Raw genomic sequence first — 144179 nt, 5'->3', positions numbered from 1 at the left:
CTTGTCAGGTTGCTGCATGTCAGGGAATGGGGGAGAGTGCCCGGCACTGAACGATATCGTTAATGATATCATTCAGCGGCTGTGCTCAATGTCATGAACGACATTGAGCACAGCCTGCCGGGGACAACACTACACGATATCGCTCAGGGAGCATATCGTGTAGTGTGTACGCACCTTTAGGCTGACCTGACATTGGACAGATAAGAGCTAGGAAGCGGGACCATTAGCAGCATGCGTCCCAACACTGGAAGCACATTTCTGTTATGAGAGGAGGCAAAAGTATCCATGAAAGGCTCAGCCATAAGTATGTGTTGTGATTACAAGTCTGTTTTACTTATGAATCAATAATATGTAAATCTGGCAGTCTGTATAAGCCAAATGGTATTTAACAGTCATGACTAATGTTTGTACGAATGGAGTGGATTTTAGTGTACATTTACATATAGATAACATAAGATTCATTATCATGTTTACTTATCAGTTCCCTTTGCCTGTGTCTGTATATCAATAACTTACCTGTAGACTGCGATATTGGTTCTTAATGGCAGCATTTTCCTGTTACATCAATAAAAGTATATGTTAGTTATGGAAAATAACAGGCAAAATAATCTGACAAATTCATCTGAGATACTCAATTCAAGAGTTCACCAGTTACAAAATTGAAAATTGTATTGTTGGGATAGTTGCTCAAATACTTTCCTCCTCTGCAGCAGGATAGCATTTTTCATGCTAATTTGCCCATTGATGACTAATTCTGTATCAGAAAACCAAGAGATTTGAAAGTTGTCAATCATATTTGTGAATAAAGTTATGTATTTTCCAAACCTACATTCCGGGTTTTGATAATCAACAACTTAAAAATTGACGCTTGATAAATCAAGCTCTACAGCATGTCTAATCTGGAAAGCTATTGCAATGAAAATGGGCTTCAACAGGACATCCTTATATGACAGAGAAGAAGACATGGGTCGGAGGGCAGAGAGGGCCTTTCTATTGAGACTTTACAATTTAGAGGTAAATATATATATATATATATATATATATATATATGTATTTTATATAGATTCTTTATTGAAATTTTTACATATCAAATCAACTGGAACGTTTCCAGCAAAAATATTGTGGCCACAGTCATACAGAAACCAAGACAATAACATATTACTCGCTAAAAAGAAACAAATGTTACTACAATACCTACATTCAGAATAAGTAATAGAGCATCTTGCATTATAAACATATGTGAACCTTCAATTTCTTAAATGTATGTGACATCATAGTGAAAACACATAATAGAAAGAGGATGGAACAAAGGGAAAAAAGGGGGGACAGAGAGGTAAAAAAGGGGGATGCATGCTGAATAATATGGTTACAGACAGGGCGCCGAGTACTTACAAAATTAACGAAGTATCATGGCATAAATAATTAGATCACAAGTAGAGACACTACAGGAGGACATACAGCCTAGGTCTCATGGAATCAAATATTTATACAAGGGGGTGAGTTTAAAATCTAGCCAGCAAAACCACTGTGCAGTGAAATCAGGCTGTTTCCCTGGGGCCAAGTGAAATATGTCAGCCATGTACATGTAAAAATCTAACTTACGACACCAGCCCCAGACAGTGTGAGACTTTTTATATCTAGATAGAGGGAGGGTTGTATGAGATAGTAACCAAAAATCTGGGCTTTCAGGGGCAGGGAAACCAAAAATCTCTGATGCCAAGGCTATAGCCCCGGTCCAAAATGGTGTAATCAACGGGCAATCCCACCAAATTTGGAACATTGTACCTCTATCTTTCCTACATCTCCAGCAAAGAGGCGACACCCCTGGAGAATACTTCTGAATAGTAACTGTGCAGCGGGTACCACCTTGTTAGAACTTTGTATTGTGTTCTCTGGGCCCAAGTGAAATAGGTCATCCATGTACATATAAAGTCTAACCTACGGCACCAGTCCCAGACAGTAGGTGGTTGGGGGGATCTCCAATAAAGTGGAACTACTGCTCTGGCTGCATTGTTCATGAGTTTTAGAAGAGACTTTTTAGATCGAGATAGAGGGATGGTTGCATGAGATAATAACCAAAAATCTGGGCTTTCAGGGGCAGGGAAACCAAAAATCTCTGATGCCAAGGCTATAGCCCCGGTCCAAAATGGTGTAATCAACGGGCAATCCCACCAAATTTGGAACATTGTACCTCTATCTTTCCTACATCTCCAGCAAAGAGGCGACACCCCTGGAGAATACTTCTGAATAGTAACTGTGCAGCGGGTACCACCTTGTTAGAACTTTGTATTGTGTTCTCTGGGCCCAAGTGAAATAGGTCATCCATGTACATATAAAGTCTAACATACGGCACCAGTCCCAGACAGTAGGTGGTTGGGGGGATCTCCAATAAAGTGGAACTACTGCTCTGGCTGCATTGTTCATGAGTTTTAGAAGAGACTTTTTAGATCGAGATAGAGGGATGGTTGCATGAGATAATAACCAAAAATCAGGGCTTGCAGGGGCCAGGAAACCAAGAATCTCTGATGCCAAGGCTATAACCCCGGTCCAAAATGGTGTAATCAACGGGCAATCCCACCAAATATGGAACATTGTACCTCTATCTATCCTACATTTACAGCAAAGAGGCGACACCCCAGGAGAGTACTTCAGCGGTACCAGCTCGTTAGAACTTTGTATTGTGTTTCTATTTTTTTTTTTTTTACTTATTACCTGTGGGAGGTCACGGATGTCTGTTCCATACTCATCAATTTCTCTCTGCAAAATATTGTGTTCTGCAATCTGACGTTCCACATCTGCCAGACTAGGTCCATAATGAGCCACATCTATTTGTTTCTGCAAACAGCACAATACAGAGTAATACAATATGGCTATGCATGCTGTACACACTGCTGAGAAGTTGCTCTATAATTTACTGTCAATAATTCAAGTGTATACTGACAGTCTACACAAATTCCCACCCAGCATATACTGGATACTATTGTAAAAGTTCAAAATGTACCTTCTTGGTGTCTAGAATCTGCGGCCAATTGACTTTTGGTTCAGGGGGCACTATATTAAACTTCTCATAGACCTCTCTGTATTCTGCACATTCAGCACTTAAACGCTCATGCAGGTGGCGGATGCTGGGGACAAAAGGTAAAAAAGAGAAGACTCTGATATTTGCAGACAGCATGGGACCCACATAAATAATTGCTTTATACATGAGAGGCATTTCCCAGCCAGTGTCTCTTATCTCCCATTTGATTTTCTACAACCTTCTCCGTATTTATCAGTATTCTCTTTACCTGCATCACAACAGGTACATTTCTCTGTAGATGTTACTCTATAACAAATGTCTCACTCACTCCTTGTCTATCTCCACAGCCTGAGGGTGTCCATGTTTCTTTGCTTTGTCCACATCTAGGAAAAGGTCTTTTAGCAGAAGCTCAGATTCTTTCAGGCTCTTCGCGTTCTCCTGTTGATGCTCAAAAGTTTTCTTCAAAGTGTAGTTACCAGAATCCTACAAACAAAGAAGGGATAAAATATTGGGACTGGGATAGTAACTATGCTCAGAATTGTAGGGTGAGGGAGCTCACCAACATAACTCAATAAAGCCTCCAAGCCCCCTGGAACAGCTCATATATAAAGAATGACACAGGCAGTATTTTGCAATCCCATTAGGTTGACTGTGATTGGAGAGTTTAGGTAATTATGTGCCCACCTGCTTCAGTTTCTGGTGAGTCTCCAAGATATTCCTTTCCACCTGGTCAGCATTCTTCTGCATGCGGGAGATTAACAAAGCCAGTTCATTGGCAGACGCCCTGCAGGGGAAAGAGAGGTTGCAGTTAATATTAAACATATACAGAGCTGTGTATTAAATTGGCTCTATGTCTATCTAACATTGATCTTAATAGAAAAATATTTAGAACATATTCATTTTTTTATTTTGCATTATGGATTGCATAAATGAAAAGTTCCTACTGAGCAATCAGGTATGGTAGCTTTGGAAAACATTTCCATGTGTCTATGCCGGTGACGTGCGGTGAGGTAAATGGCTGGGGTGGCACTGCCTAGTATCAGAGCCAGATTTACACATACATATACAGTATGAACCAGAATCAGTATAATCCCGACAGCGGCAGCCCGGCAGAGGTGGAAATCCCGATCGTCTGAAGGTAAGTATAAACTAACCTAATTCTACCCCCTAACCCTCCTTTAGGGGTGCCTAACTCTAACCTCTCCCCCCAAATTCCTAACCCTACTCCCCCCTCTAAGTGCGTAAACCTAACCCCCCCCCTTCCCCGCCACCTAAACCTAAGTCCCCAGGGGGGTGCCTAACCCTAACCCCCCCTTCCCCTAGCCTAAACCTAACCTCCCGGGGGGGTGCCTAACCCTAAGTCCCCCCCGGGAGCCCCTAACCTAACTCTCCCGTACGCGCCCGGCTTACCTTCGATCGGTAAACCGTGTGTCGGGCTCCCGGCGTAGGTCTAATGACATGTGTCGGGATTTCGACGCCTGTCATCAGACACTTGCCGGGATTAGACAGTCCGTCGGCTTCCCGACTGCTTACCATATGAACCTGAGGGTTCATGTGGGCATTATACAAAGGTGCAGCACTATAGAATAATAAAAAGAAGATATTTATAATATTTTCTTCAAAGTTTTGACTATAAAAATGATTAGAAAAATATAGAGTATAGAGTATGGCCGGAAAGGCTCTACACATCACTGATCTATCTATGACAACCAACCATCTACATCTGACATCAGAATATCACTGTAGCACAGTTCCATTGCACACCAGTGGAATGGTTACAGGATTATGCGATTATCACAAAACTTGTGTCTCCAATTCACCTTGTTTGTACACAGCTACTTTGAAAATGCAAAATGTATTTGCAAGAACTTGATAGTCTCGTGTTATTTCTAACCTTATTAGCTATGCATCCTGCAATACACCTGCCTGGGTATAAAGAGTCAGTAGATGTTGTTATTCTTTGATCACAACATCACAGAGACAAATACACCTGAGTTTATATCAGAAAAAAAAAAACCTCAATATCCAATGCTGCAAGTTCTTAAACTTTTCAACGTCTAATTTTCAGATAACTCCAGCGTACCTCTGAATATAGTTGGAATATGAAGAGACTAAGGAGTCGGACCCCTAATTATCATACACAAAACAGCTGAGGCTTAGAACAAACCCCTTTTTGTTGGCATATTCCAGCTAAAGCGCACACGATTGCAGAGCAAGACGCCGGTGTTTATGGAGGCGCAAGAATTACAGTAAGAGGGATTGGGCAGAGTAAGGGCGTTCCTGGCAGTAGGATTAACAGTGTGTCTGGGCCTGTGGAGCAGGGCCTAATACAAATGTCATTTTGCAGATTATTAAAATGAGACATAGGGTTAGGTGCATTTCCAAGGCATTCCTTACAGTGCACAGCTATCTACACTTTATTTTCACACCAGCTCTCAGCTGATGGAGATCATGTTTTGTCTTATACTTTTAATGAGCACATTTTGTGCCTTCCTGTTAACACAGAGTAACACATTTCTAGACACACTGTGCACATTGTATAACAAAGCTTTAAACGCACAAAAATACTACAAGTATCCAAACCAGATCTGATGTCCCCTTATTTTGATTACTAACTAAGGCCATAAATGAGGCAAAATCTAGCAATATTATGTGAGAAAAACTGAAAAGTTTATTTAAAGAATGGGGTGATTCTAAGCAACAGGAAAATGGATAGCTGATGTGACATTTACAAAGTGTGCCTCAGATATTTTCTCTATGGTGCTGAATGTATCGTCTAAGTGCTGCAGTGCAAAACCATTATGCACATTTAGGATCTCATTTACCGTTAGTTCCAAATTTTGCCTGCAAACGATGGGCCTGATTGAGACCTGTACGCTATTAGCACAGCAGCTGCGTCCATGCTAAAATATGCTAATGCCACAAAAGGCAAATTGTGTAAATAAACGCCTCCTGTTGGCTTCTCTGATCTGTTACCATCGGTCATCTGAGTAAGATTGAGGTTGCTCAGGATGGCCGATGTTTTCACGCAGCTGAAACCAGTGAAGCTGTGTACAAGGATACAGACACTGGTTTTAACATGCCCAGAAAATGGGGCAGACACACCCGTTTTCTGGAATACTGCCTGACCCGCCCCTGATTAACATGCAGCAAGCCACAGACCGTGATTGGCACATGCACAGTACAGATCCTGCACATGTGCCGATTGGCCACAATCAGGTTTGTGTACAACTCTGAATCAGGCCTTATGTTGCATTGCAAATGATATTTACGGCCCACTGGAAACACAAGCCGTTTGCTCCATATTTACACTGCATTTTAGAGCTGAGAACCCAGCGCCTTCTCACAATTCAGTTTGTGCAATTTATATCTCACCCCTTTATGTTTTTCTACATGCAGATTTTGCACCCAGTAGCTGGATTTAAGCCCCTCCGTCGCACCGTGATTCAAGAAAGTTTGGGAACCACCGGCCTAGTCAGAATGAGCCACATCTATAGGGGCTGTGTCACTCTTAAGGATAAATCACTTCCTCAACCTTAATCTGCCTTTACAGAGGTAGGGGCCACAAGAGCATCTTATGCTGTATCCACAATATCATGTTATTTTCCAGCTGGGCTGTCATCATGGGAGTACAGGGGATAGGTACTAGGGGACCGCCAATGAACCTGGGCCTTGCAGTGGGGATCAGCCACACCCCTGAAGTTTGTAAAGGTAGACTCCATGTTTTCAACTGGTGTGACCCCACGCCCCCCAGTACCAGGCCCTGACAGAGGTCGTAGCGGCTCTATTTTCCACCACATGCGCAGTAAGGCAATACAGATCATTATCCCTGAGCGTTAGACTTACTTCCAACTCTAAATCAGGAACAAAGTTTAAGGTGAAGGACATGACTAGTGTATCTTAAATAGTTGATCTATCAATACCAGTGGTGACCATTATAAAAGAGATAAGAGGTCATTGAGCAGACAGATCTCACCTATACCAAAAGAGAAGAGTTTTCTGAGCACCTTCAAAATTTTAAGATTTGAGCAATGTCTATTTCAGAATTTCCAAGCAAATGAAGGTAGACACTATTGATAATCCTACTTAAGAAGTACTTAAGGTCTCTTAATGTGTTTGAAGATAGAACGAGTTCAACACAAACACGTACCTACCCTTGAATGAATCTATTGGCTTAAATATGTGACTGCTGTAGCACTGCATCTATACTACAGTTATGGATAGTATCAGGACTGCCACCATAAATAATGGGGCCCGGTACTAATAAAATAGGCAGGGCCCCCCTGGGAGGCAGCATAGGGTAATGAAGGCTGAACCTTATTGGGGGGGACAAGGCAGGGCAGGCTGGAGTAGGGGGGAGGCACAGGGGAGGGAAGGTTGTTAGGAGTAGGCGAGAGGCACAGGGCAGGGAAGGCTGTCTGGACTTAGGGGGGTGGGTGCGCAGTGAAAGGATAGCTTCATTAGGAGGATCTATGTACTTACTAGACTTCAGCTGGTTCGGAGAGGGCCCAGGTGGCTGCGCCACAGCAGTGCAGTTATGCACCAGTAGCCAGCTAGAAAGCGCCAGTGGCACATAAAATATGGCACTGGCTGTCAGCCAATCACAGCTCGCAGACTGGCAGCCAATCAGGAGCTGTGATGCGCTCGCGGCCAGTGCCATATTTGAAGTGCTGCACTTGCCCCAGCGGCGCTGTGTTTCCCTGGTTGCCGGTGCATATCTGGCTCTGCACCATTGCCACCTGGACAGGCCCCTGCTCTCTCTGGGCCCAGCAATCCCCCTTTGATGGCGGCCCAGGATAGTATATATCACTATTGCAGGTTTTTTTTTTCTTTTGATTTATTTGTACATGTTTGTAATCAGATTAATTTACGGAAACTGTGAAATTCCAGTTCTGGAAGTTACTTCTTATTTTCACCAACAAAGTACTTGTGTGTTATGCTAAATATTAGGACAGAAAGGATAAAGAACAATTTTTGTCAAATTTGGCCCCATACTGACATCCGACATGTTAGGACATCCCCAATCAGCCAGGTGTTCTAGCTGTGCATGTGGGCTAGAGATTCTATAAATATCCTTCCATAACTGTTTTATTAAACTCTAAAAGCATATGCTAGATGTTAACAAAAACAAAATGGAAATAACACAGATTCCTTTTAAGCATGACATCGTTAGCTATAGATGTTACCTACATATTGCTGTGCCACAAACAGCTGATGCATTGCTTCAGGCGGTAGAAAAGTACCTTACGCACCAGCACTCAGTGTAAAAAGGACTAAAACCTGCCGCTTAAGAAGATTTATAGCAGCTCACCAGATTCTTCAGAAGTTAAAGTCTGCTGAGCTGCCATATAAAGCTTCTGGCAGAGCTCCTTAGTATTTTCTCATAGCATTTCTGACAACATAGCGACTAATATGTGGCAGAGTAATTTTTTATATCTATTGGATGGTGATCTGTTTTTTATTTTAATGCATCTGCTGCTTTTTGTCCCTGACACCTTTAATCAAGAACCTCTTAGAGACCTTTTTGGGAAATTCAATTTAAAATAATTGTTTTTCAAATAATTTCTTTATATTTTTACACCTACTTCTAAAACTTGTAAACACTCGACAATGAAAGTACTTAAAATGCTAACACACAGCAGAAACATTAAACCAGCACACATGGCATAAACCAAGCGATATTGACTGTGATGTCAGTTCAGCAATACAGAGGTAAAGTCAAAATAAGGAGGGATTATTGGAATTATAAATTTCTATAGGGGATGGAATATATAAAAGGGAGGGGCCATAACAGCCATTTCATTTATAAATCAAATCAAACCACTGGCTGTAATTATTCCGCAGAGCATATATATATATTTATTAAGTTTAATGTTAAATCAGAAAAACTAACATGTCTGTATTTCAAAAAAAAAAAAAAAGTCCGGCCCCCCATCTGGAGTCATTATTTCTATTATAATTAAAATTTATAATGAGTCGTGCCATTCTAAATTTCCCACTTTAGATCAACGCTTACTGTAGTCTATTGTCAAGTGCAAATCAGAGCCACACTCCCTGGAACAAAGACTAAACCCAGAGGAATTTGAATTTTTTTTCTGGTTGCTAAAAAATAAGAAGCTGTAGTTGACATTTTTGTTAAATAAATAGTTACTACTTGCAAAGAGGCTTGAAGGGCCTATTGTGACTCGTGAGCCGTGACATCCCGCTAGGGGCGGTGTGGTCAGTGCCTTCCTCCAACCACCTCCCTCCTGCCTTCTCTTATATTATACTTGCTTATTCTCTTAATTTGTCTGGGAGACCATCACACTTCAGGAAGTTCCCCTGGACTCAAAGTCCCATGTAGAACAGGGCATCCAGGGCCGTAACTAGGGTAGTGTGACCTGTGCCATGGCACAGGGCACAGCAGGGCAGGGGGCGCTCTTTGGGCTTGTCAGTTTTCCTGTTTATTATCATTCTCACTTGTAGCTTCCTCTTCTTTTACCCCAGCATCTCCTGGCCTCCCCTATCTCTTCCCTGGCCCTTCCCCATGAGGCCATGGCCCTTTTTCAGGGGCAAAATCTTCTGTCCCTATTTAAAAATTGTGTGTGTGTGTGTGGGGGGGGGGGGGTTGCACCCAATGCTCTCTCTGGCACAGATCACCAAAAAGTCTAGTTACGGCTCTGAGAGCACCTTCCTAGATCCTTTACTAGTGAAGAGAGTGGAATAGGGGCTAGTTGACACGAGTCACAGAGAACCTGTTGTGTAATGCTGAGCATTGCACAGTGGGCAATGGGAGGCCATTATGTTGCAGATCATGTCACCAAGCCCCCTGTATTTCTGGGTTCTCCCAGAGGGGGAGGTCCTACAGTAGGCAAGTAGACCTTATATGGAGAACACACCACTAACAGATTCACATAGCATGTAAGGAAAGAGGACAGAGGGAAATAACATTCCAACTATTTTAATGACGTTGTTTTACTTTTTACATATTTACTCTATCAGGTCACTAAACAAGGATTTTAAATATGTTGATTTACATCCTTTGTATCTGTACTACATTATGTTATTTTAATACAAAATTCATTGACAAACAAGTGGCACTGTGGCTGCTGGAGTTGAGTTTGATCTATACAATATCTTGTTTGTGAGCGAGTGATTAGTAGCGGTGCACTAACTAAACAGCCTTTGTGATTCTCCTTCTTCACCCTCTTACTAGCGTTAGCAATCGACCATCGTTTGATGATGATGTTGGATATATTTTACCATCGCTGAGGGACCACCAAATGTGCACAACTATGGTAGAGGACCAATTGTGGATGCACAGCCACGGTCTTCTCATCAATGGTTTCTCAGCAATTGTCAGAAACCATAGATGGCAGAACAGTTGATGAACAACCCTACGTCATACATACAGTGAGTGTGCGGGAGCAAGAAGGTCTGTAATATCACCGTCACATTTATCATGAAGGGAGGAGATGCAGTATAACCAGAGTGAGCAGGCCCTCACCCGCCGAGGCTGGTCATGCACTGTAAATGTGAAACCTGCATACACAGTGCACCACGCCATCATAATTTATGACTCTTAACTCTCGCCCAATAGAGGCTCTCCCGATCCTGGTCAGGATGACTCATCTACGCAAGACTGTGTTATGAAAAAAAAAAAGGCACTGGTCTTAATAGACTCATTTGTGTGGGGTGGCTTGACATTGTAGCAGTGGGGATTACATGATTCACTGCAAATCATGTCCCCGGACCGTCCACTTCCCCAGTGTTCTGGAATCTGGAAAATTGATTCACTCTCCCATGACTATGAGAGAATTCCCCAAAGTTTCTGAGTCTCCCTACATTCAGGGAGAGTAGGCATGTATGAGCTGCTATTGGCAGGTGGCGAATCAGCCAAGTGCAGCTCTCCTCATCAGCAGTAAAGTGGAATGGGGACAGTGCAATTCTACGTCTTTGTCAAAATGAAACACACACATTATTGCTAGAATTTAAAATGTAGTTGAGGTTAGCTATTCAGCATATGTGTACTTGATGTGTGAGATGCACACCATGCAGACTTCAAGGGGTAGATTTACTAAGTGGTGGCTTTTGTAAGCCACCAATTCTCTGCAGCTTTGATCCAGAAATCTAAAACGCAACAATATTAATGCAAAGCTACACATTTTTTGCATTTAATATTGTTGTCATTTTAAATTTACGGATAAAAATTGCTGTGAATCAATGGCTTGCAAAAATCTCTGCTAAGTAAATTTCGCCCTAAATTACAATTCCAGAACTTGATGATTTCACAGGATCATACTAGAATTAAATGACATTCTCTAACACACACTACACCTAGCCAACATGACACAGCCACTGGACATGAGGCTAATGGAGCTAATACATTAGCAATTGATTGTGGCAATACCCTGTTTTGCAGATGATTGTGTAAACAAATCGGCAATGTCTGGGGTTCACCGAACTATAGATTCCATCCAAAAAGTGATCAGAATCGGTAAATCAGGTTGTACAACATGTTGGATTTCACCGACCAATCGGGGCTATAGATTGCTAGTGTATCGTAACAATCAGCAGATTTGCCGACCGTTACTAGTAAAATGATGAGCCTTTCGATGAGCCTTTCATGATTGACAGATCTGTTATTTGCTGAAAATGATCTGCAAATCACTGAAAAATAACTGTAATGTATGACCGAAGATTGGTGGATTGGAGAATTGTGAAATCAGGGGAAAGAAATGCAGAATTGTTGAATCGCATTTCTTTCTGATTGCTGAAATACTGTACAGGTATGTGCCCCATAATACAATTATATTCCCCTTTGTACAGACATAGAACACTACACCTTCCCAACATAAAACAACCACTGGGCATTATCATAATACAATTATATGACACAATACTAAATTATAGGATACTACCAATCCAATAGATCTTGCAATACATTAAAGGTCAATGTAGGTATAGACTTTTTGGTGCCCTGTGCAGGAGAGAGCGCGTTGGCGCCCCCCCCCCCCCCACATTTTTTGAAATAGGGACATAAGATAGTGCACCTGAAAAGAGCCATGGCCTCATGTGGAAGGGCCAGGGAAGAGATAGGGGAGGCCAGGAGATGCTGGAGTTCAAAGAAGAGGAAGCTACAAGTGAGAATGATAATAAACAGGTAAATTGACAGGCCCAAACAGCGCCCCCTGCCCTGCCCTAGTTACTGCCCTGACATTGTGTACACAGTATACAGCAATACAGGTTGGTAGTATTCAGAGAAACATAGACTTCAGAAAAGTGCATGGCCCTAGTGTATATATAGATAGAGGAACTGTGGAGGGTTATTAGCACTGGGAGAGAAACAAAAGGCTGCAACAGGTATATTATAGTTAATGAAAAAGGGTGTGATCATAGGCTGGGCGAGTGACTGTCACATTGGATGACACATATTTAGTAAGTATTGGGACAAACCTTTAAAGATCAAGTCACACCCAGCCTTGTCTTGCATGGCAGTGGTGTGGTGCGGATCTCAAATCAAAATCACTTCATTCAGAAGGTACATATAAGAATAAGACCCAGAATCCTTTGCTCTTATCAGACAAATAATTGAATTGAATTGAGAGTTAAATTATTGGGTTGTGAATATGACAACAACTGCTAATTATTAAACTTGTGAATCTGTCTAATGAAATATTGTTCCTATCCATGTTGGTGCTAAAAGGGTGCTTATGCAAAGTACAAAAAAAAATCACAAGCAATGTACTGGATAAAGCCTGGATTAGATGAGTGTAACAAAAAAATGACAAAAAAAAATCTACATTATCAATAAAAGAATAAGTTCAAGGAATACGTCAAACAAAAATTGTCAATTAGGCTAGTGCTCATAATTTACTAATAAAGTAAAAAAAATGGCAAATGTGCAGTATTCTATAGATTGTAATCTTGCGAGCAGGGCCCTCTTACTTCATCTGCTTGTTATTGCCCAGTCTTATTTAATTAGCATTTTTTTCACAATTGTACAGCGCAATGACATATGCTGGCGCTATATAAATAAATGTTAATAAACATCCCAATCAGCAACCAGCTTTGATTGATCTAGGACTACAAATCAGTTGTCTGGTTACTGGGTTACTGCACAAATGAAATCAGTTAGTAAATAATCCTCAGGGTGTGCTGACCAGTATGTGCTTTTGCTGAAATGAACTGTAATTTAGAGCTTTCAGGTTTCTTGCAGCACAGGCCTCATTCATGTCATGAATACGTGTCCAGGGGCTGGGTTTCCCTGAAAAATTCAATACCATAAGATCACACACTATGGACAGCAAGTCTAATGAAAAGCTCAGTGCTGTTTCCTTAAAGGAAATGCAGAGAAAACAATGTGGAAGCTGCTTGGCTTGATCATTGTAGACTCAATTAGTACTTTTTTGTAGGTGGAAAATAAAGTACAGAATCTCATTTATACAGTAATTTAACATTATAATGACAATAAAGAACTGAAGTAGGATTGATTGATACCCTTAACTCAGTCCAACAAGTAAATACCCGTTATAGTTTAGTAAGGATCACGGGGGGGATTCATCCAGCACTACAAATATGTCACTGAACCAGTATTGCATTTTGTCCAGCAGCTAAACTGTATGAAATAGTCTAAATTCCTTGCTACTTTCTAGTAGAACTGAAGAACCACTTGCTCAAGACAAAAATAAAAAAAACACTGCAAAGCAAATTGTATGCATATTTTTGTAAACTATCAAGGAATGCAAAAACAATCTAATATTAGTGCCTGTGGCATATTCTGCATTCGCCAGGCACATAGCATGTTGGGGGATTCACTATGCATGCATCAATATCAGCACATGCGTAGAAGAGCAGGGCTAGACAGGTGTAGCAGATGGAAAAGCGTCATCTACCAACGCCAGACAACATAGCTGTTACTCCCTCTCTCTACAGTGACTGTGGGCCTGATTCAGTGATAGACGGAATGCCAATGTTTTCTCAAATGACCAATGTGTTTTCAAATGCACGTGTCAGCGTCACACTGCGTATGTGTCCCATGGTCCGGCGAAAGCAGTTGCAGTGAGGATTGATTTACAAAGTAGTTGACAGGCGAGGACCATTTGGGGGAGGTAACGAGGGCGTGGCGACTGAAACGTAGGCGTGTTGCGTCTGTTTCAGGGGCGTGTCACAGCCCGTGAGTGTGATTCCGTACGCAGTTGTTAAGGCTCCGGCATCTTACTTCCATCTGTCATTCTGCGCAACCATAGGGTTACTCAGAAGTTTGATGATCGACCTGTATGTGACCGATGGTTGCGTCTTTGTACGCAAGTGGTGGATCTGCGAAGCCGACAGACGTCTCAATACAAATCACGATGGCTGCAACATTTTCATATATTTGCATTGCTGCTGCGTACATAGACGCAGTCGCGATGGCATTTCTCCATCTCTGAATCAGGCCCTTTAGCACTGCCACTGATTGGTGTGACTTCTGCAGCACTGATCCAAATCTACTGTGAATTAAAAATGTTAATGAGAATAACCACTTATGTATATTGCACAGAACCAACCCAACTGAGGAATCTGTGCTCACCTAACACACCCTCAAAAAAAACATTTTTAATAGGAGAAAGAACTCAGCATTAGCAATTTTATCAGCATATAAAGTTCAGAAAGAATAGTATTTACTAGCTTTCCTTTATATGACCACCCAAATAATTCTGGATGTCAGAGGTAGGCAAAAAGCAGCTCCCCAGTTGTTGTAGAACCACAAATATCAGCTTGACCTGGCAGTGGAACTTCTAGTCACAGCAGCTGGGAAGCCAAAAGTTAGGCTGTTGCCTGAACTATGAACTTTGCTGGGTAGTGTAGTCATAATACAAAAAAATCTAACGTTATGTAATCTTTAAGTGTTTTATGTTCAAAGCATTATTCACAATATATATAGAAAGCTCACACTACAAAACAAAGAAGAATACCAAAGGAAAATCATGTAAAATGCAAACATTCAGTCACTTAACAAGAAATGGCACTATCCTGAGGAGCTTGCAATCAACAATACAATTTCAGTTAATGCCATTAATTTAATTTGAAAACCTCCTTCATTAATATGGTTTTAGCCACAAATTGTAGCAATTTTACATATTCATCTTGTGTTATAGATAAAAAGCAATACAAGGTGACATTGAAATTAGAGGAGTAAGTGGTATTTGGTAAATGTTTTGGAAAACAGAGAGAGGGGCAAAAGACAGTGAATTCAGAGAATGACAGTCCATCAGCAGACATGGTGGGATCAATTTAAGATGAATGAGGTAACATCACTCAGTGAGTCCTCGATACAATAAAATAAGGGTCCGAGCTTCTGTAACCGGCTGAAAAGGGCATATTGGGCGTGTGTTGCTGACTTTGATTCATTGTCTACCTGTTAATCAGGTTCTCTGTGGCATACTGTCACACACCTTAAATCAGTGTCACTTTTTAGCCCCATATAGGCAACACCCCAATACTGCCCTGAATCACAGTATGAATTACCACTTTGTGTCCAAATTACAATAGAAAAGATACAAGAGCCTACAGACTATGGATACAGTAAATGATTATAGTAAGAACCTTTGTGCACTATCTTTATATCTAGTGCAGTGAAACACTATGTCTATTTAGCTAAATAATATCTATATTTCATTTAGATATGTTTAAATATCTTCCTCTGGGGGGAAAAAAAACATTATGCCCATTTCAATAAAACATAATAGCTATCTGAGTTAATATTAGAATGAAGGGAAAACGGAATTACAATGAATATCAGATTCCAGGTAGACAACAATATTATAAATTCTCATTCACTACAAATAAACAGTATTAAACACTGTAAACAAATATTAATTGACCTAATTACTAATGTAAGCATTAATATGCAGACACTTTGCTTTTTACACTAGTATTGGCTGATACAAGCTACAACACTGTTACAACACTGTCCCCCCCTCTAGCTATCACAGTATATTAACACTGGATTTCCACCCTCTTCTCTCCCAAACTCACTTGCTGTATTTTGAAGGAGACTTGGTAGGTGACTTGCTCTGTCCCTTGAACATGGTGCCGTTTCACCCCCTCGCTGCCCCTCTCTGTGGTTCCTGAGCCTTTGTCCTAGTGTACGTTGCACCTGAAAATTTGACAGTGACAAGCTGGAGAAGAAGAGGAATGTAAGACAGGACAGTGCAGGAGGCTGACTCCTCCCAAAAGTTCTAGCCTGGGCGATGGGACCTGAGAATAAAAAAGAGAGGTGTACATAACCTGTTAAACCAGTTGTGTAGGACTGAGAGGAGATACACTGAGTGTATGTCCCCACCCAGGAAGAGTGTCCCATTTGTAAAGCATATTTGTCAGTAGTCTTGCATGTTACTTAGAAGGGGAGGACGATGATTGTGTTTTCTCTGGAAATTAAAAACTTAGAGAATTTATGAATTTATAATGCAGGGAAACATAGAAGAGGCAATATACTAACCACCAAATGTGGGTGTATATCGTGCATTTTATTTTCTGCAAGAGCACCAGTATACCCGCCTTGTGCACACATATGTACATGTACACGTTCTGCACACAGGCAGTAACTCTTACTCGCACACAGCTCCAATTGCGGCCACATTCTGAATGCAAATGGATTGCAAGCAGAATGCTAATGTGGCTTTATGCACATCCTAATGCATACCCATCACACAACCACACTTTCTACATGAGTGAGAGCAGCCATCATCATTATCAGCAGCCCTTACACCCACCCCATGCTAGGTGCTAAAGCAGAGCTGTAACTAGACTTTTTGGTGCCCTGTGCCGGAAAGAGCATTGGCGCCTACCTCATTTTTCAAAGTGACATAATGTACCCAAAAAAGGGCCATGGCCTCATGGGGAAGAGCCAGGGAAGAGATAGAGGATTCCAGGAGATGCTGGGGATGAAATAAGAGGAAGCTACAAGTGAGAATGATAATAAACAGAAATTTGAAAGGTCCAAACAGCGCCCCCTGACCTGCGGTGCCCTGTGCGTTGGCACCGGCCGCACTACCCTAGCTATGGCCCTGTGCTAAAGATACAACTGCTATAAGCATGACTCAATATATGATGTATCTCTGGCTACAGGCCGTAGATACGCTCACAAGATGGTTCTGTTACATTCGTACTCGCAGCTGCCGCCTAGTTGATGGCCAGTAAAGTACTTTTCATGTTTTTAGAGAAACGGCCGTGATGAGTTGGAGTTACAGAAAGATGCTTATGTTTGCTGCTGGCATTCGCCACATGTGGTCCACAGTTCCGAACAGAGGGCAAACAATACAACAGTACATGATAATACAGTATACACTTAACAAATAACACTTTTTTTATAGGCACTAAAAGAGGTGCTAAGCACAGACAAATGGGTGGTGAAGCCACAGGCAAACAGCCCAAGGAGGAGGTGGCGAGAGTAGCAGATGAGCAAGAGTAGTGGATGATGAGATAGGAGAGAATGGGGGTAGTTAGGCAAACACAGGCCTATCTGACAGTTTAAATGCCATTTCCTGGACGTGTATAAATTAGCCATTGCGATTGCTTTCACAGCATTAGAGCTCTCTGCGTGTCAGGTGTGCGTCATTTTTTGCAGCTGGTCAGACTTGACTTACATGCTGCGTGACTGCCCGACATGTGTCAATGTTACCAATGTTTACATGGGAGTCAGACATTGGACAGAAGGCAGCAGTGGGCATCCCTATGCTCGGGTAAGCTTTGGAAGCATTATCATATTTTTGCAGCTGTGATTGCATTATCGTCCATCTCTGAATCAGGCCCAATAACTACTAAGAGGGCATATTGTTTGAAAGAGTAGACTCCCCTCTTTCAAACCAGAGTTCTCCTATGTATGTGCGAGCCAGTGTGGGGAGATAGGCCACAATGTGCCTTCCCCCATCTATGAAAAATCTTTGCCTTACGCTGTGTTATATTGTCTGGTGATCACAGGTGATCACAAGACAATAGCTACTAGAGGGGTACATAATTTGAAAGAGGGGACCACCCACTTTTAAATAAGGGTGCCCCTTAATTATGGGAATCCATGTTGGGGAATATTCATAATGATCACCAGGCAATAACTTCTATGTGGGCACACAATTTCAAAGAGTGGGTGTTCCCTTTTCAAACCAGATTAACCCCACCTTTCAAGGTCCTGTGGTTGGAGATAGAGAGACTTACAATTCCTACCCCCATATTTTTAATTCAAGCGTCAACACTTCTGTCACGACCAGAGTTTCTCGGCATGGTGGTCGACGGGTATTACCTGTGAGGTCACTATGGCAGGGGGCGTCTGGCGGTGGTGCTGGTGCTTGGCGAGGGGCGTTGGCTGTGCGTGGTTCTGTGCAGGCATATTGTCCCTTTGGGCTGGTGAGGCCTGGTGGTGCTTCCGTTCCGCTCCGGCATGGGTGGCGCCATCTTGCCTCCGGTCACGTGACCTAATCGCCCAATCCTGGTTTGTCATATGCTCTCTCTGGCCAGTCACGGCACAGCACTTGGTATTTAGGGAGGTTCAGAGCCTCACTTCATTGCCAGTGCAACGTGTTTCTCAGCATAGCTGATAGAGAGTTCCCTGTGCTCCCCACCTGTTTCCTGTGATACGCTACCTGCCTGCCAGCTTGTCTGCTCCAACCCCGCTGGACTACCCTGCATCCTCCATTACCTTCCCCTTGCCTGAGTACCTGAGTCTGCTGTTTACCCTGCACCTTGCCTCCACTGACACTCTGCTGGATAATCCTTCCTCAGCCTGCATTCTTCATTTCAGCCACTACACTGGATTTCTCCAGCCTGTCATCAACTGGACGTTTCCCTATTAACCAGTAACTACCTGGACAATTCCCATTGTCTGCCACTACCTGAACATTCTCTATTAACCAGTCACTTCCAGCACATTGTTCATTGCCTGTCACTAACTGGACTTTTTCCCATTACTTCACCACAGCTCCCAAGTGCACTTAGTGCTATATCTGGACTTTAGCTTTTGTCATATTCATGTCTATCAAACCACAAAGTTCCACCTTTTCATTTAAACCTGCTTCAGTGTCTGCTCCTATCACCACCCCGGGCCCACAACAAAACCAGAACCTCACAGTTTGCACTGGCCCCATGGACCCGGCCACGGAACAGGAGTCTGGAGTAGATTTATTTTGGTGCATTGCTGGCCGTTTGGAAAACCTGGAAACCATGCAGCATCAAATGGCTCAGTTTTTACAGGAAATGTCTAAAAGACAGGATAATCTGCAAACCTCCTTATCCTCCCCTGGGGTAACAGTCCCTACACTCTCTCCTGTATCTGGAAATACTGGTAACAGGACATCTCCTCGCTTACACCTTCCTATACCCAGCAAATTTGACGGCAACCCTAAGCTCTGCCACTGCAAAAACTAAAGTGGCTTACATAGTGTCTCTGTTGTCCGGCTCAGCCTTGGATTGGGCTTCCCCACTCTGGGAGCGTTCAGATTCTCTACTGGACAACTATACAGCCTTTGTGTCATCATTCAGGAGGATCTTTGATGAGCCCGGACGTACTGTATCAGCTTCATCTGGTATTATGACTCTGAGACAAGGAATCCGTTCTGTCAGCCAGTATGCCATACAATTTCAGATTTTAGCATCAGAGCTCAAGTGGAATGAGGAAGCACTCACCTCAGCCTTTTGGCATTGACTCTCGGACCGACTAAAAGATGATCTGGTCACCGTGAGCTTCCCACCAATCTAAACGACATGATTTTGCTGTGTAATAAATTGACCTACGCTTCAGAGAACGTCAGGCTGAAAAGCACAGGTCTGACAAGCAAAGGTCCTCTACCCTTCCCTTACCTACTCCTATGGATGAAGAGCCTATGCAGGTGAACCATACCCATCTCTCCAAAGAGGAAAGTCAGAGAAGGATGTTAAAAACCCTCTGTCTATACTGTGGAGATTCAGGACACCTAGTGGCCTCCTGTCCCTGCAAATCGGAAAATGCTCGTTCCTAACTGACACTGGGGACATCAAGTTAGGAGTAATGAGTCCGTCCTCAAAAAATAAAGATTTCGTAATAACCTTAGCTATAGATCTAAAGCCTAAACCTGCCTTTGTTTCTGCTCTATTAGATTCTGGAGCAGATGGAAATTTCATTACCTCCAACTTAGTTGACAAACTACAAATTTCTTGTTCATCCCTCACTCATGCAATTTCCTTGACTGCCATGGATGGTCGGCCTCTGGCTAATGGAGTTGTCACCAAGGAAACTCTACCAGTGCTAGTCCATATTGGAGCACTCCATTCTGAGTCTTTGAAGTTTTAGTGATACCTGAGGCGTCCCAAGACATTATTTTAGGACTACCCTGGCTACGCCTGCACAATCCTAGGATAGACTGGTGTTCTATGCAAATTCTTTCATGGTGGACACACTGTCAGAAATCCTGTCTTCCCAAGATACGACCTGTAAGGAAAACAGCTTCATTAATATCTCCAGCAATTCCTAAGGAGTATCAAATGTTCACTGATGTCTTCTCCGAACAACAAGCGAATGTCTTACCTCCTCACAGAGAATGGGATTGTCCTATTGACCTGCTGCCTGATAAGATGCCACCTCGTGGTCGCACCTATCCTCTATCCTTACCAGAGACCAAAGCAATGTCTGAGTACATCCAGGATAATTTGGAAAAAGGATTTATTCGCCCCTCCACCTCTCCTGCCGGAGCTGGGTTCTTTTTCGTTGCCAAAAAGGACGGCGGCCTAAGACCTTGTATAGACTACTGAGGCCTGAACGATATAACGGTCAAAAATCGATATCCACTTCCACTAATCACAGAGTTATTTGACAGGGTCAAGGGGTCCATCATATTCTCCAAGTTAGATCTGAGAGGGGCCTACAATCTCATTCGTATTCGCTCAGGTGACGAGTGGAAGACTGCTTTTTATACTAGGGATGGAAATTTTGAATACCTTGTAGTGCCTTTCGGCTTGTGCAATGCCCCAGCTGTCTTTCAGGGCTTCGTTAACAAAATTTTTCAGGATCTATTATATGTGTCAGTCGTTGTCTATCTGGACAACATCTTGATTCTCTCGTCTTCTTTAGAGGAACATCATCACCATGTGAAGGAAGTGCTGTCTCGTCTGAGGAAGAACTACCTCTACTGTAAACTGGAAGTGTGTGTCTTTAGTGTACCCAGTGTGCCATTTCTTGGTTACATCATCTCTGGCTCCAGCCTAGAAATGGATCCCAAAAAAGTGCAGGCAATCCTGGATTGGTCCCGTCCTCAAACCTTGAAAGCCATCCAGAGATTACTCTGATTCGCCAACTATTATAGACGCTTTATCAAGGGATTTTTGTCACTGATGGCTCCCATTACGGCCCTGACCCATAAAGGCACTAATCCTGCCCTATGGACACCCGAGGCAGAGACAGCCTTCCAGCTTTTGAAACAAGCCTTTATCTCAGCTCCAGTCTTAAGACAACCAGACCTGAGTAGACCTTACTTGTTAGAGGTAGATGCCTCATCAGAAGCAGTAGGAGCGGTCCTATCCCAGCGATATGAAGACAACTGAGTTCATCCCTTTTTATCCAAGAAGTTCTCTCCTGCTGAAAGGAACTATGCTATAGGTGAACAAGAACTCTTGGCAGTGAAGTTGGCACTGAAGGAGTGGAGATACCTACTGGAAGGGGCTAAATTTCCTTCACTGTCTTCACTGACCATTGGAACCTCCTCTTCCTCAAAAAACATCCAGTGTGTGAGCCCTTGTCTGGCTAGATGGGCAATTTTCTTTGCTAGCTTTCGGTTCACCCTGACCTTCCGATCTGGAGCTCTTAATCAGAAAGCAGATGCTCTGTCTAGATCTCTCTTCTGTAACGACAATTTGGAGACCCTGCGTAGTGCCCCTGTGTTAGAGTCAAGAGTGTTTACCACCATACAGATACAGCTCCCTACTGGGAAAACATTTGTGGCCCTGGAGTTAAGGAAGCAGCTCCTCACCTGGGCTCACTCCTCTCGTTTTGCAGGTCACTCAGGTACTCGAAAGTCTCTGGAACTTTAAAGAGAAGTTATTGGTGGCCATCCATGAAAACTGATGTATTGGAGTTTATTTCCTCTTGTGCCTCATGTACTCAGCATAAGTCTTTGCGTCAAGCCCCAGCTGGTGAATTGTTACCCCTGCCTATTCCATCACGTCCATGGACACATCTCTCTATGGACATCATAACAGATTTACCTATCTCTCAGGGTTACACCACCATCTGGGTTGTGGTAGACTGATTTTCGAAGATGGTTCATTATATACCTCTAAAGAAACTGCCTACTGCTCCTGACTTGGCTCATCTGTTTGTCCAGCACATATTTCGCCTCCATGGACTTCCTACCGAAATAGTTTCTGATCATGGCACTCAAGTTGTGGCAAAGTTCTGGAGAGCCTTATGTTCTGCTCTACAAGTAAAGTTAAACTTCTCCACTGCCTATCACCCTCAGAGCAATGGATCCACAGAGTGGGTCAATCAAGATCTTGAGACCTTCCTAAGGATCTTCATGACGTCATCCCAAGACAATTGGTCTGAATTGCTACCATGGGCAGAATTTGCACATAATGCCTCGTATCATTCCTCGACAAATCAAACCCCATTTCAAATAGTCTTCACCCTCGTATTCCTGAGTTTCGAAGCCTGTCTGCCTTTGATGTGCCAGCCGTGGAGGATACTGTACAGAGATTTGCATCTAATTGAGCTCAGGAACGTTCTGATTTGGAGAAGGCATCCTCCCATTACAAACTTCAGGCAGATAGGAGACGTAGGAAGGTACCTTGCATGCAAGTTGGAGACCGTCTGGTTGTACACCCGGAACATCCGTCTCAGAGTACCTTCTATGAAGTTTGCTCCCCGGTTCATCGGACCCTTTTCCATCACAGAAATAATCAACCCTGTGGCTTATCGCCTTCAGCTGCCTTGTTATCTAAAAATTCCAAACTCATTCCATATCTCCCTCCTAAAACCCCTAATATTGAACAAATTCCGCAAGGTCCTTCCTGTTCCCCCTTGCATCCAGACCGAAAGAGGCGTGGAGTTCGAGGTCTCTCAGGTCCTGGATTCTCGCATCCGCAGAGGACAATTGCAGTATCTCCAGGATTGGAGGGGTTATGGTCCTCCGGAGTGCTGTTGGACCGATGCTCGAGATATCCATGCTCCCACCCTGGTCAGGAGATTCCATACTGCTCATCCAGAAAAGCCTGGTGAGGGTCCTGAGGCCACCCATAAGGGGGGGGGTACTGTCACGACCAGAGTTTCTCGGCATGGTGGTTGACGGGTATTACCTGTGAGGTCACTATGGTGGGGGGCGTCTGGCAGAGGTGTTTGGCGAGGGGCATTGGCTGTGCGTGGTTCTGTGTGGGCATGTTGTCACTTTGAGCTGGTGAGGCCTGATGGTGCTTCCGTTCTGCTCCGGCATGGGTGCTGCCATTTTGTCTCCGGTCACGTGACCTAATCGCCCAATCCTGGTTTGTCACATGCTCTCTCTGGCCAGTCACGCCACAGCACTTGGTATTTAGGGAGGTTCAGAGCCTCACTTCATTGCAAGTGCAACATGTTCCTCAGCATAGCCGAGAGTTCCCTGTGCTCACCACCTGTTTCCTGTGATACGCTACCTGCCTGCTTGTCTGCTCCAACCCCGCTGGACTACCCTGCATCCTCCATTACCTTCCCCTTGCCTGAGTACCTGAGTCTGCTGCTCACCCTGCACCTTGCCTCCACTGACACTCTGCTGGATAATCCTTCCTCAGCCTGCATTCTTCATTTCAGCCACAACACCGGATTTCTCCAGCCTGTCATCAACTGGACATTTCCCTATTAACCAGTCACTACCTGGACAGTTCCCATTGTCTGCCACTACCTGAACATTCTCTATTAACCAGTCACTTCCTGGACATTGTGTCACGGCCAGGGTATTTCAGCATGGCGCTAGGCGAGTGTTACCTGTGAGGTCATTGTGGCGCGGGCTGTCTGGTGGCGGAGCTGGTGTCTGGCGGGGGGCTTTGGCTGCGCGCGTTGTTGTGTGGGCCTGTTGTCACTCTGCGCTGGTAAGGCCTGGCGGCTTCTCCGTTCCATTTGGCATGGGCGCCGCCATCTTGCCTTCTGGCCATGTGATGCGGCTGGCTAATCCTGGTGAGTCACATGTTCCCTCCGGCCAGTAACAGCACGGCATGGGGTATGTAGGAAGGGTCAGTGCCTTCCTTCTTTGCCAGTGCAACGTGTATCTCAGCCTAGCTGAGAGGGAGTTCTCTGTGCTTTCCTGTTCCTGTGAATTCGCTGTCTGCCAGTCTGCCTGTCAGCTCCTAGCTCCCACTGGACTACCCCGCTTCCTCCATCACCCTTGCCCATACCTGAGTGCCTGAGCCTGCTGACATCCTGCGCTTCAGTTCACTACCTGCAAACCTGGCTTGTTTATTTTCAGTTCACTATCTGCAAACCTGGCTTGATTATTTTCAGTTTCACTACCTGCACACCTGGACAGCTCTAATTGTTTCTACTTGGACATTAACCCTTTTGCTCCCACCACAGAACTCTTGTGCACATTTATATATTCCTTGACTTTTATTTACTGCCACATTATATGTCTACTCAAGCACTTATTAAAGATCCTAGTTTTATTTTCAAATCTGCTTCTGTGATCGCTCCTGCTACCACCCCGGGTCCACAAACAACCCAGAACATAACAGTTTGCACTGGCCCCATGGAGCCGGCCACGGATCAGGAGTCAGGAGTGGATTTGTTCAGGTGCATTTCTGGTCGTTTAGAAAATCTGGAAAACATGCAGCATCAGATGGCTAAATTTCTGCAAGAGATGTCCAAGCGACAGGATAGTTTGCAAACTTCCTTTTCTACCCCTGAAGTACCAGCATCTACATCCGCATCAGCGTCTGGGAATACAGGAGGCAGATCATCTCCCCGCTTACATCTTCCTTTACCAAGTAAATTTGACGGCAATCCTAAACTCTGCCGAGGATTCCTAAATCAGTGTGACATACATTTTACCCTGCAGCCTGACAACTTTCTAACTGCAAGAACTAAAGTGGCTTATATAGTCTCTCTGTTATCCGGCCAGGCCTTGGAATGGGCTTCCCCACTCTGGGAGCGCTCAGATCCGCTGCTGGATAATTACGCAGGCTTTGTGTCATCCTTCAGGAGGATTTTCGATGAACCTGGGCGTACTGTATCAGCATCATCAAACATCATGACACTGAGACAAGGGGTCCGTCCTGTCAGTCAATATGCCGTGCAATTTCAAATTTTAGCATCAGAGCTCAAATGGAATGAGGAAGCCCTCACCTCGGCCTTCTGGCATGGGTTGTCAGACCGACTAAAGGATGATCTAGTCACTCGAGAGCTTCCTACTAATCTGAACGACATGATTTCGTTGTGTATCAAAGTTGACCTACGCTTCAGGGATCGTCAGGCTGAAAAAAACAGAACTGACCGGCAAAGGTCATTAACCCCCTCCATTTCTACCTGACCCATTCCTTCTCCTACTGAAGAGGAGCCTATGCAGGTGAATCATACACACCTCTCCAAAGAAGAACGTCAGAGAAGAATGCAAAAGAACCTCTGTCTGTACTGCGGAGAGTCCGGTCACCTGCTGATCTCCTGCCCCCGTAAACCGGGAAATGCCAAATCCTAACTGACCCTGGAGACATCAAGTTAGGAGTTATGAACCCGTCTCCAAAAATTAAAGATTTCACGATTACCCTAGCCTTTGATCTTAAACCCAAACCTGTCTTTGCTACTGCTCTACTTGACTCGGGAGCAGCCGGAAATTTCATAACGTCTAGTTTCATAGATAAATTTCAGATTCCTTGTTTGTCTCTCAACCATGCCATCTCTCTGACTTCTATAGACGGACGTCCTCTAACTAACGGGATAGTCACCAAAGAGACTCAACCAGTATTGGTCCGAATTGGAGCACTTCATTCTGAGTCCTTAAAATTCCTGGTGATATCAGAGGCCTCTCAAGAAGTGGTTCTTGGTCTACCCTGGTTACGTCAACATAATCCCAGGATTGATTGGAGTTCTATGCAGATTCTGTCATGGGGTATGGACTGTCAGAAATCCTGTCTTCCAAAAAATCGACCTGTGAGAAAGACAGTTCCATTAGTTTCTTCTGCCATTCCCAAGGAATATCAGATGTTCGCCGATGTGTTCTCTGAGCAACAAGCAAATATCTTACCCCCTCATAGGGAATGGGACTGTCCAATTGAATTGATACCTGATAAGATACCACCTCGTGGTCGTACCTATCCGCTGTCCTTGCCTGAGACTCTAGCCATGACCGAGTACATCCGGGACAACCTGGCAAAGGGGTTCATGCCCCTCTACTTCACCTGCCGGAGCTGGGTTTTTCTTCGTTGGCAAGAAGGACGGTGGTCTAAGACCATGTATCGATTATCGAGGCCTTAATGACATTACTGTAAAGAATCGATACCCTCTTCCCCTGATTACTGAGTTGTTTGATAGGGTCAAGGGCTCTGTCATTTTTTCTAAATTAGATCTGAGAGGGGCTTACAACCTCATTCGTATCCGAGCTGGCGATGAATGGAAGACCGCTTTTAATACCAGAGATGGACATTTCGAGTATTTAGTAATGCCTTTTGGATTGTGTAACGCCCCTGCTGTCTTTCAAAGTTTCGTTAATGAGATTTTCCGGGATCTGTTATATGTTTCGGTTGTTGTCTATCTGGATGACATACTGATTTTTTCACCCTCTGTGGCTAAACATCAAGAACATGTTAAAGAAGTTCTGACCTGTTTGAGAGAAAACCACCTTTACTGCAAACTGGAGAAGTGCGTCTTTGGAGTGCCCAGTGTACCTTTTCTTGGCTATGTAATATCTGGCTCCAGTTTAGAAATGGACCCCAAGAAGGTACAAGCAATTCTGGATTGGACCCGACCTCAGACACTGAAGGCCATCCAGAGATTGTTGGGCTTCGCCAATTATTATAGACGCTTCATTAAGGGATTTTCTACACTGCTGGCTCCCATTACAGCCTTGACCCGCAAAGGTGCTAATCCTGCCCAATGGTCACCTGAGGCAGAGTCTGCCTTTCATCTTCCAAAACAGGCCTTTATCTCAGCACCAGTTCTTCGACAACCAGATCTGGACAGGCCTTTTTTGTTGGAAGTGGACGCATCATCTGAAGCTGTGGGAGCAGTCTTGTCTCAACGTTATGAGGACAACCGAGTCCATCCGTGTGGGTTCTTTTCTAAAAAATTCTCACCTGCCGAAAGGAACTACGCCATAGGTGAGCAAGAACTACTAGCTGTAAAGTTGGCGTTGAAGGAATGGAGATATTTGCTAGAAGGCGCCAAGTTTCCATTTACTGTATTTACGGACCATAGAAATCTCTTATTTCTCAAAAACCTCCAATGTGTGAGTCCTCGTTTGGCCCGCTGTGCAATATTCTTTGCCAGATTTCAGTTCACCCTGACCTTCCGGTCTGGAGCACTTAATCAGAAGGCTGATGCCCTATCGAGATCTCTCCTCTGTGATGATCAATCTGAAAATCAAAGCAATACCCCTGTCTTGGAATCAAGAGTTTTTGCCTCATTACAAGTTCAGCCTCCTACGGGAAAATCATTTGTGGCCCCGGAATTAAGGAAGCAGCTTCTCACTTGGGCACATTCCTCTTGCTTCGCAGGGCACTCAGGCACTCGGAAGACCTTGGAGTTCCTGAAAAGACACTATTGGTGGCTTTCTATGAAGGCAGATATAATGGAGTTCATCTCTTCCTGCTCCTCCTGTGCCCAGCATAAATCATCACGACAAGCTCCAGCTGGGGAATTGCTTCCATTACCTACTCCATCACGTCCATGGACGCATCTCTCCATGGATTTCGTCACAGACCTGCCAGTCTCTCAAGGTTTCAACACTATCTGGGTTGTAATAGACCGATTTTCTAAGATGGTCCACTATATACCGTTGAAGAAGTTACCTTCTGCCCCTGACCTGGCACAGTTGTTTGTCCAACACATATTTCGTCTACATGGCCTTCCTGCTGAAATTGTCTCTGACCGTGGTGTGCAGTTTACTGCAAAATTCTGGAGGGCTTTGTGTTCTGTTCTTCAAGTGAAGTTAAACTTTTCCATGGCCTACCATCCGCAAAGCAACGGCTCCACCGATAGAGTTAATCAAGATCTAGAGACTTTTTTAACAATTTTTATGTCATCTTCCCAGGACAATTGGGCTGCCTTGCTGCCGTGGGCTGAGTTTGCACATAATGCTTCCTACCACTCGTCAACTAACCAAACGCCATTTCAGGTTGTATATGGCCTTCATCCTCGTGTTCCCGAATTTCGAAGCCTGCCTGTTTTCGATGTTCCGGCCGTGGAGGACACGGTGCGGAATTTTTCTGCCATCTGGACTCAAGTACGGTCTGGTTTGTTGAAGGCATCCTCTCGCTATAAGACCCAGGCCGATAAGAAGCGTAGAATAGTTCCACGCATGCAAGTTGGAAGCCAGGTCTGGTTATCCACCCGGAATCTTCGTCTGAGGGTTCCTTCTATGAAATTTGCACCACGCTTCATCGGTCCCTTCTCCATAACAGAAGTCATTAATCCAGTGGCCTATTGTCTACAGTTACCCCCATACCTAAAAATCCCTAATTCCTTCCATATTTCCTTATTGAAGCCCCTGGTCCTGAATAAATTCCATAGTGCTCTACCTGCTTCTCCTCGAGTCCAGACGGAGAGAGGAGTTGAGTTTGAGGTCGCCCAGATCTTGGACTCTCGTCTACGCAGAGGTCATCTACAGTATTTGCTGGACTGGAAAGGTTACGGTCCAGAGGAACGTTGCTGGACCGATGCTCGTGATGTCCACGCTCCCACGCTCATCAGGAGATTCCATTCTGCCCATCCGGAGAAGCCTGGTGAGTGTCCTGAAGCCACCCCAAAAGGGGGGGGGGTACTGTCATGGCCAGGGTATTTCAGCATGGCGCTAGGCGAGTGTTACCTGTGAGGTCATTGTGGCGCGGGCTGTCTGGTGGCGGAGCTGGTGTCTGGCGGGGGGCTTTGGCTGCGCGCGTTGTTGTGCGGGCCTGTTGTCACTCTGCGCTGGTAAGGCCTGGCGGCGTCTCCGTTCCATTTGGCATGGGCGCCGCCATCTTGCCTTCTGGCCATGTGATGCGGCTGGCCAATCCTGGTGAGTCACATGTTCCCTCCGGCCAGTAACAGCACGGCATGGGGTATTTAGGAAGGGTCAGTGCCTTCCTTCTTTGCCAGTGCAACGTGTATCTCAGCCTAGCTGAGAGGGAGTTCTCTGTGCTTTCCTGTTCCTGTGAATTCGCTGTCTGCCAGTCTGCCTGTCAGCTCCTAGCTCCCACTGGACTACCCCGCTTCCTCCATCACCCTTGCCCATACCTGAGTGCCTGAGCCTGCTGACATCCTGCGCTTCAGTTCACTACCTGCAAACCTGGCTTGTTTATTTTCAGTTCACTATCTGCAAACCTGGCTTGATTATTTTCAGTTTCACTACCTGCACACCTGGACAGCTCTAATTGTTTCTACTTGGACATTAACCCTTTTGCTCCCACCACAGAACTCTTGTGCACATTTATATATTCCTGGACTTTTCTTTACTGCCACATTATATGTCTACTCAAGCACTTATTAAAGATCCTAGTTTTATTTTCAAATCTGCTTCTGTGATCGCTCCTGCTACCACCCCGGGTCCACAAACAACCCAGAACATAACACATTGTTCATTGCCTTTCACTAACTGGACTTTTTCCCATTACTTCACCACAGCTCCCAAGTGCACTTAGTGCTATATCTGGACTTTAGCTTTTGTCATATTCATGTCTATCAAACCACTCATTAAAAGTTCCACATTTTCATTTAAACCTGCTTCAGTGTCTGCTCCTATCACCACCCCGGGCCCACAACAAAAACAGAACCTCACAACTTTCCGACAGAGCTGGCCCTAGGCAAAGGCAAACTAGACAAATGCCTAGGGCATCCCAAGCCTAGGGCTGGCAGCGTTGTTTGGGGCACTTGGCGGATGGCGGCGCGGCTCTGGCTGCCTCGATCGGAGCTCAGCATGCAGTGGGTTTGCCGCTGACAGCAGAGAGCAGCTCCTCCTCTCATGGGCCTTTGCAGAGTCTAGGACCAGCAGGCTGCACTGACGGACAGCTGCTGGAATGGACTGTGGACACAGCTGCATTCTCATCTTCAGCCTGACAAAGTGAGTTTTGTAAAAATATAGTTTTGATTAAGTCATTGCAGCATGTATGTGTGAGGGGTGCTATGTGTGCTGGCCGGGTGAGGGGTGCTGGCTCAGCTGCTGCTGTGATCTGTGCTGCTGGGTGCTGACATACTGTGCTGGGAGAGGAGTGCTGGGAGAGGAGTGCCTCATATCCACCTATGCAGTTTGCACATTTTGTTTATCACATGCTAAACAAATAAAACTTGATAGAATAAAGTAACTGAATGATGGCAATAAGAATCAGTGTCACTTCTCATTGTTGTTTACAGTTGGCAAATGAAACTCATGCATTGTACATGCATATAAGTAACTTCATTTGTTTCAATGCATTAGCGGAAATATCAAAAATCAAAGGTGGGTATATACATTTTAAATCATATTTTTAAACAACAGATCTGTTTGATAAGGATTTCAGTGATTGTGTTTATGACTAAAGGTTATGCTGTATTCTAGACAAAAATAAAATCAGTAGATTATTCACTTTTTGTTTTTACCACCACCTGCTCTTACCTCTGGTGAGCAGAAATATCGTACTCTCCAAGTCCCTGTTGGCACTGATGAACCTGGATTAATCTATTTTTATGTGTTTATTTTTATTTATTTATTTAACAAAATGATGGGAACAAGGGAGCACAAATCATTATATTACCTAGGGTTACATGGACTCTTAATCAGGCTCTGTGTTCACCATTCAGAGCCATAACTAGGAGGTGGGTGAGCGGTGATGTTACCCAGGGAACATTGACTAGGGGGCAGCACTGTTGCTACTGAGTGGCACCATCATTTGGCTGACAGGGTGCCCGGAATGGCACCTTGCAGCCTAGGGAGCCACCGCCGAGTATGACATCACAGGGTTCAGGGTACAGGGGTGGTAAAGGGCGGAATTTCGCACTGCTATGGCCCCGTCACCATTTCTTGTTGCAACACCTGACTGAGTGGATACCATGGTCCTTACTTGCTAACACTCTCTATTAGTCATGAAGACTCCCTGAAATAGTAGCAATCTCCCTGAAGAGTCTAGCAATCTCCCTGATTGCACCTTACACCCCCCAAAAAAAGAAATCAAAGATACAGGTCAGTATATACATTAAAATGGAATCACCAGTGACATTTCTCCGCATTGGTTAATAGGCACAATGATACCTATGGCTACTGTGCAAACATTTTGAAATAAGGATTCTAGTAGATACTTCTATGGAACCACTTGCTTGTAGAACACAATAAATGAACGAGCCCAGGGTGCTATTTAGATCCAGATTTCTCTTACTTCAATCTAGAGGTTTGGTGACACCTGGTGAGGCACCCACTTGGCCTTAGGCGCGTACTCTCTAAAGAGGGCGTGGTCTCATGCCTGCGATGCCATGTCCCCTCGTGCCTTTTTTGGGGCATAATCGCGTGTTTATCAATTTACACTAGTAGTGAATTTGTGCTATACGAGACACTAGGCCACTTCAGATATAGGGGTCTATTTACTAAGCCTTGAATGGAGATAAAGTGGACGGAGAAAAAGTACCAGCCAACCAGCTCCTGTCATTTTTCAAATACTGCCTCTCAAATGGCAATTAGGAGCTGATTGGCTGGTACTTTATCTCAGTTCACTTCAAACTCCATCCAAGATTTAGTAAATAGACCCCGTCATTACTTATTAAACACAATTTTAATATTTTTTTAAGTATTTTTGTAAACTTGTGCTGGGTGGTCAACACAACATTCCCTCTATCACCCTGTTTACATTTATTCTTACAGGTGTAAAATTAACAAGTGCTCTCAGTTTAACAAGAATACACATTTACTCCAGTACATGTAGGAACTGCAGTGTCTTTAGGGGGACAGCTATTCTTTCACTCTCATATACCTGATCCTGGATGTGGGGCAAAGTTACTGCCCTGCACGCTTCCTTCTCCTCCCTCTCCTCCTTCTTCTTCCAGGCCCAGAAAATAAAACAAGCAGGTAGGACAGAATTGAGAAAGAATGATTGGTATTCCTCCAGCACACAGAGAATGGGAGTGGTAAGGACTAGGGTGCGGTGTCTCAGGTGAGAGAGAAGTTCAGAACAGAAGAAGGCAGGCTAAATATAGGTGACAGTAAGAAAGTAGCACTGTGACTCTGGATATTAGCAGAGAGGAAGTGCTACTGTTCCAAGTGGGAATAACTCCAGAACTCTTTCAGCTTCACAGTGACATCAGTATTTATAGTATATTAAAGGTATAAGGTAGAAGTTACCTGATCATCTTGGGATTTGCCTATAATGTGGCACATGTTAGGCAATATGTGCAAGGGGCATACAGTATTAGGTACCACACCTTTAGAGTAAAACAATATGGGGCTCAAACATTCTAATTGAACTCTGCCTTGGTGAGAATGTCCCATCACTCAGTTCCGCATCTTCAGCCATAAGTGTATACGTGTTATAAATCCATATCACTGCATTCCACATACTTACTTACGCCATACTTGTCAACCCTCCCGCTTCTTGCAGGAGGCTCCCGTTTTCTTAACAAGCCTCCCGCTCCCCGCAACACTTATAAAATCCCCCGCATTCACCACAGCCTCGTTTGAAATCGGACTGTGCGTGCGCAAGTCCACATGTGACAAAGGCCGGGTTACAATCCGACATCAGTATGTCAAATAGACTGGCCGCGCACCGCAGGGTTGTGGATTGCGTCGGCCGCCTCACCCAAGAAGGAAGCAGAAGCCAGCAGAGCCTGAGTTGTCAGTGTGCAGGCAGAGATGAGATGTGTTCTCTTCTGCTTCAGCGGCGGCTTCTTCTCTCCCCCCTGCCTAAGTAAGTTATTAATACTGTAGGTAGGAGTGTTTAGTGCTCGGGGTGGGGGGAAGGGGGTTTCCTATGATGGGAGCTGCGCTGTGGGCAAAGATAACCGGGAGGAGCAGAGATGGGGAGGAGACAGGAGACCAGTAGAGTAGTGTAGTAATAACAGGTGTCCAGATCAGGATTAAGGGGAGTGGAGGCGAGCACAGGGGGTTGGTGCCCCGAGCCCCCCTCTATCGGAGCCCCTTGCCTCTGATTTTACAGTTGTGTAGTGCAAAAGTGCACTGTGTGCTGTAGGAACTAAACAGTGAAGGGAAGAGGAAGGGAGAAGTCCGTGGGGCTACATGGACCCATGTACAGCAGGATGCAATCAGCATGAGAGAGGAGAACTGCAGAGGTAGTAACAAGAAGGGGGGACACTGTGTATAATTATCACTATATCTATGTATGTGACAGTACAGTACATATGTATGTGTATTTGTGTGTGACCGTATGTGTGTGTATGTGTTATGTATGTGTGTGACTGTATAAGTGTAATTTATGTGCATATGTGTATGACTGTATATATTTATGTGTATAATTGTGTGACTGTATGTGTGTGACATTGTATATGTGTACTATTGTATGTTTATACATATGACTGTGGTTGTCGGTCTGTATGTATGTGTATATGTGTGGACTGTATGTATGTATATGACTGTGCATGTGTATACATGTGGGACTGTATGTATGTGTGGGACTACATGTATGTGTATATGTGTGGACTGTATATGTGTGACTGCACCCCCCATTCCCCCTTCCCACCAAGCATTATCCTGCCTCTCCATACCCCTCTACCCTGCCTGTGCTGCTATGTAGTACTACAGTTTTCACCTGTCACTGCAGGATACACCCTTGAGTGAAAAGATATGCCCATAGGTGGAGCTAGATACTCCTTTTTGGTGGAGCATGACACGCCCCCTCAATGGCGCAGCACATTCTACTATCGAATATAATCTCCCTGAAACTAGTTTTCAAAAGTTGGCAAGTATGGCTTACGCTCAATTCGCACTGTGTCCTGGTATGCGTCGCAGGTGGATGTGTTCAACTCTGCATCAGCATACCTTACAAATAGTTTAGTATTAATAACAGTAACTTTATAATTCAGTGTGCAGCTCACTAATCAGACAGACAGATGATACAGATCTGTGGGCCTGATTCAGAGTTGGGAATAGAGTAATATCCCTTTTCCACTGCTGCAATGACCCGGCTTATTGCTGGGTCTACCCGGGTCGCCGCTCAGTGTAAAAGGATCCCTGAAAAGTAACCCGGGAATCCAACCCAGGTAGCTACCAGAATCGGACTCAGGATGGACCCGAGTAATGGTGCAGCGTAAACGGCGCGACCTGGGTTATCCAACCTGGGTCATGCCTAAAATGAGCTGATTGGTGGTTGTGAAGCATCACCTCCCACATTCTATGACCCCAAGTTTAGCATGGCAGACCCTGGTTCAGTGCGAACAGGGCTGACCTTGGGAATAACTCAGATCGAAGGTGCAGTTTAAATAGGGTCTGACCTGGGTTGGAACCATATCCAAAAACCCAGGTCAGATCTGGGTTTTTTTGGTGGAAAATGGTGTCGAAGCTGAATAATTGAGTAAGACAAGTTCAGTTTAAAATTCAATCACAGCGACGCCATCTTGCGACTGGCCGCAAGACTCTATTTTAGAAATGCGATTGCAAGACGCCATTTTGCGAATGGCCGCCTAAGCGCCATTTTAGATAAACTCACATTTTAGTACATGTGGTGATAATATCATTAGCATCATGCGAAGGCATCTGTGACCATTATCATATGAAGCAAGTGGCCAGGTGACAACTGGCTTGCGTAGACAAGTTTCCTGCATAGTGTTTGTTCGCTACGGGTGGTCTGGCTAAAATAAATAAGCAAGCTTCCTGCAATGACACAGGAAAGGTGGGAGGGCCTGCTGACAGGAGATGTAGAACTATCTGGCCCAGCATGCTAAAATGTTAGAGACAAGGCACTTATCCTCACACACACATTAAATATGTCTTTATATCAAACCCCGAATACTCACACATTTCATATTCACACATAAGGTTCCATAAGCAACAAAATGTATGATTCAAGTTGGTTAAGTTAGTTTAAATGCTAAGAAATAAAGGTTTTTGATAACTAAGGTATTATACATGATAAGCAAGGTGTGTTTGGTCTCGTTCTGATGCATACGCTTTTTACAGCATCCCGGTGTTATCGGTGGAGAGATCGCATCATGCAAACTCAAGTTACGGATCGCAGAACTTACAAGCACCAAAATGTTTAACAGCTGATGAAATGTTACAGGAGGCGTTACCAGAAAGACTCCGGCTGTTAGAGGCAGGGAAAGTCTATTTGAAACAACCTGTTAAATGTGCCGTAACATATGCTTCTCCTCTGGGAACCAATGATATCAGCAGGAAATTTCCCTTTGTCCTGCTTTAGTCTGGGGGGGAATAAATACATGTGCCCATATACTGGTTTAGGAGTCCATGCTGAAGGTTGTATGAACTGAGGGTCTCTAGTCTGAGGTCTATCTCTGGGTCCAGAGGCGCAGCGTATGTATACTGTTACTTGGGGTCTGTATAATTTCCTTTTGCGCCTAAAGTGTGTCTCTCTCTTTGTCTCTCTCTCTCTGTCTCTCTCATTGTATTTGTGCTTATTGTAAACAGATCATAGCGTGTAACTGACTGTACTTTTACCTGAATAATACTTGTGCCTTGGAACCACAGATTCCACTCCTGTCTTTATTTGCGGTCATACTGCGTACGCAATTAGCGTTGTGTTTAGAGGTTTATAGGAAGGTTTTCAGAAGGTATAGGCAGGGGTATATAGAGGTTCATTTCTAATATTGTTAATGGGTATATGAAAGAGCAAGAAACTGTGCATCTTGGTGAAACCGTGCTGCACTGCAGGTGGGACAGATGTAAAATGTGCAGAGGGATTTAGATTTGGGAGGAATGTGTCCAAACTGAAATCTAAATTGCAGTGTAAAATAAAACTGTCCAGCATTTGTGGGATGTACAGTATGCAAAAGCAGCCAGTATTTACCCCACATGCAAAATAATGTATGTAGTTGCACCCCTTGCCATCCTTACCTACTTTTTTTTTTCTCCTCCCGGGGAAGAGAAGCAAGTGGGCGCCAATGGGGGTGGCCTGAAGTGTTGCGCCATTAAGCTCCGTCTTCGCGCAGTCAGTTGCCATGATTTGCACATATTTAAATAGGGGGTGAGACCAAATGACGCAATTCTTGTGTAATTGTGTAATTAAGCCCCGCCCTCTACCCGAAGACTCCCGATCGATGTGGAAGTTCTCCTGATGCTGCCAACTTCACTAGGAAGTGGGCAGGAATGCAGGAGAAGTGCCTACTCTACTGGGGGGTGCGAGGGAGTTACCCGAAAAATCGTGAGCCTTACGCGTCTTCTGGGAGAGTAGGCATGTATGCCCCTTGCCAGAGCCGTAACTAGACTTTTTGGTGCCCTGTGCTAGAAAGAGCATTGGCGCCCCCCTCATTTTTCAAAGGGACATAATGCACCCAAATAAGGGGAATGGCCTGATGGGGAAGGACCAGGGAAGAGATAGGGGAGGCCAGGAGATGCTGGGGATGAAATAAGAGGAAGCTGCAAGTGAGAATGATAATAAACAGAAATTTGACAGGCACAAACAGCGCCCCCTGACTTGTGGTGCCCTGTGCGATGGCACCGGCCGCACTACCCTAGCTACGGCCCTGCCCCTTGCATTGCAACATGTTTTGTCCAGGAACACAGTTACTTGCTCTATCTTACTCTATTCCCAAATCTGAATCAGGCCCTGTGTGCTGTGAGGTTGCGGTCATGGAAATATACTTATATGTATAGACAGTAGGGTCAGCACTCACAGGACAAAACAAATATGGCATAAATTGTATTCTCCTTCTACCTTTTCATAACTGGTTTTGTCAAGATCATGGAGGAGGGCAGGGAAAACGGCAAGGCAGCACTGGACAGCAGATATTACTTTTACTTTAAGAAACATAGGAGGGGATTCAATTTGGAGTGAAGGTCTGGACTTTTCGCTCCACATCGGAGGTTTGGCTGGGGATAAAGTATCGGGCGCGTGCAACTTATCCCCATATTCAATTCCAGAAGCTGCAGAATCGTGACCCGGCGGAAAGGTAAGCCAGGGACACTGCAGGCACCTGTGAGTCAGGGACACTGCAGGCACCTGTGAGCCAGGGACACTGCAGGCACCTGTGAGCCAGGGACACTGCAGGCACCTGTGAGCCAGGGACACTGCAGGCACCTGTGAGTCAGGTCCTTAATGATAGTACTGTAGAAAGAATGAAAGGAATGAAGTCAGGAATGAAACTTTGAGGCTCTGATATATTGAATGACTGTAGCATTTGTTCTGATTATAGCGGGAAGTGCTGGGCTAAATGTGACCCCAGAAGTGTTACTGAGACTTATTTTGTCTATAATAAGTGTTTTCTCTATGGTCACAGAGTGCACCCACATATTGGGCCTGATTCAGAGGTGGACACTGCTGCGTCCACTCTTGTGTCCGTTGCCGAAGCTGTGACTGCGATAATATGCAAATGCTAGTTTTAGCCTTCCTCTGGTGTAGATGCCTGCGACTGAATGAGCAAGCACTGACAAGCCCACTTTCAGTGTCTCTGCACGCTGTAACACCACTGGTAATTAGGGACATGCCACCATCGGTGTACCACCAACACTTGCACCAGCCCTATGGCAGGTGCAGTGTCTCTGTCTGAACATGGCCTCTGTGACAGACGCTGTGTGTCTGGGAATGCAGCCAATTTCACTGGCACACCCGCAACACTCCTTTAACATGCCCATTCACTTCTGGCCACCTCCCAGTCACCACCCAGGAACGGCCATCACTTGAGAGTACACTGTGGGGGTGATTCAGAGGTGGACGCAGTTGCAGTAGCGGCTCCACCACCATGCAATTTCGATCTGCATTTCTTGATGGTACACACCGGGATGCATGTGCAGTGCATCTCGGGCAGATAGAAATAAAACTGCTTAACCTGCGACCACCTCTGAATCACCCCGTTTCAGGCATGCGTCGTAGGGGTGTACAGGACATTTAGCGCATGCGCAGTTGCAAGCACTTGCTGAACTACCTGAACATCGGCATTGCACACACCTCAGAATCAGGCTCTATGTACACTATCAGACAAGGCATAAACATACAAATGTGCTAGTACAGCATGATGACTCTGAGCTATAGTATAGAGGAAGTAACACAGTTTCTGCAAAATATTTCTTTACTATGAAACATTCAACTGCTATGCAGCCTCAAGAATGTGCCTTATACCCCCACCCCATATACACATGCTACATCCTGTGTTACCTTATCTGATAATTCTAGGGGGTAAATTTACTAAAGTGAGAGTTTTAGAAGTGATGTTGCCCATAGCAACCAATCAGATTCTACTTAACATTTAACTAGCACCTCTTAGAAGATAATAGCTTGAATCTGATTAATTTGTATGGGCAACATCACTTCTAAAAACTCTCACTTTAGTAAATTTACCCCTAGGTCTGTGTATTAGCTTGTCATAGGTATGGCCATCAACCATCAATGTTAGATGGTTGTGCTATTGATGGTGGAGATCCAATGGTTCTCAGCCATCGATATAATGTTTATATTTCAATTATTCACGGTGCAGGAAGTATGAAATTTAGCACTGTCCCGTGACATGTCCCACCCTTCCCTGATTGGACAGCCACCCGGTGAGTCCCACCTCCCACACTGTTAGAACAGATGCCCAATAGCTTTCGAATGGTGTAAACTACAATAGTTACCTGCCATCGATGTAAACAACTGATGGCACCATCAATGGTGATCTGTCAATGGCCACCCATACCTTGTTCAATAAGGCTCCAACTAGCTCACAGTTGATGCCAGTTGGGTAGAGTTTAGTGATGACGAAATGTCACAGCCTGTATATGACAGTTAGTATATGATTGGTTGATACTTTGGAAGAGATGTATCAAGCCTTTGCTAAGCCCCCCCGCGATCACTGACCCCCCCCTCCCTTAATTACACTTACCTGCAGTGATCGGTGCTCCGGTGATGTCCTCTGTGGCTCAGTTGACGACCGGGCCCCAGTGCCTGCTGGGAGACATCACTGGAGCTCCGATGACCGCTCCCTGGACTCAGGTAAGTTTTTTTTTTTACAGTGTATCAGCATGTGGTCTGTTTAGACCACACAGCTGATCACTGGGGCTGGCTCCAGGCTCTGCTCTGTCCGTTAGAGCCGGGGAAGACCCCGGTAACCGGGGAAGACCCTGGATAACGCCACATCCAGGTGGCGTTATTATCACAGGGCTTCCCCCCCCAATTTATTTTTGTAACTTTGGCCAGATCACATTTCCCATTACAATTATGGGAAATGTGATCTGATTACTAAAAATAAGTGATAATTAGGGCTTGGAGTAGAATTTTACGAATTCTACTCCAATTGCCCTTTAGATACTTTAGGTGATACTAAAATAATGTGAAAAGGGTGTGAAAACACCCTTTTTCACTTTATTTTAGTAAAAATAATGTTAATAAATAGAGCCCTCAGGCTTAGTATGCAGACCCCTTTATCTCTCTCCAAGATTTGATAAATCTCTTCCTTATGCAGGCCATACCTCTACGGCCCATTTCCCCATTCAGCTATCGCTGATCTGATCTGCAGACGTCACTCCATCGGCGGATCTGGGAAATTTTAAACAAATCCCCAACTTGCTGATTCCAACTATTGCCGAGTTGGGATTGGGGAATCGAGATTGTTCAACGTGTTGAATTTCCCCTATTCCCCAACCTCTGCAGAATCGGAATTGGGGCAATCAATCTCAGATGTATGGGCCCCATATGAGATAACTAATATGGATTGTTAATTTTCGCAGGGACATTGCAAATATTTCTAAATAGACGCAATAGTGTATCCTGTGTATTACATTGATAAATTTGAATACATGCACAATGTATATACCTTCCTAAAGGAAGCTAAGGGCCTGATTCACAGAGCCGGACGCTCTGACAAGAGCGCTCGCTCTTAATCAGGGTCATCCTACCTAAAATTGGAGCGGCCTCCTGGCCGTTCGCATAGCTGTGGGTGACCACCCACAGCTTATGTGAGCGGCCAAAAAGATGGTCGCGATGGTCAAGACCATCGCGACCATCGGGCTTGCGACGAGACCCTGCGGTAGGGTCTCGCTGCCGCAAGCCCAGGAGTGCTTTTGGCTCTATCAGAGCTAAAAGCACTCCCACTGACATCACTAGTGATGTCAGTGGGGCCGGCCCCAGACGGTAGGCATTCCCATGGAAACGTCTCCGTCTTGGCAGCAACGCCCCCGGCACGCCCACCAAAGGGGGAGTGCTGTCACTCACCATCGACAGCACGCCCCCTTTGGTGCGAGATCCATAGTGACGGCTTGGCTGTTGATAAGCGGGTCTCGCGCATGCGCACGACGGAGCTCCCTCCGTCGTGCACATGTGCACTAGGGCACCATCGACTCGCTTGCGAGCGGGTCTGAATCAGGCCCTAAGTTCCAAAGTTGGACCACTGGGCTTCATTCAGAGCCGCTCGTAAGCGGCCGTTCGCTCGTTCCGAGCGATGTTCGCAGATCTGCGCATGCGTACGGTTTGTAATACGCATGCGCGAACCAGTCAGTGCAGACGAAAATCGTTTGTTCGCTATATAGCGAATGCCTGCTATTTTGAGTGACAGGAGGAGGCGTATGTAGGTGGTAACAGGGGAAGGTGCTTGAAAACAGGGAGTGGAATTCAGAACGCAGCTTAAAGGTCAAAACGGGCGTTTTATGGGTGTGCATAATTAATACAGCAGCGTCATTGACCACGTCACTTGGTTGTTTTAAAGTCAGAACTGCTCGCAATATAGCGGTAGGAAAAACCAGCCACAAGAATAGCGAGCAGTTCATACGCTGTTCGATGTACTCGATTAATCTATTAAATAGCGGACATGACGTATGATGCGAGCGGCCAGGGGGTGTATTCTTCGAAAAAACGACCACGTTTTGTTTGCTCGTTCAGACATAGAGGCGGCAACAGACCGCAAAGAGCGAACGGTTCATTTGAATAGCCACCCCCTTTTTCTGAACGAGCGAGCGCTAATAGCGTCCGGCTCTGAATCAGACCCATTGTTCGGGAGATGTAAAACTCCAGACGATTCCAGATTAACACAGGGTTACAGGACTGCAATAAGTGGTCTAGTCACAATACCTGTTAGGCAAGTTCTTCTATTCACAGAAAGGAATGATAACTTGTATATAGTGTACAAGTTAAGTGACAAACAGCTAAGGAATCTGTTTGACTCACAACGTGTGTTTCACCGATTCACACCTGGAATGTGTGTTCAAACGTCAAAATTCCTATTGGAAGGGTGTATACTACATACCACTCCCTTCGTTAGTTACAGCTCCTAGATCTCAATACTAAATAGCTGTAAAATATCTTTCTGGACATCACAGACCATAGCCAGGTATTGCGAGGCAACTTAGGGCCTGATTCACAGATGAACACAATGGCGATTACATACGCAGATCGAGCAATTGTTTCCCATTGTGCATAAGCCGCACTGCACGTGTGCATCGATAGCACTGCGATTACAGACGCACATAATACATTGCAAAGTGAGTGACAGGTGGACTGCATTTGAGGGTGGTGACGGGGTGTGGTCAGATGAGTCTACATTAGAACGCCGTTTTATGGGGGTGCATACATTAGCCAATGCGATTGCATAGGCAGCATGAAAGCTCTCCTCGTGCGAGGAGAGCTGCCGAGTCTGCCACAAGGGCAAGATGACCTCTGGATGTTACCAATATTTGCGCAGGTATTCGTTGTCTCACACAGGTGAGAAGGCAGCAGTGGGCGTCTTTGTGCTCAGGTGATCTTTGAACACATTGGCATATTTTCACAGCTGTGTTGTATACGAAAACGCATCAGCGTCCCTCTTTTAATCAAGCCCTTACTTTGCATACAGTATCTCATGTCTGAGCTCTGCAATGGCTGATGGGACTGTATAAGACTATCAGGTGTAGATTTATCTAAGCTTGGAGAGAGATAAAGTGGAGAGAGTTAAAATACCAACCAATCAGGTTCTAACTGTCATGTTACAGGCTGTGGGCCTGATTCATAGCCGCTCATAAGCGGCTGCTCGCTCGCTCCGAGCGATGTTCGCACATCTGCTCATGCGTATGGGCCGTAATGCGCATGCGCCAACCAGCCATTGCAGTCGGAAATCGTGCGCTCGCAAAACAGCGAGGGCCTGCTAATTTGAGTGACAGAATGAGGCGTTTGCGGGTGGTAACAGGGGAAGGTGCTTGAAAACAGGGAGTGGAGATCCGAACGCAGGCGTGCCAAACGGTCAAAACGGGCATTTAATGGGTGTGCATAATTAACAAAGCAGCATCATCGACCACGTCACTTGGTTGTCTTTTAGCCTGAACTTCTCGCAGTGATTGCGGGAAGTAAAACCTACCACAAGCACTGCGAGCAGTTCAGACGCCTTTTGATGTACTCGATTAATCTAATAAATAACGGAGATGACGTATGATGCAAACGGCCAGGGGGCGTCTTTACAAAATAGCGAGCGCATGTTTCGTTCGCTCGCTCAGACATAGAGGCGTCAACAGTACGCAAAGAGCGAGCGCTCAATTTAAATAGCCGGCCCCTTTTTCTGACCGACCGTTCGCAAATAGCGTCCGGCTCTGAATCAGGCCCTGTGTTTGAAAATGAGTTAGAAGCTGATTGGTTGGTATTTTAACTCTCTCCACTTTATCTCTCTCCAAGCTTAGATAGATCTCCCCCTTAATGACTTAATGGCACTAATCAAAATGTGCAGAACTGTATGCAGTGCACAGGGACTTCCAAAACATTCTACAGAAATAAATAGCTGCAACAGTGGGTGACCAAGCGTATGCTATAGCAACCCTCTAGTATTAAGTGCCAGAGTGGGAGGCATGGCAAACACAGGGCAAGTTGAAAACAAAAAAAACAAGAGCAGGTGTAAGTATGCACTGTGGCATGAGGGACCCACTGGGGGATTGGAATGGTCAAGACCCACAAAACAGTCTTTGTGCCATACAACTGTAGGGTGTGGCTAGCACAAATAGATCATAGAAATACGCAGGGAGAGCAGCATTCATTCAACTACTGTCCATGGCTATCAAATTTTACATGGAAGCAAGTCAACCGCACTGGCCAAAGTGCATAAGTAAGTTAAGGTGACTAGTGTAAGATGTGGCTGGCTGTATCCCAGTTGTAACCTATGAGTCACTAATCAAGCTGGGATTATATGGATGTTGGTTGTACTTGTAGGATTTGCCTAAACCCAGAGCAGAGGCGCGGAGTCTAACGTATTGGTGGTTTTTACCAAGCTGGTGTCAGAGTTCAGCCGGGGATCGGCCATCCCTTACCGTCCCGCCGGCTTCCTCTGACTTCCCGGGCAGTCGGGCGGCTAGTGCGGTGACGTGGGAGGAGCTGAGCATTCACCCTGTAGCTGTGGTGTCAGGCGACCCGGTGAGCGGGGATCGCAGTTTCCATCATGGGCGCCGCCATGACACTTTCCCTATGTCAGTACTTCCTTCCCTGAGTGGCTGACGCTGTGGGCCTATCAGCAGGCTTCCAGGGGTATATATCCGGCTCCTGTGCTCCAGGTACAGTCAGGTGCATAAATATTGGGACATTGACAGAATTTTCATATTTTGGCCTCTATTCACAACCACAAAGGCTTTGAAATGAAACAAACAAGATGTGCTTTAACTGCAGACTTTCAGATTTAATTTGAGGGTAATTACATCCAAATCAGGTGAACGGTGTAGGAATTACAACAGTTTCTATATGTGCCTCCCACTTTTTACGGGCCAAAAGTAATGGGACAAACTAAACAATCCTAAATCTAACTTTCACTTTTTAATACTTTGTTGCAAATCCTTTGCAGGCAATTACAGCCTGAAGTCTGGAACGCATAGACATCACCAGACGCTGGGTTTCATCCCTGGTGATGCTCTGCCAGACCTCTACTGCAAATGTCTTCAGTTCCTGCTTGTTCTTGGGGCATTTTCCCTTCAGTTTTGTCTTCATCAAGTGAAATGCATGCTCAATCGGATTCAGGTCAGGGGATTGACTTGGCCATTGCAGAACATTCCACTTTTTAGCCTTAAAAAACTCTTTGGTTGCTTTTGCAGTATGCTTCGGGTCATTGTCCATTTGCACTGTGAAGCGCCGTCCAATGAGTTCTGAAGCATTTGACTGAATGTAAGCATATAATATTGCCCGAAACACTTCAGAATTCATTCTGCTGCTTTTGTCAGCAGTCACATCATCAATAAATACAAGGGAACCAGTTCCATTGGCAGCCATACATGCCCACGCCATGACACTACCACCACCATGCTTCACTGATGAGGTGGTATGTTTTGGATCATGAGCAGTTCCTTTCCTTCTCCATACTCTTCTCTTCCCATCACTCTGGTACAAGTTGATCTTTGTCTCATCTGTCCATAGGATGTTGTTCCAGAGCTGTAATGGCTTTTTTAGATGTTGTCTGGCAAACTCTAATCTGGTCTTCCTGTTTTTGTGGCTCACCAATGTTTTACATCTTGTGGTGAACCCTCTATAGTCACTCTTGTGAAGTCTTCTCTTGATTGTTGACTTTGACACATATACACCTACCTCCTGGAGAGTGTTCTTGATTTGGCCAACTGTTGTGAAGGGGTTTTTCTTCACCAGGGAAATAATTCTTCTGTCATCCACCACAGTTGTTTTCCATGGTCTTCCGGGTCTTTTGGTGTTGCTGAGCTCTCCGGTGCGTTCTTTCTTTTTAAGAATGTTCCAAACAGTTGATTTGGCCACACCTAATGTTTTTGCTATCTCTCTGATGGGTTTGTTATGATTTTTCAGCCTAATGATGGCTTGCTTCACTGATAGTGACAGCTCTTTGGATCTCATATTGAGAGTCGACAGCAACTGATTCCAAATGCAAATGTCACACCTAGAATCAACTCCAGACCTTTTACCTGCTTAATTGATAATGAAATAACGAGGGAATAGCCCACACCTGTCCATGAAATAGCTTTTGAGTTGATAGTCCCATTACTTTTGGCCCCTTAAAAAGTGGGAGGTACATATAGAAACCGTTGTAATTCCTACACCGTTCACCTGATTTGGATGTAATTACCCTCAAATTAAATCTGAAAGTCTGCAGGTAAAGCACATCTTGTTTGTTTCATTTCAAAGCCATTGTGGTGGTGAATAGAGGCCAAAATATGAAAATTCTGTCACTGTCCCAATATTTATGCACCTGACTGTAGTTGTCTGAACAATCATTGTCGCCGCTAGTGTAACTAGAGTCTCGTTCCAGGTTCTCGTGCTTCCAGTGTGTTTCTTCCAGAGCTTCTGAGCTATCTCACCACAGTGCCTTTACTATCAACAGCCTGTGTGAAAGCTAACCTCCATCTCTCCACAGTGCCTTTACTAATCAACAGCCTGTGTGCAAGTTTAACCTCCATCTCACCACAGTGCCTTTACTAATCAACAGCCTGTGTGCAAGTTAACCCTCCATCTCACCACAGTGCTTTTACCATTACAGCCTGTGTGCAAGTTAACCCTTCATCTCATCGCAGTGCTTTTACCATCACAGCCTGTGTGCAAGTTAACCCTTCATCTCATCGCAGAGCTTTTACCATCACAGCCTGTTTGCAAGTTAACCCTTCATCTCATCGCAGTGCTTTCACCATCACAGCCTGTGTGCAGGTTAGCCCTTCATCTCATCGCAGAGCTTTTACCATCACAGCCTGTTTGCAAGTTAACCCTTCATCTCATCGCAGTGCTTTCACCATCACAGCCTGTGTGCAGGTTAACCCTTCGTCTCATTGCACCCTAGTGCATGATCTCCGGCCGGTAATCCGGTATATACTTCATGGGATATCCAGCTGTTACCTCAGCCTACCAATAAATCTCAGCGAGACTTTGGCGCCATGGCCAGAAGTGATCTGATAGGAGGGATGACCGGCGGAACCGGTATACACACACTGGGGGATGGGGGTAAGTTTTGATACACTCTATCAGATTCTCAAACTTGGTCCTCAGGACCCCAAACAGTTTTGCAGGTCTCCTCACATAATTACTTGTGAAAGAGTTAGCTGCACCTGTGGATCTTTTAAAACGGGTCAGTGTGTAATGAATACACCTGTGCACCTGCTGGGTGACCTGGAAAAAGTGAACTGTTTGGGGTCCTGATGACAGAGTTTAAGAACCACTGCACTATATAGTTGTCACTTTGGTTTAGTGTGTTTGGTCCTGAGGAAGGGGATATGTTCCCCCGAAACGTAGACTTTCATTAAAAAGCACCCTGTGTGGGGGGCCGTGACCTAGCGTGCGAACAAGGAAGACGTGGGTGAGCTGAGCTCCCGACTGGCGCATGACATAACCCCACCTTACCACTAACTGTGTGCAGTCCGTGCCTCCTGCAGATCTCAGCCCTCCTGCCAACACCCAGGGCTACTGGGGGAGTTGATCCGCGGAGCTGGAGGTCACATTGTCACCCTGCAGATTGCAGCCTTCTTGTTCCTCTGGAGCGGCAGGCTCAATTTTAGTTGCGAGGCGGCGGCTTGCTCTGCTCCGCTCGCCACTCACGACCGAGACTTTACCTCAGCAGGAGCCCATTGCTTTGGTGCGACGCTGGTTGTGGACCAGATCTCCCGCGCCCTGTTCCCCGCTATTTGAGGTGCCGCAACTGCTGCGGTGGTTCCCGGTCCTCTCGCTACTTGGCCTGCCTCTTCAGGGACATCTCACCCCAGCAGACTCCTGGATGCTGCGACTGCAGGCGGGTCCACACAAGGTGTCTTCAGTAGAGCTGCTGCCAGCCTCTGCCAACATCACATAAGACCTTGTCCTGCTGCTTCCAGTCTCCTTGTGGTGTCTATCAGGATAGTGAGTGGCCCTGCATCGGCTGTCCCTGGGGCTACCCAATCTCTCCCACACTGACACGAAGTATCCCCTCCCCACTCTCCTCCTTCGGACTCTCGCCTTCCATCCTGGTGGACTGATTTCTCATCCGTGATTTCTCCTTCGAGAGCAAGCCCTTCGTCCCCTGGGTGCTCAATTCCCACCCCCTTTTACTGTTATCTATAACATATTACATTTGGGTATAGCCCTCCTCCGTGGCACTTGTTCTGGCCTCCATGCAGAAGTCTGCTGCCAAACCTCCTAAACAAGGAAGGGGTGATATCTCCCAGCACTTCACCAGAGGTGCTGGGTCCTCCCTCCCCTCCTGGGGTCATCATGGACAAGGATGGACCTTCATCCCCCACCCCTTACACCAAGGAGGACATCTTGGCTCTCTTATTACGGAGTTTAAGGATTCTCTTGAAACCAAGCTTGACAAAGCAGTTGCCTCCATTAAATCTGACGTTTCAACTCTAGCCACAAGAACCTCCAAATTAGAATCTCGTCAGGACAGTTTTCAGAAAGCTCCTAACGACATTGGCAGGGACCTGGATCACATTATCACTGAACTCTCACACCTTCGCACTAAGGGCCATATTCAATTTGAGGCAAAAAGTCCATTATCGGGGATAATTTATCGCCGATGACGTCATTTTCGCCTGTTTCAATTATTCCCATATTCAATTTCAAAGACTATTCACCGGTGTGAAAAGACTTTGTTAAACAGTGGGGATAAGTTTTCATCATGTTATACATGGCAAAAAAAATTAATTGGGGTTTAGGGGTGCAGAATAAAAACAAAAATAGCCTGCAGCCTTTTTAATGTCCCCTAAAAGTAATCTGTGTAAAAAATTTTTTTTTTTTTAAAAATCAGGACACCCCAAAAAAATGTACTTTAATTTTGGGGGGCGAAAAAATAATAATAGGGAAACAAAGTTTTAAACTAGCAAAATTGATTCAGGGGGGGTTTCCATGTATGCGGCAGGTGTTTTCTAAAATGCAGGTGCATTTTTGAAGAATTTTCAAAAATCACTTTAGGGACTTAAAAATATACTTGCACCCATTTTCATGTACCCCGAATTTGTTTGGACTAGTTTTTTCCCCGCCAAAAAAAGCTAAGTGCTACTCTTCACCACTTTAGCAAAACCGCATTTATGCACCTGCCGCAGCTATTTACAAAAACCCCTACTACCTTCAGCAGGCAAAATCGGGGGTACCCATAGTGATCCCCCATGTCAGACCATCTTTAGGGGGGGACCAGGATGATTTCCCGAAAATTCCCAAGACTTTGATACTTACCTTTCCACCGGGTCCTGTTTTCGCCGGATCACAATTGAATACTGGGATAAAGCGGGCACGCGCCCGATACTTTATCCCAGAAAAAACGGCTATGATGAAGAAAAGTCCGAGCTTGGACTTTTCACCTCAAATTGAATACAGGCCTAAGAACGAAGACTTGGAAAATCGGGAGCGTAGAAACAACATCCGTATACCCAACATACCAGAATCAGTATCTTCAGAGGCCCTGGAACCTTATCTTCACAACCTCTACTCCTTCCCGATTTCCGATCTCAGAGGCTATCTTTGGAAAAGGCTCATCGCGCCCTCCGACCTAAACCAAGAGATAACGATCCTCACCGAGATGTGATAATGCGCTTCCTTGGCTACAATTAACTCGTTCTGGCCCCTAGCTGGGGTAAGCCCTATATTCTCTTCAATTCTGTTAAGCTTCAATTCTATTTTAATCTTTCTCCCCTGATGATCGCCAAACGGAGAGATATTCTGGATTTAGTCAGAGCTCTTCAGGACTGAAGAATCCGGTATCGCTGGGGTTTTCCTTTCAAGCTCATTGTCGATCTGAATGGCAAACGGTCCTCACCCGTGATCTCAGAGTGCAAGGACTTTTTAAACCACCTGGAGGAATCTGGTCTCCCTCCTGGGAATGATTCCCCCGATTCGTGATTTTCCTCCCTGTGGCAATGTTCTGATCATGTTTTCACTGTTTTTGCTTGCCGTTTCATGTCTATATAGTTTTTCCAAGGAACTGGTAGTTTAATGTTTACGGTTTACGATATTAGATGATACTGGTCTAGGCTGCACCAATTTACATGCCAATATTTTACTATATGTTAACCATTCTGCTACCCCCCCCCCTTTTTTTCCCTTAGGTTTCCTTTTCCCTCTCCCCCTTAGCACACAGGGGACACTGCTGTCTCCAAACATCTCTTCTTCTCTCTCTATAATCTATTACGATCTTTATTATTTTTCTAAAGTTAATTATTTTTGTTTATTCTCCCTAGAGGTGTTCCATGCTATCTTGCCTGCGCATCTCTGGATAACCTCTGTGTACTTTCCCCTTACATTTTTGGTCGGATTTATGTACTCCGCTCCAGTTCATCCTTTATTCCTCTTTCTTTTCTAATCTATTTTTTTCTTTTGTTCCCTTTCTTTTTTATTCACTTCCCTCTTCTCTCTACAGGCGAGCCAGGGATCCTGTCCAACTCTTCCCGCTTTCTGTAACCTTATCTGGTCTTCTCTTACCATGCCTTTCACTATTGCATCCATGAATGTTCGAGGTCTTAATACCCCCCAGAAATGGTCGCATCTGTTCTGTACCATAAGTAGTCTAAAAGCTGACATTATCCTTCTGCAAGAGACCCACTTTCTTACCCCTGGCCACCCGTCCCTGCTTTCTAAACATTTCTTCAATGTAATTTACTCCTCCAGCACAACCAAGCACAATGGGGTTGTGATCCTAATTAACAATAAACTGCCCTTCATCCAAAGCTCTGTCCATACTGATTCGGACAGCAGTTATATTATTTTAATTGGCAGACTGGGACATTTAAACGTCACTATTGCTAATGTTTGTGCCCCTAATATAGGTCACCAGCGCTTTTTAAAGCCTTTTTTTGGCACACTGCATAAGCAACGTGTTGGGTTTTTCTTGGCGGCGATTTTAACTGTGTTCTGCACCCGGTTCTGGATAAATCCATCCCCCAGGCCCATCCCCGGGTGTGTCCTCTTTCTAGGTCTCTCACTAAACATGTTACAGAAGCTGGTATTCGGATACATGGTGCTCTCTCAATCCCTCTTTCAGAGATTACACCTTTTTTTCTGCTCCTCACCGCTCATACTCAAGAATCGATCTAATCCTCTGCAGTCTCCTAATCTCCAAGCACCTCATTGACTCTGCGATTGTCTCTAATCCTTGGTCCGATCACTCTATTGTCACTTCTTTTCTTGACTTTCTGGACACCCCGGTCGCCCGGCCCTCTTGGAGACTTAATGACGCTCTTGAAAATCCCTAAATTTCGTACAAAGATCACAGATGTTTTGAAGGACTATTTTTCCCTTAATGTCCCTGACTCTGGATGCTCGCCACTTCTTTGGGAGGTTCATAAATGCGTCCTCTGGGGCCATGTTATCAGTTATGCCTCACACAGGAATAGGGAACATAAACAACTCCTCATGTCCCTTACAGATCAGGTCCATCAGCTGGAGTCTCTTCATAAACTTACCCCTACTGATGCCTTATATAGGCAATTGGTTGTAGCGAAATCTTCTATGAAAAAAGTAATAAGGCAGACACTCTTCTAGCCAACCGCCTGAAAGCCCGTAAGTCTCTCTTAGCAATACCGACGCTTAAGGACCTCTCTGGCTCTCTCGAATATAACCCACTTAAAATTAACTATTATTAAAAATTAGTATACTCACCTCTCCTCAACCCGCCCCCCTATCCCCACTTCTGAATATCTTTCTTCCTGTGCCTTACCTCAGATTGACTCTATTACTGCTGCGGATCTTAGTCTTCCCATAATCGAAGAAGAGGTAATTAATGCTCTTAAGGCCCAGAAAACCTCAAAACCGCCAGGCCCTGACGGACTCCCCTTTTCTTACTACAAGACTTTTTAAGGTTCTCTCATTTCTCAACTTATGACCTCCTTTAACCATATCCTTGATGGCAGCTTTTTTCCTCCTGACATCACTAGGGACAAGATTACGGACATCCCAAAGCCAGGTAAGGACCCCCAACTTGTAACCAATTATTGTCCAATTTCCCTCTTAAATACTGACCTTAAACTATTTGCTAAAATTCTAGCAACTAGATTAAACCCCATTCTCCCTTCATCACCCAGATCAGGTGGGCTTTTTTCCTACCCGCCAAGCACTTGATAATACTAGATGAACGGTGGACCTAATCCACCAGCAAATTCCCTTAGGCTACCCTCTCTCCTTCTTGCTCTTGATGCCGAGAAGGCCTTTGATAGGGCATCGTGGCCTTTTATGACCAACACTACCTAGATTTGGCTTTAAGGGCAAATTTCTCCAGGCCTCTAGGGCTCTCTACTTCAATTCTTCCACCTCTGTCTTAGCAGGGGGGCCTTCTCTCAGACCCCTTTCCTATCTCAAATGGCACTAGGCAGGGGTGTCCATTCTCCCCACTCATTTTTGCCTTTATTATCGAGCCCCTAGACTGCAGAATTCGAGCGAACACATACATCTCTGGCATCTCTATTGGCATTTCTTCATACAAACTCTTTTTGCCAACGATGTCCTCCTCACTCTCACCAACTCTCTGATCTCCCTTCCAAACCTCTTTCAGGAACTCTCTATGTATGGCCGCCTCTCTGGTTCCAGGTTAATCACAATAATCTGAAGCTTTGCCCCGCCACATCCCAAGTTCATCCCTGGACCTCCTGTGTCTCAATTTTACCTTTGCCTGGAGGACAGACTCTATTAATATCTTATAATTCATCTCACAAAATCTTATCAGTCTATACAAAGCAAACTATCCTCCCCTATTTCGTGCCATCGAACAAGATATTTCCCGCTAGCATACTCTTTTCATCTCCTGGATAGGTCGCATAAACGTTAGCCTAACATATTTTCTTACTGCTGCCCCCCCCTTATTTTTTTTCTTCTTTCTTTTCTTCTCTGTTTCTGGCTTGCTCCCAACTCTCTTCCCCCCTCAATCCTCCTGAGTTACTTTTTTTATGTTCTTATTTCTACTTTTTTTCTCTTCTCCTCCTCTTTCACCTCTCTCTATCCCATTAAGCTGTGCTTTCTCACCATGCATGTTTACTATATATTCATGCGCTGTTCACTGTGACTACTAATTTTTGTCAGTTATTGTTTTTCTGACAGCTTTTGTAGCTCTTTTGATTTTTTTTTTAATAAGTTTACATGATTTAAAATAACAATTTGATGCAATTCTCATGATATCTGGAGTTTATGGCTCCCCTATTTCCATAGCCAATATCCTGATATTTGATAGCATCATTGGCTGCTTCTATTCACCCATTTTCATTTGCTGTTTATTGCTATTTTGTTGCATTACTGTGGTCTACTCAAAATGTGACTAAAAAAAAAAAGAAGTTAAAATACAACAAAACAAAGTGGTTTGAAGAATTTTCTATGTACGGTTATTCCGCAATCTGTAACATTTGACTGTTTCTTTTTCTATCTTTTGTTGATTCATGCTGTGTACGCTTCATTTTGTTTCATATTTTTGTCACCACTTTTCTAGGAAAAAAAAAAAAAAAAAGAAGCACCCTATGTGGAGTTTTCACTGATCCAGAATCTGAAAGGTAATTAAAATTGAGCAATACTAGCTATATCAAGTTTTCATCAGGCACAACATAAGTAGCAAGGTCACTATATAAGAGTGAAAACAACACTTAAATAATGACAACAGATAAGGTCTCAAATCCTAGCATTAACATAACAGTATATGATATTATAGTCATGTAGTGAACATGACCCCTAACAAAATGGCTTCCATTCAGATGCATAGGTCTGTGGTGATAGCTCCCGCTAGTAAATGGCAGCCCCCACTGAGGCCGGTCTGAATCAGAAGTTCTGCATGAAGAAGTGCAATCAGAAAAAGGATGGAAGGCACGGCTCATACCGGCTACCTTGAGCCTGCGGTAATGGACGCTGCGCTTTGGAAGTACGGACACGGCCCGGTGGCGGGTCTCTCCGGGGAGGGGGCAGCCACTCCGGTAGCAAGGAGTCTGCCCTTGAAACAAAATTTAAGGCAAAAAATGCCCAGCCCAGGATTTGAATTAAACTTAAGTTAGGTGGGGTAAAGAGGGGGAGGAGCTAAGCCCAGAGCTCTCAAGATTGAAGTGCCAGGTTAGACACACCACTGTCTATACCCCTTGTGTGACTCCAGTGCCCCTCAGTGGTTGAGAGAGAGGGATTTGCACCAACAAATAAAAAAAATAAAAAATACTGCATTCTGTCTTCTTACGGTTCATGGATTTAACAGACCCTTTAATCATAACCTGCACAGGGAGAAAATATAAAACCATGTTTTATCCTGCAAAGCAAAGTGTTTTTGAAGTTAAAATGCATTTAATGACTAATGGATCCCATTTGACCACATAAGAACCAATGCAACCTGCTCTTTAATGCAAACGCAAATACCATAAATTTGCATCAGGTTTTAAAGTGATACCTAGCATCTTTCTATGATACTATTTCATCACATATTATTGCCACTTCCTCCCATTCGCACAGTGATTAAAATTATGCAATTTGAGGGCGTAGTCAGAGAGCATAATAAAGATAATTGTGGAAACACTTGAATTTTTGGAGTGGCCTCTGTTTACTTAGGCATGCACCCTGTTCTGGCCTCAACAACTCCTTTGTATGCGCTCTCTCACACTGTAGGGGATTCTTGCATTCATAAATCAGCAGAACACATCTCAGTCTATTGTATGAAAACATTCCACAATCATAACCGTTGTCGAAACCCTCCTTAAAAATACTTCTTATAGTAAACTGGTAAGAAATGCTGCTTACTGCAAGAAATTCTTAGCATTGTATAAATAACTTCAGATATGTAGTACCCATAATGCAATGCCTGTTGTTTTTGTGATATTAAGATATTTAAGAAAACAGTTACCGTATTTTCATTAGCAGGAGAGTCAATAATATACCAAAGGTATGAACATGCAAATCCCCATCTTATGAGAGAATCCCAATGGGTCACACTGATCTAAAATACAAATCCTGCACCTTTATGCAGTAGGACGGTGTTGGAAGAAAAATGCATATATCCAAATTACACACCAATGATACTCATTAAGCTTGATAGAGATCTGTATTTCTTAGTTTGTATCTATTGAATCACTGTTTAAATAGTCTACATGACGTAAATTATGCTGCTTATATTAAACAGAAATGAATGCTTGGAAAGGATTTGAATTTTATTTGACCATTATGCCCACCTAAATAAAATGGGCCTACTACCTTAGTAGCTGGAAATACCCACCCAGTAATGAAGTCTCTATTGGGACCAAGACAGGTAGAAGAGTGAAAAAATACTGGAGAGCTGGCAAAGGAAGATGATGTATAGAAAGAAAGCTTGCTCTATGATAGAAGAAAGCGGGTATGAGGATTAGCTGCAAATTCTCACATACCTATTTTATGTGTAACAAATGCAATAGTCTAAAACCTAAAAATAATTAGAAAAATTCCTTCAAAGTGGATCCTAAAATGAACAACATAAGCTGTTAACGTATACTGTTTTTGCAGCCTAATAGGGAGTATTAATTATCTCCATCATCGATGACTATGCAGCAGCACAGGGCGCACCTCGCAGAAAGGCAAACTCTTACATTACAGCTTTCAAACTGTGCTGCAGTCTTAAAATAACCATAGGTCATGTTGCAGAGTATACAATTGTTTCCAGATAGTTTTGGCAGACTCACTGGATGTCTTACTGCAGTGCACATTAAGGTGTAACCAATAGATGTATTTTATATCCTTCCCACAGGGTGCTCCCCTGGCGTGCCTGTCGGGAAACATTTTACTATTTTTGGTTTCATGTGGCATTAGCATTAAATTGCTCATTGCTCTGACTATACAGAATTAGGAATTCTTACACACCTTGTCAGCTGTACCAGCTACATATTAAACCTTACCTTCTTTGCCAAAGTTGTTTTACGCTACATAACCTTGTGCTGGTAGAAGGTTGGTGTAAAATCTCAAACACAATAAGTATATCCTTGTCCACCACAGCATGCTCACCGTCAGAGTACAAAGTAGTATTCAATAGCTAAGACATTCAGTAGATGCAAAACAAGATTTTTGGTACTAAATTAAATCTCTCTCTGACTTCATCTGGGGGACATTTCATGACCATGGGGTTAGTGTGAGATACAGACATCAGCACTTAATGAGCTAACGGGGTGCAACACAAGAGGGTTATCAAATCAAAGGATCCCGCAAAGATGGAAAGACCTGGGGTTAAGACCCCTAGTTGAACACCAAGAAAAATAGGTAAGCCAAACCCTCTTGCTCTTAGGATGGATGTCTCAAGAGCCACCCCGTCAAAGCGAGACGGCCCAGGTCCGGATGGAAACATGGACCCTGAGACAGAAGATCTGGCCACAGTGGAAGATGCAGAGGGGCATCTATGGAGAGGCTATTCTGGAGCCACCAGGATCAGAGTGCCTACCCCCAGCTTCAACTTGTGGAGGACCAGAGGAATCATTGAGATCAGAGGGAATACATAAATCAGAGAGGAGGTCCAAGGAACCGCTAGTGCATCCACCAGAAGAGGTTCTGGCTCCCTGGTGCAGGAATAATATATGTTGGAAGCTGACGGTTGTAACAAGACGCCATCATGTTGATGTCCAGAAGGCCCCAACAACAAACTAATCTCTGGAATATGTCTGGAAGCAGCACGCCCACTAGTCTGCATGGACGTCCTGACTACTTATGAAGTCGGCGTCCCAATTTTGAACGCCCGAGTTGAAGACGGCGGATAGTGCTGGAAGATCACGTTCCATCCAGCGAACAATTCGGCTGACTTCGAGTGCTGCCCTGGTGGTTTATGTAGGCCGCGGTTGCATTGTCCAACTGTACCTTCTCCGGACATCTCTGAAGGAGGTGCTGTGCCTGACACTGAGCCCTGTACACGGCCTGAAGTTCCAGGATGTTGAGGGAAAGCGTCCAACGGCCCTGAATTTTAGATGACTAGTTACCGCTCCCCACCCCCGAAGGCTTGCATCGGTGGTGAGTAGGATCCAGTTCTGGATCCAAAAGGGGCACTCCTTGTCCAGATGTGAAGCCTGGAGCCACCACAGCAGGGAGAAACGTACCACCTTGAGGTCCGGGTGAGACCTGATCCATCTCTTCAGAATGATTCGTGGAGAGGCTGAAGTGGAACTCCATATCAAATGGTGAGACCCAGGGCTGCCAAACTAGGCAGGGCCCCCCATGTTTCTGCAACTCTTGCCATGCAGTGTCTTTCCAGTTCCAGTGAGCCCCCTTCTGTCTCCCCAGCCTGACCCCCTTCTCTGTCTCGAGCCTGGCCACCTTTTGCTGTGTCTCCAGCCAGCCCACCTTCTGTCTGCAGGCAGCCCCCACACTAACCTTGTACTTGTTGTTCTGAGACCTACTCCCTATGTGACGCATTCCTCCCTTTCAGAGGCACGGTGTGATGGGCAGTGATGTGGGCAGGCGGCAAAATGGGCGTTTAGTGGGAATACAATATTGGACAAACGGCATCGCTCATGGGTACTTTTATGGATGAATTCAAACAGTGTCTTTGCCCAAAGTTTCTTTTAGCAAGAATATTCTTAATAAAAGTCTGGATGGACTGAAATGGTGGCACAGACCCTTTTTGTTGTGTGAAGTCTTACATGATAGTACCTGAGTGTCGCCATTTCTCCAATACTGTGTGGTGGGATGGTATTACCTGGAGAGAGAGAATGATTATATACATATATACATACATACATATATACATACATACATATTGCCAGGTTATTGCCTATAGATATACACTGTAAATATTAAATATATGCCCTGAGGAAAATGTTTATATTAAAACATTGAAACGTTGGCGTATTTTGGTCACCCGCCATATTATTGATACGAGTGCCGCCTGGTTGGTGATTTATACATCGTGATCCCCGGAAGGGGCCCATGTGAGGAAGGCACCTATTTGCTTACTTCTATTAACTGGATGAGGAGTGCTGCTGGAGTGGTTTGTTTATATATATATATATATATATATATATATATATATATATATATATATATATATATATATATATATATATATATATACATATACACACATACATAAAATTTTGTGTGTATGTATTAGATATATATATATATATATATATATAGGTAGATATACACACAGTGTGATATATATATATATATATATATATATATATATATACACACATACATATACACACACACGTTACATTTACACACACATTCATACATACACATGCTGCCCAGTGCCCACATTGCCCAGTTATTTATTCTGATGATATCCCTCAACATGTGACAACTCACAGCCCAATCCCCCAATGTATGAAAGTGTGCCTTACCTGCAGCTGGAGTAGGAGCGCAGTGGCTGACCGAGCACTGTAACCAAAGGAGCTGGCAGCGCAAATTGCATAGGTGGAGCTATGTACCACCACATTTGCTCCCTTCATTCTATGTGATATCTGTGGCTATGAGAGTACGAGGAGCTGCCGCGCATGCGCGGTAGCTCTCTTCACTGACAGGCAGGCAGGCATGGGGAACTCCAGTGAGACGGAGACAAGAATCTCCGTCTCACTGAAAAAAAAAACCAAACACTCGTTTAGTGGCGGCAATGGATCTGTAGGCAAGGGGGGGACTGGGATTGCGGCCGGGCCCCCTCTCAGCCCTGGGCCCGGTACTCCAGTCCGGGCAGTCCCCCCCTGATGGCGGCCCTGGTGAGACCAATGACCCCAGATTCTGCATGCACGAGTGTATGGACACTCGACACTGAGTGAGAAAGGTGCGTATTCTGGCTTGTCAGGTCAAAATCATGTCCGGAAGGTGGAAGATTGAGCTCTGGAATCTAACAAAGTTCCCAGATAGGGCATCTCCTGGGACGGAGATAGCGTTGATTTCTTCCAAATGATTATCCATCCATGACATTGCAGGAGCTCTACCGTCAGATGGATGTGCTCTCTGAGAACGGTCGGAGATTGTGCAAGGAGAACAAAGTTGTCCAGGTACGGCAAAATACTGACGCACTTGTGGCGCAGATGTGCGGCCATTACTGCCATGACTTTCGTGAACACGAGGGGCAGTGGACAGGCCAAAGGGTAATGCTTGAAACTGGTAGTGTTTGGTTTGGATAGCAAACCTGAAATAATTTGGTAACTGCCTTGTATAGGGATATGCAAACAGGCATCCTGTATATCCAACGATGCCATAGGGTCCCCCGATTCCAATGCTAGAATGACGGACCAAAGGGACTCCATGTGGAATTTCGGAATCCGAAGAAATTTGTTCCGGTTGTTTCAAATGGAGGATGGGTTGAAATTAGCTGTTCGGCTTCAGAACCAGAAATAGATTAGCGTAAAAGTCTAACCCTCTCTGGGATAGGAGAACAAGAATGATGACCCCCTGAGGCCATGAGAGAGCGAATAGACTCCCTGAGAGCTTCTGCCTTATTGGCTGTGTAGGAAGACAGGTGGAAAAGAACCGGTAAGGCGGACACTGTCGAAAGGTGAGAGCGTAGCTGAGAGACACAGCAGCTCTGACCCATGCATCCGTTGTGGTCTGCATTCACACTGCCGAAAAACGAATAAGCCGGCCTCCCACTCCGAGGGCCCGCCCCATCATGTGGCAGGCTTGTCCACTTGACGTCTACTGGACCAGGGTTGCTTACCGCTGGGCTTGGAGCTTTTAGACGCAGAACGCTGGCTTGTGGGAAATGACTGACCTCTGGCTTTGCCTTGTGGACGAAAGGAACGAGATGCTAAAGTCCTAGGTCTCGGAGTGGCAACAGATGGTAAGAAAGCGGATTTAGATGCTGCCAATGTAGCCACCATCTTGTCCAATTCTGGACCAACCAGAACATCACCCTGAATAGGACCTTCTTGGATTCCTTGTCCGCCTTCCAGGTGAGCAGCCAGAGTGCTCGTCTTGCTGCAACTCCAGAAATCTTAGAAGTTAAAATTCCTGAATCTATATAGCTGCTTTGGAGAGATAAGAAGCTGCCTCTCTAACGTGTGCAACCATAGTAACCAAGTCACCTCTGTATGCGCCGGAAGTCCTTCCTCCAAAGTGTCTGCCCAACGGCTCACAGCTTTAGACACCCGAGCCGATGCCAGGGCTGGAAGAGCCAGAGCCCCTGCATTCACATAAATGTTTAAAGATATTTTCCTGTTTCCAGTCCGTAGAATCTTTAAGAGATGCCATATTAGGGATGGGTATGAGTGATGGCCTAATAAGCCAAGTAATGTGGGCTTATGGTGCATACACAGTCAGATTTTTACAATAACGATTTTAAAAATCGTTCATATCTGAAAGAAAAGTCTGACATGTGGGCAACAATGAACGATGTGCGTTCCCTTTTGTCAGATAACGATATCTGACATCTGATGTGTTTGCAGTCAGTTTTGGACGATTTCCATTCATTTTAATACAGTAAAAAATCGTTCAAACTTTCAAATCGGTTGCAGTCCACGTCTCCCGCTAGGAGGTCTTCTAACTGTGCAGACGACGGAAATTCCGCCACTGTCTTTTTCTGTCTCTTAAAGACCGATGACTTGGATCTAGGAGGTTGCTCGGAGTCATCCACTAGAAGAATAGCTTTCACTGCTCTGATAAGAGCTACTAGGTCTACTGGAGACAGCCTCCGCTGGGACAAAAAACATCTCCACATTTGAAGCACTAGCCTCGCCATCTGAAGAGATCTCTGAAACCGAACCTCCACCAGATAACGCAGTGGAACTTTCGCGTGGGGCAGGTCTACGCCGGGGAGCACTATCCTTATCAAGCGGCTGCTGAAAAGACGTGGATTCCTGTGCCAACCCATGTACTGTGCAAAAGTCTGCATCCGGGGTGGCTCAGCCATGAGTAGCTGTGGCACAGCGATAGAGACAGGTGGTACTGGGAGTGTCATGCGGTCTACAAACTGACAATACCTGAGTCAGTTGCGACGCCCGACTAGAATCCATGGGCGCAACCACCTGTTGCAGGTCCCCAAGGCAACTGACACACGGGCCATCATGCTTTGGTCGCAGAAATTTTTACACACCCCAAAAAAAAACAAAAAACAGGATTTTGGTACTTACCGATAAATCCCTTTCTCCGATTCCACAGGGGACACTGGAGTTCAAGACAGTGGGGTATAGACGGTGGTAGAGTAGAGCCTGGCACCTTAAATAATTTAGAAGTGTGACTGGCTCCTCCCCCTCTATGCCCCATCAGCCCCAGTTTAAGAACTGAGCCCGAGAAGAGACGGAGGACAACAGGAAAACGAGGAGAAGGAGAAGACCACAGAACGGAACAAGACCGACTGAAGGAGAACAGAGGAAACCACTGCAGGGAATCATGCAGTCACACAACCATAGAAGGAACGAAACAACTGGCAGGTATGCAGCGCTGGGCGGGCGTCCAGTGTCCCCTGTGGAATCGGAGAAAGGGATTTATCGGTAAGTACCAAAATCCTGTTTTCTCCTTCATCCACTAGGGGACACTGGAGTTCAAGACAGTGGGGACGTCCCAAAGCCAACCTCCTGGGTGGGAAGCGCTGAGAACATGCCAACCCTTTGGCCAACCGAACAGGGACCGCCAAGAACCAGAGGTTCAACGGAAAGGCAAGAGCTGAGGATCAAATGTCGTGTGCCAGGAGACAATCAGAACTCCCTGCGGAACAGACACAGAAATACCACAACTTACAGCATAAATAGAATGGAATAAGCGGCTAGCGAGAAAACACCCTCAGGTGAGAAGCATCCTAACGCTGTAAGCTCAGCTGAAAACAGACCAAGCCGGACTGTTGGGAGCAGAGAACTCCAACCCGAATCCATATGAGAAGGGCAGTAACCCGAGAACAAAACTCGAAAAACCGTACCAGATTCAGAAACAGAAAGCTGCAACAGTCGCAGATAGCAGAATACCAGCACTGTTGGACATAGTCATAAAGATACAAGTAGAACGATACCAATCTACAGAAACAGAGCTGATCCTGTCCACAGACTCCTAACAGAGTATGCAGAGAGGTAAAAGACAAGGCCAAACAGTCACCATAAACCATTCTGGAAGTCCAACTACTACAAAGTTGTAAACCAGCGGAAGGGAGAGACCATAGAAGACTCCAACGAGTGGAGATCACACTGGGAATGAGGCCGAGGCAGTTTGAGAGGATTGAGATTACAATACCTGTCAGAGGGTCAGACAGCAGAACAACCCATTCTGAAAACAGAGTAGAAAACAGCGACTGAACACCTGCAGTCGAAAAGCAAATCACAGCCACAAACTTCAAAACAACAGACAACTTCCAACATGATGGAAGTGCGTAGGCAGTACCAACCGCTGGCCTGAACATAGGGTGAACAACCAGGATACCCTAGTAGTTATAGAGCACGGATGCAACAGCCATGCAGGAAGCTACCAATATAGGGAAGCATTCCATACCACAAGGCTAGAGCACTAGGACAACCCTGAAGGTACCAGTCAGGTACCCGTCAATGTGATGAAAACATCCACAGAGACTGAACAGGAAATCCACCAGGCCCCCTGCGTAGGACATATTGACTGTCACACTTTAATGTAAAGATGTGCACTAGACCCTCAAAGCGCTTCAGTCCATAATCCCAACAGATCTAGTAGAAGAGTGTCACTAATCTCAATGTTGAAACTATGCACCAGGGAAGCTCTAAAGTGTAGAGCCAACTGATTAAAAAAGCAGATGGCTGCTAGGACCGCAGCTAGGGTGCATAAGGGAGAAAGCGGCTATGCAATGACAGGTTGAGCATTAGTGGGGTAAGCCCGCTTACCTGTGAGCGGCCAAAAGCCCTCTGGACGCTATGTAGAATGTCACTGACCTCTTTCATCTCACAGCAACCTGCCCCGTCAGGTATAGGGAATAGCTTCAGTGGGCTAAGACCCAATGCTCTACAGCACGGACTTCAGTCTGGAGATGTTGCAGTAGAAAACACTGTATAAACTAGCAAAATGTTAGTGGAGGCAGGAAGGTCGTTCAACAGGACTCTATACCTGAGCTTGTTATATTAGGGATGTGTATCCATATAGACATTATACCTATACCACAAAACGGTCTACTAGTTTAAGTATCAGTACATTAACACTTATAATGGAGAAGTGTGTATTACGCCCATCAATCTAATAAAATCCAGGCCTGACCCTGCCTATATCGGCGGGGGCCCTAGGCCTTCATGTAATTTAACAAATGAATCCCTGATTACAGAATAGAACCTGGATTCTCTATGTACAGATAGAATGTACCTAGGGGCCCTTTAGAGACTCATGTTATTGAGATATGTGACAAGACAATAATATGGAGTACCGGAATCTATACTGAGAAGGGTACCTGTACATAGACAGAGTGCATTAGTTATCCCAAGAAAGGAAGGGACATATCTGTAGTGATAACCAATAGGGTTAAAAACCAGGTTTTGCCAATTATTAGAAATTATGCATACAAGTAATGGGAATATATAGTATATATACACCCGTACATATAGATAAACATAGTTGCATAAGAAGGCCATCTCTTTGAAAGAAAGAGTAGTGCCAACATAGCAAGTTAACTTGTCAGACTCCGGCATCGGGAGATCAGCATGCTATATTTATATATATGTCCTGCTATATCCTGCATTCTCAGTGTCTTATAAGTTTGCTACCAAGTGCAAAGTTAAAATAATCATAGATCACCCTAAAGGGGGGCGCCATAGATAGGGACTAACAAGAAGGAACTATAACCCCAGAAGGATGGAAGTACATATCTTTATATACAAGAAGGCCCCAGTCATGTATAGGGTTCATAATATAAGCAATGTCTATCACTATGTAAGCTGCAGAACATGACTAGTCTACAGAGCCACCATTTAATATATATATATATATATATATATATACACACACATATATATATACACACATACACATAGATAAGCTGACAGCTTTGGTAATCGCAGGCGGCTTCCCATCCGTGGAAATATAGGTACGTACACACACCCACATACAAATCCTTAGGGAGAGATGGTGTAAAGCGGAGTTATTGTACCAACTACTGGATGAGGAGAGTCCAGACTTCAATTGCAGAATCCTTCTTTTAAATAAGCTAAGTACCAGACATAAAACTGATAACAGATCCTACCTCTGCCTTATAAGGATAAGAAGCGATATATATATCTCCACATATGCATACCTACATAGTAGTACATAGATTAGTAGGTGCGATAAAATTTAAAATTAGAACATGAGCAATACACGTATATGTTCTATAGCAGGGCTTAGTATAAATACATGTGGCTTACCTCAACGCAGGGAGACTGCTCAAGTGTTGCGTGTAGCCATCAGCCTGCTACGGTGTAATGGGCAGGATATTTTATCAGTGTGCTGTCCCAGACTGGTATCGAACCTGGGACCCTTCTGTTACTGGAGTGCTCGCCTTAATCAGTTGAGCTATATATGTGTGCAGAAGAGTAACAATCCACAAATTTAAGGGATTACTGTCCCCAAAAAGTGAGCTGTATTCTAACAGAGCCTCCCCAACATATTAAAAGGGAGACCTGTCCCTTGGGAAAAACCACAGCGCAATCCCCCAATCTAAACAGGGGATAAAGGCCTGCTGTTGTTATTAACACAGCTAAAGAAGTGGCCGTCCCGGCCTCTAATGCTGGGCCACAAGGATGGCAAGCCCAATATGGGATTCTCGTTCCTGAGAATGGATGATTCGGGAGGACCTGACCCAAGGCCTGCCCCCTCAGCCAACGCTGGGTTGAGACCCAACCCAATGGAGAGTTCTCCTCACCCACAGATATCGTTTCAATATTTTTGTATATGTGCTGCCAAAGCGTGCACTGGAACATTGTCAACCTTGCACAGTGTGCTAATTAACCTCTCTGGAATAAGGCTTGTCCATAGACCACCCGATTAGCAGAGTAGAAAAAAGGTATACACTATATATATCTATCTATATCTATATATATCTATATCTATACATACACACACACACATATATATATACATATATCCCTATATGGGATTACATATACATCTACATACACACACACACACACAACACGTACATTGTAGGCGCTGGGACACGGGGAGCGATCTGCAGAAGTGACAGAGATGACTCTTACACTGCGCTAGGGTAAAGTTATACCGCGCTGTGTGCGCAAAATGTCCATGCTAGCCTGGAGGAGTCCCGGCTAACATAAGCTGTCCCCTCAACAGAACCGCATAAAGCGGAGTCATAGTGCACCTGCTAAGCGCAAGTTTGAGGGAGGGGCAGCAAAAGGCTAGACATATCCATCAGAGCAGCAGGTGTTAGGGCAATGAGCTATACTGCTGTGGAGGGCGCCGAAGCGGCTTAAACACAAGAGCCCCGAAGTAGCTAGCGCCGGAGCTTATACATTAAAGCACCGCCTCAGCAGACTAACAGCTACGCTGTTATAAAACACACACAAGCACAGGGAGAATATACAAACTCCACACAGGGCCATAGTGGGAAACAAACCCATGACCTCAGTGCTGTGAGGCGGCAATGCTAACCATTATACAGTCTGTGCTGCCCTGTTAAATATATACAGGCTGCCTCAGTGCGACTGGCGCTGTACCTACAGTGAGAGCTACAGCGCTTTTCGTAAGTGATAGCGCAGTCAGCCGTCTGTCACTTACCTGACCTACAGTTAACAGAGCTTCAATACACATCTCCCCCTTGTGGGGGGAGGGGCAGGAGACCCGGACTCAGCCGGCGGCGGGACCCTTTTCTTCCCCGAGCAGGAGTGAGTCAGTGCTGTGCTACACAACGGACCCTCTTAATAAAAGGGGGAGTTGTTTATATTGTAAGCTGTCCCCTCTCCTTAAGAGGGAAGCGCGCTCCCTTGCCGGCGCTGGTCCGCGCTGCATACTCTTAAAAGAACACCTCTCCTGCTAAGCAGGAGAGGAGAGCCTCAGCTGATGTCCACTGCTCCAGTGAAATGACTCAGCGCTGTGCTTGCCGGCTATTACTGCTGCGGAGCAATAAGGGGGAGAACCCTTACAAATGGCGCCGCTGTTGCAGGACGCGCCATAAGTGTTTGTTTAGGGCGGGTCTCGACGCCGGGTCCGTGCGCTGATTAAGACAGCGGGACTTAGTAGCCACAGCAGCCCGCCATGTGTGAGGAGGGCAAGCGCGATCGGCGCTGCTAACGAGCTCTCCTATGCAGCAGCGCCGACAGCCGCGTGGTGCCCACAGCGCGGCAGTGAGGAGGAAACCCGACTAAAATAGGCGCCGCTAGATTGCATGACGCGCCTCCAGCAGCCCCAGCGACAACCGGGGCTGTAATTTGCGCCCTCGCTGGTGACCCCCTTGTATCCGAAGTCGGGGAGAGGGTGGTGCGGGGCAGGGGAAAGTCGGCCCTCCTAACAGTGACAGTGTCACTGAGCCCAGCTATACTTCCACTGCTCCTGCTAATCAGGAGCAGTGGTCATACTTACAGCTGTTGCGGCCGGGAAGCTGGGCTGAGGGGGCGGAGAGGAACCCGGACACATGCCGGTGTCAGCAGTGGCGGGTCTTCTCGGGGTCCGATGACTCCTTTGTGTGTGCCCCCTCCTCAGGGTCACCGGACACAGGCTGCAGTAGCCGTGTGGTGCCCTTCCCGGCGGCTCCCACGTAGCAGGCAGACTGCCACAGCAAGCAGCCTGCCTGTCCTCAGCTGTAACTGTTATAAAAATTAAAAAATATGAAAAAGGCTGGAGACAGCCTGATGTGCGACCGGCTCTCTCGGGCACATTCTAAAAACTGGGGCTGATGGAGCATAGAGGGGGAGGAGCCAGTCACACTTCTAAATTATTTAAGGTGCCAGGCTCTACTCTACCACCGTCTATACCCCACTGTCTTGAACTCCAGTGTCCCCTAGTGGATGAAGGAGAAAAAAAAAAAAAAAAGAAGAGGGAATGTAAAGCAAAAAGGGTCTGTAGGCGGTGTCAGAGAGAGAGAGAGAGAGAGAGATATATATATATATATATATAAAGCTGTACTCACCCCTGTAAGGGATGTCCTCTCAGTGTTCAGTAACAGCCCTCTCAATGCAGAAATGTGGGCTAAAGTGCTAAAGTTGCTCAACAAACCAGGCTAAACAGCAGGAAGGAGCAATGAATTAAGCACTGCTGCTGGGAGCAGGCTAATAGAGGAAACCAAAGCTCAGCTACTCGATCTCCAACGCTGAGGCAGGCAATGCTGTAAAGTGGTCACTTAGCGTCCAGGTGGGCAAGGAGAGGATTGCCTGGGGCTTACTGGCCGCATAGGGAAAGCATGCCCCAGGGGTGGGGGAGGGGGGACAGGGAAGCGCCCACCTCCCCCTTCTGGCATAACCCTAAGGGAACATGACCACCGCTGCTATTAAGCAGCTCCTGCATCCATATAGTAATCCCTGGTGGTCTAGAGGTTAGCGCGCAGTAAACCGGGAGCCTCCACTGCCAGCACCACCGGAGGTCTACTGAATGCAGGGAGCAGTCTTACCTTGGCTCTGGAAGTGTGGGAGTCCGCGACCAAAGTCACTGACCCAGTCACCAGTGCTGGGGCGGCAGTGTGGTCGTCCTATAGGACACTCAGTAAAAACGAATGTAAAATAAAATGAATAAAAAACTGCGGGGGACCACCTAAAGCAGTCCCCCAGCTCCTGCCGGCACCAAACTCAAACTGATGGCCTCTGGCTGGGGGCCAGGGTATAGAGGTGAGGGGCCTGGGCTTGTGGAAGAGCTACAGCTCGAAACGCCTTGGCAGTGGAGTGGAGCATATTGGGTGACAGTAGGAGCCTGTTCCAGGAGTGGGTGAGATTGGATGATGAGTTGGAGAGGTTCCGAAGCCTTTAATCCACTGGTATTATCTATATGCAGTTGCACCTATTGAACTTACTTCTGGTAAGCACCTCCATTCTATATCTATATGGAATGTGATTTCATGATTTTATGCTGTTATTAGTTGTTAATAAAATCTTGTTATAAATTTTATTACACGATGTCTGGGATATTTTCTCCCTTATATTCTTCTTTTTCATATATAGATTAATCCCTGTGCAAAAAGGATATCCGATATTTGTATTAAACTATGAAAAAAAAGGGGAAGCACTGTTTATATACACATCTATTTTTCTTAAAAGTAAAATGATTAGAAGTATGAATTTAAGCACCATTATTTGAACCGTACTGTACATTATTGTGGGTATTTGCATTTAACTATTTGGTGCCCAGACTCATCAGGTTATACCCAGTGTCATCCCTGTGCCCCCTAGTGGAGGAAGAAGAAATCTTGTTTTCTCTTTACATCATCTGGGGGACACTTCATGACCATGGGGATGTACAAAAGTTGCCCCTAGGGGAGGGTGCATCCTGACTTCTCTGAACTTAATTTTCTATGTCGAAAGTCAGATTCACTTAACGCAAAGTCATGAAAACTGTAAAATTTGGTGAATGTATGGACAGAGGACCATGTAGCTTCCGCACTGCCCATTAAGTGCCCACTGAGCGAGATCTTGTCTGGAACCGGCCTGTCAGCCTCAGTTTATGCCTGCTTAATCTAGGTATCACCTGCTTAGATGCTGGTCAAACTCTTTTCTTATGATACAGTCTTTCTAATACTTGCAGTCCAAATAAATTCTCAACACTTTGACCACATCTAACAATTAAATTTTTCCTTGCTAATTGTCTTGTCTGCTTTAGTAATCATCTAAAATAAATAAATATTTTTTATTCCTTTCTTTTCTTAGAAAACGTTCCACAACCGCCATGACTTTTGTGAATACACTCAGGGCTGTTGCTAGTCCAAAGGGCAGTGCCCTGAACCGGAAATGCTTTTCCCCGATTACAAACCTTATCAGACTCTGATGGTCACCCCAAATGGGTATATGGAGATAAACATCCCTGATGTCTATGCATGCCAACACCTCGTTTGCTTCCATCCCATTGATAACCGACCTTATAGACTCCAGCCTGAAATGTCTATTTTTAACCTTAAATGTAATGCCTAAATTGAAGATTGGTCTGTGACTGCCATCTGGTTTCTAATCCAGAAAGAGATTGGAATAAAACCCCATTATTCAGTACAGGGATGATTACTCCTGAATACAACAGACCATTTATGACCTGGATTAAGTCTAAATATTCCTGTCTGTTGGCAGTAAATGACGGTAAACAGGCACCTACCTGAGAAGCCTCTGGGTGTACGTGTGTCCACCCCCCGTATGGAGGTGTTTGGGGGACGGTGGTGCAATGTAAATGTGAAGCCAGACGCAAAGTATCTTTTGTCAAAGACTGCTCCACGGGAAACTGACACTGCGCATAGTGTCAGTCTCCGTTGCCGGTTGGAGGCTCTGGGGGAGAGTTCCGAAGATCTCTCTCCTGCTTGTAAACCTCCATAGGCTTTAAGAGGTTTAAACCATCTGAAGGTTATGCAGAGTAACCAAACTTCGAAAAGCTTCACTTTTAGGAGTGTTCTATATAGGGGGTCAGACCATAGTCCACATTGATAATTTCTGTGAAATCTCCTGTATTGTGCTATTAATACATGCCAACGGACCACAAAACTATGCAGAAACTGCAGTTTCTACATGAATTTTATGAAAAACAAAGCTTGATGAAAAGGTCCTTTGTACTTAAAAGTTGCACGGTAATCTTTGATAAAGAATCCAGCACAGATTTCAAACATGTCAGATGGTAGAAGAGAGCAGGACCTCTGAACTTCCATACAGCATGTGATATTTAGTTTACGGACTTTACACTTTACACCTCCTGATGCACAGCGCTACACAGCACACAAGGTACGCATGTGACCTCCATGAAACTGTGGTACGATATGGAGCCATCATTCCAAATGGGAGGAGAAAACAACTTGCACTGCTGGCATGCAGCCAGGTTCCAGGGCTTATCTAAATATTAAAATCGACAGCTGATAGAAATTATGTCATCACATTGTCATGTAATGACAGCGGGTATGAAGCCTGACCACTCGCACCAGTGTCAGTGATGAACATTAGAGGGAGGGGGCAGTGAGAAAGACAGTCAAGAGGGCTGCAGCAGTTAAAGCTAGTAGTATATAATCTACAGAGGTATTGTTTGCTTGTGGACTACATATTAACAAGTGAATGAGTCATTGGTACAACTCAATTTCATATGGTCTTGGAGATAGTTTATTAGGAGCTTTACTGGCCATTTATTACATTTCACCTGGATACAGTGTGATTTTTTTAATGAAACCTTTATGTGCATCCTTCTGATTGAAGGAGCTATAAATTCCAGTTCATGCTCTACCTTGTTTGCCAAAATGTTTTTATTTAATTTTCATATAAAGATTTTTTAAATTTACTGTATTGTTATAATGGGAATTACATAGTAGTTATATCGTGTGCCATTTACCTCATTGGAGTTTAAAATTAACAATATGCAGAGCAAATTAATTTAGGTTTTGGTAGCTTGGCGTACTTCTTATTAAACAGCAGTATTACATTTGTGCACGATTGAGTGGATTCATAAATGGAAAAGCAGTGCCTGAACGGCTATATTTTTTTCTGCTAAGGGTTAATTTTAGTGGAATACCTTTAACATTCCCTGTAGATTATGTTCCCTTAGAACAGGGATGGACAAATGCCATGAGTAAAACTTACACAACTGGACAACACGATAACCCCAAAACAGATGCATTTTATTTTATTTTTGGAAAAAAAACAAAATTCTCAGAGTCTCAGAGGAGTATTTTACCTTTTCGTGCTTCGTAAAATGTAAGTAGTTTAAGAATGGTGTCAAGCACTTTTAAACATTGTACAAGTTGTAACAATTTTACAAAGGGAAAATATGGCAGGTAAAAGGCTCCGTATGGAGATAAAACTAAAATGCACATTTTTTTGTGTGCCGTCTTCGGAATGTGTTCACTTCTGATACAGCAGGGATATCCTGACTGACCCATAGTAGGAATTGCTAGAACACTGCAAAAGAAAGTGGTCACTATCCCATTACTGGTTAATAAATGGGGTTGAGTCATTCCAATAAATTAAAACAAATGTATTCATCTACATACATGTTTATGTGGAGGTTATGCCATCTCAGAGCAAATGTATAATTGTGCAGTCTGTGGTTCAATGGGGCAGAATGATGGAGAACAAGCTGCTGAGCAGTAAAAGTATTCACCACCCTCACTTTTTTCTTCAGCTCATTAACTACGGAACCCAAAGATGCCTTTGATATATCCAGTTAATCCACTTTTTGCTTTCTGCTCCAGCTTGTCCTCCAGAGATGGCAGAGTCACGTGATTTAAGGCCAGGTCAAAGAAGAGTGGCTTACAGGTTATGGGACGGAAGTCTGGAGGAAAGTGCACCAGACGGGCATGTTTGGTCACTAGAGAGGCGTCAAGGGAGAAGTTATCTAGACATTCTGAGAGAGGCTGCAACAGATCAGAAAATGCCAGGATTAAAAATACAGAGTTAACGTCTGCAATCATATTTTTTTTATTACATTTCTTGGTCTGAAGAACGTGCATTATTTCCCTGATACAGAGGGATGTGAGAGGATTAAATGTTAGAAATAGTGTTACAAAGTCCATCTATAATAGTACTATATGTTAAGCTTATGAGCAGGGCTCTGTTACCTATGTTTGTTAATACACAGTCTTGTTTTATTATTGTGTTTGCTCCACGTTATGAAGTGTGATGGAGGATGCTGGTACTTTATTAACAACAACTACTATATTTTAATTTATAACCCAATACAATATTTTACTGGTGTTCTTCACTTTTGTAGATATACACTGAGAGTATAATGCATAATTGTTGTATCCACCGATGCCTATGCATATGGCTTAACCATTGGAATAGCTGGAGATTGAGGAAATAAGACTATTTCCAATAATGTGTCATCCCAAAATCATTGTGTCCCAGCACAGGGAGTGCTCTATGCTGGGTGGTGAGGGAATGGAGTGCTGGTAGAGGTGCCGGTTCACAATTAACTATGTGATTTGGCGCTAGAAGACACGTACAAAGCGTAGCAATTTACATGTGCTCTAAGACCCCAAAATTGTGTTCCTGCTAAGTAAAATAATGAGGACGGTAAACTTACCTTGTTCTCTTTTGTCACAGAGGGTGAAACGTCTTCTGAGGTGTCAGTTGAGTCTGGAAAAAATAGTAATAAGCATTGCTATTAAAAAGGTGAACAAAAAGCAAAATGCAGAAACAAAGTATAGAAAAAAAAACCCACAGATTAAATTAGAATCCCTGCACATCTGCTTTCTCATAAAAAGTGTTACCGATTCTATATCACTGGAGGCAGAGCAATTAGTGTGTGGCAGAATACAATGGCCTGTTATGACTGCTGAAATGTAAATATGTAAACTAAAGTTCAGGACTTACAGTCAGGTGCATAAATATTGGGACATTAAGCTCTGTACATCACCCTGATATTGACCACGTATTCTCTCTTCATTGATTCTTCTGCAACGCTGCCTTTCTTTCTTCCTCCACCCCCTCCCCTCGTTTTTTCTAATATTTGTATTTTTTGCTGTTATTTTTGTGTTTTTATCCAGATATCCTTATGTATTGTTTTACTTTTTTTTGGATATTATAATATTGTTTATGGGCTATTTTTGTAGTGTTATACAATTATTATTCAAACTGGGACTATATTTCTACTTCCCAAATGTATGTTTAGCGTCTGAAACCACACACCAGTTTGCTTTTCCCATGTTAACTTTGTATAACTATTGCACATTGTTATTTACTGTTATTGATATCTGCCTGTATTTTTTCTGTCACTTGAAATTTGAAAATCCAAAATAAACAGATCTTTAAAAAAATAAAATAAAATATTGGGACATTGACAGAATTTTTCATATTTTGGCCTCTATTCACCACCACAATGGCTTTGAAATGAAACAAACAAGATGTGCTTTAACTGCAGACTTTCAGATTTAATTTGAGGGTAATTACATCCAAATCAGGTGAACGGTGTAGGAATTACAACGGTTTCTATATGTGCCTCCCACTTTTTAAGGGGCCAAAAGTAATGGGACAAACTAAACAATCCTAAATCTAACTTTCACTTTTTAATACTTTGTTACAAATCCTTTGCAGGCAATTACAGCCTGAAGTCTGGAATGCATAGACATCACCAGATGCTGGGTTTCATCCCTGGTGATGCTCTGCCAGGCCTCTACTGCAAATGTCTTCAGTTCCTGCTTGTTCTTGGGGCATTTTCCCTTCAGTTTTGTCTTCATCAAGTGAAATGCATGCTCAATCATTCAGGTCAGGGGATTGACTTGGCCATTGCATAACATTCCACTTTTTAGCCTTAAAAAACTCTTTGGTTGCTTTTGCAGTATGCTTCGTGTCATTGTCCATCTGCACTGTGAAGCGCCGTCCAATGAGTTCTGAAGCATTTGACTGAATATGAGCATATATTGCCCGAAACACTTCAGAATTCATTCTGCTGTTTTTGTCAGCAGTCACATCATCAGTAAATACTAGGGAACTAGTTCCATTGGCAGCCATACATGCCCACGCCATGACACTACTACCACCATGCTTCACTGATGAGGTGGTATGTTTTGGATCATGAGCAGTTCCTTTCCTTCTCCATACTCTTCTCTTCCCATCACTCTGGTACAAGTTGATCTTTGTCTCATCTGTCCATAGGATGTTGTTCCAGAACTGTAATGGCTTTTTTATATGTTGTTTGGCAAACTCTAATCTGGTCTTCCTGTTTTTGAGGCTCACCAATGGTTTACATCTTGTGGTGAACCCTCTATATTCACTCTTGTGAAGTCTTCTCTTGATTGTTGACTTTGAAAGATATACATGTACCTCCTGGAGAGTGTTCTTGATTTGGCCAACTGTTGTGAAGGGGTTTTTCTTCACCAGGGAAATAATTCTTCTGTCATCCACCACAGTTGTTTTCCGTGGTCTTCCGGGTCTTTTGGTGTTGCTGAGCTCTCCGGTGCGTTCTTTCTTTTAAGAATGTTCCAAACAGTTGATTTGGCCACACCTAATGTTTTTGCTATCTCTCTGATGGGTTTGTTTTAATTTTTCAGCCTAATGATGGCTTGCTTCACTGATGGTGACAGCTCTTTGGATCTCATATTGAGAGTCGACAGCAACTGATTCCAAATGCAAATGTCACACCTAGAATCAACTCCAGACCTTTTACCTGCTTAATTGATAATGAAATAATGAGGGAATAGCCCACACCTGTCCATGAAATGGCTTTTGAGTTGATAGTCCCATTACTTTTGGCCCCTTAAAAAGTGGGAGGCACATATAGAAACCGTTGTAATTCCTACACTGTTCACCTGATTTGGATGTAATTACCCCCAAATTAAATCTGAAAGTCTGCAGTTAAAGCACATCTTGTTTGTTTCATTTCAAAGCCATTGTGGTGGTGAATAGAGGCCAAAATATGAAAATTCTGTCAATGTCCCAATATTTATGCACCTGACTGTATATAGTTCAAAACTAGCTAAAGGAACCCTTACTGCAATATCCTGCAGCAGATCATGCACTGCCAGCAAACTTGCTGCATGCGTCCGGAGATATGGAACATTAAAAAAAAAAAACAAACAAACAAAAAATAAAAATAAACCACATACATATACACACACACACACACACTATATTATAATATATATATATATATATATATATATATATATATATATATATATATATATATATACACATACATACATATACACACACACAATATTTTTCATAAAGGATTATATTGAACTTCTCTCTGGTAAATATCGGAAACCAAAGCCACAGTTGTAACAAAAAAAAAGCCAAGCTGAGCAAAGGAAAACACAGCTAAGTGGCAGGTGAGGGGCATTGTGGTGCACTGATCAGACTTTGTAGGGATTAGTACTAGACTCACCAAGGATAGCAGCCGCCTGCAGGGAGTACTTCTCTGCATTCACCTGTTTAATCAGTTCTAGTATATCTGGTAATTCCTACAATCACAGAGACAGACGGTGGTAAGTCTTCAATGCAACAATCTTATTTCACAGCGTGGCAATTATAATATTCAATAAATGTCTATATATAACTGTGCAGATGGAAAGAACAGGTTAAAACACAACTAACACGTAGCTCAGATAATGAGCAGTAGAAACATTGCAGGTAAAATATGTACAAGTGAGAAACAATAATTAGGCTTTACAGTAGGGCTGGGCAACCAAATAACCCAGAGGTTCCCAAACTTCGCCATTACAGTCCAGGTGTTAAGGCCACCTATGCTTGAGCACAGGTGTATTAATTAGTACCTCAGCCAATCTGATTTAACCATCTGGACATCTTTAAAACCGGGAATATAATGGCGGAGTTTGGGAGACTGGCATAACCTAAAGGCTACCAATAGGCAAACTATCTTACATTTTAAGTACAGAGTTTGTGAGGTGAAAATATTGACTAGTGAGAAGCAAACATCATTAAGGGCAGACACAAGGAAAAGGGAGGTCAGTAAATAGAGGACACTGACAAGGATGGAAAAGTCACCTTGAGATTGCTCTTAGCAGCCCCAGCCTGAGATTGCACTTCCTTGGCATATTTCAGCACTCTGTCATAGAGCACCAGGGCCTCACTCCACTTCTTCACCAGCACATATGACTGAGCAATGAAAAAGCACCTGCCAGACAAACCGTGAGAATTATTGACTTGTGCGGTATATATGTAAACATGGAGACAATGTACTTTATTGTTAGTACCTCATTTTGTAAACCATTCTAAAAACATATGGGGTGAATTCAATTAGCCATAGGCATTACTGTGTGGCTTCAGCTCCTAGGTAAAGCAAAACCCCAGGCAGAAAAGAGGAACAAACTATATTAGGTAGTTTGGTTCAAGGATCAAGTCACACTATAAGATTGGAGGTGAATTCATGCACTTTATCTGTAGGTTCGTGTAAAGCAGTGGTCGGGGAACAGGGGTAAATTACCCCACATGGGGTAAAAATGAAATTCTGGGGGTAATGGACGGAACGCCGGGCATGCATATGAATCATGCTATAATGAATGATTCATATGCATGCCTGGCTGTGCCGCAGGGAGGCTCTAAGCCGGACGCCCGCTGAGATGTTATTACCAGCGGGGGCCAGGCTCCTTCCCTACGGCGCCGCATTAGCCGGAGTTCTCTTCTGAACTCCAGCTTCCGGCTCTCTCATGCGCACTATGGGAGGGACGTCATGACGTCTCTCCTATAGTTCCGAGGAGCAGCCAGGCGGACAGGACGGTGTTTTTTTTTGTACAAGCAGCACTACTACAGGGGCATTATAAGGGGGCACAACTATATGATTTCCTTCCAAATCAAGGGGGTAATGTCGGCGAATCTAAATATATTTTGGGGTAAAAGTTCAAAAAGTTCCCTGACCCCTGGTGTAAAGGATACCATTACAACTACCCTGCGTTGGATCATATACATCCATCAATTTGGGGTTTTTTTTACCCCTGAGAAAGTCCAAACAAAATACATAGGGTTGTTAATCAGTTGGTCATAAGTGAGGAACCTGCTCAAAAAACTCTGGCCCAGTATGGGAAACAGCAGGACACAGATTACCAACTTCCTCAACTTAGGCAATGGAAATACTATTATATAACATCATAAAAATTGCTTACACGTCAATTGACAGAATACATAGGGGGAGGGGCCCTAGATTGCACACCCTAAGCACAATGTGAGGTGCTACTTGCTGAGACTTGTAGTGCTGCAAGCAAAAAAAAAAAAAAAAAAAAAAGACAGATGCAAGTGCACACTCTAACTATGCTGAACCTAATAATAATACTGCTAAATTGCTCCAAGAGGTTCTTAGCATAATAATGCCCATAATTATGGGCCTGCCCACCGTGTCCAGGTGACCTCTATCCGGCAGGTCCCTAACACTCCTATGGAACAAATACAGGGCACGGGACCCCCCCAGGCCAACTCAGCAGAACCGCCCCATGACATCACACTAGTGTGAGATTTAAAGTGAGGGTTAAAGAATAATAAAGAAGAAAGCCTATGTGTTAAGTCCTACATAAGTAGGAGGTTATAATAAAAAGTGCATAAAGTGCTACATATACAAAAAACAAACTAAAGAAGTGAAAGTGTACATTATGATGCCATGAAGCAGTCCAGCCACACAAGCCCAGAGAGCCCTGCACCCAAATACCAGTCCCAAAACTGACACACAGCATAAGTATAATAGGTCTTACCCACAGTGTGCCTCATAACATGTGCAGTTCTGGAGTGCAAGGACTCCTTGCTAATTAAAAACACCCAGGAACAGGTGGGAGGAGTCTCGTCCTTCCAGTGTACATACATACACACAGTACAGAATACATAGGGGGAGGGGACTGCACATCTTATGATGTTTTAGTAAGGTCGATAGTCTATATCGACTATCCGTGCCCACTCATCGACCATCGTTTGAGGGGTTAAAAATAAATAAAAGAAGAACGATATAAACGATCAAACGTTATCGTTTATATCATTCTTTTTATCGGACCATGTGTACGCACCATTAGTCTGTGAAATAGTCATGCAAATCCAACTGGCCAGAGTCTGTTAGCTAGCCATCCCTTCTTATGGAATCCATATAGGACAAAGAGGAAGTCCAACTCCTCATGGAAGTAGTATGGTCCACGTAGATCTTCAGAGCACGGACCACATCCAAAGAGGCTTCACCTGCCGAGAGGTCTGGTGAGTTAAAGGCCGGAAACCACAATTTGCCCAGATGGAAGTGAGTAACCACCTTAGGAAGGAAGCCTGGGCGTGTTCGAAGACCTGCCCTGTCGCAAAGAAATATTAAAAGGGAGGAGCGACATGAAAGCGCCCCTAAATCCAATACTCTATGGGCAGATGCTATAGCCAGAAGAAACAGTCTTCGCAGTGAGCCATTCGACATCCACTGATTCCAAGGGTTCGAATGGAGGTTCTTGAAGTGCTTTGAGCACACTGACAAATGCCATGGAGCTACAGGAGAGACAAAGGGAGGTTGTATACGTAGAACACCTTGCATGAAGGTGTGAACATCCGGTAAAGGAGCAATTCTGTGCTGAAACCAGATAGACAAAGCAGAGACCTGCAGTTTGAGAGATGCTAGGCGGAGGCCTAGATCTAGGCCAGCCTGAAGAAATGCAAGAATACGAGAAACTTTAAAGACTCGAGGGCCATAGCTTCTTAGAGCACACCATTGGTAATATGTATGCCAAATTTTGTGGTAAACCCTGGCTAAGGCTGGTTTACGTGCTCTGAGCATGGTCTGGACTACAGAGTTGGAGAAACCCTTAGCCGTCAGGAGGGATGTCTCAAGAGCCAAGCCGTTAAAGACAGACGGGGTAGGTACGGATGTAGACATGGACCCTGAGACAACAAGTCTACTCGTGGAGGAAGTTGAAGAGGAACGTCTATGGAGAGTCTGTTAAGATCGGAGTACCAATGACATCTGGGCCAAGCTGGAGCTATTAACATGACTGTAGCCCCCTCCTGTCTGAACTTCCAAAGCACTCGAGGAAGCAGGGATATTGGAGGGAAGAGAAATGCCAAACGGAAGTTCCATTTCACCGACAAGGCGTCTATGAAGGCCGCGTCGGGGTCCTTTGTTCTGTCTCCATAAACTGGAAGTTTGTTGTTGTGTCTTGAGGCCATGAGGATCCATTTCTGGAAGACCCCATTTGTCCACCAGAAGCTGAAAGACTTCTGGATGTAGAGACCATTCTCCTGCATACACGTCATGATGAGTAGATCCGCTTCCCAATTGAGAATCCCCGGGATGAACACTGCAGAGATGGCTGGGAGTTTGCTTTCGGCCCATGTGAGACTGCGAGACACTTCTGTCATTGTTGACTGACTTAAGAGTGCCCCCTTGGCGATTGAGGTAGGCCACAGCCGTGGCGTTGTTGGACTGTACTCGTACTGGCTTGTTTTTCAAAATGTTTTTCAGAATATGCTGAGCCAGAGTGAGAGCTCTGTAGATGGCTCGAAGTTCCAGGATGTTGATTGCCAACACTGCCTCGACTGGGGACCATCGGCCCTGGAAAGAGTGCTGGTTGGTTACTGCGCCCCATCCTCGGAGGCTTGCGTCCGTGGTGAGGAGAGCCCAGTCCGGGTTCCAAAAGGGACGACCCTTGTTCAAATGGGAAGTCTGCAGCCACGTGGCTAGGGACAGGCAAACCTCTGGGGGGAGGCTCATCTTCTGGGATCTGAGCAGATGGGGTAGTCCGTTCCACCTGGAGAGGATCAGGTGTTGTAGTGGCCTGGAGTGAAACTGGGTGAATTCAACCATGAAGGTGGACACCATTGATCCAAAGGCCTGCATTGCAGAGTGAATCGACACTCTAGAATCGTGGAGCAGTCTGCGTAACCTGTGCTGCAGTGCTGAAATCTTGTCTGTCGTTAGAAAGATTCTCTGAACTCGAGAATCCAGGAGGGCTCCCAAATGTACCATCCTTTGAGAGGGTGTCAGGGAAGATTTTTTCCAGTTGATCAGAAAACCGTGCATTTGTAGAAAGGCAATGGTTAACTGCAGAAGGCGGTGAAGAGTCTCTGGGGAGCTGGGCAACAGCAAGAGATCGTCCAGGTATGGGAGCAGTCTGATCCCTTGACGACGAAGAGAGGCCGCCATTACTGCCGTGATCTTGGTAAAGACCAGAGGGGCCGTTGAGAGGCCAAACTGCAGAGTCTGGAATTGGTAATGTTGCTGCAGTGTAGCAAACTGGAGATATTGTTGATGAGAAGGCGCTATAGGTACATGTAGGTAAGCGTCCTGAATGTCTAGAGATACCATAAAATCTCAAGGCTCCATAGCTAGGATAATAGAACGGAGGGTTTCCATACGAAACCTGGGCACCCTGATAAACTTGTTCAGAGATTTGAGGTTGAGGATAGGCCGATGAGACCCATTGGGCTTCTTAACTAAGAAAAGGGTCGAATAAAAACCCTTGCCCCATTGTGAGGAGGGGACACAAATTATTACCCCTGAATTCAGTAAGGGCTGAATGGCTTTTTGGAGCAGCAGGGCCTTGGTCGAGTCTGATGGAGGTCCTGAGCAAAAACTGCTGGGGGTGTTGCCTCAGGAAGGAGAGGGCATATCCGTGGGAGACCACTTCTTTAACCCAGGCATCTGACGTGGTTTGATGCCAAATCTGGTCGAATTGAAGCCTCCCACCCTGGGAGAGGCTCGCCCCGTCAGGCTGCACGCTTGTCCTCAGATTTGGCAGGTGTAAGTCTAGTAGCCCAAGCTCGTTTGGCAAAAAGCTTGGAGGCCTTGGCTGATGACTGCTGCCATGGAAAGGACTGACCCTTGGCTTTGCCTTGAGGGCGAAAGAATGACGTCCTAGGTTTTGTATTATATGCAGAGGGCAGGAACGCCGTCTTGGATACCGCCAAAGTAGTCACAATTTTATCTAATTCTGGACCAACCATGATGTCTCCCGAATAAGGCGAGCCCGCTTTGAGTCCGAATCGGCTTTCCAGGAATGGAGCAAAACATTACGGCAGGCTACTACTGCAGTGGGGGATATCCTGGAGGCCAGGAGAGCCATATCCATAGCTGCTTCATTTAAGTAGGAGGCTGCATCCCTAATGCAAGATACGAAGGATAGTTGTTCCCTTGAAGCATCAGGGGGAAATGTCTCTTCTAGGGCCCTTGCCCAACTCTCATGGCTTTCGCCACCCAGGTCATAGCTCTAGCAGGATCAGTAATAGCTCCTGTAAGAGAGTAAATGGATTTATGACAAGCTTCTGTAGTATCCTTCAAGGAGGTTGCAGTATGAATGGGTAAAGTGGCATTTTTAACCAGACGTGTTATATGAGAATCCAGTGCTGGGGGAACTTCCCATTTAGTGCAATCAGCAGCTGGCAGAGGGTAAAAGGAACTGAACTGTTTTGGAATTTGAAACATTTTACCAGGCATATTCCATGCTTAACTCATGTGACCAGATAGCTGATCGGATTGAGGAAATTCTGGTAAAACCACCTTTTGTAGTTTAAAAATTGGCTTCTTTTTCTTAGGAGCAGGTTCATCCTCTTCTATTTGTAAAATAGGTTTTACAGCTCTCACAAGAGCAGGTATATATTTAGTTTAGAAGGTGGCTCCTGTTCTCCTGAGACGGAGTCAGAGTGAGAGAGGTCTGCGTCTTCAGCTTCCCCAGATGATATATCAGAGTCAGATAACTGAGAGGACTGGGAAGATACCAGAGCACGTTTACTATATTTAGTATGTAAAGGCTTGTCCTTTTGCAGCATTTGCTGAAAAACCATAGGAGGTATTAGCCAAACTCTGTATTGAAGTAGACAGTACGTCTACCCATGGGGGAGGCACAGGATTTGCAGGGAGTACCTGCTGTGGCATCCCACAGGGGGAGCCACTACGGGGACTGCTATGTGGTCCGTAATTTTTGCCAGCATCTGTGAAAAAGCTGCCCAGGGAGGGAGAGACACCCGTCGCTGAGAGGCATGGGGATGTGTAGCAATTAATACAAAGACCATCCTGAATAGGGTCCTCTAGGGCTAAGCCTACTGAACAGGAGTTACATGACAACTGAGTAGGGGCAGCAGCCTCAGGCTGCTTGTTATTCTTTCATCTGCCAGACATAGCCACATACAGTGCAGTGAACACCCTGCAGTATGTGTAATATGGCACAATGTAGTGTGCAACTGCGCTATATAGTATCTGATAGTCTTCACACATATAGAAAAAGTGAGGTACAATGAACCACCTATACCTTAGTTTATCAGGGTATAGTAGAATAAAGGGACAGTTATAAACTGACAGTATAGAAAATAGAGATTAGCGCTAGCACAAGTCACATACAAACGAAGAAAAACATTACATGTCTGCAATGGGCACTAAAATAAACTACGCAGACCTCAGTGGCTGGTAGGATATAGCGCTGGTTAACCTGGCCTGTCGGTGGTGTATACAGGGAAACTGGACCCAGTGTTTCCCGGAGACCTGCTTGCAGAAAATGGCTGCCACACGTTGGGTGAAGAAGGAGCCGCTCAGAGATCACCATGACCGCAGTGGAATGGCACCCTGAGCTGGGGGAGGGGGCTACAGGGAGAGCGCCTTTTCTCCTGGCTGACATTAACCACCGGGTCCCCTGGCCATAACAACTGCCTCTGCGCCAGTATATTGTGCCCCGGTGGTGTAGTGGAGTAGTAGGTGAGCCAGTGTCCAACATCAGCACTAAACCGCGGGTCCCTGCGAACGAGGTTCTGCCTTACCTGTCCCCTGGATTCCAGGCTGCAGTCTGGGGTGCCTGGTATCTAGTCCCGCAGTAAGTACCTAGCACAGGCTTGGTGTCACGGCACCGCAGAGGGGTGACGTGCGGCAGTACAGACGTCCGGATGACAGTCTGGTGCTGCTCGCCAGTTAGTAAAAAAAAAAAAAAAAATAGAAAATAAATTAAATCATAAAATGAAAGCTTAGGCTGCTTAATGCAGCCCATTGTTATAATGGTGGCCCAGCTCCTGCTGGACACCATCGAAACTGAAGTGCCCTCAGACCGAAGCATCCTGGGACTGAAAAGCTTTGCTGTTTGTGTCCGGTCCTCCAGGTCCCACCTACACCCCAATGTCGCCCTGTGGAGCACTATGGACCCTAAAGAAGAAAAGACTTGCGGTGCTAGCAGAGTAGCACAGGACCTGGCTGCTCACTCATGCCATGCAAGTCACACTGTGTGGCATATTGAGGTGGGATGTACGAGGGCACATCTGTACAATCCCACAACTGGGGGCACAAAATGATTTCACAGTTGAAATTTACAGGTGGTGTGGGTCTCATGGCTGAGAAATCCCAGTAGCAGTGCTTGGTGGGGGAACAAAGACAAATCTGTAAAACTGCCTTCCCTAGACATTGTGACCGTTCTGGTCAGAATAAATGATCTATTGTGACTAAATACATTTGATTACGAAGATATTAACTCCAAGTAAATTATGTTACCTGTATGCTTTGTACACTAAAGTCTTTAGGACAGTTTCCTTCTGAAAGCTTTGGTCTTCCTCCAAGCCAGGCAGTTGTGTCAATTCTGCCAGATTCTGTAATGGAAACATTTAAGATAAGCGGTTCATATATTTCAACTCGATCATGTGGAAATTAGAGAAGCCAGTCCTCTGCCCACAGATGCACCTTGGATGGTATACTACTAAATACATTCAATAATCAAAAAGCTTTAGTGCCATAAAACTAGGGTATTTGATGCTCTACTTTAAGCTAGACCATGTTGTATTAAAACAACCAAAGTAATTTCCTAAAACAGATCACAACCATTATATAACAAAATACAGATCTGCACACAGGGGGAAAAATGTAGAAAAGATGACAATAGGATAGGAGGCATGTGACTCAATCGTGTGGTTCAATTGGACCACAATCACTGAAAACTGATGCGATAAAGATAGGGAGAATCTCCTACACTGAATTAAGGCAAAATGTAAATCTCTCCAAAGTCTATAGTTGATGCAACATTCTGACGGTAACTGCAAGCCTTACTCACCTGCAGGATGATATCATAAAGTCTGATCAGGTCCTGAGGCCGCGGGCTCCTCTTGCCATCCTCTTCAGGCTGTGGCTGACGGAGGAGAGCCTTCTGCAGAGCACTAGCCATGCTCTCATTACGTTGGATAGCTGTGGAAAGCTTGATGTAAGACAGGTAACTACAAAAGAGATGGGGGAAAAAAAAATGCTGAAGCTCCAAAACAATATCTGGTACAATTATAGTAAGTAATTCTAATTGATGGGCATTACAATAGGCATAATAGTTCAGGTGATACTGCGATAGAGCGCCACCAACACCGGATCTACTCTGGGGGAGCGTGCAAAGTAGCAGTCTAAATTAGTAATGAATAAGCTATTAATAATTGTAATGTGCAACAAAATTTAATCTGAAATACTAGTAATATAGCACCAGGAGCTGTAATATGCCAAGAAATTAATGGTAACTAAAATATCAGTAGAGTAAAGAAACAAACCATAAAACAGTCCCCTGAGCCCTGAATACTGAAATGGTAAAGGCGCAACCTATGTTGAGATTGTCTGTCCTGAGCTGCCAAAGTAGTGACAATTTTTTGTGACAACTGGGTGAGCTGTGACTGATAGGCAAGTGAGATTTGCTTAATTTTAATGGTTGAGGTCACAACTAGTATTCCAAAATGAGCAGATCTATGGAACTGGACTGGAACATATGAGTATGCGTTCCAGACGGCCACCGACACCAGGAACTCGTTCTCTGTGAATGGCCTTTAACAGTTTTGGCCTTTAACAGTTTTTGTCTCCAGGAAGACCTTCTGGAAGGCTGCTTCACAAGTCTAAGGGCCATATTCAATTTGAAGCGAAAAGTCATTTGCCGGATCTTTCGCCATCATCGGAGGTTTTCAGGTCGAAAACTTATCGTGCTCATCCCCGCGTATCTCCGTATTAAATTCCAAATCGGCAAAAACGAGACTCGATGAAAAATCCTGTCATTTTTGGGGAATTTAGCCTGACACCCCCCAAAAGATGCTCTGACATGGAGGGTCACCATGAGTACCCCTGAATAGCCCTGCTAAAGGTATTTGGGGTTTTTAAATGGTCTCAATAGGTGCTATTTACCGTCTTTGAGCAAGTGGGGAAGAATAGTATTTACCACAGTTTTTTTGAAATATAAGTAGTCCCATCAAAATTGGGGTACATGTGAATGGATGCAAGCATATTTAAAAATCACTAAAGTCAAGCAATAAAATGTGGAAAAAAAAAGGCACCTTCAGCGAATACCTGCAATCAATAAAACACCTCCCACATACTTGCAGACCCCCCCAAAGGTTATTTCGCTAATTTTTGAATTTGTACCCCCACTTTGAACTTTTTTGCCCACATTTTCAAAGTGCTTTTTTGGGGTGCCCTTTGTGTTTTTTTTAACAGTTTGATGGTTAGCTTCAAGGGGGGTGTACAAAGGGTGCAGAGTGGTTTCCGCATCGCTGCACCACAAAACCGCAATCGTGCAATTTTTTCCGCCGTGTAATCATAGGTGAAACTTTTTTGCCTACTACATTGCATTGCGTTTTCGCTAAAGATGTAGCACCTCTCACCCAAGAATTGGGTTCAATTTAACTAAGAATTAACACATTGCTCTACTTTTCAACTAAGCATTTTTACAAAGCACATGAAACGGCAAACTATCTGTGGGAGACGGGTGAAACTTGCAACAGTTTTGGGATAGTCCAAGGTCATGGTTCACCCGCTCCCTTTTAACTCATGCAGTATGGTTTATTTTTTTACAATCTCATTATTTAACAACCACATCTCACAGAGGGGAGGATCCAGGACTTCTCTGAGTTTCTCAAAATGCCAAAAGGTCCTATTAGTCACCTTTATACCCATGTTTCCAGTGTCCCCCAATGCCCGAAAGATTTTCTTTAGAATTCATCCATTCCTCAAACTGCATTGATCTTTACTCGGCGGCTCATTAACAAGCACTACATTTAGGTTAGACCAGGGGTTCTCAACTCCAGTCTTCAAGTACCACCAACAGGTCATGTTTTGTGGATTTTTTTTAGTCATTTACAGATGAGTTAATCTATTTTGCTGGGTCAGTAATTTGCTTCCACAGACCTGAATCCTCAAAATATGACCTGTTGGGAAAACATGAGGGTTGAGGTAAAGACCCACTGTGTAAAGCCAGGTACACTGTAGACCAGTGGTGTTAAACTCGGGCCCTTTAGCTGCAGTGCAACTACACGTCCCAGCATGCACTGAGTTTGGCTATTAGGGCATGCTAAAACTGTGGCAGGGCATGCTGAGATATGTAGTCCCACAGCAGCTGGAGGGCCAGAGTTTGACACCACTGCCGTAGACGATATGTCGTCCGATCCGGCACACAAAGAATAGTAATAAAAGGTGGACAGACCCAAATTAAATGTATCTTACACAAAACTCTGAACTTTATACATCCACAGTTCCATTAGGATGAATGAATTCAGCATAAGAACTGTATATATCATATCTAAAAAGGGAACATACATGTGCGGGGATAAATACTTTCAGGCCAATGCATTTACCTGTGCAAGTACTGTAAGTTGGATACTTTTCCAATTTCACCATCCATGACTGCATCCCTATGTCTCTGCAGACCCAAAAAGTTAAATGATTTAGTATAATTCATAAAGGGGGAATTTGCGCTTTAACAAGATTTATGTAGCTAAATATGTGACCTTTACATATTTTTGGGCACTGGAAATAAATGCATTACTGTCATTGGAAGGCATAAGTAGATGGAAGTTTTGATGCTGACAGATAGGGAAATGGAGGGAGAGCACACAGGATACCTGTTCTGATTTTAGTTCCTCCCGTACTCCCTGGATAGCATCTCTGCATTCACTCAGCACAGATTCAAACAGTCGTTCTTTGGCCTCCTCATCTTCAGCCTAAAGAAGGTAATGAGAAATGGATTTAAGAAGCTGAATAGAAAAACTGAAATCTGCACTGAATAACCAGCACACTGTGGATTATTAGGTCAGGTTGGGCTGACATTTTCCATTGGTCAAACCGTGCTGAAGCGCATTATCAATTACAAGCATAAAGTGGTTAAAGTTTCGAATGTCCGACCTCTTCGCCTATTTCATCTTTCCGTGCGCGTCCCCTCTTTTCGCCTAATTCAATTCCAAAACAGGCGAAAACAAAATGGCGAATGTGGAACAGGCGGAAAGTACTGAACAGATTGGGAGGGGAGGGGGGAGGAGGGATATGGGGGATCAGTCTGTACCCCAAAATAAGAAGATGCAGACACACTGGAAATCAGCCCTAATAAAGGTACTGTGCGTCATTAATTTGTGTTAAAAGCTTTACATCTGCTTATTTCTAAAAGTGCTGAAAAAGGTAGACAACTATTTTTTGGTGAAAGTAAATAGTCCTGTCAAATTTGTGGTACTTGAAAATGGGTGCTCGCATATTTTTGTGTCTCTAAAGTGAACTTTTAAAATTGTGAAAAGCCACCCTCATACATGCACCTGCAATCCCAAAAGACACTTGGCCCCTCCCTACAGCACCCCAAGAAGTCTATTGCGCTAGTTTTTATAGTTGTCCACCCATTTTACTTTTTCTCCCCAAAAATTACGTCTTGACTTTTTTTGGGGTGTCCTGAGGTAATTTTTTTTTTGTCCTTTGGGGGGCTGTCTCAAAGCTTCTGAGTAGCTTCCCCACGTTTGCACCACAAAATGTTGCACTTTTTTTCACCTGCTATTCATTGGAGATACTTTTCCACCTATTACAATGCATTGAGTTTCCGCTTAGGCGAAATCGTCCTAGAATTGAATATGGAGATACTTTGAAAACAGGTGGAAAGTATAAATAGGCGAAAACTTATCTCCAAACGGCACTTTTCGCCTCTAATTGAATCCGGCCCTTAGTGCCAAAGTTTAAAGGTATATTACAATGTACAACAAACTATATATAAAATACAGGATGGTCCATAAGTGTGGAAACACCCCTATAAAAAGGTAATGAGTAAGCAAATATTAATCCAGTGTCTACACATGATATGGGAGTGGGGTAAAACTATTTAGAATATGCCACCAGTATGGTGGCCATCTTGAAGTCAGCCATCTTGGATACAACTCTAATTTTTTAATTGAGAAGGTAGTCCAGTGACATTTCAAACAGATGCAGAATTTCATAAGAAAAACAGTCTCGAGTTTCAACTGAGTTTTCTTTCGCAGGTAGTGACATTAATGACAATGGCACTAACACAAACAGAACGTGTTGAGTGTCTTGATATCTGGAGAACAGAGCACACTTGCTATTGCAAATGATTTCAACCAATGTCACCCAAACAGGCCACCCATTACTGACAGTGCAGTTGCCAAACTCCTTGCCAAATTTAAAGGCAGATAAACCAAAACGTGGACGACTAAAAACCGGTTACAGATGAAGCAACAACTGCTGTACTGGCATCATTTTCAAAGAGCCCACAACGTAGTTCTCGTTGTCTGTCTCGTGAATGTGGGGTTAGTCATGAGGCCATTTTTTATTTGGTCTACACAAATTACAGTATCTAAATCTTGTAGGTGTGCAACACCTGACTGAGGATGACCAGACGGTCGGGTGGAGTTTGCACACTTTGTAACACAACAACTTCAGAGCACTATTAGGACTGGAACCGAACGTGTGGCCATACGTTAAAGTGAAGGAGAATGGCTTTGCCCATCATGCAAGAAAACTTTAGCGTCATTCTCTCTCAATACTCTGTTACGTCAGAAACTATTTAAGTGAAATAAGAAATATGTAAATAAAGTTTGTACCTACTCTTGCAATATAACTTTACTTTCTGATTCAAGCTACATATGTTTACCCCATAAAAAAAAATGTATGCATCATGTTTATATATTTTTCCAAAGGTAAAGGTTTGTATTTCTGCACAACTGTTTCTTTATAGAAATTAAATCATTCTAGAGTGTACTGTAGGTCTGAGTACTTGGCACATTCCTTATTTAATAGATTACAACGCGGATCTGAAGGGGATTCTATAGAAGTCCTGTCTTATTTTATCATGGAAATGTAGTAAACAAAAACCATCTTCAATAATTGATTTTCCCAAGCATGAACATGACCAATTCTTTAACTGGCTGAGAAATGTTATACTGCATAACAGAGATCGTGAACGCTGCTGAAACCAGACAGTGAAGTATTATTGACCAGTGTTAACTAGTACATTATGTTTAAGTTTGTGTTACAACATATTACAATGTATTCACAACAAAACTATATAACAGACAGCCTAAAATATGCTATCACAGCCTTATACAAAATTTTTGCATAAAAGGTCCCATACATGTTCCTCTAATGCGAGTGCAATTTTAAGGTGAATTAATTTATCCAAAGAAGTAGATTAGAAGGGATTCAAAACATCAGCTCTACATAGACAAAACCTGTATTATGCATTGGACAATGTATTGCTTGTCCAGTCAGCTTCCAACAGACATATATGGTTCTACCTCTACAAGGTGCCATCAACAGTATCACAAAAATTGCTGTGGTCCCATGCTATTTGGGGGGGACGGGACATGGCTTAGCTACAGGATGATAATTAGGCCAAGTCGCTATCATAATAAGCTATAGCAATTCTAGTGGATATGTCTGACAAGTAGATTACGGTTTTTAATTCATAATTTATTTTTTTATTAAATGGTAACTTTTACTTCTACCTAAATAAGCATTAGGATAATTTACAAACTCTTAGGTAACCCATTGTACAGTAGATGAGCGTTACAGCTTACAACTAGAAAACATTCACTTGTGCAAGCTTGCTCTGCCCTTCCCTCAGCATACTAGGTAAACAAGGGTGTCTGTAGCTCATTAATTACAGCACTCCTGTCTATTACAGCAACTGGTCAACAGGACGGGAGGGGGAGTAAATGTGCCACCATCTCCTACTGATTACATCAGCAAAATTAATATTAAAATAAAAGATTAGAACTTGGTAGCAAAATGTAATAAATAAAAAACCCACTAAGAAATCACATGTACATAAAGTATTCACAGCCTTTGACATGAAGCTCAAAATTTAGCTCAGGTGCATCCTGTTTCCCCTTATCCTTGAGATGTTCCTACAGCTTAATTGGAGTCCACCTGTGGTAAATTCAGTTGATTGGACATGATTTTGAAAGCAATACACATGTCTCTATATAAAGGTCCCACACTTGACAGTGCATGTCAGAGCACAAACCAAGCATGAAGTCCAAGGAATTGTCTTTAGACCTCTGAGACAGGACTGTCTTGAGGCACAAATCTGGGGAAGGGTACAGAAAATTATCTGCTGCTTTGAAGGTCCCAATGAGCACAGTGGCCTCCATCATCCGTAAATGGAAGTAGTTTGGAGCCACCAGGACACTTCCTAGAGTTGGCCGGCCATCTAAACTTAGCAATCGGGGGAGAAGGGCCCTAGTCAGGGAGGTGACCAAGAACCCGATGGTCACCCTGTCAGAGCTACAGCATTCCTCTGTGGAGAGAGAAGAACCTTCCAGAATGACAATCATCTCTGCAGCAATCCACCAATCAGGCCTGTATGGTAGAGTGGTCAGACGGAAGCCACTCCTTAGTAAAAAGCATATGGCAGCCCGCCTGGAGTTTGCCAAAATGCACCTGAAGGACTCTCAGACCATGAGAGACAAAGACTGAACTCTTTGGCGTGAATGTCAGGCGTTGTTATCACATCAAAAAAACTCAATACAAGAAACACAATCCCCCACCCCTATGAAACCCCCCAAAAAATAAATAATAATAATAAAAAACAAAACACAATAAACAGCCATTTACATATAGTGTCATTAATACCAATGCACAGTCAAATCCGATATATAAGTAATACAGAACAAAATATCTGCACAGAAGAAATCTCAGCTATTCAATGTAGCAGAAAAGTCATAAACAAAAAACTCAGAATATCAAGACATTATCAGGCCAATACCATCCTTACAGTGAAGCATGATGGTGGCAGCATCATTGCTGTGGGGATGTTTTCAGTGGCAGGAACTAGGAGACTAGTCAGTATAGAGGGAAAGATGAATGCAGCAATGTACAGACACATCCTGGATGAAAACCTGCTCCAGAGAGCTCTTGACCTCAGACTGGGGCGACTGTTCATCTTTCAGCAGGACAACGACCCTAAGCACACACACACAGGCAAGATATCAAAAGGAGTGGCTTGAGTGGCCCAGCCAGAGCCCAGACTTAAATCCAATTGAACATCTCTGGAGAGATCTGAAAATGGCTGTGCACCGATGCTTCCCATCCAACCTGATGGAGTTTGAGGTGCTGCAAAGAGAAATGGGCGAAACTGCCCAAAGATAGGTGTGCCAAGCTTGTGGCATCATATTCAAAAAGACTTGAGGCTGTAATTGCTGCCAAAGGTGCATCAACAAAGTATTGAGCAAAGGTTGTGAATACTTATGTACATGTGATTTTAGTTTTTTTTTTGTTCAATTTGCAAAAATCTCAAAAAAACTTTTTACACGTTGTCATTATGGGGTATTGTGTGTAGAATTTTGAGGACAAAAACGAATTTATTCCATTTTGGAAGAAGGCTGTAACAAACTGTGGCAAAAATGAAGCATTGTGAATACTTTCCGGATGCACTGTAATAACTGCTGCATCACCTTGATGTTAATAGTCAGTCACTGCAATGAGACAAGTTGAAATACAGCTCCATACCAGACTTTTCATGACTCTAAAAGACTCAACAAGATACTTATGTAATAAAATCAAAGCAAAACCAGGGAAGGTAAACACTTGAAGGGAAATTTAATCCATTATTTTGACAAAATTGCACAACACAAATATCAGATTAAATGGAGATCAATGGTCATAAAGAACATGATCATTGTAAAATGTGAAGCAAAAATTAATCCAGCTACTTATTGTAATGATGTTTAATTGTTCTAAAATAATTGTTTTTGTTTAAAACTGAACAACTTTTAAACATCAAAACAGAGCCCTCTTAATGATTCCTGAACAGAAACATTATCAGTACTGAGAAGGGATGGGGGGTGGATAAGAGGCTGTGTACAAGCTAGATGGGCCACCCCAGCCATCATCAAAGTATTAGTTTCGTCAGATATGCACGGAAACTTTAGTCTCCGATTGCTTAGGCAAGTGGTTCCCAAACTGTGCGCCGTGGCCTAAAGAGGCCGGTCAGTGTTTGTTTTTAGTACTGGTGGGAGAGGGGTTGGCGGCGCGCAGTAGAGCAGAGAGGTGGGGTTGCGGGGGTGGGGAAGAGCAGTCACTGTAAAGCAACAGGCAGTGAATCATTAGGCTGCTTGTTGCCGAAGGGGGAAAATGGAGAGCGGCGCAGAGGGGGGCAATCGGAGAGCGACACAAAGGGCGCACAGATTGACTTTGCGCCTTTTTTTGCCGAAAATGTGTCTAAGTCACAATCTGTGTGCAACTGAGTATATCTGTGTGCGACTAAGTCCCTCATTCATGTGAAGTGCTACGACGCAACAGTCGCACCTTTTTTTTCACGCAATGTTCAGTTTACAGTCTCAGACACACAGATACACAAGTGTCACATATCAAATTAATCAGCACAGTCTCTTGGAGCATCCAAGTCAATGATTAGCAGCAAAATTGCACGGGACCTGGGGCAACGAGAGGGGCTATTTGGCGCAACTGCAGCACAGACGAGTGAGGACACATCTGTAGATGTTCTTCAAAGTGAATTACAGCTTACAAGCTATCCAAATGAGAGGAAGACCGTGGCAGGTTGTCTTTTTGGATAGTCTGGCGATGGAGGGGTCGACCAGTGGCGGGGATAACCTCTTTGTAATGTCTCCAGTCAGAAAAGGATAGAGAGATAACATGAGCCAAGATATCTGAAACACGATCAGAATGAAGCCAAGCCCATGGATAGGATCTCTTTCAACTGCATAGAATCAGGAAAGGTAACTAGCTACTTAGGTTTCCTCTTGAAGAGAAACCTGCTAAGAGACTGGAGTCTCCACATCAGAAATCTGCAGAACTTGACCATGGCCTCGACACCCTGCACATCTGAAGATTTGTCCTCAGTCACAGAGGAAATATCCAGGTCCTCGGTATTAGGAGGAAACCATCAAATCTAAATCCTCTCAGGACTAAGGTATGCCTGAGAGTCTACGCTTTCTGCGAAAGGGGTGCATCCCCAAAACACCTGGAAGAAGAAACCAGAAGCTTTTCTTAGGAGGAAGAAAATTGAACCAAACCCTGAACCAGGTGAGCTAGCACCTGGCCCAAGGCTGTTCTACGGAGAAGGCATCCACAAGAAGAGCACAATCCCCTGAAACAGTCAAGGAGGCAACCCTCGAAACACTTGCAACAGGCGCAAAAAAGGTCTGATGTCAGCTAGTGGTGAACTGTTGTGACAATTCAGACATTTTTCCAGACAGAGTTGCCATCCAGGGTGGCATATCCAACAGTGGAGATACAGTCACAGTAGCCACACTGCACTGGGACTCTACTTCACACAAGGCACAAACAGCCCCCGAGTAAGACCATGAATAAGGAAATTTTGCCTTACACTTAAGCACAAGCAAAAAGCTTTTTCTACAGTAGGGCTCTTTGGCCTGGGATTGTCCCGGAGAATTGCCCTTCCTAGACATGATGGTGAAAGGGAATGGTAAGGTAGACAGAGAAATAAACAGATCCCCAAACCCCACAGACACAGATGAGAAAAAAAACCAAAGCAGGATTTTGGTACTTACCAATAAATCCCTTTCTCCGATTCCACAGGGGACACTGGAGCTGAAGACAGTGAGGTATAGACAGTGGTAGAGTAGAGCCTGGCACTTTAAATAATTTAGAAGTGTGACTGGCTCCTCCCCCTCTTTGTCCCATCAGCCCCAGTTTAAGACACTGAGCCCGAGAGGAGACGGAGGACAAAAAGGAGGAGAAAAAATATCCACAGAACGGAACAAGACCGAATGAAGAAAAACAGAGGAATCCACTGCAGGGAACACATGCAGTCACACAACCATATAACAAATTAAACAAAACGGCAGGTACGCAGTGATGGGCGGGCGCCCAGTATCCCGTGTGAAATCGGAGAAAGGGATTTATCGGTAGGTACCAAAATCCTGTTTTCTCCTTTATCCACTAGGGGACACTGGAGCTAAAGACAATGGGGACATCCCAAAGCTAACCTCCTGGGTGAGAAACGCCGAGAACTTGCCGACCCTGCAGCCAAACCGAAACAAGGACCGCCAGAAACCGTAGGCCCAATTGAAAAGCAAGAGCTGAGGACCAAGCTTCGTAGAGCACAGGAGACAATCACAACTCCTCGCTGAACAGCCATACCACAACATACAGCGCAAGTAGAAGGGAACAGGTAATCTAGTGGACAACAGCAGACGAGAATCGTCAGGACACCGCAAGTTCAGCTGAAACAAGACCAACCCTGACCGTTGGTAGCAGAGAGCCCCAACAAGAATCCATAGGAAAAGGGCAGCAACACGCGAACAAAACTCGAGAAAACCGTACCAGAGTTTAACACAGGAAGTTGCAACAGTCGCTGACAGTAGTATCCCAGCACTGCTAGGCATAAACAATTATATAGATATATGTATATTTATACATCTATACATACTTAGAGCTGATCCTGTCCACAGACTTCTCTAACAAAAAAGTATACATGAAAGCCAAAGCAAAGTACAGAATAGTTGACCAGGACCATTCTTGAGGTCCAACCAAATAGGGGGTTTCAACCACCGGAAAGGTTAGATCGCAGAAGTCTCGAGTGGAGATCCCACAGGGGCAGCATCGAGAGTGATTGAGACGACAACTCCTTGTAGAGGCTCAAACAGCAGATCAACCCATTCTGGAAACAGAGTGATAAAACAGCAACTGGAACCAGTTCACGAGCCCAGCCGAAGACTAGCATCCAAAAAAAAAAACAACCAACCTCTGGAAACAGTGAAACCCCCAACGTAATGGAAGCATGAAGTCAGTACCAGCTTCTGGCCCGAACATAGCATTAAAACAACCGGGAAACCACATGGATTTATGGATGCAACAGCCACTCTGGTAGAGCGAGTTACCAATACAGGGAAGCATCCTATACAGCGAGGCTAGAGCATTAGGAGGACAACCATGAAGGTACCAGTCAGTGTTTTTAAAAACTCAATCTGCACTAGCCTAGACACACATCCCAGTCGCAAGAATAGGAGTCTTGCCGGATACCCATACACTACTAGCGCCTGTGTTAACTGGCACCAAATTAATGAAAGTAGCAACAGATACTGAACAGTAAAACCAAGCAAGGCCTCCTGCGTGGAACATTGCTGTCATAGGAACCAAACCTTTGACTGTCACACTTCAAAGCTGTAAACATGTGCACTAGCCCACTGATGCACCTCAGTCCAGAATGTAGCATAACTCGCTAATCTCTATGCTGGAACTATGAACCCACACAGCAGGAAAGCTCTAAGGTGTAGAGCCGACCAACGCGAACATGTACCATAAAAGGGCGGATGGCTGCTAGGACAGCAGCTAGGGTGTAATGTCAGGTTGCATTATCAGGAGCATCTTCCGAGGCATTAATTGGGTAAGGCTGCTTGCCTGTGCGGTGCAGAGGAAGACACCGGCGCGGCAGAATAATACTGACAGCCTGCTAGTGGCTGTATGCACTCGGCGCGTGCCAGGGACAGGGGAAACACTGCCAGTAATTGGCGGGGCCGGGCTGCCTGTCAGCACTGCGCTCTGTGGGCTCCCATGGGAGCAGCGGGAACCGGCGGTCTTCCCCGTCTCTTGAGGAGGGAAGAGCAGGCACTTAAGTGTTTTATAGCGTTTACGCTGTCACACTGGGAGGGAGAGTCCGAATAATAAATGGCGCCGCTGGTGTGCAGCCGCTAATTAGCTCCGCCCCCCGCTAGGTCCTGTGCACTAAATGGGAATTAACCCCCAGGTGAGAAACTACCCCCATTTGCACCGCTTACTGCGCGGGGTATGCGGGGGGTCGGGCATCTCCTAACAGTGACATGAGGCATGTCACTGAGCCCAGCTATAACATCCACTGCTTCTGCTAATCAGGAGCAGTGGTTGTACTTACAGGCTGCTGCGGCCGGGATGCTGGGCTGAGGGGGCGGCGTGGAACCCGGACACGAGCTGGTGTCAGCTTTAGCGGGTCGATTAATCTGTGAGTCCCCTTCCTCAGGGCCACTGGACACAGGCTGCAGTAGCCATGGCGTTGCCCTTCCCGGCGGCTCCCCCGGAGCAGGCAGACTGCTACAGTAAGCAGTCTGCCTGTCCTCAATGCTTTGTGAAATTAAAAGAAAAAATATATGAAAAAGGTTGGAGACAGCCTAATGTGCTACCGGCTCTCTCGGGCACATTTTCTAAACTGGGGCTGATGGTGCATAGAGGGGGAGGAGCCAGTCATACTTCTAAATTATTTAAAGTGCCAGGCTCTACTCTACCACCGTCTATACCCCACTGTCTTGAGCTCCAGTGTCCCCTAGGCGATGAAAGAAAAAAAAAACAAACACATACATACATACATAGTAATTATGGATATAAACAGTAAATATTGAATGTCGGGAAGTCTATATAAAATTAGAAGTGCATATTCTGATAAAATAATCAGAGTGCACAAGCAATAGAAAGGAGAGCTGAGGTAATCTTCCCTCAGGTGCACACAAATACAGAGCACAGGCCACCACCATATGGTAGCAAAAAAGGTCAAACAGTAGTGCCAATAGAAAGAACCCCCCTTGCCCAGCTACGAGTATAGAAGAGGAGTGGTAGCACAAGTCTAGTCCTAAAGTTCTGCAGGAACGGCTGAACTATTGCAGGAAAATTTTAGAAATGGCCACCGCCCATGCAGAGTGTCAGTGGAAGGAGTCTCCTTAATGGACAATCTGCAAGCAGATGGGTGCTGAGAGGAGGGGGGAAATATATACGACAGGAATACCCAATGGGCAGTGCTACAAGGCTGCTGCGCAATAAGGGACAAAAAAGTAATGGAGTCTGCTATTGCAAGAGTGCATACATTTTAAGTACTTAGTTTAAAGTGTAATTAGAATTTTTAAATTGAAGCCAGCGTTATTCAGGAGTTATTACTATCTATACTAGTACCTGGAAGGAACTGTGATGTGATTTTTCATTTCTTATCATCCACAGGTAATTAACTACTGCACCCAACATAATGCTGCTTGGTTTTTATTTGCTCAGCCTTTAAAATTGATAGCCGAAGTTATTCAGGAGTTAAACAGGAGAAGAACAGAAGGAGAAATTCACAAATCAACAATTCCTGCTATTAAGGACTGTTTATCTACCACCACTTTCCACCATACCTATGGATCGTGCCTGCACCTGGATCCCCAACGCTGCCCGCATTGCTCCTGATCTTCCCATGCAATCTGCTTATCCACTCCAACTATGCCATACCGAGCGACGCAGCAAGATGACCCCTCAAATGGACCGTGGTTGTGACCCCCAAATCTTGAGGCTTGGTGTAATTTTGCTCAACTCATTGTCTTTTCCTCTTAACTTTAAACTAACCTTTCCTTAGATGTTATATTACTGTGACCCTTGTATCCAGCCGATCTGTGTCACCCCTGTCTGTCTGCACCCTCCCCTTTAGAATGTAAGCTCTCACGAGCAGGGCCCTCTTCCCTCATGTGCTTCTCCTTCACTTAATTATACGTAAATTTACAACAGCACCCAACCCTTGGCTGCTGACACCATGCTGCTTATTTAAGTGTTATGCAGCAATGTATTAATAATTTACCTGTCCTGCATTGTTTGTACTGTTAACAGTTTTCTTGTGTGCTCATTTGTTTATGTACATTGTAAGGCGCTGGGGAACCCTTGAGGCACCACATAAAAGGATGATAATAATAATAATAATGATGGAGTCCCGCGTCAGCCAATATCGGTGACTGTCATGACCCGTTGGAATATCGCTGTCTTGTGAAGTGGTGCTGGTCTAGCAAACTAAAAGGAAGGGGGCCACCGAGGTTTAACAGCACGTCTGTGTGACCACCACTAGTGAAGACCTTGCTCACCCCCACTACAGTAAGTCTCTGGGTGCCTGGTGCAGCCACAGCATTGGAAGACGCTGTGCTGAGGTTACCTGGACACAGACCTGTGATGGTTAAGGCCAGTCCCACCGGAGTTATAGGCAGACTCCCCCAGCCTGGAGACTGCCCACAGCAGCAGAAAAAAAAAATTAAAACCGACAGGCTACAGCAGTATCCTGGGGAAAAGAAAAAAAAAAAAAAGGACACACCCGAGTAAAGTAAACTTAGTCAGGTGTGGTGTAGAGGGGTATGAGCAAAGTCAAAACCAATGAAGAATCAAACCGTAAAGAACATCTCAAACAGTATAGAGGACACATATTGCTTCATAATTAGATATGAGCATGTATACAAAGTTTTCAAAATAGAACAAAAAACATACAAGTAGTATGTATGGCTGAAACCTAGCATTAGTCTGTTATGGCTCACTCACAGACCCTGAACTATGCTGTGCATATGGTGGTCTAAGCAGTACTTTTTAATCACACATTAGGACAGAGGTTCCCAAAGGCAGTCCTCAAGGCTCCCCAACAGTACTGGTTTTAGCGGTATCCATGAATGAGCACAGGTGGTTCAATCAAATTGACTGAGGTACTAAGTATGTCCAACTGTGCTCAACCATGGGTATCTCTAAAACCTGGACTGTTGGGGAGCCCAGAGGACCATGTTTGGGAACCTCTGCATTAGGGTGTAATCTGGACTTGAACACCATTGTCAGAATGTGCCTTTAAGCTATGTTATGCCTATTGCAGTTTGATGAGGAAAATTAAACAAACGGGAAAAGACAATAAAAAGACACCTGCAAACCATCAAACCTTTTTCAGCATTAGTGGTGTGGACACCAGTTGATACAGTTTGCCTTAACAAGCAATAGCACAATCTAACCAATATGTAGACAAAACATAACTGTAGAGAAGCTACCTACAAAAATACAATACATACTGTCAATACTTTCCCAGTTACCTGAGCAATTGCAGCTTCTGTGTCCGACAGCCCAAGGAGGAATATCCGCACCTTATCAATTTTGACAGGAATGGTGCGTCCTCGCCACTCCACCTCACTCATGGTAGCAGCTTGTTTTGCCCTGGTTTGTGAGATAAGAGTCTGTTGGAGAGATAAACACAATCAGATACAAAGTACACTCCCAAGTTTTAGTGATTTTTGTTTTTAAATAGACCTGCAATGTCAATATTTTATTTTGTTTTAGTGTCATGACCCTTATGCTGCCCACCAACTAGGCGATTAAACCTAGCGATGGAGCGATAACGACGGACGTTATCACTCCATCGCTTGGTAATCGCCAGCAAATCGGGGAGTAAAATGTTAAAAATGACCAGCAATGCGCGCACCCGCTGGACGTTTTAACGTCAATCATCACCCGAACATGACGGTCAACCTGACGACCGCCGTCAGGTTGCCATGTTCGGGGATGATTGATCTGCATACACTGAATGTCTGAACGTTCAGTGTATGCACTTCACCCCTCGGGAGACGACGGCATCGCAATCCCCGCATCGTGTAGTGGATGGGCAGCTTTATATATTATTTGGATATGCACCACTGCCAATATGTGTACACACTGCTGAAAAACTATCCCAAGTACAGATGAATCTCTACTAAAGGGCTGATTGATTAATAATCAGACATATCCATGCACACTTGAAAAGTACAAATATGGAGGTAAATAAATTAAATGGTACTAAAGTGACCTGAAGACTGTTAGACCAGAACCATGTGATCGCTAAGTACATGGCAGCAATAGATAACGGCAGCCAGAAACATGTGATTACAATGGCAGAAATATATAAAGTCAGCTTTGATCAGAGCTCTCCACGTTATAAAACTGAAGGCATGCATTAAAACTGAAGGCATGCTACAACAGCATAGTAAGCAATATTATACAAGCAGATGTATGAATAGAAGTAATGAGAAACCTAACTGGAAAACAGTGCATTTGGTGAAAAGAAGAGTTATGGTAAAACTTACCCTTGTTAATCCTCTTTCTTCGAAGTCCATAGGGTCCACAGGGAGACAATGGGGTGTACGTGGGACTTAGAGGACTGGCACACCAACAGCAAAGCTATTCAATCCCAGGATGCTCTGATCCTTCCCCCAATACCCCGCTCACAGCCTGAGAGCAACAAAGTTTTGTTAACAAGCCCAAGACAGGAGCAGGATAGCAAATAAGGAAGACTGGTACACTGAAGAATCATACTCTCACACAGAGAAGGAAACAAGTGACCAAGAGAAGAAACCCATAGAGGCCAGGTGCGTCAGGGCGGGTGCCCTGTGGACCCTATGGACTGCAAAGAAAGAGTTAACAAGGGTAAGTTTTACCATAACTCTGCTTTTCTTCTTCAGGGTCCATAGGGCTCCACAGGGAGACAATGGGGATGTCCCAAAGCAGTTGTTCAAGAGCGGGGACGCTTCTGAGCAGAGAGGAGAACCCTGCGCCCGAAGGAAGTATCCTGAGGCGCAAATGTATCAAAGGCATAGAACCTAAGAAAGGTGTGGGCAGAAGAGCACGTAGCCGCCCTGCATAGCTGTTCAGCAGAGGCGCCACGCCAGGCTGCCCACGAAGGATCCACAGATCGAGTAGAATGAGCAGATACTGTAGCTGGCACAGGAAGGCCAGTCTGCACGTAAGCCTGTGAGATAGTCACGCGAATCCATCTGGCCAGAGTCTGTTTGTTAGCTGGCCATCCCTTCTTATGGAATCCATATAGGATGAAGAGGGAGTCTGATTTCCTGATGGAACTAGTGCGGTCCACGTAGATCTTTAGAGCAGGGACCATACCCAAAGAGGCCTCACCTGCCGAGAGGTCTGGTGATTGAAAGGCCGGAACCACAATTTCCTCATTAATGTAGAAACAAGAAACCACTTTGGGAAAAAAACCTGGACGCGTTCTAAGAATAGCCCTGTCCTGATGAAAGATTAAAAATGGGGTGCGACATGAAAGCGGCCCTAAATCAGATACCCTACGGGCAGATGCTATAGCCAGAAGAAAGTCTGCAGTGAGCCACTTGACATCCACTGATTCCAAGGGTTCGAATGTAGGTTCCTGAAGTGCATGGAGAACAACAGAAAAATCCCACGGAGCCACAGGAGGGACAAAGGGAGGTTAAAGGTCAGTCCTTTTCAAGGCATCAACTAAGGATTCCAAGCCTAGGACCAAACAGACCTGGGCTACTAGATGTCTACCTACCAAATCTGAGAACAAGCCTTCAGTCTGACGAGATGGGCCTCTCCTTGGGGGCTCCCCAGGGTGGGAGGCTGACAAAAGGACCGAAAGGATGACGTCCTAGGCTTCACATTCTATGCAGAGGGCAGGTACGCCTTCTTGGAAGCTGCCAAGGTAGTCACAATTTTGTACAATTCTGGGCCAAACAGGATATCCCCTGAATAAGACAGACTCCAAAGCCTTTTTAGAGTCCGCATCCGCCTTCCATGAGCGGAGCCAAACAATACGGAGGGCTACTACAGAAGTGGCAGATGCTTTGGAGGCTAGGAGAGCCGTATCCATGGCGGCTTCACTCAAATAGGAGGCTGCATCTCTAATGTGAGATATCTAGGACAGCTGTTCCTTCGAAGCATCAGAGGGAAATGTCTCTTCTAGGGCCTCTGCCCAACTCTCAATGGCCTTAGCCACCAAGGCCTTAGCCTAGCAGGATGAGTAATAGCTCCTGTAAGTTTATAGATTTTAGACAAGCTTCCATCCTTCCATCTGTAGTCTCCTTCAAGGAGGTTGCAGTATAGATAGGTAAGGTAGCATTTTTAACCAGACGTGTCACGTGGAATCCACTGCTGGAGGAACTTCCCATTTAGTACAATCAGTAGCGGGAAGAGGGTAAAACGAACTTAAACGCTTAGGCAGCTGAAATCTGGGCATACTCCACGCTTCACTCATATGATCAGATAGCTGATCAGAGTGAGGTATTTCTGGTAAAATTACCTTTTGTCATTTAAAGGAGGGCTGTTTTGCCTTAGGAGCAGGTTCTGCCTCTTCCATTTGAGTAATAGATTTTACAGCTCTTACCCTTGCAGGTATATTCAATTTAGAGGGCGGTTCCTCGTCTCCCGAAGGGGAGTGAGGGTGAGAGAGGTCTGAGTCTTCTGCCTCCCAAGATGATAAATCAGAATCTGATAGCTGGGTGGACTGGGAAGATAACACAGCACGCTTAGAAGGTTTACTGGGTAAGGGTCTCTCTTTTTGCAGCATTTGCTGAAAAGCTGTAGAGGTATCTGCAGACTCTGCAATAGAAAGTATGTCTACCCAAGGGGGAGGCAAAGGATTTGCAGGGAGTACCTGCTGTGGCCATCCCATAGGGGGAGCTTCCACAGGGACAGTTAGATGATCCGCAATTTTTGCCAGCACCTGTGAAAAATTAGCCCAGGGTGGGTCCTGAGGAGAGGACACTGGGGCTGATGGGCCCGGGGCAGTAGAACACGATGCTAAAAGACCATACTGAATGAGGTCCTCTGAAGTCAAGCCTGCTGAGCAGGACTTACATATACACCAGAGTGGGAGGAGCAGGCTGCTTGTCAGTATGGCCACTGCCCACATAGCTGCAAAAATAATGTAACACAATCTGGAACAGTGCAGTGAGCAACCCAGCTGTATGTGTGATATGGCACAGTGTAGTGCGCAACAGCGATATATAGTATGTGATAGCCCTCACAAATATATGGAGATGTGAGGTACAATGAACCCCCTATACCTTTAGTATGCTAGGGTTATAGTAGAAGAAAAGGAAATGTATAAGCTGATAGTCATATGAGAAAGAAAACAGCAGCGCTAGCATAAGTCACATACAAGGCAGAATATACAATATAACTGCAGTGGGCCCTTAAATCAAGTACACAGACCGCAGTGGCTGGTAGGCTATAGCGCTATATAACCTGGCCCTTGGGAGAGGTATACAGGGAGAGTGGACCCAGCGTTCGTGGAGACCTGAATGCAGAAATTGGCTGCAGTGAGTCTCAGAGGGGGAGGTGGGTGAGAGAGGAGCAGAAAAACTGCAGTGGAATGGCGCCCTGAGCTGAGAGAGGGGCCGCAGGGAGAGCACCTTCTCCCCTATGCTGACTTTAACCACAGAATCCCCTGGCCTTACATATGCCCTGCGCCAGTGCTTGTAATGCCCTGGGTCTAGTGGAGTCTCGGACGAACTGGTGTCTACATAAGCGCCTCCAGTCTTCTAAGACTGGAGGTAAGACTGCGCATACACGCTCCCCCCTCTCCGGACCCCAGACTGAGTCCTGGCTGCAGTCTGGGGTCCGGAGAGCCATGCTAGCTACAGTAGGTCCCCCTCAGAGCCCTGCCAAGCGTACCTAGCAGGGGGCTGGTGTCACAGCGCCATGGAGAGGTGATGAAGCAGCAGTGCAGATGTCCAAAAGACTGTCTCGTGCTGCTGCTCATTAGTAGAATAAATTAAACTAAAATTTAAATCATTAAAATAAGCTTGGGATGCTTAATAGCAGCCCCCTGTTAAAACGGTGAACCAGCTCAAGCTGGACACAAACTAAACTGAGTTGCCCTCAGGCTGTGGGCGGGGTATGGGGGAAGGACCGGAGCATCCTGGGATTGAAAAGGTTTGCTGTTGGTGTCCGGTCCTCCAGGTCCCACCTACACCCCAATGTCTCCTGGTGGAGCCCTATGGACCCTGAAAAAGAAAGTTAAGTACACACGTAATTTATTTATTACACTCTCCTGATGAAATGTGTTGGGAATGAACCAAAAAGGAGAAGGCATCGGAGGCCAAGAGAAAATCGGTACATCATCAAAGGTTCCACAAACTGGCAGTATGGTGAAATACTTGTGTTTTGAATCACCTTACTGTGATTAAAGCTACTTGTTTTACATTTCATTTACAATTGTGTGCCCCCATGTCTGTTTGAACCTCCACACATGTATTTTAGTTATGTGTAAATTTGCGCAGGTTGTTGAAGTCAAATGTGGACGTGGAATCCAGAGAAGGAGAGAAGAATTCAAAACAAAATGGAAGCCAGGAGAAAGAAGAACTGAATTTATAACATAACAAAATGTACCTCCAGCTTCTCTGCTAACAGTCCTTCTGTGCCTCCACCACGAAGTCTCATTTGCATTAACTCATTCATAGCAGTCTTATCCCCTGGAAAAGAAGGTACATTTATTGAGCTGGCCAGATTTCTTTCTCGCTGAGGTTATTTCTCTGCTGTTAAACGCTCATCGTACTGGCAAATAAAATGATGTAACATGCAGACAATTTCAGTGAGACAAGCAAAAGGTTCCCATTCCCCGACTTCCCTCACCAATGTTGTAGGCACAGTAGCGTATGTTGGGTGATATCTCATCCACTCTTTGGTTGTACAGGACAGCCTGCTCCTCAGTGAATGCGCTGGCCAGTTTCTCATAGATGGTCCTGTGAGGAGAAAGAAAATAAACAGTGAGATGAAGGTAGGTATATTTAACTACACCAAGCCAAATATATATGCCCATGAGAAACTCACTTGCACTTGTTGAATGCTTTCATGGCCTCTTCCCAGTGCTGCTGCTCAAACTGCAGCATACCATTGAGATAAGCACTATACGCCTGCAGAGAGACAGCAAATTTTACATAAGTGTTGCCCACGTAAGTCATCTAATTCAGCTCACTATGGAGCACATTTAGGGCCTGATTCAGAGCCACTCGTAAGCGGCAGCTTGTTCGCTCCGAGCGATGTTTGCCCAACTGCGCATGCGTACGGATCGTTATACGGATGCGCAAACCAGTCAGTGCGGCCGAAATTCATGTGCTCGCAAAATAGCGAATGCCAGCTAATTTGAGTGACAGAATGAGGCGTATGTGGGTGGTAACAGGGGAAGGTGCTTGAAAACGGGGAGTGGAGATCCGATCGCAGGCGTGCTTAAAGGTCAAAACGGGCGTTTTATGGGTGTGCATATTTAAAACAGCAGCGTCATTGACCACGTCACTGGGTTTTTTTTAAGCCAGAACTGCTCGCAAAATTGTGGTAGCAAAAACCAACCACAAGAATAGCGAGCAGTTCATACCCTGTTCAATGTACTCGATTAATCTAATAAATAGCGGACATGACGTAGGATGCGAGCGGCCAGGGGGCGTAGTTTCCCAAAAAAGGCCGCAAGTTTTGTACGCTCGTTCAGACCTAGAGGCGTGAACAGACCGCAAACAGCGAACGGTTCATTTGAATAGCCACCCCTATTTTCAGGACGAGCGAGCGCTAATTGCGTCCGGCCCTGAATCAGGCCCTTAGTGTTCCCCTGCATGCAACTATGCAAACAGGTTATATGCACTTAAACCTTCTAGTACTGGAACAAGAAAAAAGTTTGCTACCTAAAATAAAGTAATGAGCCAATATCTGCTACCTTTATGCTCATTCATTAGATAGTAAAGCATAAAATGGAGGGCTGGGTATGACCAAACGCCGCTGTATATTTTGCACTAGGAGGCATGGAAAATGAGAAAGAGGGAAGACAACCAGCGCATTTCAAGATATATATGACTGGCGTATGGTCAACCTAGCAATTGAACGTTTTGAGGCTGGCCAGACTCGTTTGGGTGCATCCACCAGAATTAAGAGAATATCAGTACATCAGATAGAAGATCCCGGATTTGTTTTAAGTAATAAACATATTGTGGAGGGATGTTCATGAGAGAACTTTTGTCAGCCATGCCAATAGATCTAAAAACTTCATATTTAGACATCTATCTAATTCTCTTATGACCACCAGACAATTAAAGAAGTACCTGAGCTTCTAACTTTGTCTTGGCATCAACACGGTCACTATCACAGAGTCGCTCCAGCTCCTCGCCATGCTTCACAGCCTTACGCAAGCGAGACAGCAAATGGAAACGCTTGCGGGGTTCTGTGTTGGCCTCCATTTTAAGCTGCATGGCGTAGCTCCAGGCCCTCTCAGCATCCATCAAGATGAGCAATAGGTACCTGCAAATTAACATTTATTAAAAGTGCTCAAGCAAGCATATTTTAGCCCTTACACAATAAAATATATTACAGTGAAAACACACTTTAAAGTTTGGATGGAAAATACACACACAAGGCTGGGTACACACATACAGTATATCTGCAGATCGAGTGATCTGCAGATGATGGTTGTTCATACACACTGAACCACCATCAGCTGGCATCTGGCCACGGGTCCCGTTGGCCACGCAAGTATATGGACAGTCGGCTGATCACCCATACACACAGCAGGATGGACAGCTATATCTGCCAACAACTGTGCAGCACAGCCGTTGCGATAAGGGGATTTTTAGTTACTTACCGTTGAATCCCTTCCCTCTGCAACCCCATGACTTCAGTACAACTTTAAAAAGTGCCTGTTAAGGAGAAGCAGTAACCCAGTGAAACTGTTATAATCAAAATATAACCAGAACTGCAGGGACCAACCGGTCACAAAAATACAACGCAACACGATTGAGCGTGAGGGAGGGAACGCAGTGTCCCCCAGCCTAATTCCAGAGAAAAGGATTCAACGGTAAGTAACCAAAAATCCCCTTTTCTCCTTCATCAAGGCTGGGGGACACTGAACTATGGGACGTTCAAAAGCCACTCGCAGGGGAGGGAACGCTCAGGCTGCTTGACCGGAGAACTGTACGCCCAAAGTGGGTGTCGCCGGAGGCAAAAACATGAAACAAGAGAAATAACTACAATGGGCTGCAGAGTAACCCTTACCCGTGCCGAACTCCTCAGGCACTTAAATCACACTAAAGTCATGGGGTTGCAGAGGGGAGGAGCTTAGTGTTAAAGTTACAAGTTTAGTTTAAGTGCCAGCTCCTGCAGTCCCATCACCAACCCCATGGTCCATTGTCCCCCAGCCTTGATGAAGGAGAAATGTCTGTGAATGGCGTCGTTCACAAACATATCGCTGGTACACACTGCCCGACAGGCACACAATATATTGGCCAATCAACTGATCGGCCAATATAACTGCCAGTGTGTACTCAGCATAAGACTAACAAATATAAGGAGGGAGGGGGACGACACGGCAGTTGTCAGCACAATATTGCAACGTGGCCAGCTGACATCTTGCTCCTGCATGTACAAGGCTTGCTCTAAATGGGCTCTCCTTGAAGAATAACATTTGTACTGTAAAAAGGGAACGTTTCCTTCAGTGTTAATAAGCTCATTACCTTAAATAACATTCCAAAAGTATATACTGCACAAACAATGTAATTCATACATTACAAATGTATGAATTACAGTACATCTTTAGTAAATATACAACTACTGTACAGCAATATTGTAGTACAAAAATAGTTTTAGTTGAGTAAAGTTGAGAAAATGGACCAAATCAGCAGGTGCACAGCACCAGGCCAGAACCATCTGTCAATCCATGATGTCAGTGCGCACGGCACGAATTGTGCTCCATCATCAGTGCAAAGTGTCAACAGAGCACCCACCCCAGCTTGAAAGTCAAATTAGTTGAAACAATAAAATTGACACCCATCAACATCTGTATTTGCTATACTTCTGCATTCCAATACAGTTGAGAACAGAGAGAGCAATGACAGAAATTGGAACAGCAAGACCTTTTTTCACATGGGATGCGACAGGGTGAGCAGTAATGTTGGGTATATGAAACATAGCTTGTCATTTAGTGATCCTGTCAATAGCTACCTGCCTCCCGATTATTTTATTAATTATTAGTGAGCTTAATGCAACAGCTACAGGTGTAATTGAAATATGTTGTTACAGGGGTTGGGCGATAAATGAAATATATATATATATATATATGTATATTTATTGTTTTTTCGTGGAATTCTTAAAATCAAGCAACTGTGTTGTTGGCTGTATATGAAATTGACAGGAGTGTTATTTGTAGTATAAACAAAAGTAAAAGATAGGAAAGTTAAAAACCATACCATTTAAACTCTTTAAAATGTCAGATGTTGCACTACAGGTAGCTAGTTTCACATATGTTACCTGTTATCAGAAAGCATCTCCGCGGTCACTTTCTTTCCTGTGAATTTGTGCCTGTTCCCCATTTTAAAATTTAGGGTTTTTCTTAGTCGTCTTAAACGTCGTGAACAGTAACCTCTGGAAAAATAGCAAAGTGTCCATTAGCAACATTGATGGAGTTTGTGTAACTTTGCTAAGAAATTATTTCAGCTTTCACAGTGAGCACGACTCTCTGATATAAGACCGACTCAGCAGGAGCTGGGTTAGTTACGTAATACCCGCTGTCATATTCTCCATCATGGACTTCCCTCAGACAAGCAGCAGGATGCTGCCATGGGGAGTATGCAGGAATGAGCAGAGAAAGTGCAGGCACATGTTATGATGGATGTGCTGCTGTATAGTCTTAATTGCAATATCCCACTGTAAATATTGCAGCATTTGGAAAGCTATAATTTAGTATAGGACTCACAACACTTTAGTTATTTAAATAAGGGATTTATGGCTGAACAAAAAAAAGCCAAGTTACAATCAAGTCCTTTGAATACCCTGAAATGTTCTGACATTTAGGAAGAAAAATTATAAAAAGCTGTGACTGATACATTACTTCAAAATACAATTACAAACTTCAAATAATTATGGCCTTATATTCGGTATCAAATTAAAGTCATTCTGTAATCTAAAAACTTGTTATAATTTCATACGTTTAGAAAACCCATGATTTTTTAGGGGAGTTTTGCTTTTTAACTACTGCAAAGTACAGAATCTAGGGTTTCTTTATTCAAGATCTGCCGGGGATAGTGCCCATGGATCATAAGTTCAAAACACTATGGATAGGTTCAAAACACTAATGAACAGGTATCTCAGCACTGTAAAGCCAGCCATATTATTTGATCAAATCAGTGACACATAAAAAATGCATCTACCAGCATTTCGTGGATTCTTATTATCCTGCAACAATTATTTTAATCAGACGCACAATAAATAGCTCACACTGCCAACTGTGCAGACAAGCAAATCATTTGCACGCTTCGGTCAAAAGTGAGTGGGGCAGCATGAGAGGTACAATCAACATTTTATTAATTAGAAAGATCACACATGAGCAGGTTAAATATCATAAAATGTCACCCTAATATTTTGGGCGATAATTACAGTAGCACCAAAGCTATTTACCTGTATCTCTGGAAGTCTCCATGACGCATTCCATGCTGTTGCTGAGATTCCTTAATAATCTGGAGGACTGCATGTTGAGTTAAAGAAACAAGAGAGAAGTGGCAACAATCTAGACCTTGGGGTATATTTACTAAAGGTCGATTTTGGTCGATGTTTGGGCAATTTTGTATTTCAGGGTCTAAGTCATACTTTTACCAAGATGATTTTTGTCATAATTTTTTTAAACACTGTCAAAAATAATGTTAGTAAATGTGTGATTGAGAGGTATATTTATTGAAATTCGATTTGGGTCGATTTTGTGTTTCAGGGTCTAAAACACAGATTTGCTTAGAGATGATTTTTAGACATTTAAAAATATATATATTTTTTTAAATTATCTGTCAAATGTGTGATTTAGACCCTGAAACACAAAGTCGGCTTTTAGTAAATATACTCCCTAGTCTCTGATAATGGAACAGTAATGATAGCTAACTTTAAAACGATAAATTAGCGTTCATTATAATTCACTGAACCGTGGTGTGCCTCACAATAGGACTTTGGCCATAACAATTCATTAATTATTGCGTGTTTGCCTTTCATACATTTAAAGTAGACCTGTAACTTCCATCATTTGAAAAATAATAATACCTAATATATGGTAACTAAGGTCAACCTACTCCTTAAAGAAAGGTTATTTATACTTGTTCAGCAGCACACCCTTAATGACATGCCCAGCAAACGCATGCATATTCATCTCCAGGTACACACTAGACCACAGGTTCTCAAACTCAGTCCTCAGGACTCCAAACAGTGCACGTTTTGCAGGTCTCCTGACAGAATCACAAGTAAAATTAGCTCCACACGTGGATCTTTTAAAATGTGTCAGTGAGTAATGAACACACCTGTGCACCTGCTGGGTGACCTGTGTGGGGTCCTGACGACCGAGTTTGAGAACCATTGCATTAGGTCAGGGGTTCCCAAAAACGGTCCTCAAGGCACACTAACAGTCCAGGTTTTAGAGAAAGCCATACTTGAGCACATGTGACTTCATTAGTGCCTCAGTTATTTTGATTTAACCATCTGTGCACAATCATGGATATCACTAAAACCAGAACTGTTAAGCTGGCCACACATTTAAAGATTATCTGTCCAACCAGCCAACTAGTAGATTGGTTGGAATGAAAATCTGGTAAGGAATACAATCAGCAACTTGCTCCCAGACGCTGAAAAATGGACCAAAACTGTTGTATAAACAAATAGTTTAAATCAAACATTTAACAAACTTGTCTGACGACCATTTTCATCTGTTTTCTGGCATTTAGGAGTAAATTTCTGATCATCATTTACTCCCATTCCTTACCAGATTTTCATTCCAAGCAATCAACAAGTTGGCTGGTTGGATGTAAGTTGTTCTAGTGTGTGGCCAGCTTTAGTGTGCCTTGAGGACCGAGGTTGGGAATCACTGCACTAGGTCGTCCGATTTGGACAGATTGGATGACATAACGGGCACATCATTTAGGGACGTATTCAATTAGTTTTGCAGCCGTGATACTTTTTCGCATGGCGTACTTTTCGCCGTCTTCGCGTGTTTTGGCCGCGGAAAGTTTTCATGCACGCTCCCACAATTCGCCGTATTCAATTCCAAAAGACACGAAAACACAACCCGGCGAATGTGAACCACACAAAAAGTGGTGTCGGAATCGGGGAAATCAGCCTGACACCCCCCAAAAGATGCAGTAACATTGGGGATCAATGCACATATGCTAGCATAGTATAAAGTCGCTAAAGTTAAGTTTTAAAAAAACAAAAAAACGCATCTTCAGCAAACAAAAAAACACCTCACCCCTACTTGCAGACCCCTTAAAAGGCTATTTCACTAGCTTAAGTTTGTACCCCCACTTTGCACTTCTTCGCCCCAATTGTCAAAGTGCTTTTTTGGGGTGTTTCTTTTTTTTTTTTACGCAGATATTCTTTGGGGGGGGGGCTGTCCCAAGAATGCAGAGTGGTTTCCCCACCTTTTGACCTCCAAATAGCGATTTTGCACTTTTTTCCGACACCTATTTATAGGCGAATCTTTTTAGCCTATTACATTGCATTTTCGCATACGCGAAAAGTAAAGGCAATTGCATACGGCGATACTTGTCCGACCGACGAAAAGTCGCAAACTGCAAAACTTTTTCGCCAATCTCGGTTTTTTGCACCTAATTGAATATGGGCCTTAAGCTGGCCACATATGTAAAGATGTGTCCAACCAGCCAACTAGTTGATTGGTTGGAATGAAAATCTGGTAAGGTATTGGAGTAAATGATGATCAGCAATTTGATCCCAAACGCCAGAAAATGGACAAAAACTGTTTGAACAAATTGTTTAAATCAAACATTTAACAAACTTGTCTGACGACCAGTTTAATCTGTTTTCTGGCATTTAGAAGCAAATTGCTGATCATCATTTACTCCCATACGTTACCAGATTTTCATTCCAACCATTCAACTAGTTGGCTGGTTGGACAGATAATCTTTAGATGTGTGGCCAGCTTTAGTGTGTATCAGTCTACGGTGCTCCCGTGCATGCAGGTCCGATGGGCAACAGTTAGCGAGGGCCATGCTGCCGAGGCTTATACTAGAACCTAAGAAACAGATAGTACATCTTATTTTGTTGTCTTTTAACTTAAACTAAGCAGATAAAATGAATTGGTTACTGGTGTTTCACTGTAGACTTGCACCTCTGTGCCATGCTAATAAACCCACCAACATCTTATGGACATTTATTCATATAGCGCCAGCATATTCTGGAGTGCTTTACAATTGGGAACAACAAAATTAAAACGAGAGAATATTACCTAGAGCTATGAGTCATACAATGTTTTACAATATAAAGCCTCCAATAGCTATTGTACTCAATCTAATAGGACACCTCAGCTGGTAATATATGGCACTTCTAAGTAGAGAAAGCAGCCTGGGGGGGGGGGGGGGGCAATAAGCGCCCCCCCCAGATGTTGTAGAACTACACATCCTAGCAACAGTTTTGCCATTTAAACATGTTAATACCGTTGCAAGGCATGCTGTGATTTGTAGTTCAACAACAGCTGGAGGGCTGCTTATTGCCCACCCCATAGACCAACAATGCTGGGGAAAACAAGCAATGATCTTTTAGTCAGAAGCCATGAGACAGTCCCCAGGCAGGGAGCTAAAGGTGCACTGCTTCTAGTCCATGTCCCACTCTTGTAATGGCCACGTCAGCTTCCAGCTCTCGTGTACCCCGCGCCTACCCGGGGTCCGCCCACTCTCACTACCAAAGTCTGGATACTCTCCAACGCCAAGCTGTCTCCCAGCGCTCCCGACTTTCCTCCTGCAACCGGCCGCTCATTCTCCTTATTATCTTCTGACCCAGCACCCGACTGTCGCTCCGCCGCCATCTTACTACAATGAGGGAAGTAGGGGTAAGACAGCACCAGTGAGAACGGAGGAGAGGATGGCCGCGGTGCATGCTGGTATATGGCAGCAAAGGCGGATGGGAGCTCGGAGGACCGTATTCATGGTGCAGCTAATTTCCCCTTCTTTTCCCACAGGCAGTGGCTAGGTAGTAGAACGGAAGTGTCAGACTCAGACACATTATTTTTTATTTATCATTCAGAAAATTAAACTTTGGGTGGAATTATCATTTAAAGTGCAGTTTTTAAATTTACCTTATTTAGTTTTATACAAAAATAAACGCTTTGTAATTATGCTTAGTTTTATCCTGTCATCTGTAGGTGTCACTGCTGCCCTCTCTGTATGTGAAGACGTTATATGAGATATTAATGTATTGTTTAATAATTATTTAATGAATGCTACTTTTCCAGGTATGGATATATATTGCATTGTTTTTGCTGTTGGGATAATGGGGGAGATGTACAAAGCCCAGAAACGGTATCGGCGCACGTTATGTGCGCTGATACCGCTTCTCTCCGATGTATGATCGGGGGTCTGGGCGGTAAATGACAGGCGCTATGCGCCCCTGTCATTATTGGCGCTGCTATCTACAAGATGGCAGGGCCATGTACGAACGGTCATAACGCATGACCGTTCGGCCAGCTGTAGCTGTCGTTATCGACAGCTACAGCCTGGCGCTAGCCTGTCCCCACAGCAGGGACAGCGCTGTCCCTGCTGCGGCGGCTGCCGGCTCCACGCGGGGATCTTGCGATACTTGCGAGATCCTGCGCATGCTCAGTGGAGCCGGCCGGGAGAGAGACACAGCGCATCAGCACTAGGCTGATGCGCTGCTGTCTCTAGCGGGTAGCGCAGGAGGGGGGAGTTAACGCTCCCCCTCTCCGGCCGATGAGATGTTTATACATCTCATCGGTAGTGCTTCCTGCTTCGCCTCGGTAAAGAGGCGAAGCGGGAAGCTTTATAGCGGCACGTTAAGTGCCGTTATAATACATCTACCCCACTAGCACATAAATCAAGCTGATTTCTGATACAGGTACTGAGAGCACTGCCAATGTAAAGTTAGGAAATAATTGTATACATGGCTTCTTTAGTGAACTTAGGGCCTGATTCAGCAGTGCACGTGTTCCGGGAGTGGCTTACTCTGCTGGCAGGCGACCCGGCGCCGTCCACCATCGCGACCACCGATGATTGCGATGGTAATCCCAGCCTGTGACCTGCGTCACAGTGTCATACACCTTCTGCATTTGCATAATAGCAAGGATCGCAATTGCAAAGCTGCCTGCGTGCAGCTTTGCAATTGCTATCCTTGCTGAATCAGCCCTCAGAGTTGTATGCTACGCTGATGTTTTCGCAAATGGAACGATTTATTTGCCACTGCGCATACGTCAAGGTACATTACCATAATTGCAACCTGCAAGTCTTTGGGCCTGATTTAGAGAGTTCCGCTAATGCAGTCGCAACTGTGATCTCACACGGATTGCAATTGCTAAAATATGCTAATGACTTCCAATGCTTCCCCGAGTATAGTTACTTCCACTGCTGCCTACTCATATACGTCTGACGAAGTGCAACAGCATATACATCGGGAACATTGACGCAATTCCGTCAGCCACGCAGCTTCTGAGTGAAGCCTGGTCTGTCTTAAACACAATGGGCCAAATGTAATAGGGTGTCTGTTTTGGTAAATTGCGAGTTTGGTGCTAAACTCGCAATTTTTCACAACTCTCCAATGTAATAGGGTGTCTGTTCACTAAAACTCACATTTTTCAGAGTTACTAAAACTCTCCATTCTCAAACTCGCATCCAGATGTTTTCACATTGAAAACAATCAACTCGCCCAATGTAATAGAGTGTCTGTTTCAGACTCGCAAAAAAAAGATTACCAAAAGTCCCCAAATAATAGACCTGCTTCAGGCTAGCGAATACATCCTGAGCAGGTCAGATTAACACAGAAACATGCACATATCCATGAGATATGTACATGTTTCTGTGTGTACTTATGTAAAAGGTTTTTAAATTTAAAAAAAATGACGTGCACCCCCTCCCCAAAAGCATAACCAGCCCCGGGCTTTATAAAGCCTGTTCTGGTTATAAAAATACAGGGGCCAAAATGCGTAGGGGCCCCTGTATATTAAGAACCAGCACTGGGCTTTGTTGAGCTGGTCCTGGTTCTGGAAAATCAGGGGACAAAACGAGTAGGGGTCCCCTTAAAATTCCAGAACCAGCACCGAACTCTTTCTAGCGGGGGGATAATGCCACAGCCAGGGAAAACCTTTCACCGGTTTCCCCGGCCAAAGCATTATCCCTGACCGCTAGTCAGTCCAGGCCGGGGATCCCTGGGGAGTTGAGGACCCCCCCAATAAAGGGGCCCCCTTCTCCAGCGCACCCCAGGCCTAGACTGATAGCCCGGGGCTATCCCCGGCACCCTAGGGTGGTGGGTGCCGGGTTGATAGTGTAAAGTGTAAAAATAAAGTTTGCATATTGTCTTTAGTTGTAGAACCACAAGTACCAGCAAGCCTTGCCTGCATGCTGGTATTTGGAGAACCACAAATACCAGCATGCGGGGCATTACGGGCCCGCTGGCACTTGTAGTTCCACAACTAAAGAAATACGTAAATAAACAAACATACACCATGAATGTAACATTTTATTAAAACATACATGCACAATCACACATACTCACCTAGTATCTGAAGTAATCCATAGGGGTGTACATGGAAAAAAAAATCCATACTCGCCTCTCCTATGCGTAGATCACGTCCACTTGTCCAAGTAGGCAATCCAGGGGTTAAAATAAAAAAACGCCAAAAAACCGAACCATACGGACTGAGCAAAGGTATGTGTGTACACATACCTTTGCTCCGCGTAAATGACCGGGGCACACGAGTCCCCATAGACTGAGAAATCCCCATAGAAGTCTATGGTGGGAACCGCTACATCATAGTCGCAAGATTAATTGAGGTTAATCTTGTGGTTACATCAATGATACAATGTCGCGACATTGTATCATTGATGTAACCACAAGATTAACCTCAATTAATCTTGCGGCTACGATGTAGCGACATTGTATCATTGATGTAACCACAAGATTAACCTCAATTAATCTTGCGGCTACAATGTAGCGGTTCCCACCATAGACTTCTATGGGGATTTCTCACCATAGAAGTCTATGGGAGTCACAGGCTGGCCGCATTCAGCTAATCAGGGAGCTGCTCCGACGGAGATGCTCCCTGATTGGCTGGTGGCCCCTTCACTGACGGGGCACACGTGTACCCCGGTCATTGACGCGGAGCAAAGGTATGTGTACACACATACCTTTGCTCAGTCCGGCATGGATCGTTTTTTTGCGTTTTTTTATTTTAACCCCTGGATTGCCTACTTGGACAAGTGGACGTGATCTACGCATAGGAGAGGTGAGTATGGATTTTTTTTTTCCAGGTACACCCCTATGGATTACTTTGGATACTAGGTGAGTATGTGTGAGTGTGAGTGTGCATGTATGTTTTAATAAAATTTTACATTCACGGTGTATGTTTGTTTATTTAAGTATTTCTTTAGTTGTGGAACTACAAGTGCCAGCGGGCCCGTAATGCCCCGCATGCTGGTATTTGTGGTTCTCCAAATACCAGCATGCAGGGAAGGCTTGCTGGTACTTGTGGTTCTACAACTAAAGACAATATGCAAACTTTATTTTTACACTATCAACCCGGCACCCACCACCCTAGGGTGCCGGGGATAGCCCCAGGCTATCAGTCTAGGCCTGGGGTGCCCTGGAATGGGGTACCCCTTTATTGGGGGGGTACCCAACTCCCCAGGGATCCCCGGCCTGGACTGACTAGCGGTCAGGGATAATGCTTTGGCTGGGGAAACCGGTGAAAGGTTTTCCCTGGCTGTGGCATTATCCCCCCCGCTAGAAAGAGTTCGGTGCTGGTTCTGGAATTTTCAGGGGACCCCTACTTGTTTTGTCCCCTGATTTTCCAGAACCAGGACCAGCTCAACAAAGCCCTGTGCTGGTTCTTAATATACAGGGGCCCCCTACACATTTTGGCCCCTGTATTTTTATAACCAGAACAGGCTTTATAAAGCCCAGGGCTGGTTATGCTTTTGGGGAGGGGGTGCACGTCATTTTTTTTTTATTTAAAAACCTTTTACATAAGTACACACAGAAACATGTACATATCTCATGGATATGTGCATGTTTCTGTGTTAATCTGACCTGCTCAGGATGTACTCGCTAGCCTGAAGCAGGTCTATTATTTGGGGACTTTTGGTAATCTTTGTTTGCGAGGCTGAAACAGACACTATTACATTGGGCGAGTTGATTGTTTTCAATGTGAAAACATCTGGATGCGAGTTTGAGAATGGAGAGTTTTAGTAACTCTGAAAAATGTGAGTTTTAGTGAACAGACACCCTATTACATTGGAGAGTTGTGAAAAATTGCGAGTTTAGCACCAAACTCGCAATTTACCAAAACAGACACCCTATTACATTTGGCCCAATGAGCTCTCATGCTGCGAAGGAGATCACAATGGCTAATTTATACACACTCATGAAACAGAGGGCCTGATTCAGACCCGCTCGCGAGCGCTGAGCGCTCGCAAGCGGGTCGATGTTGCCCAAGTGCGCATGCGCACGACGGAGGCGGCTCCGTCGTGCGCATGCGCGAGACCCGAATAACGATGGCCAAGCCGTAGTTTTCGGTCTCGCACCAAAGGGGGCATGCTGTCGATGGTGATTGACAGCACGCCCCCTATGGTGGGCGGGCCAGGGGGGTGGCTGCCCAGACGGAGGCGTTCCCATGGGAACGCCTACCGTTGGGGCCGGCCCCACTGACATCACTAGTGATATCAGTGGGAGTGCTTTTGGCTCTGATAGAGCCAAAAGCACTCCAGGGCTTGCGGCAGCGAGACCCTCCCACAAGACCATCGCGCCCATCATTTTGGCCGCTCGCTATAGCTGTGGTTGGTCACCCACAGCTATGCGAGCGGCCAGGAGCCCGCTCCAAACAGGAGGAGGGACGGCCCTGATTCAGAGCGAGCGCTCTGTCAGAGCGTCCAGCTCTGAATCAGGCCCAGAGTTTAAATGGTCCTGACACGCCTGTGTTTGCCTATCCTCCCCATGTTATCTCCCACATACCGTACACTGACTACCTGTAACTCACTTTATGAATGAATCCCCTGTGCAAGCGTAATAGCAAACTAATCGCTGCAAGTGTGCAGTACGGTTTTCATGCATGCACACTGGCTAAAAAAAACTTTCAATCTGTGTAAATATCGGCATTGCATAAATCTGTGAATCATGCCCTTTATTTGCAGTGAGATGGATAGTCAGAGCATTTAGGGGAAGCAACAAAGCATGTGTGTCTCGGGCGGTTTGGGGGTGTGTCACATCATACATCTGCGATTCCATAAGCAGTAAACGTGGATCCGGTGTCTCGGTTACCGCGGCCATTCTGAGTGACCATAGACTCACTCAGCAAGCCGATGTTTGCATCATCTGCGTCCAATCTGCGTATGTGTGCGCAGTTGCGGACAGCTGTGATGACTCAGGTGGGCTCAGTAGAATTCCCGATAGCTGCTTCATTAGCATATCTTCGCATTTCCACTGCTGAGAAAATCCCAGCTGTGGCAACATTAGCGTACAACTCTGAATCAGGCCCTAGTGTATGGACTTTATCAATTTGAATTCTGGTGTTAGATCATAAAACCGCTACCTCCATTGTGTGCGACTTAAGGTTTACTTTGACATCAATAACATCATGATTGCCAAATGGTCTTTTCTTGCTGGGTCATACAACAACTTCTGTAATTTGGGCCTGATTCAGAGTTGTACGCTATAAGCATTGCTGCTGCATCTTTGGTGGTCTACCTGCTCTGGCCTGGTGGGAAATTAGACATAGAGGGGGCGATTCAGTTGGTTTTTTTGGGGGGGCGTGCTATTTCACTGCCCTGTTTTTTCACCATCATCGCGGCCAGGGCCGTGATCGCTCCCCCCCTCAGGCATAGGAGATTGCTCGCGGCTGCTAAGCAGCAGCCACAGCAATCTCCCACTGCATCTCAGCACACGCTGTGTGCTGGGAGATAGTGAGGAGGGAGGGGGGGGCGGCGCCAGACCCGGGCCCCCGCCAGGCCCCTCTGGAAGCCCGGGCAAATTGTACCCGCTCCCCCCCCCTCTCGGCGCCCCTGATCGCGGCTAGCCAGCCTGCTGGTTAGGCCGTAATTCAATTGTTTAGGATATGGGCGTGTAAAACAGGTGGGTGGCGATGAGCTTTTCTGCATGCCTACTTGTCTTGCGAGCCCAGACCCAGCGTCCTAACCAGTGATGAAGACCCAGCAGTTACTGAAGCAGCAATCCCGCCCCCTCTCCGACACTCACCGCACACCCTGCACAGCAGCAGCATGGTTAGTGCACAGGGGGATCGCAGGACCGGTTCCTGGCCGCCGGCAGGGGACCCTCTCCACCTCCTCCTCCATACCATGCCTGTGTGTGCCTCCTCTCCCCGGCTCACAGGAGCAGCTGCCGTAATGTAACACAAGGCGGCTCACACTGCTCGGAGAGAGCATGGAAGGGGTTGGTGGCTGGGATGCGCCACAGCAAAACCTGAGCCGACTGGGAGGGGCAAGGCCAGACAGATCTACTCAGGTCACTGGAGAGCCTGGTGGCGGCGAGTACCGAATCCCTGCGAGGATCATGTGCCATGCCCTGACCTGCCACACCAACTGGGCGCAGCCGGGGATGTTCGAGGATTCACGGGAGACCCTTCCCCTCCAAGCCCCATCCAGCAGCCAGGAGGCCGCGTGTAATCACTGCGATCAGAGGAGTGGAGAGAGGCATCCTCCAGTACAGCCAGCGCTGGTTACGTATTCCCCACACGTCTCTGTGCCAGCATGGACTTCCCCACCATAGCCTGTGCCTTGATTTCCCTAATATTTGTTGTTGTGTGACTATGAAGTGACCCCCTTCCCTCCAGTTGCCGCTGCTGCTCAGAATAGTTGCAGTAGTCTGGGTTCCAATTTCTCACACCGTCATGTAGATTAGAGATTGCTCCTGATCAATTAACCACATAGGTTATTATTATATTCATATCAGTTATTATGTACCCAAAGCACTGATCGTCCATAGGTTGTTCTGCATGAAGAAGCTCCTCCCATGCTTTGGTACATGACGGCTAATGTTCATCCAAACTTTTATCATGCATTTGTTTGAATACACATAAGCCTGTAACTTATCCTTTTTGCTACACGTGAAAATAGAAATAACTAAAGCAATGCTGCTAGATTTTCATGAAAACAAATAAGGTTACATTGGTATTACTTGAACAACGTATACACAAAGCATTAAGGTATGCCTGTGGGCTTTCACCATCTGGTATATTTCAAGTATTGGGGTGTCAGGGGGAGGTTAGGGTTAGGCACTAGGGGCAGAGTTAGGGTTAGGCATCGGGGAGGGAGGTTAGGATTAGGGTGCAGGGAGGGGGGAGTTAGGTTTAGGACCTAGGGGGAGGTTAGGTTTAGGCACCAGGGAGGGAGTGTTAGGTTTAGAGTGTGGGGAGGGGGAGGTTAGGCTTAGGCACGAGGGAGGTTAGGGTTAGGGACCGGGGAGGGAGGGGTAGGGGTTAGGTTAGCCTTACATTGATTCTATTTGGATGTCAGGATTTTGACTGTCGGGATGCCGCTGTCGGTATTCTGACCAGCGGCATCCTGACAGCCGGGATTTCATACCCAACCCATCGGCTACATCCTGATCACCTTCCCACTCCCCACACAGCTTATTTTTTTCCTGTACTTTGGAGCTGGCTCCGTCGTGCGCATGCGCTATGGGCCACCATCGACCCAGTTGCGAGCGCTCAGCGCTTGCGACCGGGTCTGAATCAGGCCCAAAGTACAGGAAAAAAATAAGCTGTGTGGGGAGTGGGAAGGTGATCAGGATGTAGCCGATGGGTTAGGTATGAAATTCCGGCTGTCAGGATGCCGCTGGTCAGAATACCGACAGCGGCATCCCGACAGTCAAAATCCTGACATCCAAATAGAATCAAGGTAAGGCTAACCTAACCCCTACCCCTCCCTCCCCGGTCCCTAACCCTAGCAAGCCGTCGCTCCGGGTCTCGCACCAAAGGGGGCGTGCTGTCAATGTTGAGTGACAGCTCACCCCCTTTGGTGGGCGGGCCGGGGGGGTGGCTGCCCAGACGGAGGAGTTCCCATGAGAACACCTACCGTCTGGGGCCGGCCCCACTGACATCACAAGTGATGTCAGTGGGAGAGCTTTCGGCTCTCCCACAAGGGTCTCGTCACAAGCCCGATGGTCGCGTTTTTTCTTGACCATCGTGACCATCTTCCTGGCCGCTCGCTATAGCTGTGGGTGGTCACCCACAGCTATGTGAGCGGCCAGGAGGCCGTTCCAAAAAAAAAAAGACCGGCCCTGATTCAGAGCGAGCGCTCTATCAGAGCGTCCAGCTCTGAATCAGGGCCTCTGTCCCTACAAAAAAGTCATTTTATTTAAATATTTGATTAAATAATTTATATTAACCCTTCAAAATAACATACCATTTAATTATTAACAAAATTCAAATATTAAAATAATTTTTATTCAAAATTCACACCCCTTAAGGGTGGTGAGAACTGACAGGTGATAAAGTGAAAAATAGGTCGACCAATATTTTTTATGACGCCTAATTTACAACAATTGAATAGCCCTGGCCTGTTACAGATAGGCTGGAATGTAGGCGTGATAAATCACAATTATCACGACCAAAAAATGTACAATTGAATAGCGACTAAATTTTATCACACCTAAACACATGTTTATCACGAGAAAAAACACTGTGATAAAATAATTTAATTCCCCCAGATAACATTACACACATGAGAGGTCTTGTTGCCCTTGTATGTGTCTCTGTTTTTCAATATTGCCCGGCTTCTGTTCTGTATAAAGCATGTAACTACTAATTTCTGTATTCCGCTATACTGCAAACATATTTGTTGAAGGAGTGTGTAGAACATTCAATATATTCTACAGAACCCAGCTCCACACTCTCACCTTCAAAGCTCTCAATCACTCCTCCCCCTACATCTCTGACCTCATCTCAATCCACACTCCCCTCGCCTTCTCCGTTTTTTCACTGATTGCCTTGCCTCCTCCCTAATTACCTCCTCCCACTCCCGCATCTAAGACTTCTACCTTGCTGCTCCCTTACTCGGGAACTCAGGGCCTGATTCAGAGCCGGACGCTATTTGCGCTCGCTCGTTCAGAAAAAGGGGGTGGCTATTCAAATTAACCGTTCACTCTTTGCGGTCTGTTGACGCCTCCATGTCTGAATGAGCGAAAAAAACTTGCGGTCGTAATTTTGGAAAAAACACCCCCTGGCCGGTCGCATCATACGTCATGTCCGCTATTTATTAGATTAATCGAGTACATCGACCTGCGTCTGAACTGCTCGCTATTCTTGTGGTTGGTTTTTCCTACCGCAATCTTGCGAGGAGTTCTGACTATAAAACAACCAAGTGACGTGGGCAATGACGCTGCTGTATTAATTATGCACACCCTTAAAACGCCCATTTTGACCTTTAGGCACGCCTGCGTTCTGATCTCCACTCCCCGTTTTCAAGCACCTTCCCCTGTTACCACCCACATACGCCTCCTCCTGTCACTCAAATTAGCAGGCATTCGCTATTTAGCGAGCACACGATTTTCGGCCGCACTGACTGGTTCGTGCATGCGTATTACAATCCGTACGCATGCGCAGATGTACGAACATCGCTCGGAACGAACGAGCGGCCGCTTCCGAGCGGCTCTGAATGAAGCCCTCACTTCCCCATCCTATCAGGTTGTTTACCAGCCTGCATGGATTCAAGCGTGCCCTGTAAACGCACCTGTTCATCAAAGCCTAACAGCCCTTCTCACACTCTTAATAATCATTCGCTATTCCTCCTCCTCATCTCTTCCCAGTTCAGCTCCAAATTATCCCCCAATCCTGTAGACTGTAAACTATAACAAACAGGGGGCCTGATTTAGACCCGCTCGCAAGCGCATTGCGCTCACAAGCGGGTCGATGGTGGCCCAGTGCGCACACGCGAGCCTCGGAGCGAGCACAAAAAGCGCTCGCTCCGGGACTCACTACAAAAGGGGCGGCTGTCGATGTTGATCGACAGCTCGCCCCATTTTGTAGGTGTGGCAGGGGGGTGGCTTCACAAACCAAGGCGTTCCCATGCGAACGCCTACCGTTTGTGGGCGACCCCACTGACATCACCAGTGATGTCAGTGGGAGAGCTTCCGGCTCGATTTGAGCCAGAAGCTCTCTGGGGCTTGCGGCCATGAGACCCTACCATAAGGGTCTCGTCGCAAGCCCGATGGTCACGATGGTCCATCATCATGGCCGCTCGCAATAGCTGTGGGTGGTAACCCACAGCTATGCGAGCGGCCAAGAGGCCACAACTAAAAACCATGCACCCGCCCTGATTCAGAGCGAGCGCTTGCTCGCCCTTGGTTCTTCTTCCTCTTGGTTCTGAACTCGCATTTTCCCAATCTCCTCTCTGCCATATAGTCAGTATCTTTGAGCCCATTTGTCTGACACATGATCACAGATAACTTCTCCTAAGAATTATATCTCAATTCGGTGTATATTTTTCTCAGTTTGGATTTTGCCCCGATTATATCTGTTTTATCCCATATATATTAAATTTGTATTGTTATTTATCGTATTGTAATTACACTTTGTGGCACCATACTAATAAATGATATTAATTCATACTTACCTACTCTCCTGATTTGACTGGGAGCCTCCGGAAAATCGGCTGGTGCTCCCGGACGCCCGGAAAAGTAGGTAAATATCCTGGTTGGCCGCCACCCCCTTGAGTCCCCCTGCATCGATACGGACCCCCCCGCATCTCCATACATGCCCCCCCGCAGTGGGGGGACCAATGACACAATTTGCGCTGAATATTGCCATCATGGCCCCGCCCCTGCTTCACAATGCCGTTAATCTCGGCATTATAAAGAGGGGCGGGGTAACTATGAAATCGTGCTGTCACGGCCTTGCTCCGCCAGCACTGCCACATCTCCCTCGCCACACCCCCCTTATGTCGCGCCACGCCCCCGCCGAAGAAGTCTGGCTTCCCCCTCCCGGAATGCTGGCCCTGAATGTCGGCAAGTATGTATTAGTAAATATATTATTGTATTTTTAGCTTATGTTCAGGATGTAGTGTTTTATTTCCAATTACTGCACACCATTTCTGACTTGCCAAACCACAAAGCATTGCAGCATTTAAATGTTGGCAACTGTGCAATTGTCTCATAAAGGCACCTTTTTCAGCATCACTTATTTGTAAGGTACAGAAGCTCAACAGCACCATACAATCAGCATGCAAACCACACAAATACAAATTAAATATAATAAATCATACAAGTATAAATTTCAAGTACAAATGACACAAGTAGCAAATATTCAAGTAATTCATTTTTACAGATTAAAAATGTAATAATGACACAAATAAAAAAAAAAAGATTAAAACACAAAATATAATCAAGAGGTGCAGACATGAGACAGGGATCACTGAACTAATATAACCTGCCCCCAACAAACGCTGTTTTGTGGAGCCAGAGGCCCTGATTCAGAGCCGTACACTCTGACAGAGCGCTCGCTCTGAATCAGGGCCGTCCCTCCTACCTTTTGGAGCAGCCTCCTGGCCGCTCGCATAGCTGTGCGTGATCACCCACAGCTATAGTGAGCGGTCAAAATGATGGTCGCGATGGTCAAGACCATCGCGACCATCGGGCTTGCGACGAGACCCTTGTGGTAGGGTCTCGCTGCCGCAAGCCCTGGAGTGCTTTTGGCTCTATCAGAGCCAAAAGCACTCCCACTGACATCACTAGTGATGTCAGTGGGGCCGGCCCCAGACGGTAGGCTTTCCAATGGGAACGCCTCCATCTGGGCAGCCACGCCCCTGGCACGCCCACCAAAGGGGGCGTGCTGTCAATCACCATCGACAGCACGCCCCCTTTGCTGCGAGACCCATAACGACGGCTTGGCCATCGTTATTCGGGTCTCGCGCATGCGCACGACGGAGGCGGCTTCCTCGTGCGCATGCGCACTTGGGCAACATCGACCCGCTTGCGAGCGCTCAGTGCTCGCGAGCGGGTCTGAATCAGGCCCAGAATCTCATCGCTTTCTGTTGCACCTACTTTGAGGAATTTCCTCATATAAGGCTATTTCCTAGTCTCCAAACCTTCATGTGCTCGCTGAACAGACATTTTTTCAGAAAATCCTGTCAGATTTGCAAACCATTTTTTTTTTTTTACATTTCTAAAATTTTCTACTCAGCTAACACCCTTCTACACAGTTCACCCAAAGCTTACATGTATTCTCTTTCTATGCTCAGTCTCTTTTTGGGGTTGATTCTGAGTCGGAAGGATCTCTTTGCATGGATATGGGCAGATATGAATTTAGAAATGTTACATATTTTCGTTTTATTCTGGGTTGGACATATCTTTGCCGGATATGTCTTATTGTGATATGGGCATTTTGTGAAGAGAAATGGGCGACGACAATGCATATAAATGTTGTCTTCTGGGAGTGTCTTTGGACTGATGGGAGAGTGTTGTGGGCATGGGCGCTGAGAGGAGGGGGGTTGGGTACATTTTACTCGGGCTTGCTAGTGGGTCTCGGCATCGCCCCCCTCCCTCACAGCAGCTCCGCATATAACTTGTGCTGGTCTGCAGTGTGAGACTGCTCGTGACTGCTGCAGCAGCCGGAGCAGTCTCCTATGGCTGTGGGGGGGAGCGATCACACTGAAGCCCCACAGATCCTCACACTACTATAATATATCTTAATGTTATTAATGCTGAAACTCTTACCAATGCTCCTAACCTAAATAAAGCATCTGTAAATGGCAGACAGAAAAATTTATCCTGAGAGTTGAAAATATATGGCCCATCATAAACCTACCTAAAGCTGGGTAGACTCTGATACAATGTCGTTTCGATTTGGCCAAATCGTAACATCATATTCTGCAGTGTGTGCATGATATGCGCGCTCCAGTGTTCGCGTACATCAGGTTTGATGTGCTGCACATCACACCTGACGATATCGCTTGCGACTCCATGCATGTTACTAAAGGGCGGAACGAGCGATCGTTACGTTGTTCATTACATTGTTCTGATGTGTACCCAGGATCCGATATGTCAACCTATCGGCTGGGTACACATCGCTCGGTGTGTACCCAGCTTTAAAGTTAGTTTTAAAGAAAGTGTCCTCAGTTACCAAACTTTTAAGAACTGTAACATTTTGGTAAATTATCTTAAGGGGGGTATCCACTAGACGATAAAGTTGAACGATTGAACGATAATGATAAAATCGTTTGATAATCATTTGATAATCGTTCAAACATCGTTTGAACATCGTTTGCAAATCGTGCAGTAATTGTTTCTAATGATGTACGATGCGCGCTCCCGCTGGTCGTTTGATCGTCTCCTCCATCGACTGAACATGCAGGTCAATTTCACTTGATTGCTTACAAATCGTTTAAACATCGTTTACACATCGTTTACACATCGTTCACGCTGAACGATCAAACGATGAACCACTATCTGCCCACTATAGCTGAAAGTTCTCAATCACAGATTAAAACAACATAGTTTATTGTTAGATCTTTTGCAAATCGTTTGCAAATCTTTTGCAAATCTTTTGCAAATTGTTCAGAGTGGAAGATCATATTTCAAGGGAAACTTCAAGGGAAAATCGTTAAGAGGTTGGACAGGGATAAAATCGTCTAGTGGATGCCCCCCATTACTTTACATTGATTTAAACAAGTGACATTTTGCACAACCTGATATGTATTTTGCATATGCTGAACGGAGCAGTCCCAATTTTCCTGCTTCATTAATGGCAAATAATGTGTGATCCAGTGATTATGGGGTGTTATTGTTTCTTGGTTGTTCCCTGGCAGATCATGGAGTCACTTTATTTGTCACCTTCAACTGCTGAACTCTAGAAACATTTTTTTTTTTACTTCCGATATGGAAAATGTCTTTGCTGTAATGGTCCCAACCTAAATCCTTTTATAGAATAATTTGTTGATGACCTCAAGTCCAGCTCATTTTATCATTTTAACCTTGTGTCCCTGACCTAGTTGCCTAAGTACCCTTCTGTCTAAAGGAAACTGCTAAGGGCAGTGCCACTCATTCACAACATTAATATGATGGACCTTATTTACAGTTAGGAATAAATCCAGACATAAAGTGCAATGTTGCACTATGGCAAAACCATGTTATGCTGTGGGGGGTCAACTTAGAATGTGTGGATAGATTTAGTGCTGGAAGTAGTGTTATCGCCTTTTTATATTTAGATTCCTGGACAGGGGGCTTGGTCAATACTGCCGTAGGGTTACAAACATTTTATATACCCCGAAGCCCCTTTATTTCCTCAGATCCCGCTCTTGCCCCTTTATATACCTCAGAACCCCCACATGCTCCTTTATATGACAGGCCAGAACCCCTCACTGACCATTATATGCATCAGAGCCCATTCATCATTCCGCTTTATGTGCCTCACTGCCATCTCATGCCCTTATATACCAGCCCAGCTTGATGCCCACAGCTCACCACAACATTGATTCTTTTCTGGCTCTGATGCATACAGCTCTTTCCATCCATAGTCAAGTCAAGTCTGACAAATCAGAGGAGGTGGGTTGCTGAGGGGGGGATGAAGCAGCAGAGAGGGCCGGCTGGTGACGTACTGACAATGACTTCAATGACACAGCACCCTGCTGTTGGATTCCCGGGCACCACCCGTCCAGGATTAGACAGCTTTCGGACTCTAAGCAGAGCTTCGGATTTCCGGACTATCCTGAGGAATCCTGTATGGGTTTCAATTCTATTTATCTGCCTGGTATTTGTGTGCTACATGCAAAAGCAGTCAACATTTTTCCTGCATGCAAAAAAATACTTTTCCCCCGTGCATTGCAACATGATTTGTGAGGACCAGTATAATTGTTTCAATTTAAGAACAAAACTGTGGCAACCACATTAGTTCTTGTGCTCTGTAGATATTTCCACTGGTCAACTTTATAAAGGTGGCCCGGGCCGGCCCGAGCCTAATTTTTTTGGTAAGCGGATATAAATTTTGGCGCCCCTTATGAAATATCCCCGATTTTTCGGCGACAGAAAAAGGCTATTTAATTGCACAGCCTTTCCCCGCGCAGCGGGGATTTGTTTACGGTAATTAGTCATGGGGGAAACCCTGCATCTAATTTAATAACCCCCATAGGCTACGCATAAAAAAAATAGAACATTAGCCCCCACGTGAAAATAATTATGCTTTTATGCTTTGCAAAAAAAAAACCACATAGGCCCCACATGAATATGTATGAAGTCCTTACACAGCAGAGCAGGACCACCCTGGGTGCTAAGTTACAATTATACCCAAAGATACATATTCAGGGATAGGGTGACAGCACTGGGTGACAGGGAGACGGTGACAGCAGTTGGTAACAGAAAGGGGGTGACATCAGTAATGCCCTTTACAATGTATTATGCCACACACATGTAATGCCCTTTACAATGTATTATGCCACACACATGTAATGCCCTTTACAATGTATTATGCCACACACATGTAATGCCCTTTACAATGTATTATGCCACACACATGTAATGCCCTTTACAATGTATTATGCCACACACATGTAATGCCCTTTACAATGTATTATGCCACACACATGTAATGCCCTAATACATTATGCCACACATGCAATGCCCTTTATATTGCATTATGCCACATACATGTAATGCCTCCCCCCAGTGTCTGTACTAGAGTGGTGGGCCCAGGTGCAAGAACATGTTCCCCCCATCCCGTGTGTATATCCTGATGAAGGGAATGTAACCCTGAAACATTGAACATAAAACGTTTGTTCACGGAGGTAGAAGTTTCTGGAGTGACGCCTATTTACCAGAATATATATATATGTACTGAAGTATATGCCAGCTTTTAAATAAAGTAAAAATATGCTATGACTTACCACACTGTCTCTCAGGCTGTAGTTCTTGTCTTCCGTCTTTTGTGCAAGGTCTTCTTGATGACAGTGCCCCAGCCCCCTTCATCTTCTGCCTCATCACCTTCCTCTGCCCCAGCCTCCTTCATCTGCTTCTGCCCCTTCACCTTCCTCTGCTTCCAGCCCGTCACCTCCTACCCCCATCACCTCTGCCTCCAGCCTCTTTCATCATCCTCTGCTTCCTGACCCCATCACCTTCGGTTGCTGCTATTTCCAAGTTGGAGAAAGGACCTCTGTGACGTATCCACCACGTGACCACTGCAGGAGGCTGGACCGCTCCTGTGTTACCATCCACTAGGGCATAGAGGGGGAATATATATTTGTGGCGAGCGCAGCGAGCCACCGTGCCCGAAGCGTGGCGAGCGTAGCGAGCCCGCGAGGCCGAGTCACGTGGGTGTGGCCCTTTCAGGCCGAGTCACGTGGGTGTGACGTCACAGGGCCATCAGCCCTGTATTGTCTAGACCTAACCGATCACCTTCCTCTGCCTCTAGCCTCCTTCATTATTCTCTGCCCCCTTCACCTGCCTCTGTGACCTGTCACCTTCTGCCCCCCAGTCCTCATTACCTTCCTCTGGCCCAGCCTCCATCTTCTTCTGCCCTCTTCACCTTCCTGTACATAGAGACTCCCGCAGCCCTGTCACCACTTCACAACGCCGGGGCCCACCTGCTCCTATTGCTACTCCCTCCAGCGGCGCGTGACATCATCACGCGCGCCGCGTCAAAAAACAAACATTATTGAGCATAGGGGATGCCTGCTGGCTGCCGCCGGCGGGTATATTCAACAAAGTTTGTTTTGGACGCGGCGAGCGCCGCTGGAGGGAGTAGCGATAGGAGCGGGCGGGCCTCGGCGGGCTTTTTCATTGAGTCAGGGTCTGGGAGCAGGGACTGCAGTCGAAAGTGGTGTAGCGGCATTGTGATGCCGGCTGCGCCCTTACAGTTTGGCGCCGTATGCAGCTGCGTACTTGGCGTAACGGGAAGGCCGGCCCTGAAGGTGGCCATTCTGCAATTATAAATCACATGTGTGAAAATGGTCTAACATATGCATAAAAACCTTACCCAATTGAACAAACCAGCATGCCGTAGAATTTTGAGGAGAAAAATGAATTTATTCCATTTTGGAATAAGGCTGTAACATAACAAAATGTGGAAAAAGTGACGCGCTGTGAATACTTTCCGGATGCACTGTATATTATTCATACAGGCAGCTAATTTGTGTAACAAGATCAGTGTCCTCCTGACTGAAATGATCCTTCTACTGGGTTGGAGTCATTTGTGAAGCCAGCTGCTTTAACTGCTTCATATTAACTCACTAATCAGCTCTCGCCTGCTGGACACTTTATTCATGTGGAAAATAATATACTTCATTATGAACATCTGCTGCTTTAACATGGTTGTAGACCTCAGTGATAAGTTTCAATATGTCATTGTGTTTCATTGTCTCTATCTTGTACACCTTTTTAATGCAACAACAACTTTTTCTGTATATTACATCCAAAAATGTAAGAGAGAATGCCTGCATATTAATCTGTGTGGGAACGAATATGAATATAGTGAGGTTTGTGACAGCTGCACACCACTGCCCTCATACAGTACACTGCAGTTAAACCCTCAGAAAGGCAGCACAATATATCGATGAGGGAAATCGTTTGCTATGATGCTTATTAAGGCTACATTTACATCATAGAATGAGAGCTCAAATAGGCAACCACATAAGCCTATTACAAGCAACCCTTCTCAGTTCTACCATAGACTTACCCTGTTACAAGAACTACTCAGCATATACTAATCCAAAACTATACCCAACCGCGTATTATTAACTGAAGGCTACTTGAGACGAATCACTACCATAAATGCTAGCTGAGCCCTAACATCTCTAGTATATGGACAGTAGGGGTGTAATCTTCCCATTATGACAGAATTTGTATATATTATTAACCAACTGTAATTCAGAAATCCAAGCAATGTAATATAACTTTTCAGTCTAATAGAGGGATATATATATATATGTAGTCCCAGTGGCATAACTATAAATTTTGCTCCCCCATGCCAAAAAAGTTTCAGGCGCCCCCCCCCCCCCCGCCCAAAGATCAAACACACCCAAAGACGATGTTTAAGGTGTGTGGTTACATGATACAGCAACGTGCCCTACACATTATGACACACTAAGTAATGCCACTTATAACACAGTGTGCCACACCGGAATGCCCCTTACAACACATTATGCCACACCTGAAAGCCCCTTACAACACATTATGCCACACAGCAATGCCCCTTACACATGCCACACAATAATGCCACGTATAACACAAAATGACATACAGTAAAGACCTTATAACAAATGTATGCCATGCTGTAATGCCCCTATTTCACATTATGCCACACTGTAATGCCACATACAACACATTATGCCACACAGTCATGCCACATACAAAACATTATGCCACACAGTAATGCCTCTTACACATTATGCCACACAGTAATGCCTCTTACACATTATGCCACACAGTAATGCCCCTAATAGCACATTATGCACATAGTAATGACAGATCTACTTCACCAACCCTCCACTCTGCTCCTGCCAGTCTGTCACCTCAGCTCAAGACAGGTTGCACAGTTTTTATGTCCGTGTAGAACCAGATTATTGGGAACATAGGGCCTGATTCAGAGCCGCTCGTAAGCGGCCGCTCGTTCACTCCGAGCAATGTTCGCACATCTGCGCATGCGTATGGGTTGTAATGCACATGCGCCAACAAGTCAGTGCGGTCGGAAATCGTGTGCTCGCAAAATAGCGAATGCCTGCTAATTTGAGTGACAGGATGAAGTGTTTGTGGGTGGTAACAGGGGAAGGTGCTTGAAAACGGGGAGTGGAGATCCGAACGCAGGCGTGCCAAACGGTCAAAACGGGCGTTTTAAGGGTGTGTATAATTAGTAAAGCAGCGTCATCGACCACGTCACTTGGTTGTCTTTTAGCCTGAACTGCTCGCATGATTGCGGTAGGAAAATGCTAACACAAGAATAGCGAGCAGTTCATACGCCTATCGATGTACTCGATTAATCTAATAAATAGCGGAGATGATGTATGATGCGAGCGGCCAAGGGGCGTCTTTACAAAATAGTTAGCGCATGTTTCGGACGCTCGTTCAGACATAGAGGCATCAACAGACCGCAAAGAGCGAGCGCTCAAATTAAATATCCAGCCCCTTTTTCTGAATGACCGTCCGCAAATAGCGTCCTGCTCTGAATCAGGCCCATAGTTTATAACCTGTAAACTGTGTGTATCAAGTTAGTGCCCCTTATACAGTGCCCCCTGTAGTTGTACCCCAAAATGCAATGTCCCCTATACTAGTGCCCCTTATGCAATGCCCCATGTAATAGTGCCCCTTATGCAATGTCCCCTGTACTAGTGCCCATTATGCAGGGCCCCCTGTAGTTATGCCCTATATGCAATGCCCCCTATACTAGTGTCCCTTATGCAATACCCCCTGTAATAGTGCCCCTTATGCAATACCACCTGTAGTAGTGCCCATTATGCAGGGCCCCCTGTAATTGTGCCCATTAAAGTAGTGCCCCCTGTAGTTGTGCCCTTATGCAGTGCCCCTTGTAGTTTTGCCCCTTCAAATAGTGCCCCCTGTAGTTATGCCCTATATGCAATGCCCCCTATACTAGTGTCCCTTATGCAATGCCCCCTGTAATAGTGCCCCTTATGCAATGCCACCTGTAGTAGTGCCCATTATGCAGGGCCCCCTGTAATTGTGCCCATTAAAGTAGTGCCCCCTGTAGTTGTGCCCATATGCAGTGCCCCTTGTAGTTTTGCCCCTTCAAATAGTGCCCCCTGTAGTTGTGCCCCTTCTAGTAGTGCCCCCTGTAGTTGTGCCCATTTTAGTAGTGCCCCCTGTAGTTGTGCCCAGTAGTTGCCCTCAGTAGTGAGCCCCCTGTAGTGAGCCCCCTGTAGTTGCCCCTTGTAGTTGCCCCCGGTAGTGAGCCCCAGTAGTTGCCCCCAGTAGTGAGCCCCCTGTAGTTGCCCCAGTAGTGAGCCCCATGTGGTTGCCCCCAGTAGTGAGCCCCCTGTAGTTGCCCCCTGTAGTGAACCCCCTGTAGTGAACCCCCTGTAGTGAACCCCCTGTAGTGAGCCCCCAGTAGTGAGCCCCCTGTAGTTGCACCTAGTTGCCCCCAGTAGTGAGCCCCCTGTAGTTGCCCCCAGTAGTGAGCCCCCTGTAGTTGCCCTCAGTAGTGAGCCCCATGTAGTTGCCCCCAGTAGTGAGCCCCATGTAGTTGCCCCCAGTAGTTTCTCTCCCCCCCCAAGCGCACAGAAACACACACAAAAGAAAAAAAAAAAACACTTAACTTTTTCCCTGCTCCAGTGCTGCTGCCGTCTATACCCCGGCGTCCGCTCCTCGGCACTATGGGAGTGACGTCATGACGTCAACCCCATAGTGCCCTGCGGGACCCGGAAGACGGAGGGAGCTCCGTCGATCGGGTGCCGCCAGGGGTTTCAATAGGAGCCGGGCGCCCGCTAGTAACACACTCAGCGAGCGCCCGGCAGATGGAGGGTGCAGGGGGTGCGACCGCACCCCCTGCACCCTCCGTAGTCATGGGAGTTCCGCCGCTGAGTGACGTAACTACTGCCCCCGTTGCCCCCAAGCTACCCAGCGCCTCCAAGCCACCGCGGGGGCAGTAGTTACGCCACTGTGTAGTCCCAAAAGTCCGCACTCACATACTGACACGATTCATCAAAGGGGTGCTCCACTAAGGAAACAGGCAGTCCTTGTACCAATAATAGAGAAAATTATAGTCACCTGGACCAAAAGAGGGCACTCACCAGTATAAGTAAAAATGAAGGCTTTTGACTGCATGCTATGCTGATGCCTTTTTGGACTGTCTTGACAATGACCCTCAGGGATCGAAACGTTGACTTGTGATACTTATCCTGATGAATTAATAAAGCCTTCAGTTTTACTTATACTGGTGAGTGCACTGCTGTAGCCCAAGTGATCATAACTCACTCTTCCTCCTCTATATATATATATAATATCAAATTTCCTGACTGACTCATCAACGCCCAGCCCAAACCCCTGGATCTAGAAACATGAAAATTGGGGAGTATATGCCTTCCATAACGCAGGTGCCCACTAATCCAGGGATTTTTTGAAATTCGACACCTAAGGGGGTGAAAAAAGGGCTAAGATTTTTTCTCCCCCTGTGCAGTGTCCTGACTGACTGACTCATCGTGGCTGCAGCACAGTGGAATATTCACCCCAAGTGCTGCCAAACGTCACTGCCAGTTGGTGTGGCTGCCCTATTTGAATAGTGAGGGAAGGTATGTGTATACTACACAGGTATGAGAAGGGAATGTGTTACTACACAGGTGAGGGAGGGGAATGTGTTACTATAGAGGTGAGGGAAGGGAATGTGTTTCTACACAGGTGAGGGAGTGGAATGACAAATGTGTTACAACATGGGCGAGGAAGAGGAATGTGTTACTACAGAGCCCGAAGCGTGGCGAGCAACGCGAGGGCATGTCCGCCTTTACTCCACATAACTTCCAGGTACATCTACCGAAGGGGATCTATACACAACCATTACAACACAGGCGAGGGAGGGAAATGTGTTACTAAAGAGATGATCGAGGATAATATGTTGCTACAGAGGTGAGGGAGTGGAATATGTTAGTATACAGGTGAGGGAGGGTAGTCTTACTATAGCAGTGAGGGAGAGGATGAAGGATTAATGTGTTACTGGAGTGGTGAGATGTAAATGGAAAAAGTAAATATTAAAGGTCTACCCGGGTGAAACCGGGTACATCAACTATTTACTAATAAAAAGGGAAAAGTTTAATCCTCTCCTCAGAACCTACCAAGAGCTGCTAACTCACAAATACACCAGAAATGTGTGCAAACAGTAAAGATTGTCCAGTCAGTCAGCACCTTGTAGCAGTGTAGTTGAAACTATTTACAGTAACATCTTAAAACCTGGGTTTTATGAACAGAATCAAAGTTCACCAATGAGATTTTGGTCAAATAAGTTATGTGATGTATATTAATTGATGTATTGCTATACTCATTATATTACTATTATGGGTCAATTACAAAACATGATGTACAATTTAGACTGTTAAACCGGATGTTTATATCATGTTAGCTTATTGCATACTTGCCGACAATCAGCTCCAGCCTTCCAGGAGGGAGCTGATTGTCGGCTAACAGCGGGGGGGGCGGGGTCGGTCATTGGGGGTGGAGCCGGGGGCGTGCCAGCCAGAAGGTGGTACATTGAGGGTGGAGCCGGGGGCGGAGCCGCACGATCGCGTCATCGTGGCCCCGCCCCTCTTCACAGTGCCGTTATTTTCGGCAGTGTGAAGCAGGTGGCGGGGCCGCGATGACGCGATTCAGCGCAAATCGCGTCACCGGCTCCCCCGCTGCGGGGGTTTCTAATCTTTTCAGGGGGGAGGAAGGGAGGGTCGGAGGCTTCCGGGAGGCTTGCCTGCCTTTCTGGGGGGCCGGGAGCAGCACCCGAAAATCGGGAGGCTCCCGGCCAAATCGGGAGGGTAGGCAAGCCTGGCTTATTGTTAGTGTTATCTTGAGACTCAGGAGAGGGGAGGAGTAAAGAGAGTATTACAGTTACATGAAGCTCAGTATACATTACATTTGGGGGAGTTAGTGAGTAAAATTGGTCTCCTGTAGAAGAAGGAGATTTCTAATGCTGGACATACACTATACAATTATCTGTCAGACTTCTGTCTAATCTGGCTGGTTGGAATGAAAACCTGGTAATGTATGGGAGTAAATGACATTCGACCATGTGGTCCTAACAGGGCCGGTGCTAGGTGTCTTGGCACGCAGCGTCGTCCCGTGCTCCCCCCCGCCCCTTCCCCAGAGCATAAACTAATACCGGCAGCAGGTGGGCGGAGGGTGGGGATCTTATGCAGCCGGACCTCGGTGCCCCTGTGCTGCCACACGCACGGAGCGTGCCTGGAGCCAGTCCTGGGACCTACACACTGGAAAAAGAACAAAAAACGATTGTTAAAATTGGTTAAATTCGTTGATTTAACCAATTTGTCTGAATGACCATTTTTGTATATTTTCCAGTGTTTGTGAGCAAATGGACAATTGTAATTTGCTCCCATACATTACCAAATTTACATTCCAACCAGCCAAATTAGACAATGCAGGCAGGAGCACACTGGTGTATGGTAAGGCTGTGCACCACGGGAGAGCACTAACACAATACAGAGAGATATGCAGGAACATTGGATACACTCAGAGAGTGACAGGCAGATGATGTCAGCAGATGGAACTACTAACCTGGAACCAGGAATTCTCAGTGAGACCGGTTCTACTGGCAATGTGCTAGTGAACTCGGGGAACTTAAAAAGAGCGCTCAGAATGCGGATTGACTAGAAAGGATGTGGAATGTCGGGGTCTGGGCATAGGAGCAACAACATCACGTGACGAGAGGCAATATGGCGGCGACTGAGTCACGCTGTATCTCAGGAAATGCTGTCATCTGGAATCCATGTCAGGAAGTACATGTGGAATCTGGGCCGCAGGTACATGCCATGAGGAATAATGACAGAGTTGGGTGAGGTAGGCAGGGTTGGAGACCTGCAATGTGACATATGTGAGGGGTAAAGCTGTGGACAGAGGGCCTGATTCAGAGCCGGAGGCAAGTGGCCGTTCGTTCGTCGTACGAACGAAAATTTTTTAATTCAAGCGCTCGCTAGTATGTTCGCTCGCAGCTAATCTTCCGCCCCATAGTCTCCCAACCCCTCCTCTAGCTAGCGAACGTTCTAAATAGCGACCGTCCGTCTCCTCTTTGGTTGCAGGGAACGCTCGCACAAGTCAAATCCGGAAGTGGGTCTGTCATTTTTCGATTGCCTGCTATTTCAATCTGCAAACATACTTTAATTGATTAATAGCAATCAGTATATTCATTAGCTTAATTGGTATTCACATCTTTGCAATCCGTTTTTTTTTTCACTGTCAATAAACTTTATTATTGTTCGTGTGTGTCATTCCTTCCGCAGAATACGTACGTTTGTACCAAGGGGATGGTTTTTCAAATTTTTAAGTTTGTTTGTATGCTACTATTGTTTTGCGTTAGTTTATATGCAGATTTTTCATCATTATTAATAATATTTAAATTAGCTTACGCATGTCACTGCATCAAGCCTATCATAACTCACATTATATTTGTGAGGGTGTAGGTCACATGACTCATACAATAACCAATACAATGCTTTCTGTTAATTTTCAAAGTACATTAGCCAATCAAATTTTTTCTGGTACCTTTATTAAAACTGTTTTGTGTTGAAAAAATCATTGCCATCATGAGAGCTGCAGCATTTACTCGCAGAGAACTCCTGGTCCTCACAGATGTGATGGACCGGAGAATTACTTCGTATCCGGCCCCCATCACTAACCGCCACAAGCGGCAAGCTTATGCGGAGGTGCGGCACCGGCTGCGTAACTTGGGCTACTGCCGCAATATCGGCTAGCTCGAAAGGCGCTGGTCCGATCTCCACCACAGATCCCCATGCCTTTTAGCCAATTTGCGTCAGCAAATAAGCGAAAGTAAGTGTATTTTTGAAACATTTTAAATGTAAGCATACCTGCATGTGCATGTTTTCCGTCTAGCCCTGTTTCTTTATTTAGGACATACCTGCATGTGCATGTTTTCCGTCTAGCCCTGTTTCTTTATTTAGGACATACCTGCGTGTGCATGTTTTCCGTATTGTTTTTTTTTTTTTTTTTAATTTTGGTTGTGTACATTTTTAACAAAACCAAAAAAAAAAAAATAATATTAAAATTTTTTCTCCATCATTTAGGGGCTGAGCGCAGACTACAATGTATAATACATCAACGACATCGGCCTCGTCCCCTATCCCCCACTCCCACCCAAACCTCCTCTCCCCAACCTTCCCCAAATTCCCCCTCCACCCCAGACCGGCCAGACCGTGAGGCCCCTCCCTCTCCTAATATTCCCATCCCTCAAAATTCACCCTCCCCTCCACCCCCCCTCTCTTTTCATCACCCTCCCCTCCACCCGCCCCTCTCTTTTCCTCCCCCTCCACACCAAGTCAAATCTCCCCTCCTCCATCGGACCAGCACTGGCCCACCTCAGAGGAGGATGATGTCAGGGCTCCAGGACCAGTCATCAATATGACCGGTATGTTTCCCTTTTAAACTATGGTTGCTTTTGCATTTTTTTGTTTTTGGGTGATGTTGTCCTTTTGCCTATGCATTTCCAATTTGTTAAGTATTTCTAATGTTTTGGATATATATCTTTGCAAAACAATGTCTAGGATGTTTTCCCCTTACACATATCACACATGTCCAAACACTCATACTTGTGTCTTTCTAGTTTACGGTACCAACAAATGTAGTGTTTTTGCGTACTTCTCCCTTTTGTTTGTTGTCTTTTTCTGTGTAATTTTTTAAGTTTTTATTTATACAATCTTTGCGTTTGCCATTACTTATTTTTTTTTTTCTCTTTTTTTAAAGTATAGTCTGATTTTTAAGTTGTTTGGGAACATATAAATTAAGGTGTCAGTTTAGCAATACACACATTTTTTTAACCCACAGAGGATCAGAGGCGGATCAAGAAATGCAGGATGGCTTGCACAGGTTGAGGGGCCATGTTGTAGGCATGCTCGTGGTCCTGGATCACATGTTGGTGCTCCTGCACCACTATTTTTTTTGTTTTTTCTCCATAAAAATGTTTAAAAAAATAAAATATATTTTGATTTATTAAAGTCTCATTCATTGTCTGTAAATATTAGATTGTTTAACCTTATATAAGTCAACTATTGGAGCATGTTTTTTAAAGTAATGTAAATTAGATTGTAGAAAGCTCAAGTAAGTATGTAAGCTGGCACATTAAACACCTAACAATACCAATAGGTTTGTAGAATTACCAGCAATTTTGTTTTGTTTGTTTTTTGGTGGGTAATGTAAATATTAATTCAAACCTGCTTAGGCCTAGATTAGAAAACATACTGATTCACCATAATACCTTTGGTGTTTGTTTTTAGCCACAAAGCATGGTAAAATACTTTACAATTTAACACATTACAGGATTAGCCATTAAGCAAGTTTGCCTTTTTTGGACCAGGTTACACTTGCTTGTAACTTACCAAGGAAAAGTTTTTTTAACGTAAACCAAAAATTTAATCCACACAAATAATAAACACAAAGTGAATTGTGACAAGCAATTCACACAGTGAAAACACACTCCAAAAAACAACCAACACCAAAAATAACAAAATAACAACAATCAAGAACTGTTTGAAGAAGTAGCATGCCAACATGAATCCACAAATGAGGTGAAGAAATAATTGTTCCAGAAGTTATATCCAATGTGGCCACATGAAGACAATTTTTGGGATCAGGTAGTAGGCATCGTTTTTTCGGGTAATTTTATGGAATAAAAGACAAAAAAAAACAAAAACAAATAAAAATTGGCCATTAAAATCTTACATGTCTACATTGTGTCAATTAACTAAATTTGTAACAATAATTACCTAAAAAATCTGGCCACCACATCATCACATATGGCCCCCCCACATACTGACCTCCGACCAACCTCGGGGGGGCCATCCTCAGGCAAGGCATCCTCTGGCTGCATTGGGACACCACTCCTTATGGCGATGTTGTGAAATATCCCACACAGGACCACAATTTTCGAAACCATATCCGGCAAATACATGAGCTCGCCACCAGAGCGGTGGAGGCATCTGAATCGGCCTTTTAAAAGGCTGATACAGCGCTCCACCACCTGCCTGGTGGCTGTAAGTGCGGAATTATACTCACTTTGTGGCCCTGGTGTGGGAGCCAAATAAGGAGTGAGCAACCAGGGCGTGCAAGGGTAACCACTGTCTCCTGTGACAAAACAAACAAACATCAGGACCATTGTGTAACAAGCTTTGCAGTGGTTGCAACAGAAGGTGTCAACTTACCCAGAAGCCACGCATCACCAGCTTGTAGGTTGTCTAATTTGTGCCAAATCCCTGATTGCTGGATGATGAAGGAATCGTGCACTCCCGGGGAATTTGGCATTCAGGGACAGGATCTGGAGGGAGGCATCACATACCACCATTACATTCAGTGAATGAAAGTGTTTGCGGTTCCTAAAAATAGCCTCCAGCCTTGCTGGAGGCTGAAGTGGTATGTGAGTGCCATCCACAACCCCTATGATGTGTGGGAAGCCAGCTATTTGGTAAAAATTGGCCTTCGCCACACTAAGGGAACCTATATCCAATGGCATTTTAATAAAATGATGGAGGTGTTTAAAAATGGATTGGGAGATTCCGGCAACTATTCCCACAGTGGTTTGAAAGGGTCCTGAGGCACAGAAATGTAACACCGACATTAATTGCGTAAGTGGTGGTATTGCTGTAGGACTGTCAATTTGCCGTTCAAGATCACTCTCTATTAATGAGAGAGTGTCTAGGATGATTTGTGGAGGAAGACGGTATCGTCTTAATACCTCATCATCTGGCATTGCAAAAAGGGTGACACGTGTTCTATATATCTGGGGCCTTGCATGCCTACGAGGCCTATGCCTGGGACGAAGTTGAGGTTGGTCAGGTTCTGGAACCATGGGCAATATAATACGACCAACATCAACCTGAAATGGTAAGCCAGGTAGTTATTGTTTTAGACAAATGTGTAAAGAAAAATATACTTATCTTTTCTAAGAAATCCAAAGATGCTTACAGGCTGGGGTCTTGTCATGAGTAGAACAACCTACATTTCAAAAGTCGAACATATTTTAGCTTTTTTTTGGATTCTTGGATTGTAAACACATTTTTTTGGGGTTAAAAATAGAGAAGGGAGCACACATTAGTTCGGAAAATCACACGCTACATTTAGTGGTAAAACATGATTTTACACTGAAAAAATAAAAACACATTAGTGCGCTAAATAGTACGCATTTTTTACAGTTAAATAAGGAGACATTAGTGCGCTAAATAGTACGCATTTTTTATAGTTAAATAAGGAGACATTAGTGCGCTAAATAGTACGCATTTTTTACAGTTAAATAAGGAGACATTAGTGCGCTAAGTAGTACGCATTTTTTACAGTTAAATAAGGAGACATTAGTGTGCTAAATAGTACGCATTTTTTACAGTTAAATAAAAACACATTAGTGCGCTAAATAGTACGCATTTTTTATAGTTAAATAAGGAGACATTAGTGCACTAAATAGTATGCATTTTTTACAGTTAAATAAGGAGACATTAGTGCACTAAATAGTACACATTTTTTACAGTTAAATAAGGAGACATTAGTGCGCTAAATAGTAAGCATTTTTTACAGTTAAATAAGGAGACATTAGTGCGCTAAATAGTACACATTTTTTACAGTTAAATAAGGAGACATTAGTGCGCTAAATAGTAAGCATTTTTTACAGTTAAATAAGGAGACATTAGTGCACTAAATAGTACGCATTTTTTACAGTTAATAAAGGAAACATTAGTGCGTTCATTTTAAATTAAAAACAACTCAAACATTATTTTGCAAAAGAGTACGCTATATTTAGTGGTAAGACATGATTGGTCCAAGAAAAAAAACAAGATTACTTAGCGAAACATATGCGAAGACCAACACATCGAAATTGTAACTTCATGAAACTAAAAACACTTACCAAAAACAGACAAATATCCCAAATTACAAAAACTTCAATGGGGCAATGCCAAAATAACTGTAAAAAAAATAAAATAAGTACTAACATTTGTAAACTATTTACTATTATTTTTTACGGTGGTTTTTAAAAAGACTTACTCAAAAACTCCCCCAAAAAAAGCTAAACAATAAAAAAAAAAGCGAACGGAAATTAAATAAGTAAGTAACCAAACAAAACGATCACAATAGAAAAATACACCTCAAACTCCAAATACCGCCAACAATCAACTCCTACGCCAAACCTCCAACATTCATAACCCGCCACCTCGACTCGAGTCACACCAAGCCATAAATAGTCTTTATTTTCCCGCTCAAATTAAGGACGGACAATAGGAGCGCACAATAAATGATGCGGCCGAATAATGCTGACGCATGTATAAAAACGTCACTGAAAACCCCAGTCGGTCTGCTGTAGTGAGACCTGAAAGTCAAAAATGGCTACAGAGCAGCAAAGCACTGGCCAAGAGGCGCCAGGTAAGTATTTGTCTTTTTGGGACTAAAGGATTATGTTTAACAATAATTTGGGTAACGTTTGACATTATAATTTTTACAATCTTTTTAAAAAAAGGAGTGGAGGATGCCATGGAAGAGGCTGCTGGGCCTAGTAGGCCAACTAAACAAAAAAAAAAGGCAGCCACAATTCACAAGAAAGGAGATGGAGGTTTTGGTGCAAATGTGCAATGACAACCTGCCACAGGCACCAAGGAATATGGGTGCAAGCCAGAAATGGAAAATGTGGGATGACATAGCCAGTGGTCTCAATAGGGTGGGTGATTGTGAACGTTCAACCCGGGAGGTCAAACGCCGGTACGTCAAAACTACATTTTAGTAAAAAGTGTTTACAGGTCCAAATACTGCAGGAATAATGCCAACTTTTTACCCCACAGATTGAGCTACTTCAAATATCGGCTTAAGCAAAAACTGGCTGATAGGGCTAGGCATGCAGGGGGGACAGGTGGGGGCCCACCCCTGTGTCACTGGAGCTCACAGATTTGGAGGAGCTGGCCCAGGGGTGTGTGCAGGATGAGGAGGTGTTTGGCGTGTCAAACATGGATACCGACATGCCAGACTTTGCGGCTCCTCATGTTGCCCCAGGTAAATGTTGTAATGTTAAGAACTCAGAAATGTGTTTGGGACAATATCTAGATTATAATGTTACTCTTTTCTCTTTTTTCTCACAGAGACACAGGCGGATGAGTCTGCTCCAGAGGGGAGCTTTGGCCGCAGAATTTCTGCTGGCTCTGCAGGGGAGGAAGCAGTAGATCCGGCTATGGACCCTGTGGCACACAGTCCAGGGCATTCCCCCTCGCAGGCAGTGGGCCTCCTCACTGATCTCAATATTAAAACGGATCAGCAGACCGAGATTCTGCTGAGGATGGACGCCAATCTGCTACGGGTGGCGGACGCCCTGGAGCAAAGTGCTGCGGCCAACGTAACCATTGCTAAAGCCCTGGCGGAAAATACTGGGGCCAACGTGCGAATAGCAAATGCCCTGGAGCTGCTCGTTCGCCAGCACATGTTGGAGCCAGCCTCCCTTCCTGCCGGAACATCAGGACCCTCCACCTCTGGCACAACAACAGCCATCCCTCCAAATGTGCCTAGCCCTATGCCTAGTCCAGAGGCCACAACATCTGCCTCTGGCCAGGCCAGCAGAAGGACATCCCGGACCCGTTCAGGCTCCCTCCCTACCCCGGCCAAATGGGCCAAAAGGCAATGACAGTACTGGCTAATTTTCCCACAATCCTTATCAGTGTTTGCCCCATATTCCTTAATGCCCAAAACCTCCTTCTCCTTTCTTGTGAATTTTTTATTAATTGTGTTTGTTTGTGGTTTTCAAATGCCACTTATTTTGTTTGTGTGTTTTTAAAATCATTTGTTATTTGTTTTTACGTTATCAAGTTTTTTTTATTTCCCCAAAATTTGTTTAGAAATAAACCAAAAAAATAATAAAATCCTGTTGAAAATCTGCACAATTCTATTGTTAATTTATTCAAAAACTGGTTAAAAGGTAAACCCGCAAACAAAATTACAAACATTACAACGGAAATCTAAACCTTTTTTAAGGGAAAAATAAACCAAGGGTTAAAAACAATTTATGAGTTTTAATTAACATTTAGCAAAAAAACAAAAGGACGATTGTTTTCTGGGCCCCTAATAAATGAAGAAAAACAACAAACCTGCGTACAATATTGTTGCCCGAAAAAAAAAAAAAAAAATTTGGCAAAAACACGCAAATGTAAAATAAATTTGTAAGCTAATTGATTGTCTAACCCAGAAATTATCAGCTGAGTAGTTCACCTGCGTACAGTTTTTGCCTACTAAAAAAAGGCTATTTGCTAAACACCTTACAAGCATTTTTGCAATTCAAAACTGATTGTTTTTGAGGCCTCAATTGATAAATCGGGAAACCATTGATGAGCCTCGGGAAGAACGAAGAGACCATCGTCATTGCGGTAGAGAATACCAGACCACAATCTGAGCGAGCAGTTTGAATGGAAGGTGGATCAGACAGTGACGTAACACTTTTTCCGTTCACATTGGGCGTTCGCATCAGATAATTTATGTACGCCCAAAAAATGCCTCGACACGCCTGCGTTTTCCCATCTCCACCCCTGTCACCGCCCCAAAGCGGACAGTTCTGTCAATCACATTTGACATGTCACTTCCTGTTCACTATTCGACGAACGACTGAAAAAATGATCGCAAACAGCCGTACGCACATGCGCACTGTTACACCGACGCATGCGTGGTTTAACAACATCGGATGACTACGAGCGTACGACCGCTGACGAGCGGCTCTGAATGAGGGCCAGAGTCAAGAATGACACAGAGGCAGCATGTGTTGGGAACAGGAGACAGAGTGATATACACATGTTAAGTTTGAGGAAGTGTTGGGTCATACAGGTAGAGATGGAGGAGATGCAGTTGGACAAATGGGATTGTAAAAAGGTTGGGGGAAGTGAATTAGCTTTCATTGTCTGTGTAGAAGTGGTAGTGGAGGTCAAAGGAGCAGATGATACGTTCACAAAAAGTGGAGGTGTAGTTAGAGAAGAGCTGAACATGAAGGACAGATTCTTGGGGACCACTGATGGCGAGAGAAAGAGGGCCAGAGTGAGAATCAGAGTCACTGAAGGAACTGGTCAGGGAGTATAAGAAGGGAGAAGTGACCCTTTGATTTAGCTAGCTGTAGATCATTGGTCACTTCAGTGTAAACCGTTTTGACTTTCTTTGTTACACCAACTTTGCACCAGTTACAATTAGCCAGTGCTTAAGATGATCAATTTCTATTGATTATATCAGTGGTTCCCAAACTTTTTTTAATCACGGCGCCCTAGAGTATCAGCAGTGTTTTCACGACTCCCCTAAACCAAAAGTTTGTTATTGAGAAATTCAGAAAAAAATGTAGTGAAGTAGTAAAGTGAAGTAAATTGTGCTGACCTGTCATCCTTAGGTTCAGTTATGTGGTGGGTGACAGGTTTGTGCTTCTGTTTGTCCACATATTTACATTACATTGACCATAAAGAATTAGATTTTTTGCTGGACCACCAACCTGAGGCACCCCTGCAAGTGTTCAGAGGCACCCCAGGGTGCCGCTACGCACAGTTAGGGAACCACTGGATTATATGATTATATGGTATGCCAAATTATGCCGAATTTTTAAGAATTCTATTGCAGTTTTGTGCAACTTCAGGGGATTAGAGTGGTGAGCGAGGGTTATGATGAAGTCTCTGTGACCATTATAAAGTCAGTCAGTGTGGGGTGTGAATAACCCATGCATTTTTAAATGATTTCTGACTATGGGCCTGAACCATAGATGGACAGATTTATACAGCCGCGAACAAGCGAGTGTGCAAATTCGTCCATCTCAGATGCAAATGCAGAAGGAGGAGTCAGACACCTCCTTGCTGCATTTGCGATCCCAGCATTGTGACCAACAGAACCATTGCGTTGCTCCTTTGTTCAGGCTATGTGAGCTGAAGCTTCCTGCAGCCTGGCCGGTGCCTGGTCACGCAAGAGGCCAGAAATTTACATCCGCCAATGCAGACCATGGCCTCGTCCCTACCGGAAAACAGAGGCGACACAACCAGGCACGCCCCCGCCCAAACGCCATAGTATGTCAATCATGCTACGGCTTCAGAAGTCTGCGGGCGAGATTGCAAGACCGTTCAGACCCCTAAACATTGGAGATGGTCGTTCATCCTTGGTTGAACGTACATCTCTGAATCAGGCCCAATGCTTTTACCATTATTTTGATACTTTATGTGACCTGACTTTCAACCTATTAACTCCTAAAGCTGCCCATCCACTAGCAGACCTCAAAACGACTGCACGATTACAACATTGTAATCGCGCAGTCGTTTGTCAGTCTGTGATGTACCTACACTGAATGAGCAGTCGTTCAGTGTAGGCACATCAATCATCTGCAAACATGCTGAATCTGACATTATTGTCA

General features: G+C 44.8%; 2 protein-coding genes and 1 long non-coding RNA gene across 5 annotated transcripts in view; 1 reads left to right on the top strand and 2 right to left on the bottom strand.

Annotated features, from left to right (window-relative positions):
• Positions 1-32134, bottom strand: part of EVPL (envoplakin) — a 51041-nt gene extending 18907 nt beyond the window's left edge. The window contains exons 1-7 of one of the 2 annotated variants that reach the window (XM_088482525.1): positions 32087-32134; positions 16019-16139; positions 3704-3803; positions 3348-3502; positions 3002-3125; positions 2713-2835; positions 517-555 (exon numbers count right to left, since the gene is read on the bottom strand). In XM_088482525.1, coding sequence (XP_088338651.1) covers positions 517-555; positions 2713-2835; positions 3002-3125; positions 3348-3502; positions 3704-3803; positions 16019-16071 — 594 coding nt within the window. In that variant the 5' untranslated portion in view covers positions 16072-16139; positions 32087-32134. Of the gene's footprint in view, positions 1-516; positions 556-2712; positions 2836-3001; positions 3126-3347; positions 3503-3703; positions 3804-16018; positions 16353-32086 lie in introns of those variants that run through there. The other variant, XM_088482524.1, reaches the window with a different exon arrangement.
• LOC148511790 (uncharacterized) lies at positions 4579-35691 on the top strand. 2 transcript variants are annotated; one of them, XR_015880226.1, is made up of 4 exons: positions 4579-5268; positions 6419-6574; positions 10215-10411; positions 35242-35691. It is a non-coding gene; the product is annotated as an uncharacterized LOC148511790 (long non-coding RNA). The 2 variants fall into 2 exon arrangements; XR_015880225.1 differs by lacking the exon at positions 35242-35691 and having other exon boundaries at positions 10215-10663.
• A 34330-nt stretch (positions 35692-70021) lies between these two features.
• SRP68 (signal recognition particle 68) lies at positions 70022-111080 on the bottom strand. The gene is made up of 16 exons (XM_088482682.1): positions 110882-111080; positions 107597-107663; positions 106451-106564; positions 104254-104449; positions 102998-103080; positions 102800-102909; positions 102557-102639; positions 97474-97614; positions 85297-85395; positions 85030-85094; positions 82491-82650; positions 81938-82032; positions 74512-74641; positions 73892-73967; positions 71087-71139; positions 70022-70415 (listed from the first exon to the last, which is right to left on the bottom strand). The coding sequence occupies exons 1-16, from the start codon at positions 110988-110990 to the stop codon at positions 70188-70190; spliced, it is 1809 nt and encodes a 602-aa protein (XP_088338808.1). The 5' UTR covers positions 110991-111080; the 3' UTR covers positions 70022-70187.
• Between the last annotated feature and the right edge of the window lie 33099 nt (positions 111081-144179).

This window comes from Taudactylus pleione, unplaced genomic scaffold (genome assembly GCF_031769625.1).
Source record: "Taudactylus pleione unplaced genomic scaffold, aTauple2 ptg000290l, whole genome shotgun sequence".
NCBI lineage: Eukaryota > Metazoa > Chordata > Amphibia > Anura > Myobatrachidae > Taudactylus > Taudactylus pleione.
Note: the sequence above shows the minus strand (reverse complement) of the source record. Positions and strands in the feature narration are given on the sequence as shown.

Excerpts from the sequence above, each read along its gene's own strand:
- SRP68 (XM_088482682.1), bottom strand. The coding sequence starts at position 110,990 with ATGGCGGCGGAGCGACAGTCGGGTGCTGGGTCAGAAGATAATAAGGAG. Across the intron at positions 97,615-102,556 it reads TGTTAGCAGAGAAGCTGGAG|ACTCTTATCTCACAAACCAG; the intron begins GTACATTTTGTT and ends TCTCTCCAACAG. Across the intron at positions 85,396-97,473 it reads CAGAAGCTGCAATTGCTCAG|GCTGAAGATGAGGAGGCCAA; the intron begins GTAACTGGGAAA and ends TACCTTCTTTAG.